Source organism: Oncorhynchus masou, chromosome 5 (genome assembly GCF_036934945.1).
Source record: "Oncorhynchus masou masou isolate Uvic2021 chromosome 5, UVic_Omas_1.1, whole genome shotgun sequence".
Lineage (NCBI taxonomy): Eukaryota > Metazoa > Chordata > Actinopteri > Salmoniformes > Salmonidae > Oncorhynchus > Oncorhynchus masou.
Genome location: NC_088216.1, coordinates 54,759,390 through 54,903,568, shown reverse-complemented (window position 1 = coordinate 54,903,568; position 144,179 = coordinate 54,759,390). Strand labels below are relative to the sequence as shown.

At 43.0% G+C, this 144,179-nt stretch overlaps 3 protein-coding genes and 1 pseudogene across 39 annotated transcripts; 2 read left to right on the top strand and 2 right to left on the bottom strand.

The window, feature by feature from the left end:
* Window positions 1–23,670: 23,670 nt before the first annotated feature.
* On the bottom strand, window positions 23,671–26,706 carry LOC135539891 (single-strand selective monofunctional uracil DNA glycosylase-like; annotated as a pseudogene).
* Window positions 26,707–71,175: 44,469 nt separating this feature from the next.
* On the top strand, window positions 71,176–78,282 carry LOC135539889 (heterogeneous nuclear ribonucleoprotein A1-like). 5 transcript variants are annotated; one of them, XR_010455673.1, is made up of 12 exons: window positions 71,176–71,330; window positions 72,018–72,134; window positions 74,207–74,353; window positions 74,517–74,727; window positions 74,850–74,927; window positions 75,017–75,058; window positions 75,195–75,272; window positions 75,375–75,536; window positions 75,660–75,869; window positions 76,014–76,083; window positions 77,952–78,045; window positions 78,186–78,282. XR_010455673.1 is itself a non-coding variant. In XM_064966119.1 (11 exons), exons 1-10 carry the CDS (start codon window positions 71,319–71,321, stop codon window positions 76,073–76,075), a joined length of 1,107 nt encoding a protein of 368 aa, XP_064822191.1. In that variant the 5' UTR covers window positions 71,176–71,318; the 3' UTR covers window positions 76,076–76,083; window positions 76,605–77,308. The 5 variants fall into 5 exon arrangements, 3 of the variants coding, with proteins under 3 accessions (XP_064822191.1, XP_064822190.1, XP_064822189.1); XR_010455674.1 differs by lacking the exon at window positions 76,014–76,083 and having other exon boundaries at window positions 75,660–75,857; XM_064966119.1 differs by lacking the exons at window positions 77,952–78,045; window positions 78,186–78,282 and adding an exon at window positions 76,605–77,308 and having other exon boundaries at window positions 75,660–75,857.
* A 4,919-nt stretch (window positions 78,283–83,201) lies between these two features.
* LOC135539888 (coatomer subunit zeta-1) lies at window positions 83,202–94,280 on the top strand. Of its 2 annotated transcripts, none has more exons than XM_064966116.1 (9): window positions 83,202–83,274; window positions 83,548–83,616; window positions 85,966–86,047; window positions 86,246–86,337; window positions 86,440–86,495; window positions 88,059–88,136; window positions 92,120–92,147; window positions 92,289–92,327; window positions 93,524–94,280. In XM_064966116.1, the coding sequence occupies exons 1-9, from the start codon at window positions 83,257–83,259 to the stop codon at window positions 93,569–93,571; spliced, it is 510 nt and encodes a 169-aa protein (XP_064822188.1). In that variant the 5' UTR covers window positions 83,202–83,256; the 3' UTR covers window positions 93,572–94,280. The 2 variants fall into 2 exon arrangements, with proteins under 2 accessions (XP_064822188.1, XP_064822187.1); XM_064966115.1 differs by having other exon boundaries at window positions 92,120–92,171.
* A 15,904-nt stretch (window positions 94,281–110,184) lies between these two features.
* LOC135539885 (gastrula zinc finger protein XlCGF57.1-like) lies at window positions 110,185–142,194 on the bottom strand. 32 transcript variants are annotated; one of them, XM_064966082.1, is made up of 24 exons: window positions 142,088–142,194; window positions 140,337–140,505; window positions 139,844–140,029; window positions 139,199–139,345; window positions 138,504–138,630; window positions 138,169–138,252; window positions 137,315–137,398; window positions 132,574–132,657; window positions 130,331–130,414; window positions 129,935–130,018; window positions 129,186–129,269; window positions 127,743–127,826; window positions 125,176–125,259; window positions 124,157–124,240; window positions 120,280–120,363; window positions 119,642–119,725; window positions 119,321–119,404; window positions 118,448–118,531; window positions 117,451–117,534; window positions 116,410–116,493; window positions 115,903–115,986; window positions 114,862–114,945; window positions 114,275–114,393; window positions 110,185–113,620 (listed from the first exon to the last, which is right to left on the bottom strand). In XM_064966082.1, the coding sequence occupies exons 2-24, from the start codon at window positions 140,379–140,381 to the stop codon at window positions 113,444–113,446; spliced, it is 2,229 nt and encodes a 742-aa protein (XP_064822154.1). In that variant the 5' UTR covers window positions 140,382–140,505; window positions 142,088–142,194; the 3' UTR covers window positions 110,185–113,443. The 32 variants fall into 32 exon arrangements, with proteins under 32 accessions (XP_064822154.1, XP_064822155.1, XP_064822159.1 ...); XM_064966083.1 differs by lacking the exon at window positions 142,088–142,194 and adding an exon at window positions 141,717–141,954; XM_064966087.1 differs by lacking the exon at window positions 114,862–114,945.
* Window positions 142,195–144,179: the final 1,985 nt, after the last annotated feature.

Here is a 144,179-nt window from a genome sequence, read left to right as displayed (position 1 = left end):
GGTCTATTTGACTTCTGCCTGAGCTTCAACGGAAAGGACATGACAAAAGACTCCATCTATCCAATCAGCTTTCAAACCTTTCCAGATGAGACACCCATTAACCCCTTACACACACTCACAGTTTCTCTCTCACACATGCACACACTCGTCACTCCTCTTGCTTGTTCCTCTCACAGCATTGTTTGTGAATCACATGACCTGAGCGGGAGCCTTCACGGTGGAGATGATGGATGGAGCTTTTAGTACCGATTTAGAATAAACCTGTCCACACCGCTCTCTAATTACCCACTCCCTGATGTAGGCTGCTGCCCTTCTTAATTGCTTTTATTTGTTGATCTAGTTGAGCCCTTAGACCACGTGTCAAACTCATTCCACAGAGGACTGAGTATCTGCAGGCTTTCACTCCTCCCTTGTACTTGATTGATTAATTAAGTTCACTAATTAGTAAGAAACTCACCTAGTTGTCGAGGGCTTAATTGAAGGGAAAACCCCAAAACTAGGTCGTCCATGGAATGAGTTTGACACCCCTGCCTTAAAGGCTCTTCATGGTCAATCCGTCATCTGCAGTGGCCGTACAGCATTTACTGAGATACGGCCTCTGCAGAAGTCAGGGCATTTATTATTTTTGCTCTTTGCTGAACAGAGCAGAGCTGTTGTGAAGGAAGTTGTCAAGGAAGTGAGTTTGTGTTTATACTGGACCTCCCGCCCCCACCTACCGTCAACCAATCATTGTTTCAAAATTTGGAAGCCGCACAGCGATGCGGAACGAACCTCAATTTAGCCTCTGCATGCATCTGGACCACATTTTTGGGTCAAGCATAAATTGGCTTTTGGACGGATTGGTAAGAAAGCGAAAGAGTGAGAGAAAGACAATGAGAGAAAGAGCAAAAGAAAAGTGTGATTTGTGATCGACCTATAGCCCCTACCGACCATTACACACCTCTTTATTGTCCCTGTCTGATCTAAAAGGTTTGGCTTGGTATTGATATGATGGTAGCCCAGAGGTCTGAAAAGTGAACCAGTAGCTGCAAGGTTGCTGGTTCAAATCCTGGTTAGGATGATGAAGGTAGAGCTGAACTGGAAACCATAGAGACGCTGGCTTCAGATGATAACTACCATCCACTACTGTTATGCCCTTGAGCAAAGCATTAACGCTGCACTCTTCAAGGGAACTCCACTACAGCAGATCCTTCTCCTCCCTAATGTGTGTTGTCTAAGGAGAATGAGAGCAGAGCAAGAGACACTTATGTAGTAATGGATGGACGAACAAAGTATTATTGCTTACACCTATCCAGACAGTCATTTTATATATTTAAGGTATATAAGAACAACGTATTGGTGGTAAGAACTGCAGGTTGATTCAACATAGTCGCAACCCACCATCTAGTTTTGATTTACATTTGGTGAATTAAAAGTGAAATCCACAAAAACCGTCACCATATCATTGGATTGAGGTTAAAAGTTGGGTGAAAAAAAGGTGGAATTCCCATATGTTGATGACTTTATGAAAATTCAATCAGTTTTCCACGTTGGTTCAACATTATCACAGAGTTTTGGGGTTGAAATGACGTGGATAAAACATTGATTCACCCAGTTTTTCCCAATAGGCAGAGTCATAAATATATCTTTGCTCATATGACTTAAAATTGTGCTTTTTAAGAGCATCCTCAACATCTCGCAACACACATATGAAGGTTGTCACATTTGTCGGAGGCAGGTCTAACATTCAGATCTGAATATGTTTCTAAAAGCTGCACCCACAGTGGAATTACAGCATTTCTAATTAAGTGAGGGATTGGTTCGCCCTCTCCCACCTACGTGCCACCGCCGTTTCTCATCCATCAACTCAATCACAAGTATCACCTGAGCAGGACAACAATTTATACGAGCTCTATCAGTTTGACAGGTCATCACTCAGAACAAATGAATAATTTTAAGCTGAAATAAAATAAAGACTGACTACTTCAGGAATACCATCTGTAAATTCAGTGAACAGAATCTATCATCGTTGCTTCTGCAGTATCACAACTTCTGAAATACCAGAAAGACTACCAGCCGCACCACAATGGACACCGTTCTAAACCCATAGAGTCTGGAGACAAGGCAGCGGGATGTCTATCTGCTGTCGACGGTCCTATGGCTGGTTCACACATAACTCACAGAGTTGCACCCACTGCCTACACCCTATAAATGGGGCGGCAGGGTAGCCTAGTGGTTATAGTGTTGGACTAGTAACCAGAATGTTGCAAGTTCAAATCTGTCGTTCTGCCCCTGAACAAGCAGGTAACCCACTGTTCCTAGGCCGTCATTGAAAATAAGAATTTGTTCTTAACTGACTTGCCTAGTTAAATAAATGGATGCCAAGGGAATTCCCCCAAAAATTAAAAGAGAAGAAAACATAAATTATTTGATCTTTCCTCTCTGTTTTCATTATTTTCCTAAAATTCGCAAGAGGCTGAATGTATTTTTTATTTATTTATTATTTCACCTTTATTTAACCAGGTAGGCTGGTTGAGAACAAGTTCTCATTTTTAACTGCGGCCTGGCCAAGATGATGATCAGATGATCATGTGCAAGTAGAGATACTGGTGTGCAAAAGAGCAGAAAAGTAAATAAATGAAAACAGTATGGGGATGAGGTAGGTAAATTGGGTGGGCTATTTACAGATGGACTATGTACAGCGATTGGTTGGCTGCTCAGATAGCAGATGTTTAAAGTTGGTGAGGGAAATAAAAGTCTCCAACTTCAGCAATTTTTGCAATTCGTTCCAGTCACAGGCAGCAGAGGACTGGAAGGAAAGGCGGCCAAATTAGGTGTTGACTTTAGGGATGATCAGTGAGATACACCTGCTGGAGCGTGTGCTACGGGTGGGTGTTGCCATCGTGACCAGTGAACTGAGATAAGGCGGAGCTTTACCTAGCATGGACTTGTAGATGACCTGGAGCCAGTGGGTCTGGCGACGAATATGTAGCGAGGGCCAGCTAGAGCATACAGGTCGCAGTGGTGGGTAGTATAAGGTGCTTTAGTAACAAAACGGATGGCACTGTGATAAACTGCATCTAGTTTGTTGAGTAGGGTATTGGAAGCTATTTTGTAGATGACATCGCCGAAGTCGAGGATCGGTAGGATAGTCAGTTTTACTAGGGCAAGTTTGGCGGCGTGAGTGAAGGAGGCTTTGTTGCGAAATAGAAAGCCGACTCTATATTTGATTTTGGATTGGAGATGTTTGATATGAGTCTGGAAGAAGAGTTTACAGTCTAGCCAGACACCTAGGTACTTATAGATGTCCGCTAGTCGGGCGTGTGGGTGCAGGCAGCGAACGGTTGAAAAGCATGCATTTTGTTTTACTAGCGTTTAAGAGCAGTTGGAGGCCACGGAAGGAGTGTTGTATGGCATTGAAGCTCATTTGGAGGTTAGATAGCACAGTGTACAAGGAAGGGCCAGAAGTATACAGAATGGTGTCGTCTGTGTAGAGGTGGATCAGGGAATCGCCCCCAGCAAGAGCAACATCATTGATATATACATAGAAAAGAGTCGGCCCGAGAATTGAACCCTGTGGTACCCCCATAGAGACTGCCAGAGGACCGGACAACATGCCCTCTGATTTGACACACTGAACTCTGTCTGCAAAGTAGTTGGTGAACCAGGCAAGGAAGTCATTAGAAAAACCGAGGCTACTGAGTCTGCCGCTAAGAATATGGTGATTGACAGAGTCGAAAGCCTTGGCCAGGTCGATGAAGACGGCTGCACAGTACTGTCATTTATCGATGCCGGTTATGATATCGCTTAGTACCTTGAGCGTGGCTGAGGTGCACCCGAGACCGGCTCGGAAACCAGATTGCACAGCGGAGAAGGTACGGTGGTCAGTGATCTGTTTGTTGACTTGGCTTTCGAAGACCGTAGATAGGCAGGGCAGGATGGATATAGGTCTGTAACAGTTTGGGTCTAGGGTGTCACCCCCTTTCAAGAGGGGGATGACCGCGGCAGCTTTCCAATCCTTGGGGATCTCAGACGATACAAAAGAGAAGTTGAACAGGCTGGTAATAGGGGTTGCGACAATGGCAGCGGATAGTTTCAGAAATAGAGGGTCCAGATTGTCAAGCCCAGCTGATTTGTATGGGTCCAGGTTTTGCAGCTCTTTCAGAACATCTGCTATCTGGATAAGGGTAAAGGAGAAGCTGGGGAGGCTTGGGCGAGTAGCTGCGGGGTGGGGGAGCTGTTGGCAGAGGCTAGAGTAGCCAGGAGGAAGGCATGGCCAGCCGTTGAGAAATGCTTGTTGAAGTTTTCGATTATCATGGATTTATCGGTGGTGACCGTGTTACCTAGCCTCAGTGCAGTGGGCAGCTGGGAGGAGGTGCTTTTGTTCTCCATGGACTTTACAGTGTCCCAGAACTTTTTGGAGTTAGAGCTACAGGATGCAAATTTCTGCTTGAAAAAGCTGGTCTTTGCTTTCCTGACTGACTGCGTGTATTGGTTCCTGACGTACCTGAACAGTTGCATATAGCGGGGACTATTCGATGCTATTGCAGTCCGCCACAGGATGTTTTTGTGCTGGTCGAAGGCAGTCAGGTCTGGAGTGAACCAAGGGCTATATCTGTTCTTAGTTCTGCATTTTTTGAACGGAGCATGCTTATCTAAGATGGTGAGGAAGTTACTTTTAAAGAATGACCAGGCATCCTCAACTGACGGGATGAGGTCAATATCTTTCCAGGATACCCGGGCCAGGTCGATTAGAAAGGCCTGCTCGCAGAAGTGTTTTAGGGAGCGTTTGACAGTGATGAGGGGTGGTTGTTTGACCGCGGACCCGAAGCTGATACAGGCAATGAGGCAGTGATCGCTGAGATCCTGAGAGAAGACAGCAGAGGTGTATTTGGAGGGCCAGTTGGTCAGGATAATGTCTATGAGGGTGCACATGTTTACAGATTTAGGGTTGTACCTGGTGGGTTCCTTGATGATTTGTGTGAGATTGAGGGCATCTAGCTTAGATTTTAGGACTGCCGGGGTGTTAAGCTTATCCCAGTTTAGGTCACCTAACAGAACAAACTCTGAAGCTAGATGGGGGGCGATCAATTCACAAATGGTGTCCAGGGCACAGCTGGGAGCTGAGGGGGGTCGGTAGAAGGCGGCAACAGTGAGAGACTTATTTCTGGAGAGATTCATTTTAAAAATTAGAAGTTCAAACTGTTTGGTATGGACCTGGAAAGTATGACACCAGAGAAAGCCTCCGAGCGAGCGAAACAGCGTCCCTCTGTCTCTGTATGTAACAGTATAACTTTAGACCGTCCCCCTTGCCCATACCCAGGCGTGAACCAGGGACCCTCTGCACACATCAAGAACAGTCACCCATGAAGCATCCTTACCCATCGCTCCACAAAAGCCGTGGCCCTTGCAGGGCAAGGGGAACTACTACTTCAAGGTCTCAGAGCAAGTGACGTCACCGCTTGAAACACTATTTAGTGCTAAATATTTCACATCCGTTACCAGTGATCCGGGTCAACAGCATCAATGTAACAGTATAACTTTATACCATCCCCTTGTCCATACCCGGGCGTGAACCAGGGACCCTCTGCACACATCAACAACAGTCACCCTTGAAGCATCGTTACCCATCGCTCCACAAAAGCCACGGCCCTTACAGAGCAAAGGGAACTACTACTTCAAGGTCTCAGAGCAAGTGACATCACCGATTGAAACGCTAGCCGTTTCTCATCCGTTACATGTAGGCCATCTATCTATCTGATGCTGTCTGATCATAAAGAGTATGACATTATTGCTGCAATTAGCATTGTATACAAGGGAAGCCAGTGAGCATTTGGCCTCACTTGATACATTTAAAAAAAATAGCCATTCAGCCAAGGCCAAACTGAGTGAGCTCAAATGTGAATGGTCCTGGCGCACCAAAAAAAAGTATCAATGGAAACCAGTTTGGATTTGGCTTCACTCCTATCAAACTTCATCAAAATAAATACGTAATTGACATAAACATCTTGCATTGTTGTTGTGTTGTTGTCCTCTGATGGCTAGCTAGCTAGCCAGATAAAATTGTCCCTTTCCTAAATTAGCCATGGATGGAGATAGGGTTTTGGTCTTGTGGTTTTACTTAATTCTCTGTACTTGCCAATGATTATTACAGCGATTCTGTTCTAACCATAAATTCATACATTGTGCCCCTGGACTGAGAGGATAGAAGTTCAATATGTAATATGCTAAATGTTGAAGGCTAGATATAGTTAACTGCATTATATATACAAAGTATGTGGACATCCCTTGAAATTAGTGGATTCGGCTATTTAACCCCCACCCGTTGCTGACAGGTGTATGAAATTGAGCACACAGCCATGCACACATCTCCATCGACAAACATTGGCAGTAGATTGGCCTTACTGAAGAGTTCAGTGACTTCCAACTTGGCACCACCAAAGGATGCCATCTTCCCAACAAGTCAGTTTGTCAAATTTCTGCCTTGCAAGAGCTGCCCCCGGTCAATTGTAAGTGCTCTTATCGTGAAGTGGAAATGTCTAGGAGAAACAACAACTCAGCTGCGAAGTGGTAGGCCACACAAGCTCACAGAACGGGACCACCGAGTGCTGAAGTGCATAGCACGAAAGAATCGATTGTACCCGGTTGCAACACTCACTACCAAGTTCCAAACTGCCTCTGGAAGCAACGTCAGCCCAAGAACTGTCCGTCGGGAGCTTCATGAAATGGGTTTCCATGGCCGAGCAGCCGCACACAAGCCTAAGATCACCATGTTTCAGCAGGACAATTCCCCCGTGCACAAAGTGAGGTCAATACAGAAATGGTTTGTTGAGATCAGTGTGGAAGAACTTGACTGGCCTGCACAGAGCCCTGACCTCAACCCCATCGAACACCTTTGGGATGAATTGGAATGCTGACTGCGAGCCAGGCCTAATTGCCAAACGTCAGTGTCCAACCTCACTAATGCTCTTGTGGCTGAATGGAAGCAAGTCCCAGCAGAAATGTTCCAACATCTAGTGAAAAGCCTTCCCAGTAGAGTGGAGGCTGTTATAGCTGCAAAGGGGGGACCAACTCCATACTAATGCCCATGATTTTGGAATGAGATGTTCGACGAGTAGGCGTCCAAACACATTTGGTCATGTCATGTAACTAATGATGCCCAGGAAAGGAAGTTAGGCTAGCGAGCAAGCATATTAGCCAGGTACCCTAGGATAACAAAAGCCCATCTGCTAACTGCGGCCCGCTAATCGTTAGCTGTCTTGAGCATATCGGCTGCTATCTGAACAGGTCTATCGAACAATCTTCTTGGGCCACTATAACTATAACTATTTCGACAATTGGATTGGTCCCCTCTACCACACGGAACTCATTAATCTACTTACGGAAATGCTAAAAACAGACCTCCATCTTCTGCTAGCTTGCTACCCATGGCTCGGCTAGCTGTCTGAATCGCCGTGACCCCAACCAACCTCACTACTCACTGGACCCTTATGATCACTCGGCTAAGCATGCCTCTCCTTTATGTCAATATGCCTTGTCCATTGCTGTTCTGGTTAGTGTTTATTGGCTTATTTCACTGTAGAGCCTCTAGCCCTGCTCATTATACCTTATCCAACCCTTCCACCACCCACACATGCGATGACATCACCTGGTTTCAATGATGTTTCTAGAGACAATATCTCTTTCATCATCACTCAATGCCAAGGTTTACCTCCTCTGTATTCACATCCTACCATACCTTTGTCTGTACACTATACCTTGAATCTTTTTTATCGCCCCCAGAAACCTGCTCCTTTTACTCTCTGTTGGAATACCTAGGATAGGATAAGTAATCCTTCTCACCCCCCCCCCCCCTTAAATTATTTAGATGCACTATTGTAAAGTGGCTGTTCCACTGGATGTCAGAAGGTGAATTCACCAATTTGTAAGTCGCTCTGGATAAGAGCGTCTGCTAAATGACTTAAATGTAAATGTAAATGTTCCGGACGTCCTAGACGTCCAATTCTCATGGCTTTCAGCCGTACCCTTATCCTACTCCTCCTCTGTTCCTCTGGCGATGTAGAGGTGAATCCAGGCCCTGCAGTGCCTAGCACCACTCCTATTCCCCATGCGCTCTCTTTTGATGACTTCTGTAACTGTAAAAGCCTTGGTTTCATGCATGTTAACATTAGAAACCTCCTCCCTAAGTTTGTTTTATTCACTGCTTTAGCACACTCTGCCAACCCAGATGTCTTAGCCGTGTCTGAATCCTGGTTTAGGATTACCACCAATAACTCTGAAATCTCCATCCCTAACTACAACATTTTCAGACAAGATAGAATGGCCAAATGGGGCAGTGTTGCAATCTACTGCAGAGATAGCCTGCAGAGTTCTGTCCTACTATCCAGGTCTGTACCCAAACAATTTGCATTTCTACTTTTAAAAATCCACCTCTCTAAAAACAAGTCTCTGAACATTGCCGCCTATAGACCACCCTCTGCCCCCAGCTGTGCTCTGGATACCATATGTGAACTGATTGCCCCCCATCTATCTTCAGAGCTCGTGCTGCTAGATGACCTAAACTGTGACATGCTTTACATCCCGGCCATCCTACAATCTAAGCTTGATGCCCTCAATCTCACACAAATTATCAATGAACCTACTAGGTACAACCCCAAAGCCGTAAACACGGGCACCCTCATAGATATCATCCTAACCAACTTGCCTTCTAAATACACCTCTGCTGTTTTCAACCAAGATCTCAGCGATCACTGCCTCATTGCCTGCATCCGCAATGGGTCAGCGGTCAAACGACCTCCACTCATCACTATCAAACGCTCCCTGAAACACTTCAGCGAGCAGGCCTTTCTAATCGACCTGGCCCGGTTATCCTGGAAGGATATCGACCTCATCCCGTCAGTAGAGGATGCCTGGTTATTTTTTTTCAATGCCTTCCTCACCATCTTAAATAAACATGCCCCATTCAAGAAATGTAGAACCAGGAACAGATATAGCCCTTGGTTCTCCCCAGACCTGACTGCCCTTAACCAACACAAAAACATCATGTGGCGTTCTGCATTAGCATCAAACAGCCCCCGTGAAAAGCAACTTTTTAGGGAAGTTAAAAACCAATATACACAGGCAGTTAGAAAAGCCAAGGCTAGCTTTTTCAAGCAGACATTTGCTTCCTTCAACACAAACTCGAAAAAGTTCTGGGACATTGTAAAGTCCATGGAGATTAAGAGCACCTCCTCCCAGCTGCCCACTGCACCGAGGATAGGAAACTCTGTCACCACCGATAAATCCACTATAATTGAGAATTTCAATAAGCATTTTTCTACGGCTGGCCATGCTTTCCACCTGGCCACCCCTACCCCGGTCAACAGCACTGCACCCCCCACAGCAACTCGCCCAAGCCTTCCCCATTTCTCCTTCTCCCAAATCCAGTCAGCTGATGTTCTGAAAGAGCTGCAAAATCTGGACACCCACTGGACCCTTTCTTTCTTAAAAATCTGCCGAAATTGTTGCAACCCTTATTACTATCCTGTTCAACCTCTCTTTCGTGTCGTCTGAGATTCCCAAAGATTGAAAAGCAGCTGCCGTCATCCCCCTCTTCAAAGGAGGGGACACTCTTGACCCAAACTGCTATAGACCTATATCTATCCTACCCTGCCTTTCTAAGGTCTTCGAAAGCCATGTTAACAAATAGATCACCAACCATTTCAAATCTCATGGGTGCAACTCAAGGTTCTAAACGATATCTTAACCACCATCGATAAGAAACAATACTGTGCAGCCGTATTCATTGACATGGCCAAGGCTTTCGACTCTGTCAATCACCACATCCTCATCGGCAGACTCAACAGCCTTGGTTTCTCAAATGATTGCCTCGCCTGGTTCACCAACTACTTCTCAGACAGAGTTCAGTGTGTCAAATCTGAGGGCCTATTGTCCGGGCCTCTGGCAGTCTCTATGGGGGTGCCACAGGGTTCAATTCTTGGGCCGACTCTCTTCTCTGTATATATCAATGATGTTGCTCTTGCTGTTGGTGAGTCTCTGATCCACCTCTACGCAGACGACACCATTCTGTATACTTCTGGCCCTTCTTTGGACACTGTGTTAACAAATCTCCAAATGAGCTTCAATGCCCTACAACTCTCCTTCCGTGGCCTCCAACTGCTCTTAAATACAAGTAAAACTAAATGCATGCTCTTCAACCGATCACTGCCTGCACCTGCCCGCCCGTCCAGCATCACTACTCTGGACGGTTCTGACTTAGGTATTTGTAGTTATCCACATATTCTAGGTGTCTGGTTAGACTCTAAACTCTCCTTCCAGACTCACATAAAACATCTCCAATCCAAAGTTAAATCTAGAATTGGCTTCCTATTTCGCAACAAAGCATCCTTCACTCATGCTGCCAAACATACCCTCGTAAAACTGACCATCTTACCGATCCTCGACTTTGGCGATGTCATTATCAAAATAGCCTCCAACACCCTACTCAACAAATTGGATGCAGTCTATCACAGTGCCATCCGTTTTGTCATCAAATCCCCATATACTACCCACCACGGTGGCCTGTATGCTCTCTTTGGCTGGCCCTCGCTTCATACTCGTCGCCAAACCCACTGGCTCCAGGTCATCTACAAGACCCTGCTAGGTAAAGACCCGCCTTATCTCTGCTCGCTGGTCACCATAGCTGCACCCACCCGTAGCATGCGTTACAGGAGGTATATCTTGTCACCCCCAAAGCCAATTTTTCCTTTGGTCGCCTCTCCTTCCAGTTCTCTGCTGCCAATGTCTGGAATGAACTACAACAATCTCTGAAACTGGAAACACTTATCTCCCTCACTAGCTTTAAGTACCAGCTGTCAGAGCAGCTCACAGATCCCTGCACCTGTGCATAGCCCATCTATAAATAGCCCAAACAACTACCTCTTCCCCTACTGTATTTATTTATTTATTTTGCTCCTTTGCACCCCAGTATTTCAGTGTTTTAATTGCTATATTGTATTTACTTCGCCACCATAGCCTATTTATTGCCTTTACCTCCCTTATCTCACCTCATTTTCTCACATTGTATATAGACCTATTTTTCTACTGTATTATTGACTGTATGTTTGTTTTACTCCATGTGTAACTCTGTGTTGTTATGTGTCGAACTTCTTTGCTTTATCTTGGCCAGGTCGCAGTTGTAAATGAGAACTTGTTCTCAACTTGCCTACCTGGTTAAATAAAGGTGAAATAAATAAAATAAAACAAAAAATAAAAGTGTGCACAGTATGACAGTCATAGATTGTTTCGTCATAATGAAAAAGACGAGGATGGCATTGGCGTTTCTCTACAATTAGGGTGAGTCAACATTCTTTCTTGCATGAACGCACACACACACACACAAATCAGAACCATGGACAGCCACGTCATATTTAGCTTACGTTGACTGGACTAAATAGTTTTTGGTATATTTTAGTTGTCACTGTATTAGACTAAGCATAGGCAAATAGATGATGTTAGAATGTTGAAGTTGAAATGATGCTGAAATAGTGGAGGCAGCTCCTGTTTTCTTTGCAACTTGCCGGTAACTCTCAGTGGTTCTAAATCAATAGCTGCTTAGTAGTCCGAAAATGTTGGAAACATCAACTTGCTTGACCATGCTGTAGGTCATGTAACTGTTTGTTACATGCAATATGATTTGTGGACTTCAATGTACAGAGGTTGCTCTCCGGTTTTGTGATAAAACAAAGGTGTTGTTGAATTTATTCTGCCACGGTGTCTTCTTATTGTCTCGGCCTTAGGCCTATGTATCACGGTCACAAGGCATATGAACTAATATGTTATAAAGCAAACAACGCAATTATCACAACACATAGGTTGTAGTATGTCTTCCTTTTCTGGCTTCCCCAGTGGTTTTACTGACACACCGCTAAATTAAAAAAAACTTATTTTGATAGTTTCAGCTTTATGTTTAGTCAATAAACTCTTCTCTGCTGGTGTACTTTTACCAATGGGGATTTTTTCAATATAGATCCACATATATATAGTGTAATCATACACGTTAATAGTGTGTCTAGTCTTACTTTGCATTCAATGGCCACGTCTATCAAATGTGTTTCAACTTGCTGTCTTACACGCGCACACACATAGCAGTTGTCCCATCGTATCATTCATTCAAGAGCTTCCATTCCTCTCAGTAAACTAGTGTTTCAGGACAACTCAGCCTAAACATAGACAAAATCCATATTTACTGAATGAGCCAAAATGAGTTAGACTCTAAAACAAATAAGTTGCTGCTAAAGTGTTGGGGGTGGTTGGAGTTAGTACAGGGAGGTAGGCCGTGACCGAGCCAGAGAATTAGCATAGTAAGTAAGTGAGAAGCAGTGTGGTTCCTCTACATAACCCAGCAGCACACAGCTCTCTCCCTGCTTCTAATGACTCCAGAGATGTAATGAAGACAAACCCGGGCAGAAATTAGCAGTGACATTAACTAAAACATTGATAAATAAACCACTAATAAAAAGGAGGGAGTGGGGGTGTGGAGGGGGAAGAGAAGGGAGAAGGGAAGTGATTAGTACAGTGCTCGGTGCAGAAACGTGGCGATTTATCTGTCTCGTTTCGTATTTTCTCGAGACACACTGAAACACTGAAAACAGTAATGGCCAATGGTAAACGGATTTGCCTGGGAAAATCAATGCCCCATATGACCGTGTGCATGTATGTCCGTGTTGTAACCGCACGGTGAACCCTCACTGTTCTTTCCCCCCTGCTGATCCGACTAATATCCTTAGCCTGTATGACTTATCTGTGTGTACCATGTGTGCACCGTCCTACGCTCCGAGAGCACACCATGATTGATGGGCTTTGCAGCCGGGGAAAAAAATAAGTGCTTAAGAAAAATGGGAGTCACACAAGACTTATTAAAACAACAATTCTTATGATAAGTAAAACACTTAGGAGAATTAAAGTTAAACATTAAATCCTTTTTTAATGATAACATTCATCTTGCAAGAAACTATGTAATGCATTTCACAGTAACCCTTTCTTATAAGCAGGATGTTTTTTAAATTACATTTTCAAGAAGATTTTCCAAAAACATGAGGCTGGTTAAAACTGCACATTTAAAAAAAAACGTTCCTGCTGTATGTGTGGACTGTGTGGAGGTTATCAGTTAGGTGTGCCACCCCCGTGCCCTCAGTCTCCTTATATGACGGGCGGCCCTGGAGTATAAAAAAGAGTGATGATGCTGATGTTGTGCCATCCACCTCCCTCAACATCCCCCTTCCTCTCCTTCTCTCCTCTCCACCCACACCTCCTTCATACTCTCTCGCAGAACCCCTCATCCCTTAATTTATCACCTGTCCCATCTCCCCCTCCTCCCTCCCTCTCTTCCCTCCCTCCCTTGCTCTAATTCTGGTTTAATAACTGCCGCCTCCATTCATCACAGTATCGATGGCTTTGACAGGCCAGCAGTGGCGCGGAGGAGGCTAAAGCTCCCCTGTCCTTTCCTCACGCAGCCGTGGGGTCACCTGCAGGTCAGGCTGTCAATATGCACGCCCATCGCCTTTGTTCCTGGGAGTAAGATGCTGAACTGTACATGCGCATACCACTCACATGAAAAAATACTAGTTTACTATAGAATTCTGTTGTAAACTGTAGTATACTGTAGAATTTGCTGTGGAATGTACTTACTATATGGGCTTTATGGGCTTCTGAGTGGCGCAGCGGTCTAAGGCACTGCATCTCAGTGCAAGAGGCGTCACTACAGTCCGTGGTTTGATTCCAGGCTGTATCACATACAGCCATGATTAGGAGTCCCATTGGGCGGCGCACAATTGACCCAGCATCGTTCGGGTTTGGCCGGGGTAGGCCGTCATTGCAAATAAGAATTTGTTCTTAACTGACTTGCCTAGTTAAATAAAAACAGAAAACAATATATAGAGAGAATGTTGTAGTATACTGATTAATACTATAGTAAATACTACAGTAATCTCTGCAAAAACACTACACTTTTAACTATAGTAAATACTACAGTACCTCATTTGCATATACCCCACTCATTCCCCTCCTCCATATCCCAATTTGTGCCACCCATAAGTGAGAAACCTACTTGCTAAGTATAGACAATATGTTGTGTTCCATTAAGATTATAGAAAAGAGATTACATAATGTGTGCTTCCTCTCTGGCCTCTAGGTCACCAGTTCCCTGATAACCTTCATTATACATGTCACTCCCTTTGGTTCCTTCCCCAGGTGTCATTATTTCTATTCCAGTTTTATGTGTGTTCTTGTTTTCATTTATTTATTAAATGATTCACTCCCTGAACTTGCTTCCCGACTTCCAGCACACACGTTACAGAATGATGCCTCACCTAAGGGAAGCATCAGGGAGTGTTTTTTTGTTGTTTCGTTGGGAATGACGTAGGGTCCGGGAGCCGCTACAGGCTCTCGTGCCTCAGACAGATCGCCAGGCTCCCCTGCTGCAGCCGGCTCGTCGGGCTTTCATGCCTTCACCGTATTGCCCTGCTCCCTGTTTCCACCGGCTCATCAGGCTCTCATTGCCTCAGCTGGATCGCCAGGACCCCCTGCCTCAGCCGGTCTGTCAGGTTCCCGTGCCCCAGCTGGCGATAGGTCCCATGCATCAGCAAGGGTGACCGGTCCACTCCTGGGGCCGGATTCACAAAACCTTCTTATAGCTGCTGGGGCAGTATTATTTTAACCTTTATATAACCAGGCAAGTCAAGAAAAATTCTTATTTTCAATGACGGCCTAGGAACAGTGGGTTAAGTGCCTGTTCAGGGTCAGAACAACAGATTAGTACCTTGTCAGCTCGGGGGTTTGAACTTGCAACCTTGCGGTTCCTAGTCCAACGCTCTAACCACTAGGCTACCCTGCTGCCCCAGCAGTAGCTTGGATGAAAGGTGCCCAGAGTAAAAGGCCTGCTCCTCAGTCTCAGTTGCTAATATATGCATATTATTATTAGTATTGGATAGAAAACACTCTGAAGTTTCTAAAACTGTTTGAATGATGTCTGTGAGTATAACAGAACTCATATGGCAGGCAAAAACCTGAGAGGAAATCCAAACAGGAAGTGAGAAATCTGAGGTTGGTATATTTTCAACCCTGGCCCTATTGAATTCACATTGGGATATGAATGAAGTTGCACTTCCTAGAGTTTCCACTAGATGTCAACCGTCTTTAGAAACTTGAATGAGGCTTCTGCTGTGTTGTGGGACTGAATAAGAGCTGAATGAGTCAGCTTACTGGCAGAGAGCCATTTCCTGGTCACGCACATGCCACATGCGTTCCGTTGCTTCTGTAGACACAAAGGAATTCTCCGGTTGTAACTTTATTGAAGATTTATGATAAAAACATCCTATTGATTCTATACTTAGTTTGAAATGTTTCTTCGACCTGTAATATAACCTTTTGAAGTTTTTGTCCGAAGTTTTTGTCCAAATGCACGAGCGTTTATTGTGGAACTGCAATTCCTGGGAGTGCATTCTGATGAAGATCATCAAAGGTAAGGGAATATTTATCATGTAATTTCTGGTTTCTGTTGACTCCAATGGCGGCTAATTTGATTAATTTTCTGAGCGCCGTCTCAGATTATTGCATGGTTTGCTTTTTCCGTAAAGCTTTTTTGAAATCTGACACAGCGGTTGCATTAAGGAGAGGTATATCTATAATTCCATGTGTATAACTTGTATTATCATCTACATTTATGATGAATATTTCTGTTGAATCGATGTGGCTATGCAAAATCACTGGATGTTTTTGGAACTAGTGAACGTAACACGCCAATGTAAACTCCGATTTTTTTATATAAATATGAACTTTATCAAACAAAACATACATGTATTGTGTAACATGAAGTCCTATGAGTGTCATCTGATGAATATCATCAAAGGTTAGTGATTCATTTTCTCTCTATTTGTGCTTTTTGTGACTCCTCTCTTTGGCTGGAAAAATGGCTGTGTTTTTCTGTGGCTTGGTGGTGACCTAACATAATAGTTTGTGGTGCTTTCGCCGTAAAGCCTATTTGAAATTGGACACTGTGGTGGGATTAACAACAAGATTACATTTAAAACGGTATAAGATACATGTATGTTTGAGGAATTTTAATTATGAGATTTCTGTTGTTTTGAATTTGCGCCCTGCACTTTCACTGGCTGTTGTCATATCGATCCCGTTAACGGGATTGCAGCCCTAAGAAGTTTTAAGAAGAAATGTATTTTTAACTGCCATTTTTTCCTTTAACTATAGATTTAAGAATATATTTATAACTCAAAAAAGTTATTGGAAATGTTCTTAAGGTTTTCCCTGGTTCTTCCTAAGAAACAAGTTAAGAAGAATTGGGATTCTTGATAATAATGCTTTAGGATTTCTTCTTGGAAATGTACTTAACTTTAGGACAGCTAAACCCTTGTCTTGAGATGAATGGATACTTTTGTAAACATGAACATATTCTTGCACCACAGACACAGTTGGCTACCAGATATTTAAATACAGCAAGGAAACAAATTAGACAACATATTACAATAATCTAGTGTTAAAGTGTTAAATAGCAAGCGTGATCTCGTCAATTTGCAAAGACGAACTTGGCTAACTTCGCTATGTTGTTGGCTATAATGTCGGGACACGTTGGCTAGCTAAGGTAGCTACCTAACTTATCGGTTGCGCAGTCCCTCTACCACCATCTCTCCTATCATGGACGACACCTTCTCCTCCAGCTGGTCCACATTAATGGTCTCTCAGCTCCCTTCTTCTTAGCAGCCGACTTGATGTCGGACCACTTCTTTTTTACGGCGTCACTGTCCTTTGCCATACCCCCAATGGCAGAGACAGACTCGGCCACTCTCGCCCAACCTCTCTTTTTGATGTCTGCAGTGACCCCGCAGTCATCAAGTCTCCCCAACAACAACCTTTTCCTGGCTGCTATTTCCTTCACCATCATTTCAAGCTCTTGTTTGTTGAAGCTTTTATTGCGCTTTCCTTGGTTATCCATTTTTGGTTTTGATGTACAGTAGCTAACGTTAGTCTGGCTACAATATGTGAAAAATAATGTTTTTTGTGTGTGTATAAAGGGTTCGCAAGCCAACTAAAACATTTTTATTCTCGAGACATAAAGCAAAAAAATTAATGTAATAAAATGTAAATATCAACACTTTATTATAGTGGGCCAAATCCTATCATCCCCGTCACATAGGCGTATTTATTAGTTTCTAGCACATCGCTAAGTTCCTAAGAAAACTATGAATTCCTAAGAACATTTTGAGGAATTGTATTTCCGAACTATCTTATGAAGTTCTTCTTTTTTGTTTTAAGCAGCTTCTTTAGTTTTTTTCGTAAGTAATGTTTTATGAATCCGGCCCCTGATCCCCGGGATCGTCCCTTTGGTTGGCGTCCTGCGGCTGGAGCTGAACATGCCGGGGAGGGGTACCATCACGTATGCTCTCTCCGGCGCTCTAGGTCACCATGCTCCCATGTCTCAGCCGGACTGACAGGTTTCCCACGCCGGCCTGCTCCTGATCCCGGGATCGTCATTTTGGTCGGCATCCTGCGGTTGGAGCCGCGCATCGCGGAGGGGGTACTGTCACGTTCATGACTTGAACGTTCACCTTCCAACAGGACAACAACCCTAAGCACACAGCCAAGACAACGCAGGAGTGGCTTCGGGACAAGTCTCTGAATGTCCTTGAGTGGCCCAGCCAGAGCCTGGACTTGAACCCGATCAAACATCTCTGCAGAAACCTGAAAATAGCTGTGGAGCGAAGCTCCTCATCCAACCTCACAGAGCTTTTCTGCAGAGAAGAATGGGGAAAACTACCTAAATACAGGTGTGCCATGCATGTAGCGTCATACCCAAGAAGACTTGAGGCTATAATCGCTGCCAAAGGTGCTTCAACAAAGTACTGAGTAAATGGTCTGAATACTTTCCATTTTTGTTTTTTGCAAATATTTCTAAAAACCTGTTTTTACTTTGTCATTATGGGGTATTGTGTGTGGATTGATGAGGGGAAAAAACTATTTCATACATTTTTAGAATAAAGCTGTAACGTAACAAAATGTGGAAAAAGTCAAGGGGTCTGAATACTTTCTTGTGACTCCCTGTTGGCCCAGCCAGCCTTAGTTCATGGAGATGATTCGCCTACGGGGACCCGTGGAAACTCTCGTTGCGCAGGGACCTGTTGTCCCAGGTGTTAGGGCAGGTTTGGCAAGCGAGGCCAGAGATTTGGTTCCTATGGGCCTGAGCTCTAAGAGGGCCAATCTGATGGCTAGAGGTTAACCTCCAAGTGTTATAGTTACCATTCAGTCTGTAATGGTGCCCTCCACAAGAGGGCTGTATGCGTATTAGTGGCAAGCGTTTGAGCTCTTTCAAACATTATGCACTTTAGAGGTGTACATAGCCGCTGTTTCAGCGTGTCATGTGGGAATTGACAGGACCCTGGCTCACCACCTGGTGCTGCGGTTCCTAAAGGTGTATGTCATCTCAGACCGGTCTCTAAACCACCGGTCGCCCACATGGGAGTTGCCACTAGTTTTGGAGGTACTGTGTTCGGCCCCCTTTGAGCCTCTGGATTTGGTGGATCTGAAGATCCACTCCTACAAAACATCCCTGCTCTGGACTTTAGCCTCGGCTAAACCTGTTGGGGACCTACACCCTTACTGTACTAATTTAAATTTAAGGGGATGTTGTGTCCAAATGCAGCCTTCGCCCCGAAAGTCAATGCTATGCCCTACAGGTCCTTAGCTTTTGAGCTATTTCACTTTTTCGCCTCCTGGTTTTGCTTCTGAAGAGCAACAGAGGTTACATGCTCTGTGTCCGGTGTGAGCTTTACGCACCTAGATTGAACAGACCGGGGATATCCAGTTATGTGACCAACTTCTTGTCTGTTTTGCTAATCCAGCTCGTGGCAGGGCGCTCTCTAAGCAGGATCTCTCTCACTGGATTGTAGAGGCTATCTCCCTGGCATACAGCAGCAAGGGGCAAGGGTGACCTAATGGTGTATGCGCCCACTCCACCAGGGGTCTGGCAGCATCTTGGGCATTGTTTAAAGGTTTGCCTGTAGGAGATATTTGCGCTGAGGCGAGTTGGGCATCACCACACACCTTTGTGAGGTTGTATCGTTTGGATGTCACTGCTCCCAGTATATCACACGGTGCGCTTACGGCTGCGACAAGGGAAAGTCACTAGGCAGTGGGCCATGTTTGCAATACCCAGACTGACGCATCTGGTGGGGTCAGGTTTGGGTGGTCTGCCATGGGGAATTTAATTTACTATCCGTTTGAATAATTTTGCACGCCCAATTTTTCAGTTTTTGATTTGTTAAAAAAGTTTGAAATATCCAATAAATGTCGTTCCACTTCATGATTGTGTCCCACTTGTTGTTGATTCTTCACAAAAAAATACAGTTTTATATCTTTATGTTTGAAGCCTGAAATGTGGCAAAAGGTCGCAAAGTTCAAGGGGGCCGAATACTTTCGCAAGGCACTGTATGTACACAATCTTCTAACCTTAACCTTTTCTAAACTGACTATCGTATTTGCTGATTAAATCAGACTTTATTAATATAATGAGTAATCCCGGAATGTAATGAGTTAATTGACATGAAAACTAGAGAAAATTGCAACTCTACTGAGCCCAATGACTACAATGAATGGCTAAGTTACTTCTGGAGCTGGAGCAACAAGCAAGCTACAAATACCAAGTCAAACACATGTTGAAGGGATCCGTCTTGAAATGGCAAATGACGCACTTGAGAAACAACCGCATCGATTAAAGCATTAGACTGGACCATATTTGAGGAGGTATTTTCTTCCCTCATTTACCACAATGCTGAATGTACCTATGTGTGTCTTACCTATAGGTAACTGCCAAAATAAAGAAAACACCGACAAAGTATCTTAATAGGGCGTTGGGCCACCACAAACCAGAACAGCTTCAATACACCTTGGCATAAATTCTACAAGTACCTGGAACTCTATCGGACGGATGCGACACCATTCTTCCATGAGAAATTCCATCCTTTTGTGTTTTGTTGACGGAAAACAGCGTCGCAGGCGCCACTCCAAAATCTCCCATAAGTGTTCAGTTGGGTTGAAATCTGGTGACTGAGACGGCCATGGCTTACATCGTTTTCATGCTCATCAAACCATTCAGTGACCACTCGTGCCCTGTGGGTGGAGCATTGCCATCCTATGGGGGCGTAGCCATGGTAACCTAAATAATGGCCTGACCAGCCTCTTTGTTACATGACCCAAAGCATGATGGGATGTTAATTGCTTAATTAACTCAGTAATCACACCTGTGTGGAAGCACCTGCTTTCAATATACTTAGCAACCCTCATTTATGCAAGTGTTTCCATTACTGTGGCAGTTACCTGTATGAGCAACATTTGTGTGTCAAAACAGATGTATGGAATACTGCGGCATAAAACAAACCCCTCTATTGTCAGCCACCATCTTGCCAGGCCGTTTTCTCTCCACAGCACAGCAGCTGAACTTCACCCAAACCCACAGCCAGAGCCCATACCACAGCACACAGGGGGGTGCTTACTGTGGAGTGAGTGTGTGTGTGTTTGTGTGTGTTGTACTGCAGGACTTTAATCCACAGATCCGCATCCCATTGGCAAGGCTCATTGAGCTAATTAATAATGCGGCACAAAACAGAGCGGGATGGGAGTCATTAGGGAGCTGCAGCTGTGCTCTCTCAGCCCTGTGGTGTTGTGCCAGTGTGTGTTTATTGTGTGTATGAGTGAGCGTGGGGGAGGATGTGAGAATGCACACATACATGACTTCATGTGTCACGGCAGAGACGAGAGTTCAGATAGAGGGCCTGCATTTGAATGTATGTGACTTTGAATGTGTGACTGCAGGTGCTTTAAAGTAAGAGAGTGAGAGAGAGAGATAGAGTTTGTGTGTGAGAGAGAAATAATGGCCATTTTACAGACACCCAGTCCAGCCTCACCAAGCCCTCCCCAGACAGACACGTCCTCCTGACAAACTCAGTTAAGATGGCAGCCACTTTCCTCTCTCTCACACACATGCACCCTGCAGGGGAGAGGGCCGCCCCTTTCCTCTCTCACACACACATGCACCCTGCAGGGGAGAGGGCCGCCACTTTCCTCTCTCTCACACACATGCACCCTGCAGGGGAGGGGCCGCCCTTTCCTCTCTCACACACACATGCACCCTGCAGGGGAGAGGGCTGCCACTTTCCTCTCTCTCACACACATGCACCCTGCAGGGGAGAGGGCCGCCCCTTTCCTCTCTCACACACACATGCACCCTGCAGGGGAGAGGGCCGCCCCTTTCCTCTCTCACACACACATGCACCCTGCAGGGGAGAGGGCCGCCCCTTTCCTCTCTCACACACACATGCACCCTGCAGTGGAGAGGGCCGCCCCTTTCCTCTCTCTCACACACATGCACCCTGCAGGGGAGAGGGCCGCCCCTTTCCTCTCTCACACACATGCACCCTGCAGGGGAGAGGGCCGCCCCTTTCCTCTCTCTCACACACATGCACCCTGCAGGGGAGAGGGCAGCCCTTTCCTCTCTCTCTCACACACACATGCACCCTGCAGTGGAGAGGGCCGCCCGTTTCCTCTCTCTCACACACATGCACCCTGCAGGGGAGAGGGCCGCCCCTTTCCTCTCTCTCACATACATGCACCCTGCTGGGGAGAGGGCCGCCCCTTTCCTCTCTCTCTCACACACATTCACCCTGCAGTGGAGAGGGCCGCCCCTTTCCTCTCTCTCACACACATGCACCCTGCAGTGGAGAGGGCCGCCCCTTTCCTCTCTCTCACACACATGCACCCTGCAGTGGAGAGGGCCGCCCCTTTCCTCTCTCACACACACATGTACCCTGCAGTGGAGAGGGCCGCCCCTTTCCTCTCTCTCACACACATGCACCCTGCAGGGGAGAGGGCCGCCCCTTTCCTCTTTCTCACACACATGCACCCTGCAGTGGAGAGGGCAGCCCCTTTCCTCTCTCTCATACACATGCACCCTGCAGGGGAGAGGGCCGCCCCTTTCCTCTTTCTCACACACATGCACCCTGCAGGGAGAGGGCCGCCCTTTCCTCTCACACACACATGCACCCTGCAGGGGAGGGGCTGCCACTTTCCTCTCTCTCACACACATGCACCCTGCAGGGAGAGGGCCGCCCCTTTCCTCTCTCACACACATATGCACCCTGCAGGGGAGAGGGCCGCCCTTTCCTCTCTCACACACACATGCACCCTGCAGGGGAGAGGGCCGCCCCTTTCCTCTCTCACACACACATGCACCCTGCAGTGGAGAGGGCCGCCCCTTTCCTCTCTCACACACATGCACCCTGCAGGGGAGAGGGCCGCCCCTTTCCTCTCTCTCACACACATGCACCCTGCAGGGGAGAGGGCCGCCCCTTTCCTCTCTCTCACACACATGCACCCTGCAGTGGAGAGGGCCGCCCCTTTCCTCTCTCACACACACATGCACCCTGCAGTGGAGAGGGCCGCCCCTTTCCTCTCTCTCACACACATGCACCCTGCAGGGGAGAGGGCCGCCCCTTTCCTCTCTCTCACACACATGCACCCTGCAGGGGAGAGGGCCGCCCCTTTCCTCTCTCTCACACACATGCACCCTGCAGTGGAGAGGGCCGCCCGTTTCCTCTCTCTCACACACATGCACCCTGCAGGGGAGAGGGCCGCCCCTTTCCTCTCTCTCACATACATGCACCCTGCTGGGGAGAGGGCCGCCCGTTTCCTCTCTCACACACACATGCACCCTGCAGTGGAGAGGGCCGCCCCTTTCCTCTCTCTCACACACATGCACCCTGCAGGGGAGAGGGCCGCCCCTTTCCTCTCTCTCACACACATGCACCCTGCTGGGGAGAGGGCCGCCCCTTTCCTCTCTCTCACACACATTCACCCTGCAGTGGAGAGGGCCGCCCCTTTCCTCTCTCTCACACACATGCACCCTGCAGTGGAGAGGGCCGCCCCTTTCCTCTCTCTCACACACATGCACCCTGCAGTGGAGAGGGCCGCCCCTTTCCTCTCTCACACACACATGCACCCTGCAGGGAGAGGGCCGCCCCTTTCCTCTCTCTCACACACATGCACCCTGCAGTGGAGAGGGCCGCCCCTTTCCTCTTTCTCACACACATGCACCCTGCAGGGAGAGGGCAGCCCCTTTCCTCTCTCTCACACACATGCACCCTGCAGGGGAGAGGGCAGCCCCTTTCCTCTCTCACACACATGCACCCTGCAGGGGAGAGGGCCGCCCCTCTCTCTCACACACATGCACCCTGCAGTGGAGAGGGCCGCCCCTTTCCTCTCTCTCACACACATGCACCCTGCGGTGGAGAGGGCCGCCCCTTTCCTCTCTCTCACACACATGCACCCTGCGGTGGAGAGGGCCGCCCCTTTCCTCTCTCTCACACACATGCACCCTGCGGTGGAGAGGGCCGCCGCTGGTGTGTATAATGTATTCATGATCCAGGATCAAGACAAACAACATCACACCACAAACTCCAGGTGACTGGGAGACATTGTGATTAGAGTCAAAAGAGGAACAGAGAGTATTCATGGAAGTCCTTTACACTAAAGTTGCTTGTGACAGTGCTGTTCTGTTAGCATGTTGTTACACAGCTCCACTGTGTGATGACTCACTAAGCCATGGCGTATAATAATAATAACTGGCTGATCAAAACAATCTAATAATGAGAATGCAGTATATTGTCAATTTATTGTCTTACAAAATAAATGCAACATAGTGGAAATGAGTTAATGTGCAAAAACATTCATTATAACAATGCCAGCTTAAACTCAAGGCAGTGAGAAATGTACATCTATAAAAAAAACATGGACAAGACAAAAATCTTTAAAACAAAACATTAACTTCAAGTACAAACTATAGTACATCACAATTTTGTCTGAGCTGTTCAGAATGGTGTGTAAGGGAGGAAGCATCATTGGAGAGGAGCCTGCAAGGAGGACTGTACACTTGAGCCCCTTTTCCATTACAAGCTCAACCTCCATTACAAGCTTAACCTGAGTGGTATAACAACATGGTGCAAGAACATTTGAGTGCCCTTTATGTCATCAACAAGGGCTTATTCTTATTCATACATGACCTAATGGGACGTACGTTACAGAGAGGGCTTTACAAGTACTATGCACTAGTGTGGGTAAACAGTAGGACATTGACAGTCAGAACTTTCTTAGTAGTAATGGTAGGATTCCCACAGAGGAAGAGACTGCAGAAGTCCTTCCAAGATGTAACAAAGGTAAGGACAGGGAATGCGCATACATACAGCATCAGCAAAGGTCAATCGTTGGCTTGAACATGTACTAAATTGGTCAAAGGAGAAATATTTCTATTGCAATGCTGTTACAAAAATACTGAAACTAGTCTACATTCACTCCCAATTTGCAAACCACTGCTGAGACCAAGTGGGAAACAAGAACAACTACCATAATGACCACAAGAAGGACCCTGGTTTAAATTGAGAGTAAGATGTCATTAGCCTCAGGCTAAATTAGTGGTTCCCAAACGTTTTCACTTGTGCCCCATTCCCCATTGGGGAACACCCCTGCATATATATATTTTTGGGGGGGTGGGGGACATGCCCCTCCTGAACCCTCACGTCCCACCCAAGGGTCGCACCCCACTGGGCTACATCATGAAGGCAACATAAAGTCATGGCTCTTCATAATAGTGGGTCATTATTGGTAACAAGCTCTGCTGTTTGAGACTGGGTGAGGGAATAGAAAACTCATTAGGAGGTGTGATTGACAAACTACATTTACCTGGAATATGTAGTGAGGTATTTCTTAGCCAGATCTGGGTGTAATTGCTTCAAGGTAATATGCTACAGAATGTCCTCACAAAGGTCAGAGGTCAGAGACAGTGCAGCTGTCTACATGTTGTGAGGCAGTACACACCACAGTGAGGTAAATACATACATTTATCTTCTCTGTAATGGATATAATAGGATCTGAGGAGAGTCATTGTGATGCAGTATGCTTCCACATGGCCTATAAACATGAGAGCTCTGGGGGAAATGCTGCTCAACTGGGAACTGCTGTGTGAGAGGGCCTGGGAGAGCAGAGAGGCAGGACAACACCATCTGACAGCAATGTTACAGCAGAGTGATGAGTCATTGAACAATTTGTAAACACAATGTGAGTGTGTTCAAAATTTAAGGTACAGTGGAGGATAGTGATCCCATCAAACATTGCCACTAGATGCTGATCTAAGGCAACTCCTACCCCCAGGCCAATAACTGCATTGTTCATTGAGGCTGCTTGGCTAGAGGTTATGTGCTCAGTAGGGATAGGATGCCTTGTTCCTCCAGCTTGGCCTTGGACACCGCCTCCCAGCAGAGTGCATGATGCCCTCCACTCGTACCTCCATGCCCGCAGCCGAGAGGGTTGCTGCTCTGCATCCCCCAATCCCCATGGTCACGCCCAGGGCAGACACAGTGCTATGTCACAGGGGGCACAGGAGGGCCTCACATTCCCCAATGACTAGCTCGGGAGGGCATCAGGTTCTTGCCGGTGGTACCCATGAACACGTGGGCACGGGTTGTGTAAGAAGAAATGGCAGAATAATACAGCTGGCTCAGCATACAGCTTGCGGAAGAAGTTCCAGAAATGGGTGACTCTCACTTCCCTCTGAATGCAGGCCATGCCTTTAATTAGTCGCTTTGGGTGCTCTGAAGGGGGATGTCCCACCTCACCAGTGATCTTCAGCCAATCATGGACATGGTTCACCTTACCAACGGGGACCTGAGAGCAGAGGACTGATGATTAGGTGGATAATAATACAATACTCTACTTTACCTTGAATTTGATCAGATTCAAACAGAGTGGACAATGTTATTTAAACATTCTTCATGTGTACCCTTTAATTTCCTTTTCATCCCAATCCCAGACCTTTTCATTCTGCAATGGTGAAGATAAGAATTACCAGTATTCATACATGATAAGAGTTTATATTATCCTCTATCAACCAAAATCTCCACTATTTACCTTTTGCCACTTACAACGACCTTGGAAAGAATGCAGAGTAGAGGGGCCTTGAATGGAAGAACTAGGCTAACAAATCACGAGCATTCCAGTGGCAATCCACGACCTTGGAAAGAGTGCAGGGTAGAGTGGCCTTGAATGGATGAACTAGGCTAACAAACCACCAGCATTCGTTGACCTGCTTGCACATCCTTACCCCGGCCTGTGTCATGCCGAAGCGTCCCGGGTTCATCGGACAGACGCGGCTGACAGCCGAAGGGAATCGTCTGTCCGCAGCAACAGTATGTCTAATCGAAGCAGCAGTGCAGTTCACAGGCATACGCCAGTGGATTGTAGCGCACGGGCTCACTAAACGACTGGTGGCGAAGGTGAACTTTCAGCTCCAACTCCACGTGCAGAAAACCGGAGGCTACCATGGAACCGTACAACATTGACCACCTGACCCAGTGTCCGGTTCTTCCTTCTCCACAACTCCCTTTCCATCTCTGCAAAGAAATCAATGGTATTTAGCTTATTAATGGGAGTGCTAACTCAGTTAGCCCTCAACCTTAGTGCCTATTACATTCAATATCCACATACACAATTACGAGTTATTTTAAAGTAGGCATATCAGTGATAATGCGCAGCTCTCTTATACCAGAACGGTTGCATTACTGTCGTTAAAACAGCACCTTTGTCGCTGTAGTTGCTCTGTACCTTTGGAGTTCATGTCTGTTCATCCTGAACGGATGTTTTCCGGCAACAAAGCCAAGCAATTGCATTCTGGGAGTGGTAGTTCCACGCAGATAGGCTACTAACCATTCTAAACGAGGTGGTCCTTTTCTTTTATGTAAACAGCACCACCTACCGTTGTCTGCACTAATATCAATTGGCATGTTTCTACGGGAACACAGAAGTATGCCTATTTTATCCTGTTTCAAAGCTCAAAGGTTTTCCGTCTCTGATAAGAGTGTCCTCGGATCTGTACTGAGACGTGTTCGACAAGACGACACACACACACTTAAATAGGTAACACTACAAACAAAAGCTATAGTAAATATGGGCATTCTGTTTACTTGGAGCCATCCTCCATCTCTCTCTATCTCCCTCTAATTTAATTTATTGGCATGTGAAACATATGTTAACATTGCCAAAGCAAGTGAAGTAGATAATAAACAAAAATGAAATTAACAATAAAAATAAACAGTAAACATTACACTCACAGAAAATCCAAAAGAATGAAGACATTTCAAATGTCATATTATGTCTATATACAGTGTTGTAACAGTAAAATAAATAAACATCAATATGCAATGATCTGTGAGCTGCTCTGACAGCTGGTGCTTAAAGTTAGTGAGGGAGATAAGAGGCTCCAGCTTCAGCGATTTTTGCAGTTCGTTCCAGTCATTGGCAGCAGAGAACTGGAAGGAAAGGCGGCCAAAGTAGGATTTGGCTTTGGGGGTGACCAGTGAAATATACCTGTGGGTGCTGCTATGGTGACCAGTGAACTGAGATACAGCAGGGTTTTACCTAGCAAAGACTTGTAGATGACCTGGAGCCAGTGGGTTTGGCGACGAGTAGGAAGTGATGGCCAGCCAACGAGAGCATGCAGGTCGTAGTGGTGGGTAGTGTATGGAGCTTTGGTGACAAAATGTATGGCACTGTGATAGACTGCATCCACTTTGTTGAGTAGAGTTTTGTTGGCTATTTTGTAAATGACATCGCCGAAGTCAAGGATCGGTAGGATAGTCCGTTTTACGAGGGTATGTTTGGCAGCATAAGTGAAGGATGATTTGTTGCGAAATAGGAAGCCGATTCTTGATTTCATTTTGGATTTGAGATGCTTAATGTGAGTCTGGAAGGAGAGTTTACAGTCTAACCAGACACCTAGGTATTTGTAGTTGTCCACATATTCTAGGTCAGAACCGTCCAGAGTAATGATGCTGGACGGGCTGGCAGGTGTGGGCAGCGATCAGTTGAAGAGCTTGCATTTAGTTTTACTTGCATTTAAGAGTAGTTGAAGGCCACGGAAGGAGTGTTGTATGGCATTGAAGCTCATCTGGAGGTTAGTTAGCACAGTGTCCAAAGAAGGGCCAGAAGTATACAGAATGGTGTCATCTGCGTAGAGGTGGATCAGAGAATCACCAGCAGCAAGCGCGACATCATTGATGTATACAGAGAAAAGAGTCAGCCCGAAAATTGAACCCTGTGGCCCCCATAGAGACTGCCAGAGGTCCGGACAACAGACCCTCTGATTTGACACACTGAACTCTGTCTGAGAAGTAGTTGGTGAACCAGGTGAAGCAGTCATTTGAGAAACCAAGGCTGTTGAGTCTGCCGATAAGAATGTGATGATTGACAGAGTCGAAATCCTTGGCCAGGTTGATGAATACGGCTGCACAGTACTGTCTTTTATCGATGGCGGTTATGATGTCGTTTAGGACCTTGGGAATGGCTGAGGTGCACCCATGATCAGCTTGGAAGCCAGATTGCATAGCGGAGAAGGTACGGTGGGATTCGAAATGGTTGGTGATCTGTTTGTTAACTTGGCTTTCGAAGACTTTAGAAAGGCAGGGTAGGATAGATATAGGTCTGTAGCAGTTTCAGTCTAGAGTGTCTCCCCCTTTGAAGATGGGGATGACCGCGGAAGCTTTCCAATCTTTGGGGATCTCAGACGATACGAAAGAGAGTTTGAACAGGCTAGAAATAGGGGTTGCAACAATTTTGGCAGATCATTTTAGAAAGAGAGGGTCCAGATTGTCTAGCCTGGCTGATTTGTTGGGGTCCAGATTTTGTTATTAAAGACTTGGTCAGGGACAGGTTGATAATGTCAGTGAAGACACTTGCAAGTTGATCAGCGCATGCCAGGACAGAGAAGAGCTTGGACTGAGCTGAACGGGAGCTTTGACTGGGCCAAGAGACCAGAGGTGGCAAAGCTCTGGTTGGGGTGTAGGGTTTGAGCTTGAAGGTAGGGAGGGGTAGTTCCTCTTGCTGCTTCGTATGCAAGTACCATGTTGTTATATTGGATAAGAGCATCGGTTGGAAACCAGTGGAGTGTGAGGAGGAGCGAGGTGACATGGGTGAATTAGGGAAGGTTGAACATCAGGGAGGCTGCAGCTTTCTGGTTAAAACCACTTCTGGGAAAATTTGAATATTACATTGAATGAACTACAGGACAAAATGCAAACCCTCTAACCCTAAAATGCCTGTGGTGTTGATGGTATCCTAAATGAAATTATAAAATATACAGACCACAAATTGCAAATGAATATACTTCAACTCTTTAAGCTGCTCTTCCTCCTGGGGAAGGCCTGCCCAATCCAAGACCTCTCCATCACAGTTGACAACTCCATGGTGTCTCCCTCCCAGAGTGCACAGAACCTTGGCGTGACCCTGGACACCCTGTCGTTCTCTGCCAACATCAAAGCAGTGACTTACTCCTGCAGGTTCATGCTCTACAACATCTGCAGAGTATGACCCTACCTCACACAGGATATCTAGACTTCTGCAACTTGCAACTTATTTTCTATGGATTCTTCAATTACATTGAGATGGTGTCTGACGTGCTGTTCCTTCTTTTTCCTTACTGTTTTTCTGTACTGTTGTAGTGTTTCACCACAGTGAAGGCTCAGATCTTGGTCTCTGTGCTTTTGGTTGGATAGGTTTCACAATTTATTTACATGGTTTCTCTCTCTCTCTCTTTCTGCAGACAAGTAATTAAAAAATGTAAACTATTAAAGTAAAAAATGGCATTTGGATCAACCAGTCTATAATCTTAATGGGCAACAAGAAAACAAAGGAGAAAGAAGACATACATGGCCAGTTTGGTGGCCATCAGGCTCAATTATAAACTGATGATTTACTTGTACAATTCTCTCTCTCTCTCTCTCTCCTTGTCCTTTGCATGACCTGGAACACGGAGAAAGTAGCATTAGCAAAGCTTTGACACTCATAGCAAGCTGGTAGACGCACCCTGCCATCGATCTTTGATGTTACTAATGGCTGCGCAATTAGTTATTACTGACGTGTGTCAGTGTTATCTCCTGTCCTCTGAGACTCCAGGTCAAAGGTTAAACACATTGCTACAGTTTTTTTATTAGTGACATTTATGCAATTACTGTTGGCATTAAAAGCTTCCTATCTGCAAAAAAAACACTGTGGTAAATGCTACATTTTTGTCCCCAAAAGCACTACAGTTTGCAAAAACACTACACTTTTTTAATATCTCGTAAATACTACAGCATTTAATAAGCTTATACACTGCCCATTCCCCTCCCCGACATCACAGTTTGTGCCACCCATAACCATAACCTACATATATACAAGTATAGACCATACATTGTGTTCCCTACAGGTTATAGAAAAAGCAGAAGCTCTGAACTATCCTATCAGACCCAAGTCCCACCTGCCTACAGGTTATGGAAAATGTGCTCTTTTAGTATTCTTCCAGTATGGAAGAGTCCGCAAAAAACACTACAGTAAAAACTACAGCATACTACAACCTGCAAAAACACCACATTACTATAGAATACGGTATATAACAGTTTTCTTTCACTACAGTATATATACTATAGTTAAATACTACTACTGTATACTACAGTATAGTCTGCAAAAACCCTACAGGTGAATACTATAGTATGTATACCATAGTATACTATAGTTTGGAGTTTCAGCTTGTGAAATATTGCCATGCTCTGAACCTTCCGACATGAAGAAATACTATTCAGTATTTGTCTACAACATCCTGTAACTGTTTCATAGGCGTTCTTGATCATCTGTGCCAATTCTAGGTGACAATACACTCAACTGAAAATGGATCAATGTTTCTACAACACTTTCTTTGCACTTTTATTAATCGCAGTGGTCCACAGTTATTGAACAATAATTGAACCGCTAATAAAGTATAACAAACACATTTTTAACACTAATGGCATATGTTCAAAGGTGATGTAATTATTTTCCGTATTGATGATTTATCATAGATTTGTCCTTGTGGGTGTATCTTCGTTTTTTGATGTTGTACATCTCATGATCCTCTCTTCAATGCAGAGATAAACAAACCAGCGAAAGAATGCTGAAGAAAAACAGGAGACAGAAAGAGAGATATACACCTGGAGGAAGAGTAGGACATGGGGGAAATTGAAAAATAGAAAGAGAGGGAGGGAGAGAATGCAGTAAAGGAGTGACTGGGAGAGATGACAGGGGTGTTACATTTGAGACCAGGGCTCCAGCTCCTCTGTGCAGCCAGTCTGGTGCTGTTGCCATGGCAGCAGCAGCAGCCCTGTATCCTGTATCTGCAGCACAGGCAGAGAGCCTGCAGTCCCCAACAACACACACCCCTCCCACGCCTGACCTGCAGCTGAACCTGAGTGAGGTCGTAGGTCGATGGCTGGCAGCATATGGAGGACAGTGAGCAATGAGTAGGGGATAGAGAGAAGGAGGGAGTGAGAGAGAAAGAGGAGTATGTGCCACACATATGGGGAGAGGGAGGTGGGGGGGACTGAACAGAATCTAATTATCATACAAGGAAAAGATGGTATTGACAGTGGAAGGGTTTTTGTTTGTTTCGCCATGAAAAAGGAGACTTCCTATCTCTTTTGTTTTCCTATTATTATTTGAGGGGTGGGACGGCCATTTTTGCTTATTCAGTGTTCTTTATGGATATGTGCAGGTGTTTTAAGAAAGGGGTTGAAACATAGCAAATCAAAATACCGATAGACACTTCAATCAATTTCACCATGGATCATTTAACCCCCGTGTGCATGTATCTCTATGAGTGTGTGTTGGCGTCTTCATGTTGAAGATGAGTGAGGATGGAGGAAGCATAGGTGTACTTGTTCCTGTTTGCGAAATGATTTTGCCTGCATGTCTCTGTGCATTCTGCGTGAATTTGTCTTTGTACGATGTCTCACCATGGTGTTAGACACGGCACATTTTGAGCTATGTGTTGTTCACTGTACCTGTCGTGCGTGCCTGTGTATATTGTGTGTGTGTGTGTGTATCATAAGTGTTTTTGCATGTATTCATGTCTGAACGGCACACTGTTAGATGAGCTCGCTTGATAGATGGTATTTAAACATCTCCCTGTAATTTCCCCTATCAAGCTCAGGGGGTGTGTGTCTGTGTGTGCCTGTCGGGTGCCTGTGTGTGGGTGCATGCCTTTTGGGGGCCCTAGGCAAGATTGACGGCAGAGAGAAACATGGGCAATTTTACAGGTAATTTCCTGCAATTCTACACATTTAGCCATGTATTGGAGAGACATTTTTGCCGTATTAAAGCTAATTTCCTGAAATTCTAAACATTTTGCCATGACTAACAAAATCAATGGGGTCCCCTGGAGGTCAGGGTGTTTTGTAAAAAAAAAAAAAAAAATTGTCTATTTTGTATTTAAAAATGTTTTTTTCAAGAAATCATATAACTGTTTGACAACACTGTTTGTAAGCTTTCAAATTATATCAAACTCAACCGCTTCTCTTTTGGATGAAGACATGGGCGTCTCATGGTAGGGTGGGATATGCAAACGGACCAACTTTGAGCCCATTTATCTCCTGCATTCTGGTCCAGAACGTCACTTTCTAACCACTTCCACCATGTGCAAACATGTACGGAGGTTTTGTTCAAATCAAATGGGGTGCAGTCAGGAAGTGATTGATATCGCATGGAATGACCCTATAGTATAATAGTTTACTCCTCTCTAAGATATGAATGAAGTAATGCCCTACGGTCTCTGTCAGTGTTTCTATCTGTTCTTAACCGGATCTTATCCAGGAGGGACTTGGATACAAGGGGGTCAAGTGAGTTCACCTTTGACTCCTCACCTTACTAAGGGGTCATAGCTGCAGGTCTGATTGTGAAGTGTCCTAATATTTAGACATACACAGTGTATACATCATAAAGTGTTTACATATATTGTTTTGAAAATAATGATATGGTCATCATTAAAATAATAACCAAATGATCATTGTAATCACCCTTCAGTCATTAACAACAATATTCATATTATTAACAATAATATCATATTGTTTCATTATCATCAGTAGCAATAATAGGCAGGGTATTTAGTCCGTACTTGATCAGTAATAGCTGCTGTAAAACCAAGTATTATCGAAATTCTGAGGAAGCAGAGAAAGAAGAGGATGGTTGACTGGAGCCTCCATAGAAAATACATCACAGAGCGCCCTCTAGTGGCTTGCTGATTTCTCATCATTACCTACACAAGGGCTGATTGTCAAGTGGTATGATGACAATGCAAAGGATGCAAGTGTCACAGAATATGTCTTTCTCATTCACTCGTTGCCCTTCAGACGTCTCCGTCATTCCCCTCCTGTGTTGGTCCCCCGCCACCAGATCCTCGGTCACGGGCCTCTAAACATGTTAGGGAGGTACAGGCAGACATCCACAGGAGCCTCTCCATCCATCAGAACACAGGCAATAACTTTAGCAGGGCTCCCTGGGCCAGTCTGGAATGTTCAATGACACAAAGCAACCACACACACACACACACACACATGCACTAGTAGAATGGACACACGCACACACACATTCAGGTAAGCCTCATTCCAAGGTATCTCACACGGGCAAAATGGTACTCAACCACACATGTATGCACACACAAACACACATGACACACACATCTCTGCCTCATTCCAAGTCATCATCCCATATATGCATATACAACACCCTGCAGTGATGACCCCGATCGTCTACACACACACACACACACACCCCTTCCCAACTGTGACCTCTAGAAGCGCTCCGACTAGAGGCTGGATGAGGGGCAGTGAGAGGGTCATCATCCGTCTGCCTCCCTGTGACCATGCCCTGACCCCAACCTCTAACCACACACACACACACACACATTACCCCAGACAGCTCTCCCTCTCTCCCCAGTCCTTCTCTGTTCTTTCCAAATGCCAAGCCTATTGGTCCCATTCAGCACTGCCTAATGAGTCCCTTACAAAGCCATCAGCTCTACTGCACTGGCTGAGGTAAGCTAGAGGCTAGAGGAAAATGTTCACTAATATACATGATCTGCTTTCTAATATCTATTGCCTTATTAGTTGTAGAGGGATCTTATTGTGGTCAAGTGGTTCACCAATACTTTTACTATCTTTAATATAAAGTTTTGAAAGCAAAGAAATCTGTAACTGGTATGTGGCCATGTGTAATCTGATTGAAGTACTATAATGCTTTATTGTTGATTCCTCCCTGTGTATCTCTTTTTAAGTCCAGACCTGGGTAACAGGAACTAGATTTCCCCCCCCCTGCGCTTTCAGAGTGATATCTAAGCTTTTTTCAAAAAAGATTTCCCTTTCTACCTAAGCTATCATATGCATTAAGACATTATATGTTATTATACTATCATTTTCTGTGCACTGGCTATAGATAAGAGCAACAGCTAAATGAATAAATGTAGTACAGTAAGAGCATCAGTGAGGTCTGATGTGATCTCCAGGCCAGGCAGACTAAACGAATGCAGATCCTGCGTGGTGCCTGGTACAGTGAGTACAGGATGTGGACCACATGCTCTATCTGATGATGATTAGGCTGTGCTCCTGGATTACTCTGTCACACCACTCAACTCCTACACCATCGAGCCTCTGTTTCATCTTCAAGTGTCTCCGCTGCCCGCGCCGGGCTGCGAGTACCCTCGGCGTGTGTGTGTGACTTCTTTGGGAGTACATGTTTGTGTGTGCGTTTGTCTGTCGACCTTCCCTGTCTCTGTGCACAGCTGTTCCATACTTTCACCCCCCATTCCTCTTCTCCCTCTCCTCAGGGTGTATACAAATCTACACCAGAAAAAAAGTATCTCTCCCTCCATCTCTGTGCAGCCTTTAGCGTATCTTTCTCTTGTCCTCTACTGCTCACCTCCCCTGCCTCCTACCCTGCCTCCTACCCTGCCTCCTCCCCTGCCTCCTCCCCTCTCCTCTTTTCTTTATATCTTTCTCTCTTACTCTCCATTCTTTCTCTTCCCCTTTCCTTCCCTCTCTTTCTCCTTTGCGCTTTCTTCTCTTATCTCTAGCTCCCTCCCTCACCTCTCTCTCTCATTCGCTCCCTCTTCATCTACCCCTCCCTCCCTCTCTCTCTCTCTCTCCCTCTCTGATGGATAACCTTCCCCTCCCGTTGAACTCCTCTGATAATCCAGGGGAAGCAGTAAGAGAGCTTCCATCAGCAACGCTGACAGAGCCGCAAGCCGCGGCAGTCTGACATAGCACCACTCTGTGTGTAGTGTGTGTGTGTGTGTGTGTGTGTGTGTGTGTGTGTGTGTGTGTGTGTGTAATCAATGTTTATTTGTCACATGATTTGTAAACAACAGGTGTCAGCTAACAGTGAAATGCTTACTTACAGGCCCTTCCCAACATTGCAGAGAGAAAAATATATATAGAAAAATCATAGAAGGATAATAACACAAGGAATAAATACACAATGAGTAGCAATAACTTGGCTATATACATGGGGTACCAGTACCGAGTCGATGTGCAGGAGTACAAGGTAATTGAGGAAGATATGTATATATAGGTAGGGATAAATGCATAAATGCAGATAGCAGCTATTTGGTTAACTATTTAACTAACTATTTAGCACTATTATGGCTTGGGGGTAGAAGCTTTTCAGGATCCTGTTGGTTCTAGACTTGATGCATCGGTACTGCTTGCCGTGCGGTAGCAGAGAGATCAGTCTATGACTTGGCTGGCGGAAGTCTTTCACAATTTTTTAGGGCCTTCCTCTGACACCGCCTGGTATAGAGGTCATGGATGGCAGGGAGCTCGGCCCCAGTGATATACTGTACCATACACACTACCCTCAGTAATGCCTTGTGGTCGGATGCCAAGCAGTTGCCATACCAAGCGGTGATGTAGCCAGTCAATATGCTCTCAATGGTGCAGCTGTAGAACTTCTTGAGGATATGATGGTCCATGCCAAATCTTTTCAGTCTCCTGAGGGTGTGTGTGTTTGTGTGTGTGTGTGTGGTGCGCACGTGTGTGTACGTGCACACACAGGATAGCTGCAATATTACATTATGCATGTCTGATGTGTTTGCTTGTGCTCTTTGTAGCATAACAACTGAGATTTTATGAACATGTGTGGATACACTGAGTGTACAAAACATTATGAACACCTGCTCTTTCCATGACATAGACTGACCAGGTGAATTCGGGTGAAAGCTATGATCCCTTATTGATGTCACTTGTTAAATCTACTTCAATCAGTGTAGATGAAGGGGAGGAGACAGGTTAAAGAAAGATGTTTAAGCCTTGAGACAATTGAGACATGGATTGTATCGAAGAGCCTTTACTGCTGCTCGATCATCCTATTTTTCCAACCTAATTGGGGAAAATAAGAACAATCCAAAATTCCTTTTTGATACTGTCGCAAAGCTAACTAAAAAGCAGCATTCCCCAAGTGAGGATGGCTTTCACTTCAGCAGTAATAAATTCATGAACTTCTTTGAGGAAAAGATCATGATTATTAGAAAGCAAATTACGGACTCCTCTTTAAATCTGCGTATTCCTTCAAAGCTCAGTTGTCCTGAATCTGCACAACTCTGCCAGGACCTAGGATCAAGAGAGACACTCAAGTGTTTTAGTATTATATCTCTTGACACAATGATGAAAATAATCATGGCCTCTTAACCTTCAAGCTGCATACTGGACCCTATTCCAACTAAACGACTGAAAGAGCTGCTTTCTGTGCTTGGCTCTCCAATACTGAACATAATAAACGGCTCTCTATCCACCGGATGTGTACCAAACTCACTAAAAGTGCAAGTAATAAAGCCTCTCTTGAAAAAGCCAAACCTCGACCCAGAAAATATAAAAAACTATCGACCTATATCGAATCTTCCATTACTCTCAAAAAAGGCTGTTGCGCAGCAACTCACTGCCTTCCTGAAGACAAACAATGTATACGAAATGCTTCAGTCTGGTTTTAGACCCCATCATAGCACTGAGACTGCACTTGTGAAGGTGGTAAATGACCTTTTAATGGCATCAGACCGAGGCTCTGCATCTGTCCTCATGCTCCTAGACCTTAGTGTTGCTTTTGATACCATCGATCACCACATTCTTTTAGAGAGATTGGAAACTCTAATTGATCTACACAGACAAGTTTTTGCCTGGTTTAGATATCAGTTCATCTCTGTGGATGGTATGTCATCTGACAAATCAACTTTAAATTTTGGTGTTCCTCAAGGTTCCGTTTTAGGACCACTATTGTTTTCACTACATATTTTACCTCTTGGGGATGTCATTCGAAAACATAATGTTAACTTTGACTGCTATGCGGATGACACACAGCTGTACATTTCAACGAAACATGGTGAAGCCCCAAAATTGCCCTCGCTAGAAGCCTGTGTTTCAGACATAAGGAAATGGATGGCTGCAAACTTTCTACTTTTAAACTCGGACAAAACAGAGATGCTTGTTCTAGGTCCCAATAAACAAAGAGATCTTCTGTTGAATCTGACAATTAATCTTAATGGTTGTACAGTCGTCTCAAATAAAACTGTGAAGGACCTCGGCGTTACTCTGGACCCTGATCTCTCTTTTGACGAACATATCAAGACTGTTTCAAGGACAGCTTTTTTCCATCTACGTAACATTGCAAAAATCTGAAATTTTCTGGTAAAAATGATGCAGAAAAATGTATCCATGCTTTTGTTACTTCTAGGTTAGACTACTGCAATGCTCTACTTTATGGCTACCCAGATAAAGCACTAAATAAACTTCAGTTCGTGCTAAATACAGCTGCTAGAATCCTGACGAGAACCCCAAAAATGTATCATATTACTCCAGTGCTAGCCTCCCTACACTGGCTTCCTGTCAAAGCAAGGGCTGATTTCAAGATTTTACTGCTAACCTACAAAGCATTACATGGGCTTGCTCCTACCTATCTCTCTGATTTGGTCCTGCCGTACATACCTACACGTACGCTACGGTCACAAGATGCAGGCCTCCTAATTGTCCCTAGAATTTCTAAGCAAACAGCCGGAGGCAGGGCTTTCTCTTATAGAGCTCCATTTTTATGGAACGGTCTGCCTACCCATGTCAGAGACGCAAACTCGGTCTCAACCTTTAAGTCTTTACTGATGACTCATCTCTTCAGTGTGTCATATGATTGAGTGTAGTCTGGCCCAGGAGTGTGAAGGTGAACGGAAAGGCTCTGGAGCAGCGAACTGCCCTTGCCTTCTCTGCCTGGCCGGTTCCCCTCTTTCCACTGGGATTCTCTGCCTCTACGCCTATTACAGGGGCTGAGTCACTGGCTCACTGGTGCTCTTTCATGCCGTCCCTAAGAGAGGTACATCACTTGAGGGGTTGAGTCACTGATGTGATCTTCCTGTCTGGGCTGCCCCCCCCCGGGTTGTGCCATGGCGGAGATCTTGGTGGGCTATAATCGGCCTTGTCTCAGGATGGTAGGTTGGTGGTTGAAGATATCCCTCTAGTGGTGTGGGGGCTGTGCTTTGGCAATGTGGGTGGGGTTATATCCTTCCTTTTTGGCCCTGTCCGGGGGTATCATCGGATAGGGCCACAGTGTCTCCTGACCCCTCCTGTCTCAGCCTCCAGTATTTATGCTGCAGTAGTTTATGTGTCGGGGGCTAGGGTCAGTTTGTTATGTCTGGAGTACTTCTCCTGTCTTATCCGGTGTCCTGTGTGAATTTAACTATGCTCTCTCAATTCTCTCTTTCTCTCTTTCTCTCTCTCGGAGGACCTGAGCCCTAGGACCATGCCTCGGGACTACCTGGCATGATGACTCCTTGCTGTCCCCAGTCCACCTGGCCATGCTGCTGCTCCAGTTTCAACTATTCTGCCTGCAGCTATGGAATCCTGATCTGTTCACCGGACGTGCTACCTGTCCCAGACCAATTACTTGACCATGCTGGTCATTTAGGAACATTTGAACATCTTGACCATGCTCTGTTATAATCTCCACCCGGCACAGCCAGAAGAGGACTGGCCACCCCTCATAGCCTGGTTCCTCTCTAGGTGCTTTTGACCTTTGGGCCACCTGTTGCCAACCCTGCTTAAGGAGTCCACATGCTTCACAGTCGAAACAGTTTAAAAATAATAATAAAGTACCTTGAGACCTGGTGAATAGAACTGTAGGACTTTATTAAACCTCCTAATCTCTCTGAATTCCTTTCCATATAACAGCATGTTGTTATGATGCATTTGTATTCCAGTCATTGCAGCCAGAGCATCTCCAGGTCTGTCCGCCCGCTGTGTTTTGTCCTAAATGGAGCAGTAAGCCAGGCCTCATTTAGCTCTCCATGGGGAAAAGCCATTTCCATCTCCATCCTCCTCTTCTCGTCTATTTCCCACATTAATAGACCCAAAATAACAACAGACAAAAATATCCAAATCACATTACATTGTAATGGAGTATAGACCCCTCATCAGAGTGCTTCAAGCGACACCTAGTGATGAAAGGGGATATTGCATGGTCTGCGTATTTCGACAAATTGCCACAAATAGCCACAAATAACCACAAATGGCTATTGATGTGGATGGGGAACACAAAGAGCACTTCAATGCAAATTGTGTACAAATTGATCCGTTATGTAGAGGGGAGAGTCAATAAGAGGACAAAGACTGTGTAGTGGAGCAGCTTGTGACCTCATGCACAGGGAGAACAGACTCTTCCAAATCAAAAGGGATTAGGGATATAGAACACACCCTCGGTCCATTAGACTTCATCATGAAAAACAACAGGTTCTTATAAGAGTCTATAATTACGGCCCATATTTTTCCTGGCTGTAACGACGACTGCTTACATGCAGGTATGTACAGTTTGAGCACATAACTCAAGGCCGAAAGCTACCTGACGTGCTGACAGCCTCTAATGATTATAATCAAGTCATTTTGACTGTCAGGATGATCACTGTCTGACTCATAGGAAATGTAAATTCTTTATCAGGGACTTCAATGGAATTTCAGGTATTGTCATAGAAATGGCCTATCAGTTATTTAACTAGGCAAGTCAGTTAAGAACAAATGCTTATTTTCAATGACGGCCTAGGAACAGTGGGTCAACTGCCTTGTTCAGGGGTAAAACATCTGGTTTTTACCTTGTCAGCTCAGGGATTTGATCTTGCAACCTTCCGGTTACTAGTCCAACACTCTAACCACCAGGCTACCTTTTTATGTTATGTCACTAGTGAACGTTGTGAGAGTATTAGAAAATGTCTGAACATGAAGTAAGTATTTTTGTCTTTGAGATTCGATTGAGATGTTCATTTGTGTAGTGCTTGAGCAGGTGTGAGGTTGAAGAATGTGCATGTGAGTGAGTGAGTGAATCTCCGAAGAGGACAGATTGATTGATCACACATAGGTAGTTAAGTGAGTGCAAGTTCCACTGTTCCCCTGTCACTCAGCTCCTCCTCTGTGTGTTTGTGACTCTGTGTGCATGTATGTGTAGTGGGAAAAGTTACCTGTACGCAGGTGACTCTTCCTCATCTTCTCCTCCTCTTCCTCTCTCCTCCATCCTCCAACTCCACCCCTAATTCCTCTGATTGCGGCTCGTTTTGAGCATCCGCATTTCTTGTTGACATTTCAGAAGGCTGGATATAGCAAGGGCACGATGACCGTGGAGAGGTGAAGAGAGGTGAAAAATAGATAAGGGGAGGGAGGGATTCCAGCACCATCAGAAATGTCAAATTATTCAACCTGTGAACATTCTGTACAATGTTGATTGTGATTGAAACAATATGTTTGTAGAATACTATATTGTGATTAATAGAATATAATTCAGTCTAATATAACGGTCTATATATTAGATACTGTTTTTCTAAAATAGTTAGCTGCCTTTTGGTGTTTGTACCTGGCAGGTCTGTTTTAGTGGCGCTAATGGACACAGAGAATAGTTCAATGTCTCCCCCTGGTGGTTAATTTGTCCTCTTCAGTTATTTTTTTTATTATGGACTAATATAGCTGCTTTATGGGGATCGTGAGTCATGACTTCATTTTTCGTTTTCGAAAAATTATATAATTTATGTAAATCATCTCAGCTAATAACAATCCTCATATTTCCCTGGATACTGTTTTGGACTCAGTCAGAATTGTAGCATGTACAACTCTAAGAGCAATTGATGTTTATAAAAAAATGTAAAAAACTGACTGCTGCACGTACATTTCCACAGCCCACTGCTGCACCTTCACTCCTTCACCTTTAAGTCCCAACACGAGCACGGACGTACAGGCGGGAGCGCGCGCGCGCGCACACACAGACACACACACACACCCTCCCCTCTAGCTGCAGTGTTTTTATGGCGGGCAATTTAGGTGCAGCTGCTCTCTCAGTGATCTCAGAGCTGGGGAGGCTGAAGCCTCAAGTGCAATAAACGGCAGGCCACTGCAGATGGTGCAGACAGACAGAGAAGAGAAATAAGGGAGGAAGAGAGGAATAGAAAGGGGGAAGGAGAGCATTCTGCTAAAACATCCTCTGTGTTCAACATAAAAAAACACTAAATAATGCAGCAGAGCAGAATTAGGCCGAAACCCGATAATTATCAAAAACCAGAAAAGCGATGTTAAATTCTACAATTGCCCAAAAGGAAGCAAGCTGGTCTTGGGAATCTGTTCACAAACACAAACAGAGCCCCAGGACAGCAGCACAATTAGACCCAACCAAATCATGAGAAAACAAAAAGATAATTACTTGACACATTGGAAAGAATTAACCAAAAAACAGAACAAACTAGAAAGCTATTTGGCCCTAAACAGATGACTGACCCAAAATTAAGGAAAGATTTGACTATATACAGACTCAGTGAGCTATTGCTATTGAAAGAGGCCTCCATAGGCAGACCTGGCTCTCAAGAGAAGACAGACTATATGCTCAATGACCATAAAATGAGGTGGAAACTGAGCTGCACTTCCTAACCTCCTGCCAAATGTATGACCATATTAGAGAAACATATTTCCCTCAGATTACACAGACCCACAAAGAATTTGAAAAACAAATCCAATTTTGATTAACTCCCATATCTATTAGGTGAAATACCAATTTGCCATCACAGCAGCAAGATGTGTGACCTGTTGCCACAAGAAAAGGGCAACCAGTGAAGAGCAAACGCCTTTGTAAATACAACCCATATTTATGTTTATTTATTTTCTCTTTTGTACTTTAACTATTTGCACATCATTAAAACACTGTATATAGACATAATATGACATTTGAAATGTCTTTCTTCCTTTGAAACTTTTGTGAGTGTAATGTTTACTGTTAATTTCTGATTGTTTATTGCACTTTTGTTTATGATCTATTTCACTTGCTTTGGCAACATAACCTATGCCAATAAAGCCGTTTGAACTGAATTGAGTCAGAGAGACGTCTGGGACACCATAATAAAGGAGGTGGAGAAAAGAAGAGAGAGAAAAGCTTCAGTGGTCTGTCTCATCAACACCCACCTGGCTGCACATACTCAGTACAAAGATTAGTCTACTGTCGTCCGGTTGGTTTTATGTCTTAAGCCCAAGCCCATTGCAGAAACACCCAGAGGAGCTCATTTAAACTCGCCCCCACAAGCCCCCCACCGCACTTGCACACGTACGTACGTTACATACATACACACACACACACACACACACACACACACACACACACACACACACACACACACACACACACACACACACACACACACACACACACACACACACACACACACACACACACACACACACACACACACACACACACACACATCACACACACACACATTTCACACACACAGAGGTTTAGGACTCAAGACTGAGATAAGGACAAGGGGAGAGAGGGTGAAAGGAGGAAAGGTTCTAAAGATGAAAGGAGGACAGGGCTATGAGACAGAGGGAAAGGAAAGGAGGACAGGGCTATGAGACAGAGGGAAAGGAAAGGAGGACAGGGCTATGAGACAGAGGGAAAGGAAAGGAGGACAGGGCTATGAGACAGAGGGAAAGGAAAGGAAAGGAAAGGAAAGGAACGAGAGAGAGGGAAAGGAAAGGAAAGGAAAGGAGGACAGGGCTATGAGACAGAGGGAAAGGAAAGGAAAGGAGGACAGGGCTATGAGACAGAGGGAAAGGAAAGGAGGACAGGGCTATGAGACAGAGGGAAAGGAAAGGAGGACAGGGCTATGAGACAGAGGGAAAGGAAAGGAGGACAGGGCTATGAGACAGAGGGAAAGGAAAGGAGGACAGGGCTATGAGACAGAGGGAAAGGAAAGGAAAGGAGGACAGGGCTATGAGACAGAGGGAAAGGAAAGGAGGACAGGGCTATGAGACAGAGGCAAATGAAAAGAAAGGAAAGGAAAGGAAAGGAAAGGAGGGCTATGAGACAGAGGGAAAGGAAAGGAAAGGAAAGGAGGACAGGGCTATGAGACAGAAGGAAAGGAAAGGAAAGGAAAGGAAAGGAAAGGAAAGGAAAGGAAAGGAAAGGAGGACAGGGCTATGAGACAGAGGGAAAGGAAAGGAAAGGAAAGGAAAGGAAAGGAAAGGAAAGGAAAGGAAAGGAAAGGATAGGAAAGGAAAGGAAAGGAAGACAGGGCTATGAGACAGAGGGAAAGGAAAAAGGAACAGGGCTAAAGAGGGAAAGGAAAGGACAGGGCTATGAAAGGAAAGGAAAAGGAGGACAGGGCTATGAGACAGAGGAAAGGAAAGGAAAAGGAAAGGAGGACAGGGCTATGAGACAGAGGAAAGGAAAGGAGGACAGGGCTATGAGACAGAGGGAAAGGAAGGGCTATGGACAGGGCTATGAGACAGAGGGAAAGGAAAGGAGGACAGGGCTATGAGACAGAGGGAAAGGAAAGGAGGACAGGGCTATGAGACAGAGGGAAAGGAAAGGAGGACAGGGCTATGAGACAGAGGGAAAGGAAAGGAGGACAGGGCTATGAGACAGAGGGAAAGGAAAGGAGGACAGGGCTCTGAGACAGAGTGAAAGGAAAGGAGGACAGGGCTATGAGACAGAGGGAAAGGAAAGGAAAGGGCTATGAGACAGAGGGAAAGGAAAGGAAAGGAAAGGGCTATGAGACAGGGCTATGAGAAGAGGAAAGGAAAGGAAAGGAAAGGAAAGGACAGGGGAAATGAGACAGAGGGAAAGGAAAGGAACAGGGCTAAAGGAGGACAGGGCTATGAGACAGAGGGAAAGGAAAGGAAGGAAAGGAAAGGAAAGGACAGGGCTATGAGACAGAGGGAAAGGAAAGGAAAGGAGGACAGGGCTATGAGACAGAGGGAAAGGAAAGGAAAGGATGAGGACAGGGCTATGGACAAGGAAAGGAAAGGAGGACAGGGCTATAGACAGAGGAAAGGAAAGGAGGACAGGGCTATGAGACAGAGGAAAGGAAAAAGGAAAGGAGGACAGGGCTGAGACAGAGGGAAAGGAAAGGAGGACAGGGCTATGAGACAGAGGGGAAAGGAAAGGAGGACAGGGCTATGAGACAGAGGGAAAGGAAAGGGGCTAAAGGAAAGGAACAGGAACAGGAAAGGAAAGGAGGACAGGGCTATGAGACAGAGGAAAGGAAAGGAAAGGAGGACAGGGCTATGAGACAGAGGGAAAGGAAAGGAAAGGAAGAAAGAAAGGAAAGGAAAGGGAAAAAGGAGGACAGGGCTATGAGACAGAGGGAAAGGAAAGGAAATGAGACAGAGGAAAGGAAAGGAGGACAGGGCTATGAGACAGAGGGGAAAGGGAAAGAGAAAGGAAAGGAAAGGAAAGGGCTATGAGACAGAGGGAAAGGAAAGGAAAGGAAAGGGCTATGAGACAGAAAGGAAAGGAAAGGAAAGGACAGGGCTATGAGACAGAGGGAAAGGAAAGGAAAGGAGGACAGGGCTATGAGACAGAGGGAAAGGAAAGAAAGGAGGACAGGGCTATGAGACAGAGGGAAAGGAAAGGAAAGGAAGACAGGAGGGAAAGGAAAGGAAAGGACAGGGCTATGAGACAGAGGGAAAAGGAAAGGAAAGGAAGGGCTATGAGACAGAGGGAAAGGAAAGGAAAGGAAAGGAAAGGGACAGGGCTATGAGACAGAGGGAAAGGAAAAGAAAGGAAAGGAAAGGAAAGGTAGACAGGGCTATGAGACAGAGGGAAAGGAAAGGAAAGGAAAGGAGGACAGGGCTATGAGACAGAGGGAAAGGAAAGGAAAGGAGGACAGGGCTATGAGACAGAGGGAAAGGAAAGGAGGAGGACAGGGCTATGAGACAGAGGGGAAAGGAAAGGAAAGGAAAGGGCTATGAAAGAAAGGAAAGGAAAGGAAAGGAAAAAGGAAAGACAGGGCTATGAGAGACAGAGGGAAAGGAAAGGAAAGGAAAGGACAGGGCTATGAGCCAGAGGGAAAGGAAAGGAAAGGAGGACAGGGCTATGAGACAGAGGGAAAGGAAAGGAAAGGAAAGGAAAGGACACAGGGCTATGAGACAGAGGGAAAGGAAAGGGAAAGGAAAGGAAAGGAAAGGACAGGGCTATGAGACAGAGGGAAAGGAAAGGAGGACAGGGCTATGAGACAGAGGAAAGGAAAGGAAAGAGACAGAGGAAAGGAAAGGACAGGGCTATGAGACAGAGGGAAAGGAAAGGAGGACAGGGCTATGAGACAGAGGGAAAGGAAAGGAAAGGGCTAAAGGGGAAAGGAAAGGAGGACAGGGCTATGAGACAGAGGGAAAGGAAAGGAAAGGAAAGGAGGACAGGGCTATGAGACAGAGGGAAAGGAAAGGAAAGGAAAGGAGGACAGGGCTATGAGACAGAGGGAAAGGAAAGGAGGACAGGGCTATGAGACAGAGGAAAGAAAGGAAAGTGAAAGGAGGACAGGGCTATGAGACAGAGGGAAAGGAAAGGAGGACAGGGCTATGAGACAGAGGGAAAGGAAAAGAAAGGAAAGGAAAGGAAAGGTAGACAGGGCTATGAGACAGAGGGAAAGGAAAGGAAAGGAAAGGAGGACAGGGCTATGAGACAGAGGGAAAGGAAAGGAAAGGAAAGGAGGACAGGGCTATGAGACAGAGGGAAAGGAAAGTAAAGGAGGACAGGGCTATGAGAGAGGGAAAGGAAAGGAGGACAGGGCTATGAGCCAGAGGGAAAGGAAAGGAAAGGAGGACAGGGCTATGAGACAGAGGGAAAGGAAAGGAGGACAGGGCTATGAGACAGAGGGAAAGGAAAGGAGGACAGGGCTATGAGACAGAGGGAAAGGAAAGGAAAGGAAAGGACAGGGCTATGAGACAGAGGGAAAGGAAAGGAGGACAGGGCTATGAGACAGAGGGAAAGGAAAGGAGGACAGGGCTATGAGACAGAAAGGAAAGGAAAGGAAAGGAAAGGAGGACAGGGCTATGAGACAGAGGGAAAGGAAAGGAAAAAGGAAAGGAAAGGACAGGGCTATGAGACAGAGGAAAGGAAAGGAGGACAGGGCTATGAGACAGAGGGAAAGGAAAGGAGGACAGGGCTATGAGGACAGAGGGAAAAGGAAAGGAGAAAGGAAAGGAAAGGACAGGGCTAGAGACAGAGGGAAAGGAAAGGAAAGGAGGACAGGGCTAAGAAAGAGAAAGGAAAGGAAAGGAAAAAGGAAAGGAGGACAGGGCTATGAGACAGAGGGAAAGGAAAGGAAAGGAGGACAGGGCTATGAGACAGAGGGAAAGGAAAGGAAACAGGGCTATGAGACAGAAAGGAAAGGAAAGGACAGGGCTATGAGACAGAAAGGAAAGGAAAGGAAAGGACAGGGCTATGAGACAGAGGAAAGGAAAGGAAAGGAAAGGAGGACAGGGCTATGAGACAGAGGGAAAGGAAAGGAAAGAAAAGGAAAGGAAAGGAAAGGAAAGGAGGACAGGGCTATGAGACAGAGGGAAAGGAAAGGAGGACAGGGCTATGAGACAGAGGGAAAGGATAGGAGGACAGGGCTATGAGCCAGAGGGAAAGGAAAGGAAAGGAAAGTAGGACAGGGCTATGAGACAGAGGGAAAGGAAAGGAAAGGAAAGGACAGGGAGACTATGAGACAGGGCTATGAGAAGGGAAAGGAAAGGAAAGGAAAGAAAGGAAAAGGAGGACAGGGCTATGAGACAGAGGGAAAGGAAAGGAAAGGAAAGGGCTAAGAAAGGAAAGGAAAGGAAAGAAAGGGCTATGAGACAGAGGGAAAGGAAAGGAAAGGAAAGGAAGACAGAGAAAGGAAAGGAGGACAGGAAATGAGACAGAGGGAAAGGAAAGGACAGGGCTATGAGACAGAGGAAAGGAAAGGAAAGGAAGACAGGAAAGGAAAGGAGGACAGGAAAGGAAAGAAAGGAAAGGACAGGGCTATGAGACAGAGGGAAAGGGAAAGGAAAAGGAGGACAGGGCTATGAGACAGAGGGAAAGGAAAGGAAAGGAAAGGAGGACAGGGCTATGAGACAGAGGAAAGGAAAGGAAAGGGCTAAGAGGAAGGGCTATGAGAAGGGCTAGGACAGAAAAGGGAGACAGGGCTATGAGACAGAGGGAAAGGAAAGGAGGACAGGGCTATGAGACAGAGGGAAAGGAAAGGAAAGGAGGACAGGGCTATGAGACAGAGGGAAAGGAAAGGAAAGGAAAGGAAAGGAGGACAGGGCTATGAGACAGGGCTATGAGACAGAAAAGGAAAGGAGGACAGGGCTAAGACAGAGGGAAATGAAAGAAGGACAGGGCTATGAGACAGGGGGAAAGGAAAGGAAAGGAAAGGAAAGAAGGACAGGGCTATGAGACAGAGGGAAAGGAAAGGAGGACAGGGCTATGAGACAGAGGGAAAGGAAAGGAGGACAGGGCTATGAGACAGAGGGAAAGGAAAGGAAAGGAAAGGAAAGGAAAGGAAAGGACAGGGCTAGGACAGGGCTGAGACAGAGGGAAAGGAAAGGAAAGGAAAGGAGGACAGGGCTATGAGACAGAGGGGAAAGGAAAGGAAAGGACAGGGCTATGAGACAGAGGGAAAGGAAAGAAAGGAAAGGAAAGGAAAGGAGGACAGGGCTATGAGACAGAGGGAAAGGAAAGGAGGACAGGAAAGGAAAGGAAAGGATAGGAAAGAAAAGGAAAGGAAAGGAAAGGAAAGGAGGACAGGGCTATGAGACAGAGGGAAAGGAAAGGAAAGGAAAGGAAAGGAAAGGAGGACAGGGCTATGAGACAGAGGGAAAGGAAAGGAAAGGAGGACAGGGCTATGAGACAGAGGGAAAGGAAAGGAGGACAGGGCTATGAGACAGAGGGAAAGGAAAGGAAAGGAGGACAGGGCTATGAGACAGAGGGAAAGGAAAGGAGGACAGGGCTATGAGACAGAGGGAAAGGAAAGGAGGACAGGGCTATGAGACAGGGCTATGAGACAGAAAGGAAAGGAAAGGAGGACAGGGCTATGAGACAGAGGGAAAGGAAAGGAAAGGAAAGGAAAGGGCTATGAAAGGAAAGGAGGACAGGGCTATGAGACAGAGGGAAAGGAAAGGAGGACAGGGCTATGAGACAGAGGGAAAGGAAAGGAAAGGAAAGGAGGACAGGGCTATGAGACAGAGGGAAAGGAAAGGAAAGGAAAGGAGGACAGGGCTATGAGACAGAGGGAAAGGAAAGGAAAGGACAGGGCTATGAGACAGAGGGAAAGGAAAGGAGGACAGGGCTATGAGACAGAGGGAAAGGATAGGAGGACAGGGCTATGAGCCAGAGGGAAAGGAAAGGAAAGGAAAGGAAAGTAGGACAGGGCTATGAGACAGAGGGAAAGGAAAGGAAAGGATAAGAAAAGAAAGGAAAGGAAAGGAAAGGAGGACAGGGCTATGAGACAGAGGGAAAGGAAAGGAAAGGAGGACAGGGCTATGAGACAGAGGGAAAGGAAAGGAAAGGAGGACAGGGCTATGAGACAGAGGGAAAGGAAAGGAAAGGAAAAAGGAAAGAACAGGAAAGGAAAGGAGGACAGGGCTATGAGACAGAGGGAAGGGAAAGGAAAGGAAAGGAAAGGAAAGGAAAGGAAAGGAAAGGAAAGGAAAGGAAAGGAAAGGAGGACAGGCCATGAGACAGAGGTAAAGGAAAGGAAAGGAAAGGAGGACAGGGCTATTAGACAGAGGGAAAGGAAAGGAAAGGAGGACAGGGCTATGAGACAGAGGGAAAGGAGAGGAAAGGAAAGGAAAGAGGACAGGGCTGTGAGACAGAGGGAAAGGAAAGGAAAGGAAAGGAAAGGAAAGGACAGGACTATGAGAGAGAGGGAAAGGAAAGGAAAGGAAAGAAAAGGAAAGGAAATGAAAGGAGGACTGGGCTATGAGACAGAGGGAAAGGAAAGGAAAGGAAAGGAAAGGAGGACAGGGCTATGAGACAGAGGGAAAGGAAAGGAAAGGAAAGGAGGACAGGGCTATGAGACAGAGGGAAAGGAAAGGAAAGGAAAGGAAAGGAGGACAGGGCTATGAGACAGAGGGAAAGGAAAGGAAAGGAAAGGAAAGGAAAGGAAAGGAGGACAGGGCTATGAGACAGGCCCTTTAGTTCCGGCGCCGACAGAGATGGCCGCCTCGCTTCGCGTTCCTAGGAAACTATGCAGTTTTTTGTTTTTTTTACGTGTTATTTCTTACATTAGTACCCCAGGTCATCTTAGGTTTCATTACATACAGTCGAGAAGAACTACTGTATATAAGATCAGCGTCAACTCACCATCAGTACGACCAAGAATATGTTTTTCGCGACGCGGATCCTGTGTTCTGCCTTACAAACAGGACAACGGAATGGATCGCATGCAGCGACCCAAAAAAACGACTCAGAAAAAGAGGGAAACGTGGCGGTCTTCTGGTCAGACTACGGAGACGGGCACATCGTGCCCCACTTCCTAGCATTCTTCTTGCCAATGTCCAGTCTCTTGACAACAAGGTTGATGAAATCCGAGCAAGGGTAGCATTCCAGAGGGACATCAGAGACTGTAACGTTCTGTGCTTCACGGAAACATGGCTCACTGGAGAGACGCTATACGAAGCGGTGCAGCCAACGGGTTTCTCCACGCATCGCGCCGACAGAAACAAACACCTTTCTGGTAAGAAGAGGGGTGGTGGTGTATGCCTTATGGCTAACGAGGCATGGTGCGTTGAAAGAAACATACAGGAACTCAAATCCTTCTGTTCACCTGATTTAGAATTCCTCACAATCAAATGTAGACCGCATTATCTACCAAGAGAATTCTCTTCAATTATAATCACAGCCGTATATATCCCCCCCCAAGCAGACACATCGATGGCTCTGAACGAACTTCATTTAACTCTTTGCAAACTGGAAACCATTTATCCGGAGGCTGCATTCATTGCTGTTGGGGATTTTAACAAGGCTAATCTGAAAACAAGACTCCCTAAATTTTATCAGCATATCGATTGCGCAACCAGGGGCGGAAAAACCTTGGATCACTGTTACTCTAACTTCCGCGACGCATATAAGGCCCTGCCCCGCCCCCCTTTCGGAAAAGCTGACCACGACTCCATTTTGCTGATACCTGCCTACAGACAAAAGCTAAAAAAAGAAGCTCCCACACTGAGGTCTGTCCAACGCTGGTCTGACCAAGCTGACTCCACACTCCAAGACTGCTTCCATCACGTGGACTGGGACATGTTTCGTATTGCGTCAGATAACAACATTGACGAATACGCTGATTCGGTGTGCGAGTTCATTAGAACGTGCGTTGAAGATGTCATTCCCATAGCAATGATTAAAACATTCCCTAACCTGAAACCTTGGATTGATGGCAGCATTCGCGTGAAACTGAAAGCGCGAACCACTGCTTTCAATCAGGGCAAGGTGTCTGGTAACATGACTGAATACAAATAATGCAGCTATTCCCTCCGTAAGGCTATCAAACAAGCTAAGCGTCAGTACAGAGACAAAGTAGAATCCCAATTCAACGGCTCAGACACAAGAGGCATGTGGCAGGGTCTACAGTCAATCACGGACTACAGGAAGAAATCCAGCGCCGTCACAGACCAGGATGTCTTGCTCCCAGGCAGACTAAATAACATTTTTGCCCGCTTTGAGGACAATACAGTGCCACTGACACTGCCTGCAACGGAAAAATGCGGTCTCTCCTTCACTGCAGCCGAGGTGAGTAAAACATTTAAACGTGTTAACCCTCGCAAGGCTGCAGGACCAGACGGCATCCCCAGCCGCGCCCTCAGAGCATGCGCGAGACCAGCTGGCTGGTGTGTTTACGGACATATTCAATCAATCCCTATACCAGTCTGCTGTTCCCACATGCTTCAAGAGGGCCACCATTGTTCCTGTTCCCAAGAAAGCTAAGGTAACTGAGCTAAACGACTACCGCCCCGTAGCACTCACTTCCGTCATCATGAAGTGCTTTGAGAGACTAGTCAAGGACCATATCACCTCCACCCTACCTGACACCCTAGACCCACTCCAATTTGCTTACCGCTCAAATAGGTCCACAGACGATGCAATCTCAACCACACTGCACACTGCCCTAACCTATCTGGACAAGAGGAATACCTATGTGAGAATGCTGTTCATCGACTACAGCTCGGCATTCAACACCATAGTACCCTCCAAGCTCGTCATCAAGCTCGAGACCCTGGGTCTCGACCCCGCCCTGTGCAACTGGGTACTGGACTTCCTGACGGGCCGCCCCCAGGTGTTGAGGGTAGGTAACAACATCTCCTCCCCGCTGATCCTCAACACTGGGGCCCCACAAGGGTGCGTTCTGAGCCCTCTCCTGTACTCCCTGTTCACCCACGACTGCGTGGCCACGCACGCCTCCAACTCAATCATCAAGTTTGCGGACGACACAACAGTGGTAGGCTTGATTACCAACAACGACGAGACGGCCTACAGGGAGGAGGTGAGGGCCCTCGGAGTGTGGTGTCAGGAAAATAACCTCACACTCAACGTCAACAAAACTAAGGAGATGATTGTGGACTTCAGGAAACAGCAGAGGGAACACCCCCCTATCCACATCGATGGAACAGTAGTGGAAAGAGTAGCAAGTTTTAAGTTCCTCGGCATACACATCACAGACAAACTGAATTGGTCCACTCACACAGACAGCATCGTGAAGAAGGCGCAGCAGCGCCTCTTCAACCTCAGGAGGCTGAAGAAATTCGGCTTGTCACCAAAAGCACTCACAAACTTCTACAGATGCACAATCGAGAGCATCCTGGTGGGCTGTATCACTGCCTGGTATGGCAACTGCTCCGCCCTCAACCGTAAGGCTCTCCAGAGGGTCGTGAGGTCTGCACAACGCATCAACCGGGGGCAAACTACCTGCCCTCCAGGACACCTACACCACCCGATGTTACAGGAAGGCCATAAAGATCATCAAGGACATCAACCACCCGAGCCACTGCCTGTTCACCCCGCTATCATCCAGAAGGCGAGGTCAGTACAGGTGCATCAAAGCTGGGACCGAGAGACTGAAAAACAGCTTCTATCTCAAGGCCATCAGACTGTTAAACAGCCACCACTAACATTGAGTGGCTGCTGCCAACACACTGACACTGACTCAACTCCAGCCCTTTAATAATGGGAATTGATGGGAAATGATGTAAATATATCACTAGCCACTTTAAACAATGCTACCTTATATAATGTTACTTACCCTACATTATTAATCTCATATGCATACGTATATACTGTACTCTATATCATCGACTGCATCCTTATGTAATACATGTATCACTAGCCACTTTAACTATGTCACTTTGTTTACATACTCATCTCATATGTATATACTGTACTCGATACCATCTACTGTATCTTGCCTATGCTGCTCTGTACCATCACTCATTCATATATCCTTATGTACATATTCTTTATCCCCTTACACTGTGTATAAGACAGTAGTTTAGGAATTGTTAGTTAGATTACTTGTTGGTTATTACTGCATTGTCGGAACTGGAAGCACAAGCATTTCGCTACACTCGCATTAACATCTGCTAACCATGTGTATGTGACAAATTTGATTTGATTTGATTTGATTTGACAGAGGGAAAGGAAAGGAAAGGAAAGAAAGGAAAGGAAAGGAGGACAGGGCTATGAGACAGAGGGAAAGGAAAGGAAAGGAGGACAGGGCTATGAGACAGAGGGAAAGGAAAGGAAAGGAAAGGAGGACAGGGCTATGAGACAGAGGGAAAGGAAAGGAAAGGAAAGGAAAGGAAAGGAAAGGAAAGGAAAGGAAAGGAAAGGAGGAAAGGGCTATGGAAAGAGGAAAGGGCTATGAGACAGAGAAGAGGAAAGGAAAGGAGGACAGGGCTATGAGACAGAGGGAAAGGAAAGGAAAGGAAAGGAGGACAGGGCTATGAGACAGAGGGAAAGGAAAGGAAAGGAAAGGGCTAAACAGAGAAAGGAAAGGAGACAAGGGAAAGGAAAGGAAAGGAAAGGAGGAAAGGAAAGGAGGACAGGGCTATGAGACAGAGGGAAATGAAAGGAAATGGAAGAGACAGGGCTATGAGACAGAAAGGGAAAGGAAAGGAAAGGAAAGGAGGACAGGGCTATGAGACAGAGGGAAAGGAAAGGAAAGGAAAGAGGACAGGAGACAGAGGAAAGGAAAGGAAAGGAGGACAGGGCTATGAGACAGAGGGAAAGGAAAGGAAAGGAAAGGAAGACAGGGGAAAGGAAAAACAGGAAAGGAAAGGAAAGGAGGACAGGGCTATGAGACAGAGGGAAAGGAAAGGAAAGGAAAGGAAAGAAAAGGAAAGGAAAGGAGGACAGGGCTATGAGACAGAGGGAAAGGAGGACAGAAGGGCTATGAAAAGGGAAATGAGACAGAGGGAAAGGAAAGGAGGACAGGGCTATGAGACAGAGGGAAAGGAAAGGAAAGGAAAGGAAGGGCTATGAGGAGGAAAGGAAAGGGAAAGGACAGGGCTATGAGACAGAGGGAAAGGAAAGGAAAGAAAGGAAAGAGGAAAGGATAGGAAAGAAAAGGAAAGGAAAGGAAAGGAAAGGAGGACAGGGCTATGAGACAGAGGGAAAGGAAAGGAAAGGAAAGGAAAGGAAAGGAAAGGAAAGGAAAGGAAAGAAAGGAAAGGAAAGGAGGACAGGGCTATGAGACAGAGGGAAAGGAAAGGGAAAGGAAAGGGGACAGGGCTAAAGAGGAAAGGAAAGGAAAGGAAAGGGCTATGAAAGGAGGACAGGGCTATGAGACAGAGGAGAAAGGAAAGGAAAGGAAAGGAAAGGAAATGAGGACAGGGCTATGAGACAGAGGGAAAGGAAAGGAAAGGAGGACAGGGCTATGAGACAGAGGGAAAGGAAAGGAAAGGAAAGAAGGAAAGGAAAGGAAAGGAGGACAGGGCTATGAGACAGAGGGAAAGGAAAGGAAAGGAAAGGAAAGGAAAGGAAAGGAGGACAGGGCTATGAGACAGAGGGAAAGGAAAGGAAAGGAAAGGAAAGGAAAGGAAAGGGCTATGAGACAGAGGGAAAGGAAAGGAAAGGAAGAAAGGAGGAAAGGAAAGGAAAGGACAGGGCTATGAGAGGGAAGGGCTAGAGACAGGGAAAGGAAAGGAAAGGAGGACAGGGCTATGAGACAGAGGGAAAGGAAAGGAAAGGAAAGGAGGACAGGGCTATGAGACAGAGGGAAAGGAAAGGAAAGGAAAGGAGGACAGGGCTATGAGACAGAGGGAAAGGAAAGGAAAGGAAAGGAAAGGAGGACAGGGCTGTGAGCCAGAGGGAAAGGAAAGGAAAGGAAAGGAAAGGAAAGGAAAGGAAAGGAAAGGAAAGGAAAGGAAAGGAGGACAGGGCTATGAGACAGAGGGAAAGGAAAGGAAAGGAAAGGAAAGGAAAGGAAAGGAGGACAGGGCTATGAGACAGAGGGAAAGGAAAGGAAAGGAAAGAAAGGAAAGGAAAGGAAAGGAAAGGAAAGGAGGACAGGGCTATGAGACAGAGGGAAAGGAAAGGAAAGGAAAGAAAAGGAAAGGAAAGGAAAGGAGGACAGGGCTATGAGACAGAGGGAAAGGAAAGGAAAGGAGGACAGGCCTATGAGACAGAGGGAAAGGAAAGGATGGGATAGGGGGGTATATTACTCCACAGGAATGTTCAATTATTCAGACACAAATGAACACATTACACATACGGACACAAGATGTCAACACATATGCACCGCCATACACTAACACAACTTAAATTATCTCTCCCTCTGTGTCCCACATTCTCTTTCTCTCTCTCTCACACACACACACACACACACACACACACACACACACACACACACACACACACACACACACACACACACACACACACACACACACACACACACACACACACACACACACACAAATGCACTCACACTGGACCATAAATCTGGCAAGGACAGCCATGGCCCAGGACTTAGAACAGGTGTTGGGGGTATTGGGGGGTGAGAGTACTCAGTGTGTGTCTGCTTGCATGAGTGTGTATGTGTACTTCACTCAGCCAGACCAGGTGGGATCCCATAATGCACTGCAACAGCTCCCTCTAACTCTGTCTTCCAACCTTCATGACCAACATGACTCATCACCGCAACCATATCATCTCTAGGTGAAAACACCTAGTGGTGCTGTGGCTCATATTACTGGACTTATGTCATTGAGAGGAAGTTGTAAATTCATATAATTTAGGTTGAGAGTTATGTCACTTAACTGCCTCTTAGCCTCAACTATCTCGTAGCCTCTTCTTTACAGGTGGCACAGACTTCCCTGGAATGTTTTGGTATACTGAAAGTCAAGGAGCACACATTACATAGGCTTGTCTCGTATCAAACGCTTAAACTCTTTTACATTACTGTAATAACATCTCATCGTAACATATGTATGCTCACGCCAGGAGTCACTCATACACAAGATACATTTTTTTACATGACATTTTAGTCATTTAGCAGGCACTTATCCAGAGCGACGTAAGGACAAATTAGGGTTAAGTGCATTGCTCAAGGGCGCATCGACAGATTTTTCAACTAGTCAGCTTGGGGATTCAAACCAGCAACTGTTCAGCTACTGGCTCAATGCTCTTAACCGCTAGTCTACCTGCTGCCCAAAACACATCAAAATGAGATTGCACACCTGCAAACACACACACGGTTAAAATACATAGCTAACATTGCAGACACACACACAGGCCAACACGTTCTAATGCTTAAGAGGGATGGATATAAACACACACACACGGTGCTGGAACTATTGTGATTTATTGGGGAGTAAGTGGTTTAAGCTGCACATCTCGCTCCGACACATAAACACCTGACAGCGGGCCTCATAAATAAGGCTATACAGACGCCTGCTGGGTAAATTACACTCAGCACTATCTCTTAACCCTTTAACCCTATTCTCAACCAGCTGGTAGAGCATGTTTAGACAATGGATTTAGAAGTGGATATAAAAACAAATATTCACTTGAACTTGATTGGTCAACTCTCCCAGCCCTTTTGCATCAATTTACATATGTTGTATCCTTTTGGGTTAAGGCAGTTCAGTGAGGATCTCTGAATGATCCAATGTTGACCTAAATGACTAATGATGATAAATACAATCCACCTGTGTGTATGTGTGTAATCAAGTCTCCGTATAAATGCACCTGCACTGTGATAGTCTCAGAGGTCCGTTAAAAGCGCAGAGAGCATCATGAAGAACAAGGAACACACCAGGCAGGTCCGAGATACTGTTGTGAAGAAGTTTAAAGCCGGATTTGGATACAAAAAAGATTTCCCAAGCTTTAAACATCCCAAGGAGCACTGTGCAAGCAATAATATTGAAATGGAAGGAGTATCAGACCACTGCAAATCTACCAAGACCTGGCCGTCCCTCTAAACGTTCAGCTCATACAAGGAGAAGACTGATCAGGGATGCAGCCAAGAGGCCCATGATCACTCTGGATGAACTGCAGAGATCTACAGCTGAGGTGGGAGACTCTGTCCATAGGACAACAATCAGTCGTATATTGCACAAATCTGGCCTTTATGGAAGAGTGGCAAGAAGAAAGCCATTTCTTAAAGATATCCATAAAAAGTGTCGTTTAAGGTTTGCCACAAGCCACCTGGGAGACACACCAAACATGTGGAAGAAGGTGCTCTGGTCAGATTAAACCAAAATTGAACTTTTTGGCAACAATGCAAAACTTTATGTTTGGCGTAAAAGCAACACAGCTCATCACCCTGAACACACCATACCCACTGTCAAACATGTTGGTGGCAGCATCATGGTTTGGGCCTGCTTTTCTTCAGCAGGGACAGGGAAGATGGTTAAAATTGATGGGAAGATGGATGGAGCCAAATCCAGGACCATTCTGGAAGAAAACCTGATGGAGTCTGCAAAAGACCTGAGACTGGGACGGAGATTTGTCTTCCAAAAAGACAATGATCCAAAACATAAAGCAAAATCTACAATGGAATGGTTAAAAAATAAACATATCCAGGTGTTACAATGGCCAAGTCAAAGTCCAGACCTGAATCCAATCGCGAATCTGTGGAAAGAACTGAAAACTGCTGTTCACAAATGCTCTCCATCCAACCTCACTGAGCTCGAGCTATTTTGCAAGGAGGAATGGGGAAAAATGTCAGTCTCTCGGTGTGCAAAACTGATAGAGACATACCCCAAGCGACTTACAGCTGTAATTGCAGTAAAAGGTGGTGCTACAAAGTATTAACTTAAGGGGGCTGAATAATTTTGCACGCCCAATTTTTCAGTTTTTGATTAGTTAAAAAAGTTTGAAATATCCAATAAATGTCGTTCCACTTCATGATTGTGTCCCACTTGTTGTTGATTCTTCACAAAAAAATACAGTTTTATATCTTTATGTTTGAAGCCTGAAATGTGGCAAAAGGTCGCAAAGTTCAAGGGGGCCGAATACTTTCGCAAGGCACTGTATATAGGGAGATTACACTATACACCACCTGAAAATGTACACCACATCAGTCACTGGCTTCATCAATAAGTGCATCGATGACGTCGTCCCCACAGTGACTGTACGTACATACCCCAACCAGAAGCCGCCAGAAGCCATGTCATCAGTCCGGTGAACCCTGTGCCGGCTCCACGCACCAGGCCTCCGGTGCGCCTTCCCAGTCCAGTATGTCCTGTGCTGGCTCCCCGCACTCTCCCTGAGGAGCATGTCATCAGTCCGGTGAACCCTGTGCCGGCTCCACGCACCAGGCCTCCAATGCACCTCCCCAGTCTGGTACATCCTGTGCCGGCTCCCCGCACTCGCCCTGAAGAGTGAGTCTCCAGCAACGGTCTACAGCCCGGAACCTCCAGCAATGGTTCACAGTCCAAAGCTTCCAGCGACGGTTCACAGTCCAAAGCTTCCAGCGACGGTTCACAGTCCAAAGCTTCCAGCGACTGTTCACAGTCCAAAGCTTCCAGCGTGGGTTCACAGTCCAAAGCTTCCAGCGTGGGTTCACAGTCCAAAGCTTCCAGCGAGGGTTCACAGTCCAAAGCTTCCAGCGTGGGTTCACAGTCCAAAGCTTCCAGCGACGGTTCACAGTCCAAAGCTTCCAGCGACGGTTCACGGCTCTGAGCTTCCAGTGACAGTTCACGGCCCGGAGCTTCCTGTGCCGGTGCCCAGTCCAGGCACGGTGTCCAGTCCCGCTCCATGGCCGGAGCCTTCCTATGCTCCGGTGCCCAGTCCGAGCACAGCGTTCAGCCCGGCTTCATGGCTGGATTCGCTGTCTGAGCGGGTGCTATGTCTCGCACCAGAGCCGCCACCGACGCTAGTTGCCCACCCTAACCCTCCCCATCTAGGTTCGGAGTCCGCACCTTTGGGGGGGGGATACTGTCACGCCCTGACCATAGAGAGCCTTCGAGGTTCTCTATGGTGTAATAGGTCAGAGCGTGACTAGGGTTTTTTTCTAGTTATTTTAGTTCTATGTTGGTGTGTGAGTATGGTTCCCAATTGGAGGCAGCTGAATATCATTGCCTCTAATTGGGGATCATACTTAGTGTGTTCCTTTTCCCACCTGCGATGTGGGATATTGTTTTGTTTAGTGCCTCTGTGCGCTACGTACTGCACATTCGTTAATTTTAAAAAAAAGTTTCACTGTAATAAGTATGTGGAACTCTACTCTACTCTACTCAACTATTGCAAGTTATTACTTATTTTAGTTATTAGTAATAGGAATTTAAGGTGAAATAATTGTTCCAACATGTTTTTCAAGTAGAGACAGTTAAAGGGTTAAACTGACATGCAACTGTTTGGCGCTTTCTATTTAACCCCACGGCCAGTCAGGGGAGAAGAGCCCACTGTACACCACTCACTCCCCACAGAGGTCTGCCCTGGACCTCAAAAGCCTCAGAGAGGGTCTGCACTATGGTGTGGTGACTGTGGTGGTTTCACACTGCGCTGCGCTGTGGTGTGGTGACTGTGGTGGTTTCACACTGCGCTGTGGTGTGGTGACTGTGGTGGTTTCACACTGCGCTGTGGTGTGGTGACTGTGGTGGTTTCACACTGCGCTGTGGTGTGGTGACTGTGGTGGTTTCACACTGCGCTGTGGTGTGGTGACTGTGGTGGTTTCACACTGCGCTGTGGTGTGGTGTGGTGACTGTGGTGGTTTCACACTGCGCTGTGGTGTGGTGACTGTGGTGGTTTCACACTGCGCTGCGCTGTGGTGTGGTGACTGTGGTGGTTTCACACTGCGCTGTGGTGTGGTGACTGTGGTGGTTTCACACTGCGCTGTGGTGTGGTGACTGTGGTGTGGTTTGGTGGTTTCACACTGCGCTGTGGTGTGGTGACTGTGGTGGTTTCACACTGCGCTGTGGTGTGGTGACTGTGGTGGTTTCACACTGCGCTGTGGTGTGGTGACTGTGGTGGTTTCACACTGCGCTGTGGTGTGGTGACTGTGGTGGTTTCACACTGCGCTGTGGTGTGTGTGTCTTGTGAAAGTGGGATCTTCTGCGTGCCTGGTGAGTAAGTGTGCACAACACTGTTATCTTGACATCCTCTTTGTGCTAAAATTAGATTATGGATCGTAACTTATTTGTTGCAGCCTTCTAGTAACTATAAATTAGCTGAAGTACGACCTAAATGAAGTACAAATCATGACTTTGTGTTACACTCCCATGGGAACTGTCACATTTGGCTCGGATTACCATTCTATGTAAATTCATTACATTGAGGTGAGTCAGCTAGAAACACCAGGTGTCATGAACAAAACAGATGATACATGGAAATCAACATGAGTGACAAGACCCGCCCATTCACCCTCCTGAAGAGGAAGTGAGATCCCTCCTCCTTTCTTCTTCTTGTCTTTCTCCTGTCAGTTGATTCCAGAGGTGGTGAGAGAGTGGGGCGTGGTGGGAACGTGATGGGCCCTGTAGGGTGACAAAGAGAGGCTGGAGGCCAGATCCATCATGTGCCCCCTTCCTCCATTCCTCTCTGCCTCTGCCTGGGGCTGGGGAGGGACAGGCTGCAGAGGTGTTTACCTTTACCTAACATACACAGGACACACAGGAACACACACACATGCAGTTATGAGAGCACAAATACACGTGCATGCACATAAGGGTTCCCATATACATATACACTGCACCATACACATCCATACAATATGTGTCTACTGTCTTCATCTTGTAGCCAGCTTGTTGTAACTGTTTCAGTACAATATTTTCATTACTGAGTCATTTATTAGATGTGTGAGGTGGGTTTCTGGTTACAGATGGCAGAGGCAAGGAGGAGTCGTTTTCTCTCTTGATAGTTGTGCACATAAACAACTTTTGACACAGGGCAGATGCCATGGCACACTGCACTGCCAATATATCTGTGTGTTTTGTGGTTTGGCATGAAATTTCTTGAAATTGAAAGGAATTAGTACAGTATGTATTGGCATCACTTCATTCAACTTTATAAGCATTGGCAGTACATCATTCTCTGCTCAATGCTGCCCCCCTGTGGTAATATGAAAGGCAGGCCATGCTCACTTCAAACCCACTGTTGATTTACCATGCAAACTCACATTGACAAGTACACTTCAGAATTTGTAAAAAACATATATAATAAACAAAATGACAGTCAAGCCTAACTAACATTGAGGTGAACTAGATATACATTTTGAGGGAGTTGGGATTACAGGACAGTTGTCTCATGGACCATGAATTGTAGGCTACGCAATCTAGGTGTTCTCTGAAAAGCAAGGGCCAACCTGAAGTTTAGGGATTTTTCAGCACTTTTCTACACGAGTTTGTAAACATTCTCATTATTGTACTTTGTCTTTTAACCATCTCCATGAACCTTGTTTGACTAGTTTTAAATTACAGCACAACATAAATGTCCATTTTTGTTTAGTATTTGCAAAACCGCATTTAGGTTTAAGTTACCAATAATATGATGTCAATTGCCTACCCAGAATTCCAGGGTGTAAATAAATATCTGATAAAAGGAGAGGTATTTTTTTCTCCATATGTGTTAAAATGTTATTACATGGGTTTTTACATTGGTTCAGATTATCAAACAGTGACAGTTGCCAAACATTCAATGTTCCTATTCATTTTAAAACATTCAGTCCACAAATTATAATAATAATTTACTGTTATATTACTGTTCTCACATTTTTTTATTCATAGATTTTTAGATGTGTTTAATTTTTGTTGTTGTTGCAAAACACAATATATCCGTTGTTTAGCTGGAATGTAATGTTTGTATCCTGTATTTCACTGTGATATGTGGTTATCTCACCTGGCTATCTTAAGAGGAATGGATAAGAGCATCTGCTAAATGACTCAAATGTCAAATGTAAATGTTTTACATACATATCTCATATTACTGTATCAAATATATTGATCTTGTTTTTAATTTATTTATTTATTTAATTAATTAAAAATATTGGTGTCACAAATGTATCATTTCTACAGTTCTTTATTAAAAATGAAGTTATTTCTTACATTTGATTGTCTAAAACCGAGCAGTACTACTTATTTCCCTGAGAGTGAGGTGGATATATTGCATTTAGCAAAGAAACATGATTATTTTTCTCTCTGAAATGAAACCATAGTGATAGATTTTAAACAAATACATGTCTGTCATTGAACAACGCCATGCCATGACTAGATAGTGACAAAAACACACCATAATTTCTTTAAATAATAAAAGCTTAATTTACCAACATTTCTGAAAATTGATATATAGCATTTTGGAATGAAACTCTTCAAGTATGGTTGATAGAAATCTAAATGACTTTGATATTAGCCCTTTTATCAAGAAGGGGGCACATTTTTTCTGCAAAAAATACTGTATATTAAAATACCATAAAGTAGCCGAGCCCAGTCAGCAGTAAAACTATACTGAAAACAGCATGAAAATGGCGATTGATAACAATCCTGAAAGTGAATCTCCTCCCCTTCCTCCACCCCTATACATTGCACTCTTTGGCTTTCTCAGTGATAGGTGGAAAGACTGAGCCAGCCTCCCTCTTCCCTCCCCTGTCTCCACATGTTCCTCCTCCCACCCCTCCAGCCAGCCAGAATCCCCCCCAACCCAACCCCACAGTGCCCCAGAGGGAGCCTGATGAGGCAGCAGCACCTGGATGTGAGGCCCAGCAGGTGTGTTGAGCCTGGAGGTCAAGACTGGGCCCCTGCCAGGCAGCTTCAGTCCAGCCCCATGTCGATGGGGCCCAACCCAGCCAGCCAGAAGGTAATTTCCTGTTTCTCTCTCCATCTCCCTCCATCCTGCAGAGCTACCAAACAGATGGGCTTTTTATTCAGCAGGGGGGCCTCCCCTGGTCGCCATAGTAACACATCTGACACACATTTTCACATAGTTAAGATGAAAAACTCTGTTGTGGTCATTAAAAGCAAGAATTCCCCACAGTCTGATGCTGTTTCTACTTATATATATATTAGCGATGGGACATTTTCAGGGGGAACAATTTGTAAGGAACAATTTGTAATGGTACTTTTAACAAAAAATTAAGCAAAGTTTAAATTTGGACATCTACCATTCTGAAATGCACCGCTGACTACACAGACATGGTTCATTTAGCCGTGAGTCCACATCTCAAGCAGTGGACTGGGGAGGATAGGCCAGAACTGGCTTTGTCATCTCATCAGACCCCACCACAGGTCTCCCAGTGGTGGAAAATGTACCCAATTGTCATACTTGAGTAAAAGTCAAGATACCTTAATAGAAAATGACTTAAGTAAAAGTGAAGGTCACCCAGTAAAATACTACTGAAGTAAAAGTATTTGGTTTTAAATACACTTAAGTATCAAAAGTATATGTAATTGCTAAAATATACTTAAGTATCAAAAGTAAAAGTATAAATCATTTCAAATTCCTCACATTAAGCATATTTATATATGTACAGATAGCCATGCCCTTCACACTCCAACCCTCAGACAAAATTTACGAATTAAGCATTTGTGTTTAGTTTAGTGAGTCGCCAGATCAGACGCAGTAAGCATGACCATTGATGTTTTCTTGATAAGTGCCTAGAGAAGCTGGAAATGTCTACAGTTCTTACAAATCCGCATCACGCTCTCAGTCTGTTAAACCTTCTGTCTTTGTTAATGGTTGGACGGTTGGTTAGAGGCTACTTTAAGGCAGAAAGAAGGGCAACGATAAGCCACACACACAGAGCCATGCAGTTCTACAAGTCACCGCCAGAGGGCAGATCTACGCATACAGAGTTGGTCCCCCAAAATCCAAGCGAAATGCCTTTATTTTTTTCAACACCTACATAGTATAGTCTCTTCCTTCATAACGTTCTTCTTTGTCTATATGTCATATTCTCAATCTCTCTAATATTATTTTCAGCTTGATACCTGGACTGGAGTTCCACCTGTGCTCTCTGTGAAGACAAGATGTGAAAAGTCTCTCAGACCGCTCTGTTTCATATCCACCACTCTCTGTTAGCGACTAGAATGATTCCACTTACATTCCCAGTTCGAAAAAGCATGAATCTGTAATCGAGTTAAAGGTGAAACAGCTTAACTGTCATCCATACCTGTCTTGTCTCTCTGTCACTTCCATGGTTGAATCCTACTGGATTAGCTGGTAGCTTTGAACCCCACTTTGCACCACATCCCTCCTTCCCCTGGTTTATTCCCCCTCCTACTCCCTCTACCTTCACCCTTCTCTTTTTTCACCAATATATTTTTTTTATCTGAGCTTGTGCAGGGCACGCATTCGCATTGGGCTTTTATTACAGTCGTAGAGATTTAGAGTGAAGGGATATATCAGTTCGGAGCACACCGAATTAGTTAACAATGCATTATCTGCTTTTTATGGCAGCTATAACTCTCGTTATGCCTCTGCTCCGGAGAGAAGGGGAGAGAGGGCAGAGAGGGGGGAGAGATGGAAAGAGGGGGGGGACAAAAAGAGATAATTGAATAAGTAAATCATCAGTTTATAATTGAGCCCGATAGCCACCAAACTGGCCATAGTTGTCAAACAGTTCTCCTTAGTTTCCTGGTTACCCTTTATTAAGTTCACTTGTTGATCAAGACTATAGACTGGTTGATCCAAATGCCGTTTGTTACTTTACTAGTTTCCATACTTTGAATTGTTTGCAGATGAGGTGACCGTCTGATAATGTCGGGCAGCAGGGAGGCCTCATCCCTGGCAGAGGATGGCTAAGACCATGAAAAGTAAACTATGTGGTCAGACCAGTCTGGGGGTGAGGAATCTTCACCGTCTTGCTGGATTCCCCAGGTAGAGGACCCAAGGTCACTATGTCCACAACGTAGGCCCTCTGATGCACACTTATGAAAGGGGAACCCCCCTGCAAGGCACCACTCAGAGGAAGGTATGAAGCTATACATTAATCACAGATCACAACCTCTCTACATTATGTGAGCAATCTTGTTCATCTTGTTGGGTTGAACAAAGAGGAGACAATGTTCATTCACAACCCTTGCTGACTTTTACTTCTCCACATATTTTTTTAATCAAAGACCAGGTAAGAATTACAAGTGTAAACACCATGGGACCACGCAGCCATCATACCGCTCCTAGAGATGAAAGTACTTTAGTTTGAAAAGTGAAAATCAATCCCAGAACAACAGCAAAGGTCCTTGTGAAGATGCTGGAGGAATCAGGTACAAAAGTATCTATATCTACAGTAAAACAAGTCCTATATCGACATAACCTGAAAGGCTGCTCAGCAAGGAAGAAGTCACTGCTCCAAAACTGCCATAAAAAAAGCCAGACTATGGTTTGCAACTGCACATGGGGACAAAGATCGTACTTTTTGGAGAAATGTCCGCTGGTCTGATGAAACAAAAATAGAAATGTTTGGCCATAATGACCATTGTTGTGTTTGGAGGAAAAAGGGGGAGGCTTGCAAGCTGAAGAAACCATCCCAACCGTGAAGCACGGAGGATGGCAGCATCATGTTGTGGGGGTGCTTTGCTGCAGGAGGGATTGGTGAACTTCACAAAATAGATTGCAATCATGACGAAGGGAAAATTATGTGGATATATTGAAGCAACATCTCAAGACATCAGTCAGGAAGTTAAAGCTTGGTCGTAAATGTGTCTTCCAAATGGACAATGACCCCAAGCATACTTCCAAAGTTGTGGCAAAATGGCTTAAGGACAATAAAGTCAAGGTTTTGGAGTGTCCATCACAAAGCCCTGACCTCAATCCTATAGAACATTTGTCAGCAGAAGTGAAAAAGTATGTGCGAGCAAGGAGGCCTACAAACCTGACTCAGTTACACCTGCTCTGTCAGGAGGAATGGGCCACAATTCACCCAAGCTTGTGGAAGGCTACCTGAAAATTTTTCCAAAGTTAATCAATTTAAAGGCAATGCTACCAAATACTAATTGAGTATATGTAAACTTCTGACCCACTGGGAATGTGATGAAAGAAATAAAAACTGAAATAAATCATTCTCTCTCCTATTATTCTGACATTTCACATTCTTAAAGTAAAGTGGTGATCCTAACTGACCTAAGACAGGGAATTTTTACCAGGATTAAATGTCAGGCATTGTGAAAAACTGAGTTTAAATGTATTTGGCTAAGGTGTATGTAAACTTCCGACTTCAACTGTAAGCTTATGTGAATTAATTATAATGTTATTCGGTATTCAATTGTTACATTGTTCTAATCTCTGATATGAACTGTGAGGCTTTATTAAGTCTCTCAAAAATGTGGAACTAGTCATATTGTGTTTTCCTTTGACAGAATAAATCCATAGGAGGAGAGGACCCACCTTTTTTTTAAACTAAATAGATTTTAAAAAATCAAACAACCAAAAGGCCTGTATTTCAAACCATGTGGTGGCTTGTGAACATCCAATTGATAAATATTCATGTTTTGCACAACAGGAGGGTATCAGACAACCAATGAACATCCTCATTGAAAAGGCATTAAGTAAACATACAGGAAAATGATCTGATAGACTGTTTAAGCCAATTATACAAGATTCAGGATATCTTTATGGAAGAGGTTTCTGCCTACTTCACCTGCATGGATGCCAATATAGCTGATCAAACTGTTGGTAAGGGAATAAAATGTGAATGTAGGGGCATGATTTGGTGGGTGTTGTGCTGCTAAAAATGGAGGTGCTGTGGACAATTTGGACAAAGAGCATGTTGCCTAATGGTTGTTAGCGCTTGAAGTTATAGTGAATCCAAATTCCAATGTTATTCAGATACCCTACTGCAGATAACAAATGGAAAGACACTATGATAACAATAAAAACACATTCACATCTTGTCGTTGCTCTCTATTATTCCTTTAATATGATGAAAGGTAAAAGCATTGTAGCGAGTAAAGTGGATACCTATGGATATAAAAACAATCCAAAATGTATATTTTATACGGCCGTAAAGCTAACTAAAAAGCTGCATTCCCCAAGTGAGGACGACCTTCACTTCAGCAGTGATGAATTCATTAACTTCTTCAACGAAAAGATCATGATCATTAGAAAGCAAATTACAAACTCCTCTTTGAATCTGCGTATTTCTCCTAAATGTAGTTGTCCTGAGTCTGCACAGAACTGCCAGGACGTAAGATCAATGGAGACACTCAAGTTTTTAAATCCTGTATCTCTCGACACATTCACGCAAATAGTGATTGCCTTTAAACCTTCCAGCTGACTACTGGACCCTATTCCAACTAAACTACTGAAAGAGCTACTTCCGGTTGCTTGGCCCTCCTATGATGAACATAATAAAAGGCTCCCTGTCCTCAGGATGTGTACCAAACTCACTAAAAGTGGCATTAATAAAGCCTGTCCTGAAAAAGCCAAACCTTGACCCAGAATGTTTTTATAAAATGACCGGCCTATATGTAATCTCCCATTCCTCTCAAAATATTTTGAAAAAGCTGTTGTGCAGCATTCTTTTGGAGAGATTGGAAACTCTAATTGATCTACACGGACAAGTTTTTGCCTGGTTTCGAGCTTATCTGTCGGAAAGATATCAGTTCATCTCTATGGATGGTATGTCCTCTGACAAATCAATGGTAAGTTTCGGTGTTCCTCAAGGTTCCGTATTAGGACCACTATTGTTTTCACTATATGTTCTACCTCTTGGTGATGTCATTCAGAAACACAATGTCAAATTTCACTGATATGGGTACGACACAAAGCGGACGACACACAGCTGTACATTTCGATGAAAGATGGTGAAGCCCCAAAACCGCCTACACTGTGTTTCAGACATAAGGAAGTGGAAGGCAGCAAATGTTTTACTTTTAAACTCAGACAAAACAGAGATGTTAGTTCTAGGTACCAAGAAACAAAGAGATCTGCTGTTTGATCTGACAATTAATATTGATTTTTGAAAAGTTGTCTCAAATAAAACAGTGAATGACCTATGTGTTACTCTGGATCCTGATCTCTCTTTTGACGAACACATCAAGAATATTTATAGCGCATTATTATGACTTACTTTCTCATTACTCGTAGTCAGATTACATGTTTTGATTGGCGGGAACGGACTTCCATTGATACACCTGGACAACAACCTGAGGACATGATTGGTGAGGATCATTCTTCTTCCAATAAAATAACTATGGCTGGGGTGGTCAATGTATAGAAAATGATATGCTTCAAAGCATTGATATTACAGTGGTGCTGGCATCTTGTGCTAATAGCAGGACACAATACGAATAAGAATTCATGAAACAGTCTAATCTATATCAAAGGCATGACACACTACATACACCCCATGGACTCTGTACACTCATGCAATGCAGTATTTCACTACCTCAAGTAACACCACATTTCCTAATCCAGGAGGCCCTTATAAAGGTATCGGTGAAGACCATGAAGAAAGTGCTGGAGAAGGTGATGAGGAAGGAAAGTGTGAGGTCTATGAAAAAGGAGAGGGAGAGGGTAAAGTCTATGAAGGAGTAGAGGGAGAAGGTGAGGTAACACCACATCTCTTCCTAATCCAGGAGGCCTATGAAGAAGGAGAGGGAGAGGGTAAAGTCTTATAAAGGTATCTATGAAGAAGGAGAGGGAGAGGGTGAAAGACCATGAAGAAAGTGCTGGAGAAGGTGATGAGGAAGGAAAGTGTGAGGTCTATGAAAAAGGAGAGGGAGAGGGTAAAGTCTATGAAGGAGTAGAGGGAGAAGGTGAGGTCTATGAAGAAGAAGAGGGAGAGGGTAAAGTCTATGAAGGAGTAGAGGGAGAAGGTGAGGTCTATGAAGGAGTAGAGGGAGAAGGTGAGGTCTATGAAGAAGAAGAGGGTGAGGTTTATGAAAAAGGTCCTGTTGAGGGCAATGTAGAGCAAATGTTTGAATTTATTTGTTTAATATTTATTTATCCAGGTTCGTCTCATTGAAATAAAATCTATTTTTCAAAAGAGACTTGGTCCAACCAAGACCAGCAATGATGGTAGCCTCAAGATCCAAACTAAATCACGTTACATTTCACTGTTGTTTCTCGTCACTTATTCTGCATTAGTAGAGTGAGACAATAGTGAAACGTAGTGTAATTGAGTGTGGACCTGGAGGTTAGCTTTGCCTACTATGATGGTAGCCTTAAAATCTCAAATTAACAATGTAACATTTCACTATGGTTTCACTTTACTAATTTAATCTGGCATTCCTCTAATAGACGGGTACTTGGACTGTCTAAAAAATAACCAGTCCAATCAGCATCCTCTCAGAAATTATGTGCAAATTTAGAACAAAAATCCGCATGGCCAAATGCAGTAGTTTGGATGAGGTTGTCTTTTGATCGGTTGAAGTTGATCCAGAAGCTGACAGGTTTTCTATTATGCCCCACACACAGTAGATACAGTCACAAACATATTAAATTAAAAGATGGCCATAATGAATTTGTGAAGTGAAACGGAACAGTTCAGTTTGGATCCAGGCCACTATTTGAAGGCTGTATTGCAGAATTTTGTGGAAGCACTATTAGAGGCATCGCTTCTGGTAAAAGCACCTCTCTAGACCCATTCAACTTCAAAACCAGCAGAGTTGAAGCAAATAGTTTAGAACCCTTGCATCAACCTGACCATCAGCTCAAAACACAGCACCTTTAACTCTCCAAGGATCCTGCATAAAGATCTCTTACCAGTTCAAGCTGACTATGACTGAGTGTTGATCAACCTGGCATGTTACTAGTACTGTTAATTATATTGTAACTATTGTAATTGTTTGTGCATTGCAACCAATAGACCATATGCTTCAGAAACAAAATACCTAATAGCAGCTGTTCTGACTTTGACCAATTAGTGATCCTTTTGTGATTATCTTTGATTTCAATAAAATGCTCCTGATTATTCAGTTGTATCCGGATTCTCTGTATAATATATTAGTCCATGCAATTTGCAGTAAACTGAATAAAGTGGGAACACTGACTTATCACTGTGTTGGGGCCGCGGGGGAAATTAGCGATTGGAGGAGATGGCGGGAAAGGACATAAGGAAGAAAGTGGAGAATATTATGAATAAACATGAAGTGGGGGATTACAAATGCCTTCTGAAAGATCTGGGGAAAGATAAGACAATGGACAAGAAAAAAAGGAGAACAGTGGAAATGGTTATGTGGGAATGAGCGATTTCACAGAACTTTTGGAAGAACTTGAGGAAATTGAGAGTGACGAGAGTGAGTATGAATTAGATGTGGTGGCAGGGTGCAGTGATGACTGTTGAGAAGAAGTTGAGTGTAGAGGGAGGCAGTGTGGCGAGGAAGGTTGGCATCAAGTGCAAAAAGTGGGACATGTGTTACAGAGGCTCTGAGATGGAACCTGATGAGAGGGTGGATGAAGTTCCTGCAGTGAGGACCGCTGATCCATATATGGTGATAGGTTGGGTGGAGAAGAAGTTGGGGTTGAGTTGGTGAAAGTAACTAGGAGTGGACTAGTGATGATTTATTGTGTTTCTTCAGACCAGAGGAAGCTGGCTGATCACTTGATTAGGGACAAGAAATGTGACTTGCTTAGCTCTACATAGCAGGGCACCATTGAAATGAGTGACAACGGGGGTGGCATTAAATGTTGAGGAAGATAATTTGAAAGTGACGATTCCCGGTGTCTGCGTAGCTTTCCATTTGGTGCGACGCAGATCCAGTGGAGAGCGTGAGGAAACGGAGAAGACATTGTATGTCCTGTTGAGTTTTAATGTAGTGTCTTTGCCAGATAAGGTTAAGGAAGTGTAAGTCATCAGGTGAGAGTCTTTTTTCCGAAAATACTTCAGTGTTTAAGGTGTCAGGTTTATGGGCATGTTGCATCAGTATGAAGGAAGGAGAGTCCTAGATGTGAGAAGTGTGCAGGATGGCATGAGTCAAAGGAATGTGTAGTTTTGGTGGAGAAAATTGTGTGTCTCAGTTGTAGGGGTGCCCATGTGGCTGGAAATCAGAGGTGTCCAGTGAGAGAAAGGCAGGTTGAGGTTGGTCGGGTGAGAGTAGTACAGAATGTGTTGTATGCTGAAGCAGTGAAGAGAGCGGTAGAGGAAGATAGTACACGGTGAGGGATCCTTAGAGGATTCATGTGAGTAGGCAGAGACTAATGGAGAGTGATAGGAAGAATATGTAATATGTTTCTTGGCATTCATAGCTATGTGGTCAATTGTACTGCAGAAATAGATTGAAAGTCACAGAAAATTGAGGTTGTTGTGGCAGCGGCAGAGAAATACTTGAGACTGCAAGGTTTTACTGCAGAACAGTTACAGTAGGTGTTGAGTGGTAGTGTACTGGAGTAGGATTAGATAAGGTAAATAGTGGAATGGGGTGGTGTTTTTTTGTATACATTCATTTATTTATTTATTTTTTATTTCGAGAGGTCTAATAGTTGTCAGGGTAATTTTTCCTTTTCCCCCAATTGTATATTACCGTATCACAAAGAATTTAATGTAGGTATGCCGTGAATGGCCTCACACTCCAGTACAGTAGGTGGCGGTGTATACACTTTAAATAGAATGCGATTCGCCAACACAATCCCAAAGAACAAGAAGCTCACCGCGCTGGAGAGGCGGATCACTATTATGTTGTTCATTCTGATCACAGCAGTGCTGTTGAGTCTCTAGGCTAGCACAGCTTACGCTAGCTTTGGCAATAGCTCTCGCATGAATTAGCTCGTTTCTATTTACGGTCGAACTAAATATATATTTTTAAAGAATGTCGAAGGAGGTAAGTTTGTATTGATTACTATTCATTAACGTGCTGATAGGTTGTAGCGTTTTAGTCCGTAACAGTTATGCTATTTGAAGGCGACGCATTCTTACTTACCTAACGTTAAACATGACAGCAGGCCATTTGATCTGACAGCAGGCCATTTGATCTGCAGCTGTAAAGGTCTTTGTCAGCATTGTTATTTAGCGAGTCACCAGTATTTTCACAACTTATTATGAAGATGCATTTTTATAAACATTCGCCCATTTGTTCACAATTCCAACTGCATTTTTATGGCGCCTGCATCAAGTAAATTGTACAGTCCGCCATTATACCTAGCCAGTTAACGTTAGCTTGTAGAGTGCGCGCGGTGACGCTCGATAGCTAACGTTAGCTCTGCGAGATACGCTTTTGTCGCGGACTTTGAATAAGCAAAAAGCGCTAGTGTGTTTGCGTTAAATTAATTTCAAAATGTGCACTGCTTGTTAATTTGTATTATAGTTTACTAGCTAGCGTTAGCGAAATGGCTTATTCATAGAATGGCTACCAACCCAGGCTCCCGATGCGTTAAAGCAGCAGGCCGCATGCCTAACTAGCAAGTAACGGTAGGCCATTTCTGAGTGTAGTAGTAGACCTGACCTGCCATGGCTAGCAATGATCCCCATTTTCTTCTAATCCAGTGTGTTTCCCTCGTATTAAATTCAGTCTCCCCGTGAGCCGGAGCAGCTCCGCAAGCTCTTCATTGGTGGGCTGAGTTTCGAGACCACCGACGAGAGTTTGCGGACTCATTTTGAAAGATGGGGATCCCTCACAGATTGTGTGGTGAGTATTGCATTGCTTTTCTAATACGGAACAAAAATATAAACTCAACAATTTCATAGTTATTTTTTTAATGAGTTACTGTTCATATAGATGAAATGCATTCATAGCACTACACACCCTAGTACAATTCCAGGCTGTATCACAACCGGTCATGATTGGGAGTCCCATAGGACGGCACACAATTGGCCCAGCGTCATTAGGGTTTGGCCGGGTTAGGCTGTCATTGTAAACAATAATTTGTTCTTTACTGACTTGCCTAGTTAAATAAATATTTTTTTTTTTTACATCTTTTGGTTAAAGATGCCTTTAAAAAATGGGCCTCACAATGGGCCTCAGGATCTTGTCACAGTATTTTTGTGCTTTCAAATTGCCATTGATAAAATACAATGCTGCTTGTTGTCTGTAGCTTATGCCTGCCCATACCATAACCCCACTCATGGGGCACTCTGTTCACAACGTTGACATCGGAAAACCGCTCGCCCACACAACGCCATGCACGTGGACTGTGGTTGTTATGCTGTTTGGACGTACTGTCGGATTATCTAAAATTACGTTGGAATCGGCTTATGGTAGAGAAATTAACATTAAATTATCTGCCAACAGTGCTGGTGAACATTCCTGCAGTCAGCATGCCAATTGCACACTCCCTCAACTTGAGACATCTGTGGTATTGTGTTGTGTGACACAACTTCACATTTTAGTGGCCAATTGTCCCCAACCCATAATTTTAAAAGGCTAATTGATCATTAGAAAACCCATTTGCAATTATTTTATCACAGCTGAGAACTATTCTGATTTAAAGAAGCAATAAACTGGCCTCAGACTAGTTGAGTATCTAGAGCATCAGTATTTGTGGGTTTGATTACAGGCTCAAAACGGCCAGAACAATAGACAAAGAACTTGTCAGTCTATTCTTGTTCTGAGAAATGAAGGCTATTCCATGTGAGAAATTGCCAAGAAACTGAAGATCTCATACAAAGCTATGTACTACTCCCTTCACAGAACAGCGTAAACTGTCTCTAACCAGAATAGAAAGAGGAGTGGGAGGCCCCAGCGCACAACTGAGCAAGAGGACAGGTGCATTAGTGTCTAGTTGAGAAACAGACACCTCACAAGTCCTCAACTGGCAGCTTCATTAAATAGTACCCGCAAAACACTAGACTCAACTTCAACCGTGAAGAGGCAACTCCGGGATGCTGCGTTCCTCTGTCCAGTGTTGCTGATCTTTTGCACATCTTAATATTTTATTTTTATTTGCCAGTCTGAGATGGCTTTTTCTTTCAAACTCTGTCTAGGCCAGCATCCTGGAGTCGAACAGCTCAAATAAGCAAAGAGAAACAACAGCCCATTACTTTAAGACATGAAGGAAGTGAATCTGGGAAATGTCAAGAACTTTGACAGTTTTTCCACTTGCAATTGCAAAAGCCATGATGGCACTGGTTTTCATGAGGACCACCACAGGAAAGGAAAACCCAGAGTTGCCTCCAACAGAGGATAGGTTCATTAGATTTGCCAGCCTCAGATTGCAGCCCAAATAAATGCTTCAGAGTTCAAGTAGCAGACACATCTCAACCTCGACTGTTCGGAGGAGACGGCGTGAATCAGGCTTTCCTGGTCAAATTGCTGCAAAGAAACCACTACTAAAGGACACCAAGAAGAAGAAGATACTTGCTTGGGCCAAGAAACATGAACAATGGACATTAGACCGGTGGAAATCTGTCTGATGAGTCCAAATTTGAGTTGAACTACAGAGTGAAGGAAAAGAAGCCAACAAGTGCACAGCGCATGTCAGAACTCCTTCAATACTGTTGGAAAAGCATTCCAGGTGAAGCTGGTTGAGAGAATGCCAAGAGTGTGCAAAGCTGTCATCAAGGCAAGGGGTGGCTACTTTGAAGAATCTAAAATATATTTTAATTTAACACTTTTTGGTTACAAAATGATTCCATATGTGTTATTTCATAGTTGTGATGTGTTCACTATTCTACAATGTAGAAAATAGTAAAAAATAAACTTTTGACTGGTACTTATGTAATTATATCAGCAAATTAACAGTTCAATATCGAATTCCTCAGGTAATGAAAGATCCAGTCACAAAGAGATCGAGGGGCTTTGGCTTTGTCACTTACAGCTCTGTGGATGAAGTTGATGCATCAATGGAGGCTCGTCCTCATAAGGTTGATGGCCGCCAAGTGGAGCCCAAGAGAGCGGTGTCCAGAGAGGTGAGCGACGTCTGCTGTGATTACAAAACACAGAAACCTCCCAGTTTCACATTTTGATGTTGGGGTGCTGCTGGAGTTTCTGAATATGAAGTGGAATTGTTTTTAATCATCTTCTGTTTGTCTTTTGAAGTGATTTTAATATTTTGAATGTCATGTTGGACAGGATTCCTCAAGGCCAGGTGCTCACACCACTGTGAAGAAGATCTTTGTGGGTGGCATCAAGGAGGACACAGAGGAGCATCACCTTAGGGACTACTTTGATCAATTTGGCAAGATCGAAGTCATCGACATCATGACTGATAGGACCAGTGGGAAGAAGAGGGGGTTTGCCTTTGTTACATTTGATGATCATGATGCAGTCGATAGGATTGTCAGTAAGTTCTCAAGTCAACATCATTGATACAGAAAAGCTGCTATTGTGTATTTAGATGTTTTACTTTTTTTCGTCAAGTAATTTACTGATCTGTTTTTAACAATCTCCTTTCTCCACTTACAGTCCAGAAGTATCATACAGTGAATGGTCACAACTGTGAAGTGAGGAAGGCTTTGTCAAAGGAAGACATGAACCGGTCCGGTATGTATTGTAGCAGTTGATTCCCAACAACTGAAGCTTTAGAAGTGATGTTGAGAAAGTGACTGACCTGTTTGATGTCTGAATTTCAGGGCCAAGAGGTGGAAACTTTGGTAGAGGTGGAGGATATGGAGGTATGAGCACTCTGGTTTTTATTTCCTTTTAAACCATATTCAACCTTGTTCCGTAGGGAATTAATTTACTAGTTGGTTGCCCAGGTGCAATGCAGGCTTCAAGTTATTCTCACATCTGTAACTATTTTTTTTCTAGGTGGTTTCGGTGGAGGGAGAGGAGGAGGTGGAGGAGGATATGGTGATAACGATGGATACAATAACTATGGAGGCAATGGTGAGTTCTTCTGTGTTTTTTCTAGATATTGTAAAATAAATTGTTTTCGGGGGGATTTGCATGTTTGTCCAAAAGCTTAACTTGTTTGACTTATTTCCTTAGGTGGCGGCTATGGTGGGGGTCCCGGCGGGTATGGTGGTGGCAACCGGGGCTATGGCGGAGGTGGCGGCGGTGGTTATGGTAACCAGGGTGGCAGCTATGGAGGAGGAGGAGGATACGACAACTACAACAATGGAGGTGGTGGTGGTGGAAGCTACAGAGGTGGTAGGTCAACCAAGCAATGGTGCGCTGCACATATAAATAGTGCCATCACTTAGTTTTGTATCAGGATAGCTGTGTGTGATGGATAGCTTGGAATTTAAAACTACTATTTGTGTCCTCTTGCAGGTAACTACGGAGCTAGTAGTGGTGGTGGGAGCAGCAGTGGAAGTGGTGGTGGTGGTGGTGGAGACTACAATGACTTTGGCAATTACAACAGCCAGTCGTCCTCCAGCTACGGCCCAATGAAAGGAGGCAGTGGCTATAGTGGCGGTAGTGGAGGGGGCCGGAGCAGCGGCCCATATGGTGGTGGTGGTGGTGGTGGTGGTGTTGGTGGTGGTAAGTCCCATGTTACACTTCCCCTTGAAGTAAATAAGAACTGAGCCTAAGTCCCTGGATTTGTAAGGGAGGAAAATATAGGCGTTTCCCTAGTAGCTAGTACCTTGAGTTGAGCACTTACGTAAGGCCTGGCCCATTCTGCAGGTGGTTACGGAGGAGGCTCCGGTGGTGGATATGGAGGGGGCTCCGGAGGTCGAAGGTTCTAGGTTCTGAGGTAAGCGCTGTACTGAAAAAATTGCACTGCACCTCTAGATTGGACTGTTAAATGTAGTTTTTGGAGTCCGTACATTGGAGGAATTGAGATTGCCATTCCACTATGTGGCTTCCTTGGCACAGCCTAGTCCAAGATGCAGCATAGTTGTTTTTAGAAAACAAAGCACTCCCTTTACATATGGCCAGTAGGCCTAGGCTCGAGGGCAATCATATACCGTGATACATGTGCTGAAATTGATTGTCTGAGTTCTGTATGGGGGATCCAGCAGCAAACCTTTACTTTCACAGAATCTACCATCTATTGAGCCCCATGGCATATATGGATTGGACTGAGTTTGAAACATCCCCCCCCCAACTCCACACACACAATCTGCCCTTCTTGTCTTTGCTATGCAGTGCAACGGGCTTGAATTGAAGGCTTGCTCCTGGCTTTTCTCCTCTTGACCCCACTCAAATGTAGCTGATAATGACGAAAGAAGGAAGGTGCAAAGTTTAACAATGTTGTTCCGTATTGTCCAACAGGCTACAGTACTTAGGAGAGGAGAGCCAGAGAGGTGACAGGGAAAGGAAGCAGCAGGTTTACCCCCTAGATCTGCTCAGCCAAGCACAGTTGTGGCAGGTTTACATCTGCCACATGAAGAGAAATGTACAGTAGAAAAGGAAAAATCATGTGGAGAGGGAGGGAGGGGAATGGGTGGGTCCTTTTCAAACCGTTCTTGTCAAATGCTTCCCAGCAGGATTATATGATTTTGTAGTTTTGCTGTTTTTGTCTTTGAAGTGTAAAGCATTCCACTAAGGTTTTATGTAGGTATTTTGATTTTCCCCGCACCTATAGGGTGTTTTTAAGATGTAACCGCCACCAAATCAAGATTAAATAAACTGCTTTTCAGTTTTGTTTTTTTACATTGTGTATTTTGATTGATGGGTTCCTGTTGATTATGTTACATGAGATGAGTAGTCCTCAACAGATGAGTAGATGGTATGAAGTGTAATTGGAATATCCTCAGAGTACTTTCGTTATGTTCCATATTCAGTATCAAAGCATGTTATTGTTTAGAAAAGTGCATTTTTGTTTAGATAGTTTACCTCAATGCCTTTGGTGAAAATACCCTGCTTGCATACAGAGGTCAAAGGCCTTTGTGCTTCTGGGCCGCCGGGCCGGTTTCTCCCCTAAAGTTTAGCATTGTTGCCACTGGACAAAATAAAAGTTTGCTTAATGGCTTTTCTGTTGGCTCATAGCTTCACAATCAATTGGAGTCTAGCTTACACACAGAACTTGAGACTAGCCTATCAATTGGAGGAGCCAGCTGAGAGGCTAGTCATTGGGAGGAACCAGCTAAGGGAGAGAAGTAGCAAGATCCCCGCGAGGAGCCAGTGAAGCAGGGGACAGCAGCAGTCTTTGAGTACAGATGGTTGCTCTTGTAAGACTAGCGAGAGGCAGCTCGAGAAAGGAAGGGGTATTTTATATACCATGCTGGTAGGTAAGAAGAGATTTTTGATCAACTCTTGAATTTTTAACACTCACCTTTTTGAAAATGTTAGCAGTCCATGTTAAGTCTCAGGGTAAATTCACTAACGTGGGCGCCGTAGGAATTTTATTCCAGCAAAGGTATTTAATCTTAGAATAAGAGGGCTATAGATTTAGTGAATTAGTTAACTACCAGTGTTTTTGGTTGCCCAATTACCTGAATGATGCAAACCTTGACTGCTACTCAACTGCATTTGTGACAACATAAGTGGCCGGATATCCTCAACATTAATGACTAGATCTGGTTCCACTAATGTTTGTAGTGCATGAAAATCTAGAATAAAGCCACTCAGTAGCACTAAAAATGTATGTACTTTCTCTAATATCTCTCCCATTTTCAGGAATGTAAGATGTCTGCACTAGTGCACCTCGCATGCACCTTATCTTGCACCTGTACTGAGATGACCAGCGGTTGCAGGACCAATTATGACATGGGTATGCTAGATTTTGTTTTTACTTTAAAAAAAAAAATTGAGATGCCTCACTTTCTCTGCTTTGTGCACGCCAAATATCAGATTATTTCAAGATGAGGTGTGCTTTGTGTGGTTTTAATTGCTTTAATGTTTGTCTTTCAGTGTCATTTTTAAATCGACAGAAGGGACACTACAGGAATGCTGCTGGACAGTTTTAAACTTTTGTACTAACTTGCAATAAAATGTTTTTTTTTTTAAAGCATTTGTCTTTATTGTAAACACTTATGAGGCTCTGGTCTGTGTTTCCAAATTAAGTCTTGATTGTATGTTCTGTAGAGGCAGTTCATTCTGTATAGACAGCTGTATGTGGTGCAGAGGGAAATTAATTTTAGGTTTTTATCACCTATTTGCTGAATGTCAAATTCCTGTGTACAGGGTTTAACGGAAGTAGAGTGAGGAGAGGTATGAAGTGGTGGTAGCATTTTCAGACACAGAATTGCATGATGTTTTGGGGCAGCAGGGTAAGGTTGCAAGTTCAAACCCCTGAGCTGACATGGTACAAATATGTAATTCTGCCCCTGAACAGGCAGTTAACCCACTGTTCCTAGGCTGTCATTGAAAATAAGAATTAGTTCTTACCTGACTTGCCTAGTTAAAGGTAAAAAAAAAAAAAAATTGTTGGGAAGGGACACTAGGTAAGTGGAGAAACCCTGCCATGGCTCATAACATTGCAAGTTAAACAACACACAGCCTAAGCAGTCTTATAACATGTCATGTTTTCCTCTGTTAGGGCATCATTCTAACAAGGAGTCTATAGAACTTTTTATTATAATATATTTATATAGCACTTTTCATTACAAGTAGAATCTGTTGCTTTAAACAATTTAACAAAATAAATGAAGGGATCTGGCAGTTCATTATGGCACAATAGTCTGCTTGCCTTGCTAACAGGGTAGTGGTTCAACCCCTCTCCAGTTGTTCTCCTTTGCTACTATACTGAGGAAAAATATAAACGCAATATGCAACAATTTTTAAAGAGCAGTATTGAAGTAGATTCACTATGCCTTAATCGATGGATTTCACATGATTTGGATATAGATGCCTGTCACAGATGCCTTAAAGAAAAATGGGTCAAAATTCCAGTCAGTATCTGGTGGAACCACTCATGCAGCGTGACATCTCATAGAATTGATCAGGCTGATTATGGCCTGTGGAATGTTGGTCCACTCTTCAAAAACTGCAAAGGTGTGGGAACTGGAACACACTGTTGATCCACAGCATCCCAAACAAGCTCAATGGTGACGTGTCTGGTGAGTATGGCCAGAACTGGGACATTTTCAACTTCCAGGAATTGCATTCTCATGCTGAGACATGAGGAGATGGCGGTAGATGAATGGCACGGCAATGGGCCTCAGGATCTCGTCACGGTACAGTATATCTGCATTCAAATGGCAAAAAAAGGAATCGTAAATTCTCTGGCAACAGCTCTGGTGGACATTTCTGCAGTCAGCATGCCAAATGCACGCAAAACTGCACATTTTTGAGTGGTCTGTGTCATTATAATGCTGTTTAATCAGCTTCTTGATGTGCCACACCTGTCAGGTGGATGAATTATCTTGGGAAAGGAGAAATGCTCACAAACAGGGATGTAAACAAATTTGAGAGAAATAAACTTTTTGTGCGTATCAAAAATGTCTGGGATATTTTCTTTCAGCTCATGAAACATGGGACCAACACTTTACATGTTGCCTTTGTATTTTTGTTCAGTGTATTTTGGTGGCAGTGATGGCTTAATCCTAGTAGTAGTTCCCAAGGATTTTGCAGTGTGCCTGATATTGGGGTGTTGGCACACAATGACTTCAGATGGGTAATATAGCCACCCATGCAAGATTTCTGGCAATCATCCCTTGGTCCCTTAAATCAATATTTCTAGCATTAGGAGGCTGAAGAAATGTGTCTTTGCCCCTAAGACCCTCCTGATCTTTTAAAGATACACCTGTCAGGCTGTATCTCCGAGCTGGTACAGCAATTGCAGGGCTCTCCAGATGGTGGTACGGTCAGCCCAATGCATCACTGGGTGCGCACTGCGTACCCTCCAGGACATCTACTGCACCCAGTGTCACTGGAAGGCCAAGAAGATAATCAAAGACCTCTGCCACCCGAGCCACGACCTGCTCACCTTGCTACCATGCTGCAGAGTATTTTTCTCTGCTCATACAGTGGTGTAAAGTACTTATCTAAAAATACTTTAAAGTACTACTTATGTAGTTTTGGGGTGTATCTGTAGTTTACTATTTATATTTTTGACAACTTTTACTTCACTACATTCCAAAATAAATTAATTTACTTTTCACTCCATTCATTTTCCCTGACACTCAAACGTACTTGTTCCATTTTGAATGCTTAGCAGAATAGGAAAACGATCAGATGTTTGTCTGATGATTATTTTTCTCCGCTCATACAGTGGTGTAAAGTACTTAAGTAAAAATCCTTTAAAGTACTACTTATGTAGGTTTTTAGGGTATCTGTAGTTGACTATTAATATTTTTGACAACTTTTACTTCACTATATTCCTAAAGAAAATAATGTACTTTTTACTCCATATGTTTTCCCTGACACCCAAAAGTACTTGTTACATTTTTAATGCTAAGCAGGATAGGAAAATGGTCAAATTCACGCACTTGTGAAGAGAACCTCCCTGGGCATCCCTACTGCCTTTGATCTGTCACTCACTAAACACACATACTTAATTTGTAAATTATATTGGAGTGTGCCCCTGGCTATCTGTAAATACATGTCAAAACTAAATTGTGCCATCTGGTTTGCTTAATATAAGGAATGTCAACGTATTTATACTTTTACTTTTGACACTTAAGTATATTTTAGCAATTACATTTACTTTTGATACTTTGATACTTTTACTCAAGTAGTATTTTACTGGGTGACTTTTACTTGAGTCATTTTCTATTAAGATATCTACTTTTACTCAAATATGACAATTGGGTACTTTTTCCAACATTTTAAATTTTTCAGTGGGTGCTGCAGCACCCTCATCATCCCGACTTCCTGCAGCTATGTACACACCATCATATATTATTTGACTCTGATGATAAAGAAATAGAAAATATTCCTGTAAAGGAATGTGCTAAATATTTGGGAATACATCTGTCAAAGAAACACTTAGTCAGACAACATTTGAATTTCTCTCCTAAAATTAAGAAAACCAAAAATATATTCAATAATTGGCAACAGAGAGATCTTTCTATACTTGGGAGAGTACTTCTGTCTAAGACAGAGGGACTGTCTCATTTTGTGTACCCCTCATTATTGTTATGTGTAAATCCTTCTACTTGTAAAGAGATCAATAAGACCTTTCTTGACTTCATCTGGAAAAATAAGTCTCACAAACTAAAAAAGTCAGTCCTTTCTAACAAAAGGGCTGAAGGTGGTCTAGAAGTGTTGGATTTTGTTGACATAAATAACAATTTCAAGTAAGGAATAAGTCATTGTTCTACCCCAGCTGGCATGTGTGGAATATTGACTTTGTTCTTGATGTTTTCGACAACACGGGTAATATTCTCACATATTAACATTTTATAACATTGAAAGAGTTTCCAAAACCATTCAGAGATTTTATTTCTGTGATCAAGGCCGTACCCAGTGGTCTAACTACACGAATGAAAACTCATCTTAGCTTTGGTAATGATCACAAAGTTGATCCAGAACTCAGATTGGAAGGCGGGGTTTACTTGAGAAATCTTGTTGTAATAAATATATAAGACACATTCTTCATTCACAAATCCAATTTACAAACTAGAATAATGCATGGTTGAGGCCTTACAAATATTTTATACCAAACAAAGTCAAGGAAGTGCACTTCAAAATTTTACATAAGATATATCCATGTAATTCTATGATATCCAAATTTGTGGCTATTGATGATATCTGCGTTTTCTGTGAAAAAGAAGGTGAGAATCTATCCCACTTGTTCTTTTAATGTCAATTTGTGTCAGAATTTTGGGGAAACCTTGCAAAATTCTTATTTACCATTATGAACACTACCTATGTTTTTGACATGAAAGATATACTATGTTACTATCGCAATGAGAACAAAACCACTGAAATTATTGTGATTTTTTTAAATTCTTGTGCCAAATACTTCCTACACAAACAAAAATTCCAAAATTATATACCCAAATTACATATTTTTTGGATTGAATTTAAATATTTTATTAAAACATTAACCCTATTGAACAATAACAAGAATAATATTTTCCTAAATCATTATAATAAGATATTTTCATCGTGATTACAATTGCACTAGAATTTTTTTTTTTTACAATATTTTCTCCTTAATACCAGCGTTCTGTTTTGTATGATGTAAGAATGTAAATTGTTGATCTGCATTTTGAATAAATAATAATAATAAATAAATTAAATAAATCAATAAATAAAAACACAGCATCATATATATTTATATTCTGGACTCTGACATTACTCATCCTGTTATTTTTTATTTGTTTTATTTTTGTGATTTGTTGGGTATTACTGCACTGTCAGAGGTAGAAACACAAGCATTTCGCTGCACCTGCGATAACATCTGCAAAATATGGATATGCGACCAATAGCATTTCATTTGACAGAACGATTCAGGAGTACGTCATCAATTCAATTATTCTATCTTGTGTCGTCAAGACACTCTGTACAAAGGTGGCGACAAAGTCTGGGTAAAAGCTGAACATTTTTTACGTAATTAATTTCATTATTCTTTTGGACAAATTTCATATACACAAATGTAAATTTACAAACAGAAAAACACATTTTCGTATCCTACAAAAAGAAATTGAACTGTATTTTAAGACGGTTAAATGCTCCACTAACAAAAAAACTGTTAGAATTGTAAGTATGTGTATGTCCCTGTGGTAATTGTGTAGGTCCTTGTGTAATTGTAATGTTATATTGTACCCCCTAGCTCTATTGTCCATTGTTTGTAATCTATGTATGCTTGTGTTCCCTCGTGCTTTATGTATTGATTTGTTGTGAATAAAAAATACAAATAATAATAATATATATATTTTTTTAAAGACAAAGTCTGGGTAAATGCCATTTGAGGACCTGATTTGACTGATGTGAAAGGCAACCAACGGTATGTCTATCTGACCGCATTTCTGTGTTGCACCAATCACAGAGAGAGTTTTGTCCCTGAATCCACGTCATCTGGTAGTAAGACAAAATGGACGCACTCAGCCTGGTACTGTTAGCGCTCTCATAACATGCATTTCATGCTATTTATGTTGATATTTGTGATTTGAATGACACTATGATAATGATGTATCAGGGGTAGTTGCCACTGTTAGCCCAACAATGTAGAAGGACACAGTTTAACTAGCTAGTTCACATAATTAGTAGCTAGCTAGCCGGCATGTTATGATTGTTGTCAGATTGCAACTGATCAGTCAGCGCTTGTCGTTCAAGTTGTTTGGCATCATGTTCACTGAACAAAATACAACATTCTCTTCATCAGGAACCCACTTTGTACACCGTGAAGGCTGTGCTCATCCTGGACAATGACGGGGAAAGACTGTACGCCAAGGTAACTAGCTAATCAACAGCGATGAATGAACTACCAGCACCTGACGCCACAGTCAATGTGCTTCAAAGCAAACCTTATTTGTCACATGTGCCGAATACAACAGATGTAGTCCTTACAGTGAAATGCTTACTTACAAGCAGGGGCACTGGTGTCAAGGTAATATGTACATGTAGGTAGAGTCAGTAGAGTAACAGCAGCGTAGAAGTGGGAGCAATGCAAACAGTCTAGGTAGCCATTTGATTAGCTCTTCAGGAATCTTATGGCTTGGGGGTAGAAGCTGTTTAGAAGCCTCTTGGACCTAGACTTGGCACTCCAGTACTGCTTGCCGTGAGGTAGCAGAGAGGACAGTCTATGACTGGGGTGGGTGGGGTCTTTGACCATTTATAACAAATTGCCTGTGTGCTCAAACTAGGACTTATTTTGTGACAGTCAGTGCTTGACTAGGACTGAAATAGGTTCTGGTACTCATTTTGGGTGCTGGTACTGTTTTATATTTAGGTGCAGGAGCTCTTCAAGCTCAAGCAGTATAACATTTGAGTTGCAAGTACTCTGCTCTGGTGAGTTCCTGCCCAAGTCAAGCACTTGACACACAGTATTCACACCCCTTGACTTTTTCCACATTTCTTGTTACAGCCTGAATTTAAAATGGATACAAATGAGATTTTTTTTTAAATGAAAAGCTGAAATGTCTTGAGTCAATAAGTTTCCAACCCTTCTCTTATGGCAAGCCTAAATACGTTCAGTAGTAAACATTTTCTTAACAAGTCACGTAATAAGTTAAATGGACTCTGTGTGCAATAATAATGGATTACATGATTTTTAAATGACTACCCCATTTCTCTACCCAACACATACAATTATCTCTATGGTCCCTCAGTCGAGTTCTGAATTTCAAGCACAGATTCAACCACAATGACCAGGGAGGTTTTCCAAACCTCTCAAAGAAGTGCACCTATTGGTAGATGGGTAAAAAATAAATAAAAATCAGACACTGAATTTCTCTTTTGAGTAGTCAGTGGTGTAAGTACTTAAGTTGTTATTGGGGGTAACTGTACTTTACTATTTATATTTTTAACTACTTTTACTTAACTACATTCCTAAAGAAAATAATTTACTTTTTACTCCATACATTTTCCCTGACACTCAAATACTCGTCACATTTTGAATGCTTAGCAGAACAGAAAAATGGTTATTTATTATTAAGAGAACCTCCCTGGTTACGCCTTCTGCCTCTGTTCTGGCAGACTCACTAAACACACAAACTTTGTTTGTAAATTATGTTGGAGTGTGCCCCTGGCTTACTGTAAATAAATAAAACCATTAAGAAAATGATGCAGTCTAGTTTGCTTAATATAAGGAATTTGAAAGTATTTATGCATTTACTTTTGATACTTAAGTTTATTTAAAACCAAATATAGTTTTAGACTTTTACTCAAGTAGTATTTTACTGGTTGACTTTTAACTTTTACTTAAGTCATTTTATATTAAGGTATTGTTACTTTTACTCAAGTCTGACAATTGGGTACTTTTTCCACCACTGCCTTTGAGTATGGTGAAGTTATTAATTATGCTTTGGATGGTGTACCATTACACCCAGTCACTACAAAGATACAGGTGTCCCTCCTAACTCAGTTGCCGGAGAGGAAGAAAACCGCTCAGGGATTTCATCATGAGACCAATGGTGATTTTAAAACAGTTAAGAATTGAATGGCTGTGATAACTGAGGATGGATCAACAACATTGTAGTTACTCCACAATGCTAACCTAAATTACATAGTACTCGTCATCGGCAAGGACTAGGACATTTTTGTAGGATAAGAAGAAATAGAATAGAGCTAAGCACAGGCAAGATCCTAAAGGAAAACCTGACCCTGGGAGAGATATTTACCTTTCAGCAGGACAGTAACCTAAAACCCAAGGCCAAAAATACATGGGAGTTGCTTACCAAGATGACATTGAATGTCCCTGAGTGGCCTAGTTAGTTGACTTAAATCCGTTTGGAAATCTATGGCAAAACTTTAAAATGGCTGTCTAGCAATGATCAACAACCAACTTGACAGAGCTTACGAGTTTCCAAAAAGAATAATGGGCAAATATTGTACAATCCAGATGTGCAAACCTCTTCAAGATTTAGCCCAAAAGACTGTAATCGATGCTAAAGGTTATTCTAACATGTATTGACTCAGGGGGGTTGAACACTTATCTAATCAATATATATTATTGTTTATTTACATGAATCTAAAAAAACATGAATCCCATTTTGTAACAACACAATGTAGAATGAGGCAAGGGGTGTAAATACTTTCTGAAGACACTGTATGTGATCTCCGTTTGACTTCTGCCCCACAGTACTATGATGAAACCTATCCCACTGTGAAAGAGCAGAAAGCTTTTGAGAAGAACATCTTCAACAAGACACACCGCACAGACAGTAAGATGTTTTTTCGACCTAATTAGTCATATGCGCTTCAGTTTACATTATGGTCACAGGCTACATTACTTGCTATTCCATCTCTTGCCAAAGGCTTTGAGTGCTGATCTGTTTTCAATTGCATGAAGGCTTCTGTGTATAACTGGTATATTGAAGATGTTGTATCATAGACTGAACTCTCTCCTCTTCTTTACCCAGGTGAGATAGCGCTCCTAGAAGGTCTTACCGTTGTGTACAAAAGCAACATTGACCTCTACTTTTATGTTATTGGCAGTTCACATGAAAATGAGGTAGGCTGGTGGTGGTACGCTAACAAAACACACTGAAACATTGCCTATGTTGGGTTGTTTCTCCCACAAAACATTGATACGTTTTGTTATTTGCTCCCCCAGTTGATGCTTATGTCAGTGCTTAACTGTCTGTTTGATTCGCTCAGCCAGATGCTAAGGTAAGACTGCACTTTATTTACACTGAACAAAAATATAAATGCAACAATTTAAAGATTTGACTGAGATGCATACCATTCATATAAGGAAATCAGTCAATTGAAATAAATTAATTACGCTTTAATCTATGGATTTCACCTGACTGACCTTAAAAATAAAAGGTAGGGGTGTGTCTGCCGTTTGCCTCATTCAGCGCGACACATCTCCTTCGCATAGAGTTGATCAGGCTGTTGATTATGACCTGTGGAATGTTGTCCCATTCCTCTTCAATGGCTGTGCGAAGTTGCTGGATATTTGTAGGAACTGGAACATGCTGTCATACACATTGATCCAGAGCATCCCAAATATGCTCAATGGGTGACATGTCTGTTGAGTATGCAGGCCATGGTAGAACTGGGACATTTTCAGCTTCCAGAAATTGTGTACAGATCCTTGCGACATGGGCCTGTGCATTATCATGCTGAAACATGAGGTGATGGTGGCAGATGAATGGCACGACAATGGGCCTCAGAATCTCATCACGGTATCTCCGTGCATTCATTTTCAATCGATAAAATGCAGTTGTGCTCGTTATCCGTAGCTTATGCCTGCCCATACCATAACCCCACCTCCACCATGGGGCGCTCGCCTACATGACGACATACACACTGTCTTCTATCTGCACGGTACAGTTGAAACTGGGATTCATCCGTGAAGAGCACACTTCTCCAGCATGCCAGTGGCCATCGAAGGTGAGCAATTGCCCACTGAAGTCAGTTGTGACACCGAACTGCAGTAAGGTCAAGACCCTGGTGAGGACGACAAGCATGCATATGAGCTTCCCTGAGATGGATTCTGACAGTTTGTGTAGAAATTCTTCGGTTGTGCAAACCCACAGTTTCATCAGCTGTCCTGGTGGCTTGTCTCAGACGATCCCACAGCTTAAGAAGCCGGATATGGTGGTTCTGAGCTGGAGTGGTTACACTTAGTCTGCGGTTGTGAGGCTGGTTGGACGTATTGCCAAATTCTCTAAAGGGATGTTGGAGGCGGCATATAGTAGAGAAATTACAAGCATTTCACTACACCTTCAATAACATCTGCTAAACATGTGTATGTGACCAATAGCATTTGATTAGATTTTAATTTAACATTCTATTCTCTGGAAACAGTTCTGGTAGACATTACTGCAGTCAGCATGCCAATTGCACGCTCCCTCAACTTGACACATCTGTGGCATTGTTGTGTGACAAAGCTGCGCATTTTAAAGTGGCCTTTTTATCGTCCCCGGGTACAAGGTGCACCTGTGTAATGGCATGCTGTTTTAATCAGCTTCTTGATGTAACACACCTGTCAGGTGGAAGGATCATCTTAGCAAAGAAGAAATGCTCACTAACAGGGATGTAAACAAATTTGTGAACGAAATAAGCTTTTTGTGTTTTTTTTACCAACACTTTACAAATTGTGTTTTACAGTTTTTGTTCAGTGTAGTTGAATAAGCAACTGAATGAGACATTTGTAACACTTTGTTAGTTTTCATAGAGAGGTCAGGATGTGTGTTTAAGCTCCCTTTCTTTGTCCTCCTGCAGGAAAAATGTTGAGCGGCGGGCCTTGCTGGAGAACATGGAGGGCCTGTTCCTGGCAGTGGATGAGATTGTGGATGGGGGGTAGGTAGAGTACTTATCTCACCCCAAAGCAGGGGTCTCTGGAGCTGTGTATTCTCCTCTAGTATGTCCTTTGACTCCCTGACCAAACTAACTTTTCCATCTGGACTGGATGCTTTCAAAGACAGACATCACACTATGGCGTACAGCAAAATTATTCATCCCCCTTGGCGTTTTCCCTATTTTGTTGCATTACAACCTGTAAATTAAGTTGATGTTTATTTGGATTTCATGTAATAGACATACACAAAATAGTCCAAATTGGTGAAATGAAAAAAATAAATTGTTAAAGAAAAAAAAAATCTGATTAAAAAATTTGTACAAAATTAAATGGAAAAGTGGTGTGTGCATATGTATTCACCCCCTTTGCTATGAAGCCCCTAAATAAGATCTGGTGCAACCAATTACCTTCGAAGTCACATAATTAGTTAAATAAAGTCCACCTGTGTGCAATCTAAGTGTCACATGATCTCTGTGTATCGCTCGCTCTCGAGAAAGGCCCCAGAGTTCTGTATACAGAATGTACATACATTCTGTATATTTCTGGCCCTTCTTTGGACACTGTGTTAACAACCCTCCAGGCAAGCTTCAATGCCATACAACTCTCCTTCTGTGGTCTCCAATTGCTCTTAAATACAAGTAAAACTAAATGCATGCTCTTCAACCGATCGCTGCCCGCCTGTCCAACATCACTACTCTGGACGGCTCTGACTTAGAATACGTGGACAACTACAAATACTTAGGTGTCTGGTTAGACTGTAAACTCTCCTTCCAGACCCATATCAAACATCTCCAATCCAAAGTTAAATCTAGAATTGGCTTCCTATTTCGCAACAAAGCATCCTTCACTCATGCTGCCAAACACACCCTTGTAAAACTGACCATCCTACCAATCCTCGACTTTGGCGATGTCATTTACAAAATAGCCTCCAATACCCTACTCAACAAATTGGATGCAGTCTATCACAGTGCAATTCGTTTTGTCACCAAAGCCCCATTGCGACCCACCATTGCGACCTGTACGCTCTCGTTGGCTGGCCCTCGCTTCATACTCGTCGCCAAACCCACTGGCTCCATGTCATCTACAAGACCCTGCTAGGTAAAGTCCCCCCTTATCTCAGCTCGCTGGTCACCATAGCATCTCCCACCTGTAGCACACGCTCCAGCAGGTATATCTCTCTAGTCACCCCCAAAACCAATTCTTTCTTTGGCCGCCTCTCCTTCCAGTTCTCTGCTGCCAATGACTGGAACGAACTACAAAAATCTCTGAAACTGAAAACACTTATCTCCCTCACTAGCTTTAAGCACCAACTGTCAGAGCAGCTCACAGATTACTGCACCTGTACATAGCCCACCTATATTTTAGCCCAAACAACTACCTCTTTCCCTACTGTATTTAATTTATTTATTTTGCTCCTTTGCACCCCATTATTTTTATTTCTACTTTGCACATTCTTCCATTGCAAATCTACCATTCCAGTGTTTTACTTGCAATATTGTATTTACTTTGCCACCATGGCCTTTTTTTGCCTTTACCTCCCTTATCTCACCTCATTTGCTCACATCGTATATAGACTTGTTGATACTGTATTATTGACTGTATGTTTGTTTTACTCCATGTGTAACTCTGTGTCGTTGTATGTGTCGAACTGCTTTGCTTTATCTTGGCCAGGTCGCAATTGTAAATGAGAACTTGTTCTCAACTTGCCTACCTGGTTAAATAAAGGTGAAATAAATAAAAAGAGTCTGCAACACCATTAAACAAGGGGTACCACCAAACAAGCAGCACCACGAAGAACAAGGAGCTCTTCAAACAGGACAGGGACAAAGATGTGCAGAAGTACAGATCAGGGTTGGGTTATAAAAAAATATCAGAACCTTTGAACATCCCACGGAGCACCATTAATACCATTTAAAATGGAAAGAATATGGCACCACAACAAACCTGCCAAGAGAGGGCCGCCCACCAAAACTCACAGACCAGACCAGGCAAGGAGAGGATTAATCAGAGGGGCAACAAAGAGACCAAAGATAACCCTGAATGAGCTGCAAAGATCCACAGCGGAGATTGGAGTATCTGTCCATAGGACCACTATAAGCTGTACACTCTACAGAGCTGGGCTTTATGTAAGAGTGGCCAGAAAAAAGCCATTGCTTAATGAAAAAATAAGCAAACACGTTTAGTGTTCGCCAAAAGGCATGTGGGAGACTCCCCAAACATATGGAAGAAGGTACTCTGGTCAGATGAGACTAAAATTGAGCTTTTTAGCCATCAAGGAAAATGCTATGTCTGGCACAAACCCAACACCTCTCATCACCACGAGAACACCGTTTTTCATCGGCAGGGACTGGGAAACTGGTCAGAATTTAAGGAATGATGGATGGCGCTAAATACAGGGAAATTCTTGAATGGAAACCTGTTTGTCTTCCAGAGATTTGAGACTGGGATGGAGGTTCACCTTCCAGCAGGACAATGACCCTAAGCATACTGCTAAAAGCAACACTCAAGTGGTTTAAGGGGAAACATTTAAATGTCTTGGAATGGCCTAGTCAAAGCCCAGACCTCAATCCAATTGAGAATCTATGGTATGACTTAAAGATTGCTGTACACGAGCGGAACCCATCCAACTTGAAGGGGTTGGAGCAGTTTTGTCTTGAAGAATGGGCAAAAATCCCAGTGGCTAGATGTGCCAAGTTTATAGAGACATACCCCAAGAGACTTGCAGCTGTAATTGCTGCAAAATGTGGCTCTACAAAGTATTTACTTTGGGGGGGTGAATAGTTATGCACGTTCAAGTTTTCTGTTTTGTTTGTTTCACAATAAAAAAAAATTTTGCATCTTCAAAGTGGTAGGCATGTTGTGTAAATCAAATGATCAGATTGTAAGGCAACAAAATAGGGAAAATGCCTAGGGGGGTGAATACTTTCGCAAGCCACTGTAGCCAAGATAAAGAGGAAGACCAGAAGCAATTCTTTGGCAACCTGGGTCATTCCACAAAATTATTCCCTTTCTGATATTTTAAGTATAAATTGTGCACCAATATTGCCTTTTCAAAGCCTGTTATATTGACCACATCGAAAACATTTTTTTTATAAAGGCTTGCTGAAGTGCCACAATTCAGCGTTTTGACATGTCTCTCTGTGACTTCTATGACAAGCTTAACCCACTTAACCCCCAACATTTCTCCAGGTTCTCTACATAGTAAAGCCCTAGTTATTTTGTTGCTTTGAAAAAGTCATTTCTGAAGATGAATATTTATTTCACTTGATTAATGTTAAGGGAAAATAAACCTATCCCTAATTTTTAAGGTCAGTCCTGTTACTCTTTTTAATTTAATGAAACAATAAAAATTATAAACAATTAAACATCTAATAGTCAAATCATAGTGTAAAAGCAGGTGAACTGGTTCTAACCCTTTTGGAAATGTCTTGTGTTTTGTGGTGGAAAACTAAGCAGGTCGAGCATAACACGCCAACCCTGTTACCAATAGCTAGAAATGTTTTTTACAATCAAAATTTGTTTTTTGAAGCTTGCATTCAATTGCCCCTCCCTGTTGCACACAAGGGGATTTGCCCCCCCCCCCCCCAGTCACATTTTACATTTACATTTAAGTCATTTAGCAGACGCTCTTATCCAGAGCGACTTACAAATTGGAGTCACAAGGGGATTTATGGCAGATTTAAGATGAAATCGTCAACTATTTTACTTTACTATAGTTATTTTATTTATCTAAAAGGTACTCATTTTGTGGAATGACCCACCTACCCACAGATGGATTTTACCAGTTAAATACTCTATTACATACTTTAAGGTTTCTGAGACTGAATAGGCTCTCAGTCCAATATAAATCAACCATCCTACTCGTCTATAGCTAGGTGATACAATAGCCCCTTGAAGTAAGGTTATTTAGGGTTAGGGAGGATGCCCATTTTGCTTTGCATTTAGATGTCAGCCATTGAGTGATCTATGCTCTTCTGTCTTCCAGAGTCATTCTGGAGAGCGACCCTCAGCAGGTGGTGTACCGTGTGGCCCTTAGAGTAAGACCATTGACCTCCTCAGTCAAACCCCATGGTTCTGTTATCGTGGAGTACTGTACTGCCCAGATGTCAACAACATTTAAATTGATCTGGACTATTTCTCTCTCATGTTTACAGGGGGATGATGTTCCTTTAACAGAACAGACTGTGTCTCAGGTAATTGCGCTTCTTATTTACGAGAAAATCTCATATTACCTAGTAAACCTAACCCTAACTTGTTAAAATTGTGTACAATTTATTTTAGTACTACTAATAATTAGGTAGGTGCTTACATTAGTCTTATTTCACACATGTACAAGTGTGTATTATACACATGTGAATTGTAAATATTTTTGGGGCATATCCCACTCCCCATGTGACACCCTTGGAGATTGGGGTCACGGCCAGGGACCGGAGATTGGGGTCACGGCCAGGGACCAGACATTATTGACAGCGCCCCTGAGCAATTAGGGTTAAGTGCCTTGCTCAAGGGCACATCAACAGATTATTGTTCACCTAGTCGGCTCTGAGATTTGAACCAGCAACCTTTTGTTTACTGGCCCAACTACTTAACCGCTGGACGACCTGCCGCCTGGTGTACTGGAATTTAAACGTGTGTTTGATAGTAATGTGATTTGGATATCAGTGAACAACATGGCTGAGTGATGACTAGGTGCTTTGTCAGGCTAACAATCTTTAGCACATACTGTAGCTTATGCTTCCCAGCTCTTTTTATCCCTAAAATGCCCTTATTGTTCTGTTAGCTATTTAAAAAATAATTTTATTTCTCTCCAACAGTATATTAAGCTACTACATTAGCTTTATTGTAATGAAAAGGGAAGAGAACAGAGGGGAGCGTACCCAGTGTAGCTGCTAATGAGGCTCCACTGTTAGCTAGGCGGCGTGTCTCCACACCTGGCAGGCTCTCTGAGCACTACGCTGATGGATGCTCCCATCTGACAGGCATTTTACTGGCTGCAGGTGTCTCCCTCTCCCACTCTGTCCATTAATCGTCATCGCCAACCCTGGGCCAGCACGCCTCATAATGGTTACTGAGAGACTTTAGTCTGCAGAATTAAAATGATTCATTCATTGATGTATCGTTCCTGTGTGTAGTAGTATTACTGGTGTCATCACACCACCACTCTTCCCTCACATCACAGTAGGAAAGTTCTGGAAGCTTCCTTCAGTGTTTTATACTGTATATATTTTTTTCTACCTGTGGTTGGATTTTGAGGTGATGGACATTTACCAACCTATACAGTTCTGCCTTTTGTGGGTTGCTAACGGCTTTCATCTTCTATAAACAGTATTAGAGGGACACTTAACCAAACCGAGTTCTCCTCACTCTGTTTTTCTCTTCTCTATTTCAGGTGCTTCAGTCTGCAAAAGAACAGATCAAGTGGTCCTTACTGCGATAGGAGAGTTGTCTCTGCTGTCACATACACACCTACCAACACTCACTCACCTGATAACATCATTCCTATTCCTGTGTGTCCCAGAGATCATTGCACTGAAGTCTTCTGATTGAGCCACCAATCAGAACCAGCCAGGCCTACTGTGGCATTTTCTATCCTCCATTTCCTGTCTTGATTATCCATTCCCATGTGGTGGGAGATCCAGAGCTCTTATCGCCCAGACAACAGGATTAGTTTACTGTCTATATGGCTGTTGGTGATTCCAACCTTTTCTATTACAGTACCAACAAATGTGATCTGACCAGTATGAATCACCCAGTATTCACCTATTCCTATGGGATTTTGCCTATTTCAGTGGGCATTTTAGTGGGCACAGCTGTTAGCTGTGTTAATAATTGTATGGTATATGACATGACTATTAGTAAAACACTGAGCCATCTCCTTGCTGCGCTCGTGTCTCTTTGTATACAACCTTTATTCGAGATTCCACTAAATGTGGCAACTTTTTGCTTGTGTAGTTGTGCATGAAGCATACATTTTGTGATTGATTTAAATGTGATAATTATAATGATAATAGGCCGTCATTGAAAATAAGAATTTGTTCTTAACTGACTTGCCTAGTTAAATAAAGATTTTTAAAAAATATGCAGGCTTTCTTTACATTGCGATTCTCTTGTTGTTGTGATCAAATAAACTTTATTTAAACCAGCAAGCATTTGATTGGTTTCTCTTGTTTGTGGCGCAGTAAAATATTTGTTTGTTGGGGAAAAGTTTGAGGCTATCTTTTGCCGCAGTAGGGCAGATGCTGCAGTTGAAAGGAATTACATCGCCACCTGCTGGGAGACAAATCCACTACAGTGCACATGTCAGAGTAGTGACAGAGGACATACTAAGATATTTAAACAAATCATTCATACTGACTTGTGTCCAATCCAATGCATGTTGGAAAGTTGCTTAACAGCAGATTCGGACACCGTACGCATGACACCTCAATAGAAAGTAGGCATGACGATCACAACAGATCTATGCTAGAATGTGTTAGATTTTAGGAATCCCTGGTATACTGACAGCAGGTACACATTTTCTCCCTGTGTGTGTGTTTCAAAATGTCAAAAGTTGAGACTAAAAGTGTGTATGAGGTTTGCATACTGAGTGTGCAGAGGGTAGGGAAAGGTCATAGGGAAGCGCTGCTGCCATCCTTTTAATTTTCATCAGGGAACGTTAGTGACACCTCCGAGCCGTCAAGGACTCATTTCTCATCGGCTAATTACCCCGGCAGAGCCATAAAGAGGCAGAGAGGTAATTTATATTGATTATACAGAAACCAGGATAATTGACTGAAATGCCACCGTTTGGCATGCTCCTATGTTTTACATACACACAGACCGGCAGCATCTGAGTGTGTGTGTGTGTTCTGCAGGTCGGTGCCTGTATCTAATAACAGGGAATGTTTACAAGTGTGTGAGTTGATGTATGTCAGAGGTCTATAATTAATGCCTATGATATGTGTATTATTGACAACGGGAATGTCCCATGGTTGATGTTCTCGTCTGTCCGTTCAGGTCAGAAAGAATATCTTCAGTGTCTACCATGTCTTTATGTTTGCATCTGTCTGTAATTGTCCCACTTTCAAATCTTGACTTCTGCTTGCGTAAACTCAGGGGGAAAAAGCTTGTGCTTATATATATATTTACCATTTAAACTAGTGTCACCTGCACTATATACTATTAAACAATTCAGTGATCCTACACATTGATTCAGTAATTCTACACATTGATTCAGTGATCCTACACTTTGATTCAGTGATTCTACACATTGATTCAGTGATCCTACACCTTGATTCAGTGTCGAACAGTGAAAAGTGTGGCGGCATAGATCTTTGTTAATCTTAGCTCATTTGCAAAGCCAAATAAATCAAGAGTTTTGGTTGACATCATCGGATCCACCACCATTAGTCGAAACGAGATGATTGAATGGCCACACTGTGCTATCAGGGATATTGGAGCAGGAGTCTGCCTGATTGCATTCTGCTCCCATCTGTGTTGCTGTTATTATGGCCCTGGAAGCTGTGCAAACCCTAGGCATGTGATAAAGGGGAGAGAAAGACATTCGTTAGGGTATGTGTTTTGCATAAACAAACCCGGAGGTGCATGTGTGAAAGCAGGGTGAAATGGGATTCTGGGATTGTGTAGCAGTGTGGGCAATCTTAATGTTCAAAGTCAATGTATAACGGTTGTTGTCAAACAGGGATTGTGTGTGTGTGTGTGTGTGTGTGTGTGTGTGTGTGTGTGTGTGTGTGTGTGTGTGTGTGTGTGTGTGTGTGTGTGTGTGTGTGTGTGTGTGTGTGTGTGTGTGTGTGTGTGTGTGTGTGTGTGTGTGTGTGTGTGTGTGTGTGTGTGTGTGTGTGTGTGTGTGTGTGAGAGTGAGAGCAGGGTGAAATGGGATTCTTGGATTGTGTAGCAGTGTGGGCGACCATAATGCCACAGCATAACGGTTGTTGTCACACAGGGATTGCGTCTGTGTACCTGTGTAGTTTTTATGAGACGTGGGCCTGGGGCCGATATGCAGCTTCTCCCCGCAGTTTAAACTGTGCTTTATGACTGTGGCTGTTTCTTGTTGTTTACAGATTCTCACTGTCAATTTGGGCCCTGGGACGGAGAGACAGCCAAAAACAACACTATCACCACAATGTTCCCCCCTCCCTCAACTCCCTCCCTACACTCGTTCCACGGCTATAACTTACCACTCGAGCCACCAGGCGCCCCAATTCGACAGAAAAACGTGTAGCAATACCACAAGTAGTAATGTGAACATAAATTACTCTCAAATCTCATCTGTTGTCGCAGTGCATGTAAATGTACTTGCTTGTAATGGTGTGAGGTTGCAGATGTACAAGTTGGTGAGACAAGAGGGAATAGCAAGCAAACTGGCCAGTTGTTCCCTATTCCACCGAGTGTATTGCAGGAGCTGCTGGAGAGACAGAGGGAAAAGTAATTTACTATTAGACATAGCGGGGCAGGACAAGATACATTTCCATTAGTTTAAAAGATCGAGAAAGAGAGATCATACATAGACATACGATGACAATGCTACCATGCCTGATGTCTACACATATCAGTCACACTCAAAATCAACATTTTGGGAGACATAATGTCAGAGTAATGCTTTCTGAACTTCTGTGGCGCTGCATAGCTGCACCACACCCCGAGTCTGGGAACCCAGAGGAAAGGAATTCCCTGCATGAAGTATGACTCTGAGACATGAAACTAGAACATATGGGCCTCAAGGATTAAAGACTGGAATTTGTATTCATCATTATGGGATTGGTGCATAAAACTCAAGGCTACACTGTCATTATTCCATTGCATTTATACTGTTTTTATTGTATAGGGCATTATTTTATTTACTAACCCAATTGGGATTATGGTTGGTTGGAGTTTGTTATGTCTGTTCACTACTAAATGATCAAAAAACAGTAGTTATGTAACTGATTAGGAGATGGTGGCCAACTAATGTTGAACAGAAACTGTTCTTGTTATAGTCATGATCCAGTGAGCTGTATTACATTATCTTTGTGTGATCAAACAGAAAATAGTGATAGGTTTATTGTCACATCTTGTATATGATTGTGAATATGTTCTTGGATGTTATACAGGGTGAAGGCTGCCGCTTCGGATGTGGCTGGTTTACTGGGTCTTCCTATTCGATGGTCACATGCTCAGGATTGTTTCTGTCATAAATGCCTCCTCTCTCTGGCTCCATGCCCAGAGATCTGTTTTCGTGGGACTCTAACACAGCCAAGGAAAGAAGAGGAAGACAACAAAAAAACACTGCCATTTTCCTGTATGTTTCTCCTCTTAAAGCCACTCTCTTTTCTCCACCCCTCCATCCCCCTCATCCTGCTCCCTGTGGATTCCCCAGCAGCAATGCAGTACCCATTAACAGAGCCCACCCCCCACCTCTCAGACAGATTTACTGCCATTGCCACGCTATTGGCCGCCAAGCTGACAGAAGTGATTTAAAGCTTGCCCCTCATTGGTCCTCGCATGACAAGCAAATTTATTGCTGCACTACGATTCGCTGCCGCCTGCCTTTGATGTGAATTACGGCCTTGTCTGTGATAGGACACAGGAGCAGTGTCAAGTTACTGTCGTAAAACCTGCGTCCCTGGGGGAGGGGAGCGGGGAGGGTGTCGTGTGGTATGCCTGAGTCAAGACTGAGGACGAGAGGAGAGAAAGAGATGGAGAGAGACAGAAAGTCAGACAGCAAGAAAGAGAGAGAAAGGAGCAGCATGGGTTGCTGTATTTTCCAGTCTGTTATTATTTTATTTTCCTGCAGCCTTTGTTGAAGTCACGCACCACTCAGAATCCCCTAAGACACAACTTAAACTCATTCCATGGAGGGCTAGTTCTGCGTGTTTTCGCACCACCCTTGTACTTGATGGATGAATTAAGGTCACTAATTAATACGGAACTCCCCTTACATGGTTGTCTGGGTCTTAATTGAAAGGAAAAAAACAAAAACCCGCAGACACTCGGCTCTCCGTGGAAAGAGTTTGACACCTCTACCCCAGGAAGTGGTTTTCATACGGCCTTTATACCTCTTCAAGAGTAGAGTTTTCAGTCTCATGTTATATTCTACAGTCAATCCTTGTGCATTAACTGTTTCTGGCCTTACATTACAGGATTTTCCCTTCTATACTAACATGCCTTTGTTCCTATTTATAAAAATAAAATAAAAAAGCTAGAAATTGAAATGAGAGAGAAAAGAAGGCGTGAAACTGCACTGCGTGTTTTATAGAGGTAGAGATGAGCGCCAGGTTTTATGACTCGGGGGAGTGGAGGCGGTACAGTGTGTATTAAAGTGTAATCAAACGCATATCCTTTAGTGGGGTGCAGGGACGAAAAAAGTCGGTATAAAAGAAATCGAGCCCCGCACATTTATAAGCTCCTCCACGCACCTTTAACGTTTCGACCCTGCAAGGATCTTCTTCAGGTCATTGTGTATTACCCATGATGCACTCTGAGTTTGAACGCCTCTGTTCTTCTCCTCTCCTTCCCTCTGATTCCATTATCCAGTTTATCCTCCCACTCCTTTCCTCCCTCCTGCTGCCTTCCAGCCCAGAGCCATCTTTCCGTGGGCAGCCAGGCAGTGTATGACATATCATATGGATGTGGTGCGCTGTAAATGACCGTGTCGCATCGCTGATCAACAGGAGAAAACTGCCAAACGTCACGTTTACTCCCTTTTCTGTCTGTTGGTCAGATTATCTTTCTGTTCTGTCTCTAACTCTCTTCAGTTTAGCAACAATCCATTTGCCTGTCAGTGTGTATCTTTTCCTCCATTCCTCTGTTTCTGTAGACATATCCCCCCGCTCGCTCTCGCAAGTTTTTCAATGTCAATTTTAAGGAGCTTTATTGACATGGGAAACATATGTTTACATTGCCAAAGCAAGTAAAATAGATATTAAAGTTAACCGTAGACATTACACTCACAAAAGTTCCCAAAAAATTAAGACATTTCATATATCATATTATGTATATATACAGTGTTGTAATGATGTGCAAATAGTTAGTACAAAGTACAAACTGAAAAATAAATCAACATAAATATAGGTGCAATTACAATGGTGTTTGTTCTTCACTGGTTGCCCTGATGTAATTGCACACTGTGGTTTTTCACCCAATAGATATGGGAGTTTATCAAAATTTGATTTGTTTTTTAATCCTTTGTGAGTCTGTGTAATCTGAGGGAAATATGTGTCTCTAATATGGTCATACATTTGGCAGGAGGTTAGGAAGTGCAGCAGTTTCCACCTCATTTTGTGGACAGGGAGCACATAGCCTGTCTTCTCTTGAGAGCCAGGTCTGCCTTCAGCGGCCTTTCTCAATAGCAAGGCTATGCTCACTGAGTCTGTACATAGTCAAAGATTTCCTTAGTTTAGGCTCAGACAGCGGTAAGGTATTCTGCCACTGTGTACTCTCTGTTTAGGGCCAAATATCATTCTAATTTGCTCTGTTCTTTTTGTAAATTCTTTCCAATGTGTCAAGTAATTCTCTTTTTGTTTTCTCATGATTCTCTCTATTTCTCCTTCCTTCTCCCTGATCACACTAACCACCATGGGCCTTAGTCTATTCATACATTCTGACATGAGGTCCAGTAGACAAACAGTTAGTTCTGTGAATTGCCAATCTTGCTCGAAGGACAAAGTAGGACTTCAATTGGGAGACAATGGGGCCCCTCATTGACCAGGAGCCCTGACTGACGGTAGGACTGACAGAGGCCAAATCAGCTCCAGATTGATACCGGGGCCACAGTGGTAATGGACCTGTCCAAGCCTGAACCCATCATGTCTATCAGTTAAGTGATTTTTACGATGTACCTCCACTTCACATGTGAGTCAAGTATCTCCATCCTGTCAGCAGTGAGGAGGGAGGAAAGGTCCAATGTCCGTAGTTTACCTCTGTCCAACCTTTAGTGGAGAAGATCAATGAACTTCACAGTAATCAATACATGAAAATATACACCCACATATACCTACACGTACTGTATGTTCATTGTAAGCTTCAAGTTAACATTGTTTAGGTATGCTTACATTGGATAGACAACTAAAATGGCCCAACATCAGCACCATTTTGTGCCTGACGCAGCTGCTGAAATTGAGTAGTCCCACCCGAAATGGCTGTTGTTTTTCACCATCCTATGAGAAGGAAAAGTCTTAACAGAATCCTTGGGATATCCCAACTCTGACATCATCCATTTTACATTGATATTATAGTCATTTAGCACAGTGTTTCTCAACCCTGGTCCTCCAGTACACCTTGTTGTTGTAGCCCTGGAAAAACACAACTAATTCAGCTCACTGAGGGCTTGATGATTAGATGACAAGTTGAATCCAACCTCCAACCTCGACTTCTTCTGCCTCTCAGAGACACGGCTCCATAAAAACTCTCCATATGCTGCTTTGATTGTGCCTGGCTACAATGTTTTCAGGAGAGACAGGATTGAAGGAAGAGGAGGGGTCTGATGATTTACATTAAAGAACATATCCGATGTAAACAAATTGAGTGGTCATGTGATAATGAACTAGAATGTATTGGCCTGAACGTTACACTGTCTGCCCAAGTGTCTTTTACCCTTATTGGAATGTACAGGCTACCTTCCACCAAAAGTGTGTTTTTTGATCAGTTTAATAACATGCTTAGGGAATGTGATTTTGGGAAAGAGTTCATCTTAATGGGAGATTTTAACATTAATTATGAAGACAAGTCTTGTAGGAAAACCCTCAAACGGATCACTAATACCTTTGACCTTACACAGCTAGTTAAAGGGCCAACCAGGGTGACTTGTTGCTCTAAAACACAGATTGATTTGGTGTTCAGTAATAAACCAGAGAGTGACTAAATCATTCAATATGGTTACTGGGCTATCTGATCATAATCTGACACTTATAGCCAGAAAGCTGTCTAAGAGCGGGTTTAACCTCTCTACTGTTAGAAAGCTGGATCAACTAAGAATACCTAAGAGTGAATTAAAGTATTTTAAAAACGCAATTAAGGGAATTAACTGGAACGATCGCTTGTCCTATACAGATGTGAAAGCTGATAGTCAGGTTTTTCTATCCACAATCCAGACTACAATAAATGGTTTCCTATAGAAAATCAAATCCAAACCTGGCCAAAAGAAAAGAACTTCCTTGGCTAAATGAAGAAATCTGGAAATTGATGAAAGAACGAGATTATGCTCTAAAAATAGCCCTAAGATCCAAATTGGAGCATGACAGACGTAGGTTTACCATGTTGAGAAATAAGGTGATGAAAGAAATCAGACAGGCCAAGGCAAACATTTTTATTAACATAATTGTTGAAGCAAAGGGAAATTCTAAATTGATTTTGGAGAATCTAAAAAAGTTAACAGTGAAAGACCATAGTAACACTGCAAAAAGACTAGAAATCATGGTGAATAACAATCTAACACAGGATGCAATCGAAATAGCAATAGCCTTCAATTCCTACTTTATTGACTCTGTCAGGGTACAGACACAGAACCCCTCCACTGGTTTATTGGGCTCAGTGCGAGTGAATGACGCTCAACCTGTCTTCATCATAAGGGAGGTTTCTGAGTCAAAGGTGAACAAGGTGATTAGCTCACTAAAGAACTCTAAAGCCAAAAATGTGTTTGGACTGGACACTACCTTTCTTAAAAACTACAAAGAGTCACTCGTTGGCCCCATTACTAAGGTCACCAACACATCTATTGGTCTCGGGGTGTTTCCAAGAGTATGGAAGTCAACCATAATAACGGCCATCTTTAAATTGGGCGACCCTGCTGACATGGGTAACTACAGGCCCATTAGTATACTACCTGTGGTGTCAAAGGTTGTTGAAAAGTGTGTAGCAGAACAACTGATTGCCCACCTCAACATTAGCCCCTTCACATTACACTCCATGCAGTTTGGCTTCAGAGCGAAACACTCCACAGAAACGGCCAACTACTTTCTTCTGGAAAATGTGAAGTCCAAGACGGACAAAGGGGGCGTTGTTGGGGCTGTGTTTCTGGACCTAAGGAAGGCTTTTGATACTGTTAACCATGAGATTCTCATCACAAAATTGTCCAAGTTCAACTTTTCCCCCGATGCCTTGAGATGGATGAAATCATACTTTGAAGGCAGAACTCAGTTTGTCAGAGTGAGCAATGAGCTGTTGCCCACTCTTAGCTATGATGTGGGCGTGCCCCAAGGGTCAATACTGGGGCCCCTCCTGTTCAGCCTGTACATTAATGATCTGCCTTCTGCCTGTACTGGGTCTGAAGTTCAAATGTATGCAGATGATAAAGTGATATATGTGCATGCAAAGAGCAAACAACAAGCTGCACAAGAACTCACTACTGCAATGGTCCAGGTTACAAAGTGGCTCAGTGACTCGTGTTTGCATCTCAATGTGAAAAAACTGTTTGCATGTTCTTCACAAAGAGGGCAACAGATGCTGCTGAACCAGATGTCTATGTGTCAGGGAAGAAGCTCCAGGTGGTATCTGATTTTAAGTACCTTGGCATCATACTTGATTCCAACCTCTTTTAAAAAGTATGTGAAAAAGGTAATTCAGATAACCAAATTCAACCTAGCTAATTTCAGATTTATACGAAATTGTTTGACTACAGAGGTAGCAAAACTGTACTTCAAATCTATGATACTCCCCCACTTAACATACTGCTTGACTAGTTGGGCCCAAGCTTGCTGTACAACATTAAAACCTATTCAGTCTGTCTACAAACAGGCTCTCAAAGTGCTTGATAGGAATCCCAATAGCCATCATCACTGTTACATCCTCAGAAAGCATGAGCTCCTGAGTTGGGAAAATCTTGTGCAATACACCAACGCATGTCTTGTATTCAAGATCCTAAATGGCCTGGCTTCCCCTCCACTCAGTACTTTTGTTAAACAGAAAACCCAAACATATGGCAGCAGATCCACAAGGTCTGCCATGAGAGGTGACTGTATAGTTCCCTAAAAGAAAAGCACCTTTAGTAAATCCGCTTTCTCTGTGAGAGCTTCCCATGTCTGGAATACATTGCCATCAGACACACATAACTGCACCACCTATCACACTTTCACAAAATGTATGAATACATGGCTAAAGGTCAATCAGATTTGTGAACATAATCCCTAGCTGTGTATTGTCGCTTTCCATGTTGTCTGTTTTCTGTTGCTTGTGAGGTGTGGAAACACTTTGTTGTTTTTATGAATTTTGTCTTGCTGCTTTTTGTTCTATGTTGCTTTGTCTGTATGCTACGTCTTGCTTGTCCTATGTTGCTCTGTCGGTATGCTATGTCTTGCTTGTCCTATGTTGCTCTGCGTGTGCTCACTGCTCAATGATTGTCTATATTGTAATTGTTTTAATAACCTGCCCAGGGACTGCAGATGAAAATTAGCCGGCTGGCTAAAACCGGCACTTTTACGGAAACGTTGTTAATGTGCCATGTCCCTGTAAAAATAAAATACACTCAAATCAGGTGTGCTTGTTCAGGGTTACAATACTGTAAGTCACTTATCCAGAGCAACTTACATTTTAATACTTGTCCTCCATTGGAATCAAACCAACAACCATGGAATTGCAAGCACCATGCTCTTACCAACTGTGCCACACGGGACACCCATTAAGATGGCATTTACAATGGTTAAAGTAAGGGTTAAGGTTAGGGTAACGGTAGGAGTTCATGTTAGGGTTTAGGGTCGTCCCAAGGATCCTAGATTGCTCTAAACATGAGAAGAAGACCCTCATTCTCATTCAGAGATTCACCCCGTTTACCATTGATTTATGGTTTAATAAACGATGATGCTGCAGACTATTATTTTTTACAATATTCATTTTGATTTATAACTTTTTATTAGACTAATCTCAGCTGAAAGAATTGCTAAGAGGTCTATCAGTGAAAGTGCCTGCTCTCTTACGTTGTCCTAGTAAATGGCAAATATAACAACATGATGAACATGCATTGGTTATGATATCATGGTTTCAATACTGCAGGGAAGCAATCAGGAACCACAATACAATATGATATAATATATACTATTTAGCAGACACCTTTATCCAAAGAGACTTAGAATCATGCTTGCATACATTTTGGTATGTGTGGGTAATTGAACAACATTTCGTTCCATCTCATGATTAGCCAATCATACAGCAACTAGCCTTAATCACAGACACAATGGGACTAGTAGTTGGGGTAGCAGACAGTATTAGAGGCAATAACATTAGTTCCCCAGTAAGTAGGTGGTGTTATGGCAGTCGTTTTTCAAGCTCTACAACACATGGAAAAAGCAGCAAGGGGAGTCATTTTCCCTTCAGTTAGGAATTTACACAGCTTTTAAAAGCATGTGAAGTTACAGTTCTCCATTAAGCTGACCTCTCTGCTCCCCCTCCATACACTAGTGTTGACCAGTCTAAATCACGGTTGAAGTTGAAGCTAATGCACGCTCACTTTAAGATAACTCAGAGGGTTCTCTCACCAATCCACTATGTCACTGCTGAGTAAACAAGCTGACACTCATAAGTCTTTTCTAAATCAGGCACAGAGTGGTTGGTTGTTGATATACAGTGGGGTCTGAAATGACTGACACCCTTGATAAAGATGAGCAAAAATTACTGTATAAATTAAAGAATTCAAATACTGAGCTATGTTGTATGCAAAAAAAAAGGGAAATTACATTATTTTACACTAATACAATTGATCAGAGAAAGATATTTTGGTTAACAAGTAATACTTTTTCTCTCTAAAAGAGGTTGGGGTCAAAATTATTGACACGCCTATTTTCAATACCTCACCCTGCGAGGATAATGACACTGAGCCTTTTTCTAAAAGGTTTCATGAGTTGGAGAACACATTGGGAGGGATCCTTTACCATTCCTCCATACAGAATCCTTCCAGATCATTGATATCCTTTGTCTGCACTTATTGACTGCCATCTTCAATTCAAACCACAGGTTTTCAATGTTTCAATGATGGAGATGGCCATTGCAGAATGTTGATTTTGTGGCCAATAAAAAATGTATTTGTGGATTTTGATGTGTGCTTGGGGTTATTGTCTTGATGAAACATCTACTTGCGTCCAAGTTTCAGCCTTCTGGCAGAGGCAACCAGGTTTTTGGCTAAAATGTCCTGGTGCTGGGTAAAGGTCATGATGCCGTTGACCATAACAAGGGCCCCAGGACCAGTGGAAGCAAAATAGCCCAATAACATCAAAGATCCACAACCATTCTCATGAATTCTCATTTTGACACCAAACCCACCACTGGTATTGTTGGCCAAAGAACTCTATTCTCATGTCATCCAACAAATGTAAAAGCCTGTAGTTTATTTAACGGCATTGGCACATGGAATGGAAAAAGCACTTTGGTAAGATGACATGAAAAGAGCTCCACCCACCAGTGGTGGGTTTGGCATCAGTTTGGCGTCGAAATGACAAAGCATAAGCAGAGAAGAACCCAATACCTACTGTAAAATATGGTGGTGAAACTTGGCAGCAAGACAATAACCCCAAGCACACATCAAAATCCACAAAGAAATAGTTAATTGACCACAGAATCAAAATGTTGCTGTGGCCATCTCAGTCTCCGGACTTGAAACCCATTGAAAACCTGCGGTTTGAATTGAAGAGTAGCAGTCCATAAGTGCAGACTAATGGTATTAAGGATATTAAGGTAAGTTGCCTGACATTCTCATTTAAAGCAAAGACCTGGGGAATAGTTACAGAGGAGAAGAGGGGGTATGAATGAGCCAATTGGCAGCTGGGGCCGATTAGGTGGTCATGATGGTATGAGGTCTAGATTGGGAATTTAGTCAGGAGACCGGGGTTAACACCTCTACTTTTACGATCAGTGCCATGGGATCTTTACTAACCACAGAGAGTCAAGACACCCGTTTCACATCCCAATCCGAAAGACTGCACTCTACACAGGGCAATGTCCCCAATCACTACCCTGGGGCATTTTTTAGTCCAGAGGAAAGAGTGCTGGCCCTCCAACACCACTTCCAGCAGCATCTGGTCTCCCATCCAGAGACTGACCAGGACCAAACCTGCAGTGGGATGCAGGGTAGTATGCTGCTGGCCTAAGATCCCTCCCAATGTCTTTTCCAACAACTACACCATTTTAGAAAAAGGCTCAGTGCCATTATCCTCGCAAGGTAAGGTATCAAAATGTATTGAAAACAGGAGTGTCAATAATTTTGACCCCTGCCTTGTTAAACTAAATCTCTGTCTCTAAGAAATTGTATTAATATAAAATTATCTAATTTCCCCTTCTTTTTTTAGCAATATAGCTCAGTAATTTAATGATTTATTTTGTAGTCATTTTTGCTCCTCTTTTCAAGGGTGATAATGTAGGATCACACTATGTCCATATGACCGAGCGCCGATCTGTTTCCTTTGAAGTCAACATGATCTTTGGCCTAGATCTTCTGGGCCTTTGTGGCTTGACTTTCTCTCTCATCAAATTCCACAATCTCTTCCTATCTCATTTCACCCATTTGTGAAATGGACCAGATAGCTTTCTACTCTCTCATAATGTTCGGGGAATTTACAACTAACATGCTTTCATCTGTGTCTTTGTGTGAGTGTGTGTAAATGCTGTCATGAAGCCACAGACCCCTCCAGGACATGTATCGACGAGCTTAAATATAATCTTTAATTACCACAGACAGTAACCATGGTGATACCGTGATAGATGACCTAGGGCCAATCACTGCAGTTACAGAGCTTCTGATTAATTTATTAATTAACCACTAAATGAGAGGCCACCCCTGGACCTTATGGTGGGAAGAGGGGTCGGGTGTCTGGGTCTGAGGTGCTTTTAAAGAATGACTCATGATTTATGACAGTGAGGGATCCTGGCTCGACCATTGGGAAAGGAAAGGAGGGTTTAACCCTTTCTAATTTCAGAAACGTCTGAAAGGTCCATGAGAATAGAGAAATAAAAGCTTGATCAAAGTTCTAGAATCTTCCCCACGGCAATATGCCAAATGTCCAACCAAACTGTCTGCAACCTTACCAGGTGTCTGTTATTTAGCAAACCTCTAAAAACAATACCCAGACACCTCCCACTGGGCACACACTGGTTGAATCAACATTGTTTCCACATCCTTTCCATTAAATTACATTGAACCAACGTGGAATAGACGTTGAATTGACATCTGTACCCAGTGGGCTGCTTTATAAAAAGACGCACACACCCTTCCCCCCTATCAGCAGACATACTCTCCCCTTAATCAGGAAGGCTCTGTGTTAAGTGCTCAGAGCTCCAGGGTGCTGTAAATTACAGTGTATGGCTGAACCCACGAGAAAGGGAGAGACAAAGGGATGGAGAGAGATATAGAGAGAGGGAGTGCCCTCTGTGAGTGATGCCTCAGTGAGCTGGTTTCATTAGAACCCCAAAAGTCTGAAAGCATTGCAGTCAGTGTTGAGGTCACCTGAGGTGGTGAGGCTTAAGATATCCTTGAGAAGGAAACAAAGAAAGGTGTGGCCTCGGGGGTATTCCAGAAAGCACGATCAATGAGTTAGCAAGATCATTTTAGTTAGATCTCGAATTAACTCAGAAACCATGGAAACAAATAAATCTTCCCCAACTAACCTTCTTTGTTGAAAATTAACTCAACACTATCCTGAATATTATGGAATTTTCTGGAATAACCCTCTGCACACATACTTTATTACAGCACCGTAAAATAAGGACCATTAAATTGGATGTTGGGGGCATTCCCAGGACATTATATACACTATATATACAAAAGTATGTGGACACCCCGTCAAATGAGTTGATTCAGCTATTTCAGCCACACCCGTTGCTGACAGGTGTATAAAATCGAGCACACAGCAATTCAATCTCCATAGACAAACATTGCCAGTAGAGTATCCTTACTGAAGAGCCAAGTGACTTTCAACTTGGCACCGTCATAGGATGCCACCTTTCCAACAAGTCAGTTTGTCAAATTTCTGCCCTGCTAGAGCTGGCCTGGTCAACTGTAAGTGCTGTTATTGTGAAGTGGAAATGTCTAGGAGCAACAACGGCTCAAACGCGAAGTGGTAGGCCACACAAGCTCACAGAGCGGGACCGCCAAGTGCTGAAGCGCATAAACATTGTCTGTTGCAACACTCATTAACAAGTTCCAAAATGCCTCAGGGAAGCAACATCAGCACAATAACTGTCCGTCGGTAGTTTTATGAAATGGGTTTCCATGGCCGAGCAGCCGCACACAAGCATAAGATCATCATGTGCAATGCCAAGCGTTGGCTGGAGTGGTGTAAAGCTCGCCACCATTGGACTCCAGAGCAGTGGAAATGAGTTCTCTGGAGTGAGGAATCACGCTTCACCATCTGGCAAATCTGGGTTTGGCGGATACCAGGAGAACGCTACTTGCCTGAATTGCCAACTGTATGGTGGAAAAGGAGCAATGGTCTGGGGCTGTTTTTCATGTTTCGGGCTAGGCTCCTTAGTTCCAGTGAAGGGAAATCTTAATGCTACAGCATACAATGACATTGTAGACAATTCTGTGATTCCACCTTTGTAGCAACAGTTTGGGGAAGGCCCTTTCCTCTTTCAGCAGGAAAATGCCCCCGTGCACAAAGCAAGGTCCATACAGAAATGGTTTGTTGAGTTTGGTGCAGAAGAACTTGACTGGCCTACAGAACCCTGACCTCAACCCCATCGAAAACCTTTGGGATGAATTGGAACGCAGACTGCGAGCCAGACCTAATTATTCAACATCAGTGCCGACTTCACTAATGCTCGTGGCTGAATGGAAGCAAGTTCCCGCAGCAATGATCCAACATTTAGTGGAAAGCCTTCCCAGAAGAGTGGAGGCTGTTCTGGCAGCAAAGGAGGGACCAACTCCATATCAATGCGGCAGCGTAGCCTAGTAGTTGGACTAGTAATCAAAATGTTGCAAGATTGAATCCCCGAGCTGACAAGGTACAAAATCTGTCATTCTGCCCCTGAACAAGACAGTTAACCCACTGTTCCTAGGCCGTCATTGAAAATAAGAATTTGTTCTTAACTGACTTGCCTAGTTAAATTTGAAAAAATGCCCATGATTTTGGAATGAGATTTGTATTATTGTACTAGGTCTAAGGCACTGGATCTCGGTGCTAGAGGCATCACCTCAACCCTGGTTCGATCCCAAGCTGTATCACAGCCAGCTGTGATCGGGAGTCCCATAGGGCAGCGCACAATAGGCCGGGGTAGGCAGTCATTGTAAATAAGTTGTTCTTAACGGACTTGCCTAGTTAAAGGTTAAATGAGAAAAAAATTAAAAGAAAAACAGGGCTCATCTGGGAGACTTTGGCCTCAGCAGTGACTCCCTATCAAAATGAAGGTGAATAAACAGACCTTTGAGTAGGACACACCTGACTAACTCCCTACTTCAGTCCTTCTCCTCCTCCCTGCCATCTCATTATGTTCAGCCCTCCTCTGCAGGTGTTGATTGTTTGAGGGGGATGTGGGGTGAAGGACCAAGGTCAGTGTTTCTGGGGAAATACATTCAAAAAGAACTTCCTGACCACAAACATGGTTTAATTGAACCCAAGGCGGGCCATTTAATTTGACAAGAAATGGGTTGCAGTTATATCAACTACGCCTTTCGAATTCATGCCAACACATGAACACCAACTACTGCTTGGTATAGGCTCTCTAGAGGACGTCACAAGTCATCCCAGTTACATTTTAGGATCAGCATCAATGTTTTTTTTATATCAGGCCCAATGAAGAGTATATAACGAAGCATAGCAATGTTTCAATAAAACAACAAAGAACAAATTATTCTATCCAGACAGTGGTGCCATATTACCCTGGTCCCAGATCAGGTTTGTGCTCTTGCCAAGTCCATTGCTCATTGTCAAGCCAAACATGCTTGGCATGACACTAAGTGACAAGTTGACATGATAGCACATACCGGCACTCAGGCTAGTCAGTGTCATATTGTAGATTCCTGATAATCATTCTGTGTTCATCTCATAATTCCCTCTCAACTTTGGCACCCTCCTGAGGACACATATGCATATACTCCCCATCACGCCATCGATCCTAGACAGGACTGTCGGGATTAAAACAGACACAAAATTCACGTCTTTTACAAAGTCTTTTTATTTCAGCATAATGGTAAGAAGCCTCTCCCCTTACTCCATACAATTAAACTAACTGGATCACAAGGTTTATTTTATTTATTTTTGATGCACTTATTTTGCCTACACAAAAGAATAATCAATATAAGATCCCATCTTAACTGGAGGACCATAACTGCATGCAAGACTAACAGAGAAAAATAAAAGGCTAACCTGTGATAGCTACTGTAGATGCTGTTGCTTACCTCTAGCAATATCATTTACTACAAATAGAAGGGGATTTGTATGAAAACAGTCATTGTCTTGAGGTACTACCACCTCTAATGTTTAAATTACTAGATGCCCTGGGCTCTCAACACAGTACTGATCCAAATGGTTCTGTCCATCTTCTTTGTCAAGTTGAGGAGTAAGAGGCTCTGTCTAAAGACTAAAATCTAGTACTGATTTAAAAAAGAAAAATATCCATATTCCATGTTTTTTTGTCTTTTGTTTTTATCACTCCAGTGTTTACAATACTTTCAGAAATAAAATAAAAAAGGTCCTTGAAACATTAACAGAATCGTCAAATGCGATGGGGAAGAGAGAAGAGCTCTTCTCTAAATCGCTCCATCCTTTGTCTGATGCTTAGAAGAAAAAAGCATTTCACTGTATTAACTGATCAGACAAAGAGATTCTATTGCATTTTCACCATAAGATTGATAACAATACTTAAAAAGACAAGAACATAGGGATTTAAAAGTTCATGGCAACCCGCCTTGCCCTATGGCCTCACAGGTGGGCAGTCGTGGTCACTGGTGGCATCTTCCCCACATTTCTTAGGGAAAGGGCTTGCCAAATCATACAGTAAGCTGGAGTCTCTTAACCCTGGTACTAGGAAGCACCTGTGTGTGCTGGATGGCATCCTCTCATCACTCAGGCATAATTGAACAGTTCAATCTCTTAACTACTGCCGACTGTACATCGCAACATTTCTGGAATATACATATGGTATTACTAAATAAACAAAGGTGCATTGTTTCACTAACAGTAGTAGCATGGTGATAGAGAGAAACATTAATTAAATTCAATGATTGGGTTGAAGTGAAGTCCAGCACACACAGGGAGTCCTCAGGGCCAAGTTTCAGAGAGCCTCTCCTAGGCTGCTCTACTAGTCCAGACAGGCTGCTGGGGAACACCGCCAACAGACCCACTGACTAACCCACATAGAAATAGATAAAATGTCAGAGTAGGTAGACAATAACTAGAGCATCTCCGTGCTCTGTAACCATTACAATTAGAGGGGGTAAACCACAGACATGTTTAAAAGTTTGTTACATGTTACAGAGTCATTCATTACAATATCATTTAGCACTACATTGATTATTTAAGAGTCAGATCTTATTTGGGTTAAGGCTAACCCCAGAAAGAACATAACACAAATCCTTTATACACCCACATACCCCACATAACTCAGGAAAAGGCATTTGTTAGTGTGTAGTGAAGCAATTGCTGATTTAGCTATGACAAAATGATCGATATGGCCTGTAGCTGGCCAAAGCACTGCCTGACTGATATTAGCACTATTAGCATCTCACTGGAATTGTCAAACTCCCAGGGTTACTGAATGATTACACAAGGGGTTACATTATTAACAATAATAACCAGCACTATATCAATTATCTCAAAGAACAGAGGAAGGATTTGCCAATGGCACTATAAGCCTATGCCTTATAGTGCCATTGCAGTAAGCAGTGTTCTATAAGGTTGACAGCTTTGGAAAAATATACCCCGCTTGTAAAAGGCAGTGGCTCGTCCTTATAATCGTATAATAATAATTAAACCATTAATTCAAAAAACAAAAAGGCAAATGAATAAAATACAAAACATATAAAAAATAAGCACGCTCTAAGGCCACAAGATTTTGTATACCTCCTGCTATCCTCTCAACATGAGGATCTGTACAAACACAAAGTAATGGGACTTGCTGAAGCTGCCATCTTGTGCCGTTGTTTTCCACGTACATCTGTAATGGAACTGACCGTGAAAGAGCCTGCGATCTTCTCACATAGACCTCTGTACATACGTACACCGTTGAAGGGTGTAATGGGAATTGGTAACGCCGTCATCCTGCCTGTGCCACTTCCTGAGTCATCAGCACATCCTCTATCCAATAAAACATCCTCTGACCTGACCCTTCACCTTTGACCTGTTAGGACGTCATCCACTTGCTTATACCGTCCTAAATTAACTATATGGAACCCCTTTTTCTTTAACAGTTCTGACACCTGTACCAGTCTGACAACTTCTCCTTTTTTCCCTTTCACAAACTACATGTTCTACATTTTCCACAGACATCCTCTGTTGTATATTGTTATATATTCATGTATATATATATATACACACACACACACACATTCATCATTACCATGGTGTAACGACAAACAGTAACCCCACCCTCCCCAAGAGTACCACCAAGTGCACAAAGAATAAACCTAAATAATACAAAACTTAACTTTGAGAAAGGATCTGATATATTAAGAACAAAATAGACTAACTATCGAAGGAAACTCGCTCTCAAAAGACGACAAAACACAACAAATAAAAACAGGTAACTGCTAAAATAAAGGAAACACTAACATAAAGTGTCTTAATAGGGCATTGTGCCACCACGAGCCAGAGCAGCTTCAAAACACCGTGGCATGGATTCTACAAGTGTCTGGAACTCTAGTGCAGGGATGCGACACTGTTCTTTCACGCGAAATTCCATCATTTGGTGTTTTGTTGATGGTGGAGGACAAATCTTTCTCGGGCGCCGCTCCAGAATCTCCCGTAAGTGTTCAATTGGGTTGAGATCTGGTGACTGAGACACACACACACACACTTTAAACCCCTATGCACCTTTGAGACCCGTTTCAAAGTCAGAGATCTCTCCTTCTAGTCATAGGAGCTAAAATAAGGGGCAACTGAGCATTTTCACACATGACCCTAAGCATGATGGTATGTTAATTAAGTCAGGAACCAAACCTGTGTGGAAGCACCTGCTTTCAATATACTTTGTATCCCTCATTTACTCAAGTGTTTCCTTTATTTTGGCAGTTACCTGTATTTGTCCCTCTGTCATAGTAACCTCAGGACTGGAGCTGCAGGATCAGACTTTGCCAGAGTGTGGCCACTGAGCGCAGGGCTGCGTGACAAAGACCCTGTGGCAAGTCCTGTCTCTCTGTGGAGGTGGTAGTCGTGTATGTGTGTAAGTGTATGGAGGGACGATGGGGGTGGGGGGAATGTCAGTCAGACAGCCAGCCGACCAGGAGGGGGTGCAGGGGGCTCCAAGTTGGTGGAGCGGGCGGGGGCTCCTGGGAGTAAGGGCGGGGCTCGCAGCACGGCTGGTTCTCCACCTTGGCCACACCCCTGCCCTGGCACAGCCGTCGATGTCGAAGCAGCCGGTCCGTCCGCGAGAAGTTCTACAACACATACATAGGAGGATTTATTCAGCATTCATTTAAAAAAACAGATGAGTGTGTGGACACATGCCCAATACAACTAAACCCACTGTGTGTGTTTGGTCAAATGGGACTTTCTCGTGCATGGAGGCTCGTGTGTGCCTGTCAGAGTATGTGCACACATTCTCTTACCTGCTGGCACTGCTCATACGGAGAACACTGACGCGGGCAGGCATCTGTTTGTGTTGGTATGTGTCACTGTGTGCATCACCAGTGAGATACGTTATCTTACGTGATGGCACTGCTCGCCCTCAAAAATTACTTTTCTAATCTGGTAGGGCACATCTTTGCTACAAGTGCTGCATAGGTATGATGTGTGCCTGTATCAGTATGTATGTGTGCTTCTGTGATAACAGTCTGCTATGAGCTGGCACTGCTCACCCTGCGACAGATGTTTTGTGACGTAAGAGGACATTTCCATGTGGGTCCACATGTGCATGCGTTCCTCAGCACCAGCACGTAAGGCGTGTTCTTTTATGTGCTGGCACTGCTCACACTGAGAAGGTATCTTTCCAATGCGGGCGGCCGTGTGTGTGTGTACGTGCCTGTGTGTGTGTGTGTGTGTGTGTGTGTGCCTGGGTGTGTGTGTGTGCGCGCACGCGCACGTTCTCTTACCTGCTGGCAGCGCTCACACTGATAAGGCTTCTCTCCGCTGTGGACACGCTTGTGTCTCTCCAGATGGTAACGCTGGATAAACCTCATGTCACACATGTCACAAGCAAAAGGCTTCTCCCCTAAAAGAGCACACAAACAGATTCATCACATCAAATCCACAGAGTCCAACCACAACAAACTGTATATGATTTGCTCTTACTAAAGTCTCCTGCTTACATTAACTGCATCTACAAATGTTTGTTAAAGTGATGGGAAACTAGGTTTCTTTAGATCTCATGACAAAACTAAGTCAATTTCTGGACAGGAATTAAGCATGATAGGAAACTACACTTCCGGTAACATTTTAAGATGTTTTGTCATCAACTCATTATGTGTAGATTAGAGTGGAATCTCCGTTTTTGTATAAAAAAAAATGATATTCATCATACCAACTCGATGCCCCTGAAACGTTTTACTTGATAGTTTGAGGCTGGTTCAACATCCCATCAAATGACATGACAATCCAAACTCGAGTTTGTCGTGGTCGTATTTGTTTTTATTAAAAATAGCCTTTCTTGGGGATAAGGGTATGGTAAATGGACCCATACCCGTATGAGTGTGGCTGTGTCTCTCCAGGTGGTTACGCTGTATAAACCTCATGTCACACATGGAACAAGCATACGGCTTCACCCCTATACACACAGAGCAGTACATTAGCTCTCATTCTCCAATGTGTACAAACAAAACTTAAAGAGCTCAAGCTAGCTCTACAAACACTATTCTGAGAGAAAAGTTGGCTACCATAAGCATGTTACAATTACAGTCAGTGCTTTTTGTCATGTCACAATGTGGACAATCTATTACAAGGATGTGAAGATGCTGCCATCTATCTTGTTTCATCAGCTCAAATGAAGACGGCTTTTGATATTTAAATTGTTGCATCAAAAAAACACAAGTAGCTAAATATGAACAATCAACGCATGCAATTGTGAACTAATTGGGAACTAAGCACCGAATAAAAGTACATAATAAAATCTGGAATTGTGTGTCAATAAAGCCATTGCAGAATGCATTATACCACCACAAAATAAGCCAAATATCGGAAAGTAAATATCACTAAATAACGTACCATGTGTGTCAACATCGAAAACTAACCATTTTACAATGTTAGTTATAGTTACAAGTTAACAGAAATCTACACTAAATGATCATTGTCTAGCTAAGTAGCTAGACAATCTCTCACAAGCCTAAAACGCCACCTTGTTTTAAAATATAAATGATTTAAGCCGACATGGAAGTGCCTGGTCAAGCCATGTTGGAAACATTTCATTATTCTAATAAATGATGTATTCATTATCTTGACATCCAAATGAAAAATTCGCAATTAGCTGAAGATCTTTAGGGGTCTAGCTTTAAAACGGCATTTCTTAAACAGATAATATGGAACATGTACTAGAATGTATTACAAATAGTGTTGCTGCAGTGTTTAAAACTTAAAAAACAAAATACTAATTTCTCGTTACAAAATGATGTAGATGAGAAACTGTTCTTTTCTAGAACTCTTCCAATACTTTCATCTGTGAAAGTCCATTACTAACATCCTTTACTAGCTTCAATATGTGTGATGGGTACGGTGAGCGGGCCCATACCCGTGTGAGTGAGGCTGTGTCTTGTCAGGTGGTAGCGCTGAACAAACCTCATGTCACACATGGTACAAGCGTAAGGTTTCACACCTGAATGCACAGAGCATTGAGATATTACTTTTGTTCCTCACACTCCAATTGGAAGTTTAAAGTACAGTATATCCATTTATGCTTAAATTTAACCACTCATTTCAATCCATGCAATCATTTACAGGGGGATTCAGACGGAAGAATAAGGGAGATGTTTTCTCCAACAATTTTTTTTTACTATGTATTTTTCAAACGCTTTAGTCCACAGCCACAACACATCACATGAGCTGATGATTGTAGTCTAAACGGTAAAAATATCCTTTCTCATCCAGACTTCTGGAAATCAAACCTAACTTGAAAACAATACTTCACCTATATTTCTTTGTGCATGACGACTAACATATACATCCTGAAAACCCTGTATAGTGGGGTTCAGGTGTAGCCTGATCTTGGGCACAGTGGGTACGGTGAACGGACCCATACCCAAATGAGTGAGGCTGTGTCTTGAGAGGTGGTATCGCTGGTAAAACCTCTTGTCACACATGGTGCAACCGTATGGCTTCACCCCTACACACACACACACACACACACACAGACACACACGCACGCATCAATACACAACTTTGTACCTCGTTAGTCTTCCACTATTAGGTTTACCACACATTTCAGACACAAATACAGCACAGACAATATACACCAGGTGCTGTTATCAACCTTCTGCCTTCACGCAACAGAACTGGTGTTGCCAACTTTTAGTGGGGAAAGCAAACAGGTATTGGTAGCGCAATATAATCACTAGAAATTGTAGACGAAGTAGAAAATTGATTTGTGTGATAATGTCAACACAAATTTGTAAGGCATGTGATCATCAGCACAGTGAGTGCGCATGCTGCTGTTCTGAATAGGCAAATTCACTGCAAGCAAGTCGCTGACTTTCTGAACACTCTCAGAGTTAAAACTCAGAATTCCTTAAATGTTGCTGAATTTTCCTTAGTCATGTTTAGGGGGGAAAGGAAAGGGGGATCAAAAAGATCTAGTGCAAAGTGGCTAAGTTCGCAACACTGAGCAGGATTGGATGTTTTCAGATTGTAGACATCTTTAACCGTTTCTGCAGGTTCCCAATAACAGCAATTCCAAAAACACTCATCATAACTGGTTTGAAAATACACCTAACCTTTTGGAAGACATCTCGACAAACGTGAGTTATTCCAATTAAAAAATTATTGAGGCATGTTTTACTGTGTGGTCAGTGTAGTTATTTTCGCCAATTAAGATTAATGCATTTATTATGCTTTAGTCCACAACATGTCATGGCCTGATGACATTTGGTTGTAAAACTAGTCCTTCTCATCCTTAAGATAAATTACATGGCTTTCTTGGGGTAATGAAACTGAACATCTAAAACAACATTTCACCTATATATTTATTTTAGCACAACTAGCATATCAATTCTGCCAACCCTGTATACTGGGGTTCAGGTGTAGCCTAATCTTGGGTACGGTGGGTACGGTGAGCGGACCATACCCAAATGAGTGAGGCTGTGTCTTGCCAGGAGGTAACGCTGGTAAAACCTCTTGTCACACATGGTGCAACCGTATGGCTTCACCCCTACACACACACACACACACACACACACACACACACACACACACACACAAGAGCATCAATACATTACTGTTGTGCCTCACACGCCATATTAAAGTCCAATATTAGGTTTACCATAAACTCCAAGCACAGCAGGACTGACTACATACCCGTGGCTATTATGAACATTCTGCCTTCACACAACAGGACTGGTGTTACCAACTTTTTTTTTTTTGGGGGGGGGGGGGTAGCTATTGGCTGCACAATTTGTCACTAGAAGTTGTTAGATGAATGTGAACATCACATAGCCGGTTGCTAATTCCTGAAACCTCTCAGAAGCAAACCCTCTGAGAATGCCTTGAATACTGCTGAATTTGTCACTTTCAGGGGGTAAAAATGGGAGGAGGGATCCAAAACTTTGCTAGATCTAGTGACTCTAGCGCAAAGTGGCCAAGTTGGCAACACTGAGCAGGATTGGGTGTTTTCAGATTGTAGAAATCTTTAACAGTTTCCAATGACCTCCATTTACAATAACACATAACTGTCTGGTTTGAAGAAGAAGAAAAAAACACATACAAATCCTGGAAGACATCTCCACAACCATCATTTAAAAACAATACATGTTTTTTTTAAACTTACTGAGGCATGAGTTACTGAGTGGTCAATGGAGTTTCTAGCCAAAAAATGGAATGCTTTTATCCAGAAGACATCATGTGCTGATGTCATCTGGAGGTAATATTAGCCCAACAGAGTCATCCTTAAAGGGTAATTAAATTATGGACTTATTTGGATATTAAAACCTATAATAAAATAAACAATATATTTCACCTGTACATTTCTTTGTGCATGACTAGTTTATAAATCCTGCCAACCCTGTATACTGGGGTTCAGGTGTAGCCTGGTCTTAATGACAGGAGTACAGTGAGCTGACCCATACCCATGTGAGTGACGTTGTGTCTCGCCAGGTGGTGGCGCTGATAAAACCTCTTGTCACACATGGTGCAAGCATACGGCTTCACTCCTACACACACACACACACACACACAGAAACATCATTGTATTATTTTTCTGTTTCACAGTCTAGCAATTGAAAATGTTCGAGTCGATTAATATGTGTACGCGTTGTTTATTAACCACTGTTGTAAATCTATGCAATTATAACAGAGGATTCACACTGAAGAAATGTAAATTACACCGCCACTTCGATAACTCGCGGTGGTTTTGGGAGTCCAACAAAGCACAAGTTAATGTTATATTTTTGTATATACGTGAATTGAGGCTGAGCAACAAAATGTTATCTTTATAGAACACCATTTTAATTATGGTAGAAAATATAGGGTTTAGAATGTAGAAATATCACACTTAATGACAAGTTCACCATCTCATACCTAAAACACCACGTCACACAGAATACAGGACAACTAATAATATGTACAGAGTGCCGTTCTGTTATCAACAAGCTGCGTTCATGTAGCAGAACTGACCCATTTTCAGATGGTAAACCTACTTCAACTACTTTACAAAAAAAGAAGTTCTTTTTTTTAAAGAACTTGCTCAATTCAAATATTTTCGGGTTGAAAATAAACAATTAGATAACGCAAGTTATCTGAATCCGGATGCTATTGAGGTGCGAGTTATCGAACAGTCGGTGTAGTTGTTTTTCCCCAAATAACAAAACACATCACATGAGCTGATGACATCATCTGGTAGTAATATTAGCCCTTATCATCCTCAAGGGAAATGGAATTATGGGCGTTTTGGATATCAAACCTAACATGCAAACATTTCACCAATAGCCTTAATGACATACCCATGTGAGTGACGCTGTGTCTTGCTAGGTGGTGGCGCTGGTAAAACCGCTTGTCACACATGGTGCAAGCGTACGGCTTCACCCCTATACACACAAAACAATATATTACTTAGGTTCTCAAAATTCATCCACTAATAGTACTCCAATATTGTGTATTAATTTAAGCGCCACTGCTTTCCATCAGAATTTATTGTTTTCAAATATCTTATCTGCACATGTCTTTGTGTATGATGACTGGCATTTAAATCCTGCCACCCCCGTAGACCAGGGTTCAGGTGTAGCCTGATCTTAATGACACGGGCATGGTGAACAGACCCATACCCATATGAGTGACGCTGTGTCTCCGCAGGTGGTGACGCTGATAAAACCTCTTGTCACACATGGTGCAAGCGTACGGCTTCACCCCTACACACACAGAACATCAGATTATTTTTGTTTCTCACTCAGTCAATATTATTAAGTTCAGTTAAAACTGTATACTAAAATGACTGCATATAAACATCTGATGTGCTTTATTAGCCGGTGGTACGCCAACAACTTAAATCTGGCCTTAGTGGGTGTAAACTTACGAAGTGACGTATTTGTAATAGTTTGATTTTAGCAAACCAATTTGAGGCATGGCTCCAAATCGGAGACGTGTGGTGTGTTAGCGAAATATACAAGACCTGCAGGTTATACATCGTCAAAATCTGTGGTCAATGTGTAGCGCTTGTGGGGAAAACCAACTATCCGAAAAAAAAAACAAAAAAACACCCAGAAAGGACTGAAGCAGCTAGCCACATTTCCCAGGGCTTTCTCCCGTTGTTACTATTGGGTTAATGAAGGCCATTTTTTACCCTATGGTATAATCATATCTTTGGGGGGGGGGGGGGGGTAAAGGGTCTGGTGCGTGAGTATGTATACCAGGGTTCAGGTGTAGCCTGATCTTAATGACATGGGCATGGTGAACAGACCCATACCCATATGAGTGATGCTGTGTCTCCGCAGGTGGTGGCGCTCATAAAACCGCTTGTCACACATGGTGCAAGCGAACGGCTTCACCCCTACACACACAGAACATCAGGTTATTTGTGTGTCTCACTATTCATCAAGTGAAGTCTTCCAATATTAAAAGGTCAAGTATATACATTTATACTACATTGATTTCCTATTTAAAAAAATAATAATAATAATCACTGGATGGTCAATAATTTGCAGGTTATTTACCCTGAGGAATCAAAATACTCCGCCACCTCAATAGCTTGCGGTTGTTGGGGTTTTATTTAAAAAAAAGTGTTGACAAGATGCGTGAATTAAGGGTAGCCAATAAAATCTGCACTTGGATGACGACAAGTTTGTGATATCTTACCATTAACTTCACACCACATAACAGTATGACCCACAATATGTACCAAGCTGCACCATTGTTATCAACATGCTAATTTCAAGCAGCAGGATTGGGTGTGTTAAGGAATTTCCGCGAGACAAGAAAACCAATTATGGTAACACTTGATCAATTCAAATATTATTGAGTTGAAAGAAAAGTAAAAATACAAATTTGAAGAACCACGATATAGCCAACATTCATCATATACTAGTTACAGTGCCCTGGGAAAGTATTCAGACCCCTTGACTTGTTCAACATTGTTACGTTACAGCCTTATTCAATAAAACATTCTCAATCTACAAACAATACAACATAACGACAGGTTTAGACATTCCTTTATTTTTAGAAATTTGAAAAAAAAAGGAAATATTACATTTACATACAGTATCAGTCATAAATGGACACACCCATTCCAGGGTTTTTATTTTTAGAATTTTCTACACTAGAATAATACTGAATACATCAAAACTATGAAATAACACATATGGATGGAATCATGTAGTAAACAATAAAAAGTTAAACAAATCAAAATATATTTGAGATTCTTCAAAGCAGTCTCATTCTCTCAACCAGCTTCATGAGGTATGCACCTGGAATGCATTTCAATTAACAGGTATGCCTTGTTACGTTAATTTGTGAAATTTCTTTCCTTCTTAATGAGTTTCAGCCAATCAGTTGTGTTGTGACATGGTAGGGGTGGTATACAGACGATTGCCCTACTTTGTAAAAGACCAAGTCCATACTACTGCAAGAACAGCTCAAATAAGATAAATGACAGTCCATTACTTTAAAGACATGAAGGTCAGTCAACCAGAAAATGTCAAGAACTTTGAAAGTTTCTTCAAGTGCAGTTGCAAAAACCATCAAGCGCTGTGATGAAACTGGCTTTCATGAGGACCGCCACTGGAGAGGAAGACCCAGAACTACTTCTGCTGCAGAGGATAAGTTCATTACAGTTACCAGCCTCAGAAATTGCAGCCCAAATAAATGCTTCAGAGTTCAAGTAACAGACACATTTCAACATCAACTGTTTAGAGGAGACTGCATGAAAATCAGGCCTTCAAGGTTGAAATGCTGCAAAGAAACCACTACTAAAAGGACACCAAAAAGAAAGGAGACTTCTTTGGGCCAAGAAACACGAGCAATGGACATTAGACCGGTAGAAATCTGTCCTTTGGTCTAATGATTCCAAATTGTAGCTTTCTGGCTCCAAATGCCGTGTCTTTGTGAGACGCAGAGTAGGTGAACGGATGACGTCGTGTGGTTCCCACCGTGAAGCATGGAGGTGGTGTGATGGTGCTTTGCTGGTGACTGATTTATTTGGAATTCAAAGTAAACTAAACCAGCATGGCTACCACAGCATGCTGCAGCGATACACCACCTCATCTGGTTTGCGCTTAGTGGGACTGTCATTTGTTTTTCAACAGAACAATGACCCAACACTTCTCCAGGCTTTGTAAGGGCTATTTGACCAAGAAGGAGATTGATGGAGTGCGGAATCAGATGATCTGGCCTCCACAATCACCCAACTTCAACCCAATTGAGATGGTTTGGGATGAGTTGGACCACAGAGTGAAGGAAAAGCAGACAAGTGCTCATCATATGTGGAACTCCTTCAAGACTGTTGGAAAAGCATTCCAGATGAAGCTGGTTGAGAGAATGCCAAGAGCGTGCAAAGCTGTCAAAGGCAAATGGTGGCTACATTGAAGAATCTAAAATGTGTTTTGATTTGTTTAAAACTGTTTACTACATGATTCCATGTGTTATTTCAGAGTTGAGGTCTTCCCTATTATTCTACAATGTAGAAATAGAGAAAATAAAGAAACTATTGAATGAGTAGCTGTGTCCAAACTTTTGACATGTACTGTAAGTATTCAGACCCTTCACTCAGTATTTTGTTGAAGCTCCTTTGGCAGCGATTCCAGCCTCGAGTCTTCTTTGAGTATGACGTTACACGTTTGGCACACCTTATCTGGGGAATTTTCCCATTCTTCAAGCTCTGTCAGGTTGGGTGGGGAGCGTCGCTGCACAGCTATTTTCAAGTCTCCCCAGAGATATTTGATCGGGTATAAGTATGGGCTCTGGCAGGGCCACAAGGGCATTGAAACTTGTCTCGAAGCCATTCCTGCTTTGTCCTGGCTGTGTGATTAAGGTTGTTGTCCTGTTGGAGGGTGTTCGTTTGCCCCAGTCTGAGGTCCTGAGCAGGTTTTCATCAAGGATCTCTGTATTTTGCTCAGTTCATAAATCCCTCTATCCTGACTAGTCTCCCAGTCCCTGCCACTGAAAAACATGCTGCCGCCACCAAAGAGTTTAATCTTGGTTTCATCAGACCAGACCAATCTTGTTTCTCATGGTCTGAGTCTATAGGTGCCTTTTTGTAAACTCCAAGCGGGCTAACATGTGCCTTTTATTGAGGAGAGGCTTCCGTCTGGCCACTCAAAGTCCTGATTGGTGGAGTGCTGCAGAAATTGTTGTCCTTCTGGAAGGTTCTCCCATCTCCAGAGGAACTCTGGCGCTCTGTTAGAGTGACCATCGAGTTCTCGGTCAGGGAGGTGACCAAGGCCCTTCTCCCCCGATTACTCAGCTTAGCCGGGTGACCAGCTCTAGGAAGTCTTGGTAGTTCCAAACTTCTTCCATTTAAGAATGATGGAGGCCTCTGTGTACTTGGGGAGCTTCAGTGCTGCAGAAATGTTTTGGTACCCATTCCCAGATCTGTGCCTCGACACAATCCTGTCTCGGAGCTCTACAGACAATTCCTTCGACCTCATGGCCTGGTTTTTCCTCTGACATGCACTGTCAACTGTGGGACCGTATATAGACAGTTGTGTGCCATTCCAAATCAATGGAATTTACCACAGGTGGACTCCAAGTTGTAGAAACATCAAGGATGATGAATGGAAACAGGATGCACCGGAGGTCAATTTCGAGTCACACAGCAAAAGGTCTGAATACTTATGTAATAAGGTATCTGTATTTTATTTTTAATACATTTGCAAACATTTCTAAAAACCTATTTTTGTCATCATTTTTAGGATATTGTGTGCAGATTGATGAGGGAAAAAAATATTTAATCCATTTTAGAACAAGGCTGTAACAAAATGTGGATTTTATTTATTTTACCTTTATTTAACTAGGCAAGTCAGTTAAGAACAAATTCTAATTTTCAATGAACGTCTAGGAACAGTGGGTTAACTGCCTGTTCAGGGGCAGAACGACAGATTTGTACCTTGTCCGCTCTGGGATTTGAACTTGAAACCTTCCGGTTACTAGTCCAACGCTCTAACCACTAGGCTACCCTGCCCTGAACAGATAAAGTCAAAAGGGTCTGAATACTTTCTGAAGGCAATGTATATTTTATTGGCCATCCTTAATATGCACAGTGGTTGGCATTTAAAACCTGCCAACTCTGTATACCAGGGTTCAGGTGTAGCCTGATCTTAATGACACGGGCATGGTGAACAGACCCATACCCATATGAGTGATGCTGTGTCTCCGCAGGTGGTGGCGCTCATAAAACCTCTTGTCACACATGGTGCAAGCGAACGGCTTCACCGCTGTACACAGAGAAAAGTGTTTTTAAAGTCTCTCCATATCGACTGAAGTCTTCCAAAATTAAGCTTAGGTGTGTATACATTTACTTCTGATAAACCACTGATATCAATGGTGATGTGCTGGAATGGTTCTTGTATTGTACAGTTGGTGAAGTCGTAAATATGACACGAGTGCGTACAATGACATTTCAACTTGATGGCAAAGAACCAACGTTGCTAGATTGCTAACGTGGACAATGTGTCAACCCAGACATTATGGGCCAAACTAGCTACAGTACATTACTGTAAATGGCTTCGCTTTACCATATTTGGTCAAAAAGTGTCAAATACAGGGACGATGTCGCAACTCAGAAATTCTGGTATTTTTATACTGGCCCAAGTTTCCCACCACTCCAACTTGGAGGGTCGTTCAAGTGGTTATTTCCGAGTTGGGAAGTCATATTCTTTTATTTCCAACAGCAATCGAACGCACCATAACTTCCAGGTTATTCACCTTGAATAATCCGATTACACTGCCACCTCAATAGCTTGCGGTTGTTGGGGTATATTTAAAAAAAAAAAAAAAGGGTGTTGGTAAATTGTGCGAATTAATGATGGCCAATAAAAAAACATTTTTTTTTAGCATGAGCCAATTTTACTAGGTGTCACCCACAGAGCTGAGAATGCAAGAAATTGCAGATGGGAAGTTAATTATCTAATACCATAAACTTCACACCACATTTAGTATGATCAACAATATCCAAAGAACACTTATCAACATCCTGATTTCAAGCAGTAAGATTCGGGGGGAGGGGGGGCAGATTGTAGCACAATAAAATTCTACATCCAATTGTTTTTCATCATAAACAAATTATGTTTTCTTAGCCATCCTTGATTCGTGCAGTAGCTAGAATATAGGCAAAGTCGTTCCAACCCTGTATACCAGAATGGACCCATACCCATATGAGTGACGCTGTGTCTCCGTAGATGGTCTCGCTGGAAAAACCTCTTGTCACACATGGTGCAAGCATACGGCTTCACCCCTATACACACACAGAACATCAGATTATTTTTATGCCCCACTGTCCGTCAATTAAAGTCCTCCAAAATTAAGATGTATACATTTACAGTTCAGCCGGAAAGTATTCAGACCCCTTGTCTTTTTCCACATTGTTACATTACAGCCTTATTATAATATATATATTTTTTATATCCCTTTTTTATATCCCTATATACCTCATAATGACAAATGTAAAAAACAGGTTTTTAGAAATGTTTGCAAATGTGTTAAGAAAAAAACTGAAATATGACATTTACGTAAGTATTCAGACCCTTTACTCAGTACTTTGTTGAAGCACCTTTGGCAGCGATTACAGCCGAGTCTTCTTAGGAGTGACGCTACAAGCTTGGCACACCTGTATTTGGGGAGTTTCTCCCATTCTTCTCTGCATATCTTCTCAAGTTCTGTCAGGTTGGATGGGGAGCGATGCTGCACAGCTATTTTCAGGTCTCTACAGATGTTAGATCGGAGAGACCTGCTAGTCTCCCAGTCCCTGTCACGGAAAAACATCCCCACAGCATGATGCTGCAACCACCATGCTTCACCGTAGGGATGGTGCCATGTTTCCTCCAGACGTGACACTTGGCATTCAGGACAAAAGGGTTCAATCTTGGTTTCATCAGACTAGTAAATCTTGTCTCTCGTTTAGCTGCCTTTTGGCAAACTCCAAGTGGGCTGTCATGTGCCTTTTAACGAGTGGCTTCGTCAGGCCACTACCATAAAAAACCTGATTGGAGGAGTGCTGCAGAGATGGTTGCCCTTCTGGAAGGTTCTCCCATCTGCAAAGAGGAAATCTGGAGCTCTGTCAGGGTGACCATTGTGTTCTTGGTCACCTCCCCGACCAAGGCCCTTCTCCCCAGATTGCTCAGTTTGGATGGGCGTCCAGATCTAGGAAGAGTCTTGGTGGATCCAAACTTTTTCCATTTAAGAATGATGGCAGCCACGGTGTTCTTGGGGACCTTCAATGCTGCAGAGATGTTTTGGTACCCATCCCCAGAGCTGTTGCCTTGAAACAATCCTGTCTGAGCTCCATAGACAATTCCTTTGACCTCATGGCTTGGTTTTTGCTCTGACATGCAAGGTCAACTGTGGGACCTTATATAGACAGGTGTGCACCTTTCCAAATCCTGTCCAATTGAACTTACCACAGGTGGACTCCAATCAAGTTGTAGAAACATTAAGGATGATGAATGGAAACAGGATGCACCTGCGCTCAATTTCAAGTCTCATAGCAAAAGGTCTGAACACCATGTAAATAATAAGAATAATAATAAATATCTGAAACCTGTTTATACTTTGACCGTACAGGGTATTGTATGTAGACTGATGAGGAAATGTTTATATTTAATCCATTTTAGAATAAGCCTGTAACGTAACAAAATGTCAAGGGATCTGAATAGTTTCCGAATGCACTGTATACTTATAATAAATATCTTATAAAAACACCGATGTCGTCGATCCACACAATAACTTCCCGGGTATTGGCCGTTTATAATCTGATTACACTACCACCTCAATCGCTTGCGGTTGTTGGGGTTCATCAGAAAGGTGTTGACAAGGTGTGCAAAATGTATGATTGGCCATTCGTTTATGATGAACCACAATTTGACAAGGCGTCCATCCACAGAATGTAAGAAATTGCACTTCATGATCTCATACAACACAGATTAAGGGATTATATTATCTGGTGGTAGTTCTAGGCCTTCTTAAAGTGCTTAAATTTAGGAAGTTGCGAAAATAAAGTGGTTTTCTAGTGGCGGCTTATGACCTAGTTCTACTGGGAACTTCGCAAGTACAACATAGCAATGATGCAATACAACACTTTTCATCAAAGGCGTTAACTTGCAAAGGACTGCAAATCACGATAATTATTGATCAAAGTCCTAAATCGTTATTGAATGTGTGCCTGCAATTTGTTTTACTAGCATCCTTAACTAGCTTCTATATGTGAGAAGGGTACGGTGAGTGGACCCATACCCGTATGTTTGAGGCTGTGTCTCACCAGGTGGGAGTGCTGAACAAACCTCATGTTACACACGGTGCAAGCATAAGGTTTTACACCTAACCCCACAGTGTCAATATATTATTTTAGTTAGTGCCTCTAATTTTTAGGTTTAGTTATATGTATATACTTGGATGATAAATCAATTGGTAGTTAACTACTAATTTCAATACTTGCCACAATGTAATAGGTATTCACAAAAATCTTTCAAATGTTACCCCCAATGAAGTGAGAGATTTTTTTTAGGCCCCCCCCACTCATGCTTTAGTCCACAACCATAACACATCACATGAGCTGATGATGTCACCCGGTGGCAAAACTAACCCATTCTCATCTTTAACAGAATTAAATTAAGAACTTTTGGGGGATATTAAAACTATTTTTTTGTGCATGACTAATTCTTAAATCCTGCCAACCCTGAATACTAGGGTTTAATTACAGGGAAAAGGTGAGAGGGTGCATACCCATATGAGTGAGGCTGTGTCTTGCCAGGTGGTAGCGCTGGAAGAACCTCTTGTCACACATGGTGCAACCAAATGGCTTCACCCCTACACACACACACACACACACACACACACAGACAGAGCACCAACTTCAGTATAAAAAAAGTTCAACTGCCAAAAATGATCAATCTTAAAGGAATAATCCACTCAAATCTTTTATTCTTTTCATTAGTGCACTTATGGTGGTCCAAAAATGTTTTGCATTTCAGCAATCAAGTTCCGATATAGGACTTTCAAGAACAAAATGATCACTTTCCACATCATGAAGAAGTGTTTCGCATCACCATGTTGATGTGGCACGTGACAAATAGCTTTTTGAAAGACCTATATCTTGTAAACTTGATCGCTGACAAGCGAAACATTTTGGGACTATATCAGTGGACGAATGAAAAAAAATACCAAAAGATTTGAGTGGATTATTTCTTTACCTTTGGTGCAGCTAAATAGGCTTAGCACAGTTTGTCTTCTTCACCAGAAAATTTTCTTTAACAGAAAATCTTGTTACAGCAGTTGGTCAAAAAGGTACAATCTACTAATCAAATTGGGTCTCGATTTTAGCGCCCAATGAGTATTAGGCAGTTAATGTTCAAAAGGGCAACGCTAAGAAAAGGCAATGCTCTAATACACCACCATAATACAAGGCAAAATCACTGTTGTAGCCTAAGCGTGGCTACTAGCTACCAATGATTCCAATGGTTTAGCTAATAACAATTGCAATTTTGCTGAGTTCGGTTAGAATTTGGGGTGAAAATGGCAGTGGACACATGGCTTCACATCATGCTGTTCATATGAACATTAGATGTGAACATTTTAAGCAGTTGGTACATATTTAAACACATTGACACAACCATGTGATTTTTGGCATGCTATTGTGACGTCTCAAACTCCTGAAGCGGTCTGGTTCACCTGCTATCCTAAACGCCATCAAAGATGGCTTCCATAGGACATTTTTGGAAATACAGTCAGCCTTAAGTTGTGGCTCTTAGCCAGACCTCAAGCGCAATTCCAACATGGGGGTTCAAGGTTTTATCGGACTTGGGACATCGATTTACAAATGTTGTGCAATGATTTGGGGGTTTGATTCAAATCTATCAGTCCTCTAAACTGGTTAGCTTGGAAATCTTTTGCCTACATAAAACAATATTCAAGATCTTTCTCTAAGATCGGACAGGAATCAAGGCTAAGTATTGGTAGTGCTATGCTGGGACAATAGTCTGATTTTGAAATAAAATGCCTTCAACAATACAAACTCGAGTTTGATGCAGTCATATGTATGAATTCAATTCCATTATACCCCAACATGACATAGACAACTCATGTAACCACACATTGCAGTGGGGCTCATGCATGACATTTGCAATGTCAGATTGAAGCGAGAGGGAGATTTAAAGTGAGGACACATACCCGTATGAGTGAGGCTGTGTCTCTCCAGCTGGTAACGCTGAATAAACCTCATGTCACACATGGAACAAGCATATGGCTTCACTCCTAAACACACACACAGAGCAGACAAATATTAGCCATCTTTGTCAGTTTTAAAATATGCATTCCCTGATTTAAAAAAAAATCTAGACATTAACATGCTGGATTTCCTGCTATACAACTTAAATAATTGTATAAACAAATCACTTCTAGGGGAACTACAATGAAAAAACAAATTGTGCAACTACCCTTAAGAGTACTTGAAATTACATTTCTCATATCATACAATGACTTTCTCTAAAGCTAAAAAACATCACTTAAATTAATCTCATCTGGTGATAAACCACTCCCCTTATTAAAAATACGAGTCAATTATATGAGAAACTTCGTTAGGAGATCACTGACTAGAAAAACCCCAGATGTATAAAACACACCACTCTAATATTTGATAACATGGAGATTGATCTTTCGAGTGGACAGTAGTTTCCAACAAAGCCTCGTCATTCCATTCACTTTGAGATTAAGAAGGGGTTACCAACACAAGGGCATCCAACACTGAATATCCTGTATAATTGAATATCATGAGTGCTAAAAAAGTGACCTAACCCTACAAATACGTTTTGTCAGAACATTTGACAATGCATGGGGCTGTTGGGGACTTAACATGAACATTCAACTGAATAATGTTGCGTCACTAGCTCCAGTGAGGTAGCAGTGAGCAGACGCCATACCCGTATGAGTGAGGCTGTGTCTCGATAGGTGGTAACGCTGGTAGAACCTCATGTCACACATGGAGCAAGCGTACGGCTTCACCCCTATACACACACAGATCACCAGTCATGTCAGTATATAAGGCTTGTTAAGAGCATCATGCATATATTAACTGGGTTTGTATTGTGCCAGACACAAACATTTTTGAAAACTCAGTGGCCTATTTTAGAAGTAGTGGCAGCGGTGAAACGTGTCCATAACATTGCAGAACTAATTAAAACTGTTCCTATAGAGCTTCTTGGAGTCCATCTGCAATATTTCATTGTTTGTACGAATCCAAACTCGATGGTCTTACGTAAAATTATTTCACTGGAGTACCTAAATATGTGAGATGGGTACGGTGAGCGGACCCATACCCGTATGTTTGAGGCTGTGTCTTGCCAGGTGGTAACGCTGGAAAAATCTTTGATCACACATGGAGCAAGCGTATGGCTTCACCCCTATACACACAGAGCACCAACTTTAGAGAAGTCTGCTTCTTGCTCTATGCTTAAGTAGTCCTTAACACTCATCGAAGAAAGCCTAATGCACCAGAACAAGGGCAGCAATTAAAATTATCTGAGACGTCACAATAGCCATGCAAAGCTTGCACTGAGACATTCCATTATTCAACAGTTGATTCGGGAAAGTATTCAGACCCCTTGACTTCATCCATATTTTGTTAAATTAGCTTTATTCTAAAATGAATTAAATTGTTTTTTCACCTCATTAAACTACACACAATATCCCACAATAAGAGAGCAAAAACAGGTTTAGAACATTTTGCTAATTTATTTCAAATAAAACACTTTAATATTACATTTACATAAGTAATCAGACCCTTTACTCTGTACTTTATGGAAGCACCTTCGGCAGCGATTACAGCCTCGAGTCTTCTTGCGTATGTTGCTACAAGCTGGGCACACGTGTATTTGGGGAGTTTCTCCCATCCTTCTCTGCAGATCCTCTCAAACTCTGTCAGGTTGGATGGGTAGAGTTGCTGCCCAGCTATTTCCAGGTCTCTCCATAGATGTTTGATCGGGTTCTGGGCTCTGGCTGGTACCAATGGACATTCAGAGACTTGTCCCGAAGTCACTCCAGCATCGTCTTGGCCATGTGCTTAGGGTCATTGTCCTGTTGGAAGGTGAACCTTCACTCCATTCTGAGGTCCTCTGGAGCAGGTTGTCATCAAATATGAGAAACTTGGTTAGAGACCACTGACTAGAAAAAAACAGATGTATAAAACACATTAACACACCACTCTCTAATATTTTATAATTTTTGTACTTTGCTCCAGTCATCTTTCCCTTGAGCCTGACTAGTCTCCCAGTCCCTGCCACTGAAAAACATCCCCAGAGCAGAATGCTGCCACTATGCTTCACCGTAAGGATGGTGCCAGGTTTCCTCCAGATGTGACTCTTGGTATTCAGGCCAAAAAGTTATATTGGTTTCATCAGACCAGAGAATCTTGCTTCTTGGGGTCTGAGTCCTTTATGTGCCTTTTGGCAAAATCCAGGCGGGCTGTCACATGCCTTTTACTGAGGAGTGGCATCCGTCTTGCCACTCTACCATAGAGGCCTGATTGGTGGAGTGCAGCAGATATGGTTGTCCTTCTGGAAGGTTCTCCCATCTCCACAGAGGAACTCTGTAGCGCTGTCAGAGTGACCATCGGGTTCTTGGTCACCTCCCTGACCACGGCCCTTCTCCGCCGATTCCGCAGTTTGGCCAGGCAGCCAGCATTAGGAAGAGTCTTGGTGGTTCCAAACTTCTTCCATTTAAGAATGATGGCGGCCACTGTGTTCTTGGGGAGCATCAATGCTCCAGAGATGTTTTGGTACCCATCCCCAGATCTGTGCCTCGACACAATCCTGTCTCTGAGCTCAACGGACAATTCCTTTGACCTCATGGCCTGGTTTTTCCTCTGACATGCACTGTCAACTGTAGGACCATCTATAGACAGGTGTGTGCCTTTCCAAATCCTGTCCAATTGAACTTACCACAGGTGGACTCCAATCAAGTTGTAGAAAGATCAAGGATGATCAATGGAAACAAGATACACCGGAGCTCAAATTCAAGTGTCATAGCAAAGGGTATGAATACCTATGTAAATAAGGTATGCCTTTTCTTTAATTTTAATACATTTGCAAAAAGGTCTAAAACACAGTTTAATGTGTAATTATGGGGTAGTGTGCAGATCGATGAGGGAAAAAAATATTTGATCAATTTTAGAATAAGGCTGTAGCATAACAAAATGTGGAAAAGTGAAGGGGTCTGAATACTTTCTGAATGCACTCAAAATATTTTAAAAGGGCTATAATGTAATTCAAAACAATTACCAGCATACCTCAGTCATTTGAGTATACAAATATAGCGTATTAATGCACTATCCTACTAAAGGGCTGGTTTGGCAATTTACCAAGACAATGAAATTGCCAAGAGAGTGAATCCAGAGATATTAACTGAAAGCCACAAATTGTTAAGCGGTTCTAAAACCCTAGTTTGTTGTGGCTTTACGCCACCCTACGCAAGTACAACATAAGGAACCTGTGTATTGGTGCTTAAGTGCAGCATCAGTGTTTATAGCCCATTGTTAAGAGGGGTACGGTGTGCGGACCAGTACCCGTATGAGTGAGGCTGTGTCTCGCCAGGTGGTAACGCTGGAAGAATCTCCTATCACACATGTTGCAAGCAAACGGCTTCACCCCTATGCACACAGAGTATCAATATATTAGCTAGTGTTCCTATTGCATAAAGTGGAACACAAAACAATACCCAACTCCCAAACTATAACCATATACATTTCACACAAATGTAAGGACTGATCAGTTCTAGTACTAGAGGTAAAATGTTTGTTGCCATGTCTTAACCCCTGGGGACAAACACTCCAGTGTGCATTTAAGGTTAAATGTTTTATGCCCAATCAAATTAAATTTGGGTTCAATGGCAACAATTGGGAATTAACTACAGAAATGTTAGCTGGCAAAGTGTAAGAGAGGAAACCCTTCACTGACATCAAAATAAGTTTTTACCTAAAACAAAATTGTCATCAGTAATAATCTGTACCAACTTCAAGCCATTATCAATTACAATAACTAGCCATGAACTACGACCAGTAAGTCATGTGCGAGGCTTGGACATCAAGAGACCATTCCCTCTGTTGGCAAGTGACTGACTTTTGCCCCATGAGTCAATTTAAATACATATACAGTGCCTTCAGAAAGTATTCACAGCCCTGGACGTTTCCCACATTTTGTTGTGCTACAGCTTGAATTTAACATTTAAGATGGATTAAATAGAGATTGTGTTTTACTGGCCTACACACAATACCCCCATAATGCCAAAGTGGAATGATGTTTTAGGATTTTTTATATATACATTCATTAAAAAATTTAAATCTGAAATGTCTTGAATCAGTAAGTATTCAACCCCTTTTATGGCAAGCCTAAAGTTCAGGAATAAAAATGTGCTTAATTAAGAAGTCACATAAGTTGCATGGACTCACTGTGTGCAGTAATATTGTTAAACATCATTTTTTTTAATAAACTACCTCATCTTTGTACCCCACACATACAGATAATTGTATGGTCCCTCAGTCAAGGCTTGAATTTCAAACAGATTCAACCACAAAGACCAGGGAGGTTTTCCAATGCCTCGCAAAGGGCATCTATCGGCAGATGGGTTAAAAAAAATAATTACATTTGTTAGATTTTTAACACATTACATTTCCTGAGTGGCGCAGCAGTCTAAGGCACAGGCATCTCAGTGCTCGAGGCGTCACTAGACACCCCGGTTCGAATCCAGGCTGTATCACAACCGGCTGTGATTGGGAGTCCCATAGGATGGCGCACAATTGGCCCAGCATCATCCGGGCCCAGTGTAGGCCGTCATTGTAAATAAGAATTTGTTCTTAAATTACTTGCCTAGTTAAATTAAAACAGTTACACTTTGGATGGTGTAGCAATACACCCAGTCACTATAAAAGATAGACGTCCTTCCTAACTCAATTGCCGGAGAGGAAAGAAACCACTCAGGGATTTCAACATGCTGCCAATGGTGACTTTAAAACAGCTTGGAGAAAACTGAGGATGGATCAACATTGTAGCTACTCCACAATGCTAACCTAAATGACAGAGTGAAAAGGAAGCCTGTACAGAAAAAATAATCCAAAAAAATGCATCCTGTTTGCAAAAAGGCACCAAAGTAAAACTGCAAAAAATGTGGCAAAGAAATGTACTTTAAGTCCTGAATAAAGTGTTTTGTTTGGGCAAATCCAACAACACATCACTATTTACCACACCCCATATTTTCAAGCATTGCTGCATCATGTTATGGGTATGCTTGTCATCGGCAAGGACTTGGGATTAGGGAGAGTCTGGCCAGTAGGGATATCCTTGTCTCATCGCGCACCAGCAACTCCTGTGGTGGCCGGGCGCAGTGCGCGCTAACCAAGGTTGCCAGGTGCACGGTGTTTCCTCCGACACATTGGTGCGGCTGGCTTCCGGGTTGGATGCGCGCTGTGTTAAGAAGCAGTATGGCTTGGTTGGGTTGTGTATTGGAGGACACATGACTTTCGACCTTCGTCTCTCCCGAGACCATTCAGGAGTTGTAGCGATGAGACAAGATAGTAGCTACTAACAATTGGATACCACGAAAAAGGGGAGAAAAAGTGGGTAAAAAAAAAAAACAGTACTGTAGGAATGGCATTTGTGCAGTAGGCTACAGGCCCAAAACATTATCGCCGCATATAAGCTTTGCTTGAATTGCCCTAAATGCATTCTTGTTCTTCTCAGACCACTTTTTAATTATATTTCAACATTTGAGGTAGGCAATATGATCACACCGGTAATAGACCAGTTAATGTATTACTTGTGAGGCACAGCTAAGTGTGATTACTACAGGTGTGATTACAACCTCTGATGGGTTTTAGAGCAGGGCTGCGCAACCCTGCTCCTGGAGAGCTACCCTCTTGTAGGTTCACACTCCAACCCCGGGTATAACCAACCTGATACAGCGCATCAACTAGCTAATTATTAGAATCAGGTGCTCTAGATGAGGGACAGAGTGAAAACCTACAGGACGGTAGCTCTCCAGGAGCAGGGTTGGACAGCCCTGGTTTAGAGCTGGAGGTAGTCACCCCATACAAGTACTTGGACATTGTACCGTCTAACCATACTCCTTTCTCTCAGCACATATCAAAGCTGCAGGCTAAAGTTAAATCTAGACTTGGTTTCCTCTATCGTAAATCTCCCCTCTTTCACGCCAGCTGCCAAACTAACCCTGATTCAGATGATGTAATTTATAGATCGGCAAATACGGTTGTTCTCGATCGGCGAGATGTTCTTTACCATTCAGCCATCAGATTTGCCACCAATGCTCCTTCTAAGACATGTCACTTCACTATATACTCCTCTGTAAACTGGTCATCTCTGTATACCCGTTGCAAGACCCACTGGTTGATGCTTATTTATAAAACCCTCTTAGGTCTCACTCCCCCATATCTGAGATATCTACTGCAGCCCTTATCCTCTACATACAATACCCATCCTGCCAGTCACATTCTGTTAAAGGTCCCTAAAGCGCACACATCCCTGGGTCGCTCCTGTTTTCAGTTTGCTGCAGCTAGCGACTGGAACGAGTTGCAACAAACACTCAAACTGGACAGTTTTATTTCAATCTCTTCTATCAAAGACTCAACCATGGACACTTACTGACAGTTGTGGCTGCTTCAAGTGATGTATTGTTGTCTCTACCTTCTTGCCCTTTGTGCTGTTGTTTGTGCCCAATAATGTTTGTACCATGTTCTGTGTTGCTATCATGCTGTGTTGTCATGTGTTGCTGCCACCATGTTGTGTTGTCATGTGTTGCTGCCATGCTATGTTGTCTTAGGTCTCTATGTAGTGTTGTGGTGTCTCTTGTTGTGATGTGTGTTCTGTCCTATATTTAATGCCAGCCCTCATTCCCGCAGGCGGCCATTTGCCTTTTGGTAGGCCGTTATTGTAAATACGAATTTGGTCTAAACTGACTTGCCTAGTTAAATAAAGGTTAAATTTAAAAAAAAGTTAAATAACATTTAAATAATTTGCTTTATATTTTTATTTCGCTGGGCTGATGGAGTCAGACTCAGCAGAGGGAGAGGGCAGCATACTGACGGTCCGTCTCTCAACATCCCTCCACTCTCTTTCCTCCCCTGACACTGACCAAAAAACATTCTTCCAGCTGATGGCAAAACTCAAGCTGCACCGCATTGTTTCTACCTCATGCAAAAATGTATGCCGTTACTCCTATGACCAGAAAAATGAAATATTCCTCGATATTACAAAAAGGTGCAAGCCGCTAATAAACACAAGCCTATCGATACACTTTCCTTCTCATTCATTCATTGCAACTGCAGCGCTAGTTGTAGAGCGAGTGGAAGTAGGGAGAACGGCTGATAAGAGAAATGTGTTGAATAGAAAGTGTTGACAGTGCTAAGTAAAAACGTAAACATGAACTCACTGATAAACAGCAACGCTTTAATATAGACATTCACAGTCTCTCTCCAGTCATGGTTTTAAAAGTTTAGAATGGGACATGTGTCCTACAAGGCTGCTGAATCGGCTGCATCTACTGCCAACAGTGCGAGATGAAGTCAAATAATTGGAACGCAAGGCTTATCGTACAGAAATGTTTGGCGATCGAACAGTTCCTAGAGGGTGAATGTTCCGGAGTGGCCTAGTTACAGCTCTATATAAAATTGTCTTGCAAATCTATGGCAAGACTTAAATGGATGCCTAGCAATGATCAACACCCAATCTGACAAAGCTTGAAGAATCTTTAAAAGAAGAAATGTGCAAATATTGTATAATCCAGGTGTACAAAGCTCTTAGAGACTTACCCAGAAAGGCTCACAGCTGTAATCACTGCAAAAGGGGATTCTAACATGTATTGACTCAGGGGTGTGAATACTTACATAAATAAGATATTTCTGTATTTCAGATTCAATACATTTGCAAACATTTCTAAAAACATGTTAGAACTGTCGTTATGGGGTATTTTGCGTAGATGGGTGAGAGGGAAAACAATGTAATCCATTTTGAATTAAAGGCCGCAACAATGTGGAATAAGTCAACGGGTATGAATACTTTCTGAAGGCACAGTAACTGTATATTACGTTTGCATTTCTACCTATATGAAGGCCACATGGTTTTTGTCCGAGCATAAAGATCTTTGTCACATCCTGAGCTCCCGAAGCTGGCCAACTGCCATGCGGTCTTTTTGATTTTACACTCAATACATTTCTACTGAGAGGCTGCTCTATGACAAACAGGAGTAAAATGGGTCGCTTGTTTTATGTGAGATGGGTACGGAAAGAGGACTCATACCCGTATGAGTGAGGCTGTGTCTCTCCAGGTGGTAACGCTGGAAAAACCTCATGTCACACATGGAACAAGCGTACGGCTTCACCCCTATACACACAGAGCATACAAATATTAGCTATTCAATCTGCACAGAATTTTTTTTAAAGAAAAAAAAAAGTATTTATTCCAAATTGCAAACTGTCCACTCAAATGAATTTGAGTAGGATTATTGGTTATATTTACAAGGATAAACATATGGCCAAATGATGAACACACCCATAATACTTGACTATGACCCGAATGCATTTTGCTTTTGGTCAAATGAGAATTTCACAAATATCAGATAACAAAAAAATCTAAAGCAAATAGTTTTCACTGTAAATTAAAAATGCAAACGTGTAAAGCAGTGTTTTATTTTCCAATATAGGAGAAGCTATAGACCACTCTTCAAATGGTCTATTTACTAAGATTACAAAATGTCTCAGAAATTCATAGTCGCTTGATGTCCATGCAGTAAATTCTATTCAAAATCTTATACTGCATACAAAAAGCTACTGCTAAACTAGCAACACCTTCACCTACTAAAAGCAACATTGTCCTAAAACTGTGACCTTTGTGCAGCCTCCTATGGCCAATCTATAAACATTTGTACCAAATAGATCTTAAATTTGTACTCTCATTGGTGTTGGGGGACCCATTTGTACATTTGTGATAACCCTCTCCTTCACATAGTTGAGGTGAAAGGAATGTTGAGCTTTGTTGGAAATTACTGTCCAAATGACAAAAGAACACTGAAAACCCTGTACACTTGGGTTCCGGTGCAGCACTACAGGTGTAGCCTGTTTAGTGAGAGATGGGTACGGTAAGAGGACGCATACCCGTGTGAATGAGGCTGTGTCTCTCCAGGTGGTAACGCTGAATAAACCTCATGTCACATATGCCACAAGCATACGGCTTCTCCCCTAAACCGAAGAGTACCAGTTTTAGTGAAAGGTCCCCACAGAGAACACCAAAAACTGTGAATGAAAATCTGACACTTGACAATCTCTTTTTGGAGGCCATCTCAAGATTAAAATCACTGGTCACTTAATTCAAACGGGTGTTTCTGCTGGCCTTATGTATTTTCGTACTGTATTAGCTAAGCATGTTAAACATCTCCCTAACTGGTAATGGAAAACTTCCAGTAGTAGGCCATTGTGGTTGGGACACATACCTGTATGAATGAGGATGTGTCTCTTCAGGTGATATCCACTCCTAAAGGCTCCGTAACAGTGATCACAGATGAAGTTTTTCTGCACTTTGGATATTGGACAGTTACCATTCTCATCCACAACAACCACCTAGGCAGGATGTGACAGAATAGTGGCTCAGCATAAAATTTTAGGCCTAAATACACCATACAGAAGAAATAAAACTTGCAAACGTACACATCTACTAAATCATCACAACAAGCATGTTGTATAGAAGGAAACATATGATACAATAATTTTAGTATGAGAAAAGCCAGTGCTGACATAAAGGCTGAATTAAATTAAGGTAGTGCAGGATTAAAACAATATTTTGACCACTTTGGCCATTTAAAGCAAAACCTAGAGAAGGGTTAACCCCCTCCCACATGTTACTGCTCCCCCCTCAAACACAATAACAGTTATTGTGTTCCCCTCCCCCCTCTTTCCTCTCCAGAGAACCCCACCCCCTCCACATCTCATCTGCACTCCTCCCCCCACACAAAATGTGCAAACTCAAAGGAACCAACTCAGCGAGAGACAACAAAAAAAAGTCAGTCACACACACACAGAAGCACAAAGCGAGCCAAACACCCACAAACACACCTTCAGACCGTTTTTATAACACAATCTCTCCTAAACACACCGAGGCTGTTTTGCTTTAAAATTCAGAGACACTGACCTTCCCTCCCCTCCCGTCTTGCTCTCTCACTTTACAGGGCGTTCCTGACTTCCTGTTCTTCTTTTTCAGCTGCATGTCCTCGTTGGCCCTCATCTCCTTCTCGTCCAGCAGGCGGGGGGCGTGGAAGTCAGCCTCCTTCCGGATAAGCTGGGGAGCACATACAAGAGGGAGAGGAGCCTGTGAATCAGCCTTCCTGGTGGAGATAGTATGAAGCTTAAAATTAGAAATGACCTTACAGATAAGGCCTACATTTCAAGACAGAAACAAAACAAGAACAGAATGCAAGGAATGTTTTCTAAATGTGTGAAATTTAAACATGAACCACAGGATATTTTAGAATCGTTTAGATGATTATGCTGGGAAAACATAATAATGAACAGTAAAAAATAAAAATAAACATTGGCAAAAGAGAGAAATATAGAATGTAACCTATGACTACTTTTAAATGGTGTATATATTCTGGCAGCCTCTTTAAATCATTAATGAAGACTTATTTAGGCATATTAGCAGGCCACAGTAAGTCACTTCTGAGACCTAGCCAATGGGAAATATATGCATTTCTAATTTGTTGTTCTTTCAGTGGGTGACAATGATAAACAACAATGTTCCCTCCTCCCCCCCTGCATTGCCCCAGCTCCTCCTAACCAGGGGTGGGCAGCTCATTCCAGATGGCAGGATCATGTGGCTCTGAGGACCGCGGTCTAAACCATCCCTCTGGGGTGGTGGACCATGGCCGAGCGGAGCCATCATCTTCTTGGGCGGACCGGCCATGGAGCTGGCCTGCATCAGGGCCATACTGGAGAGAACAGCCTCACAGCCAAGCAACCCCGCCTAGGAACAGAACCGAGCCCGAGTCAGGGAAATCCAGTACCAATCAGACATTTAGAAAAATATATAAAACAGAACCAGTCTGGGTGTAGAGGAGCTAAACAAATGAGAAGACAAACACTCAGACTGTCAGAGGCCAAGTTACAGTTACACCAGAAACAGTATGAAATCCAATGATAAAAATTTAAATCAAGCACTTTACATTTTATGACGACCACATCCTGAGTGACAAAAGATACTGTATAATGTTGCCTAATAGTAGGCATGTTGTTTGTAGCCATTTTTATAATTTTTTTGTTGGAAAACAAACCCATTTCATATGGTCGCGGACTGAGCTGCTGGGCAGGTGTGACATTGCAGTGGGACCGGTGTATGTGAGGGCGGGGATGGGGGCGGGGACAAGGTCATCCAGGGATCCGTCAATCAGGATGGTCAGTCTGACGGGGGGCCACACCCACCACACTCATCTAGCACTAAAACTGAGGAAGAGGAGGATGTGGACAATCCATAAAATACATTCAATAATAATGAAAAAAAAAATTTAAACAATAAAACCAGCAATGAGTCACAGATTGTAACTGCACCAACCACACAAAACCCAATTATAACTCAAAAACGAGCATCTCCATAATAACTGTAGAAGGTCATTTGGTTTACTCCTTGTTTGTCACTGTCATCAGGTCACTTTGCTAGCTATGAAATATGATCCTGAAAGAGCTGCTCCTACAAGCCCTGAACACAGGTCACATTAATACAACACATCTAGCTAATATCCAAAATGGGATGGTCAAGCAATTCAGTCAGGGACCCAACTCCAATTGTGTACATAATCATATAGCTAATGTTAGCTAGCAAACAGGTGTAAGAACTATAAACAGTATAGCTAGCTACCATGAATTTGGGACAAAACACTGATACTGTAGATAGGTTAACCTAACTGACTACCATGATTAAGAATAGCCATACAGCTGAAAAACATTTTACAAATTAAACCAATGGCACCAACATTGGCAAGTTAATGGCTATAGCCAGAGCCATGCATTTCGATATTCCAAATTCTAAAAGTTGACCTAACTCTAGCTAGCTAAATATATGTAATGTAATAACAATAGTCAAATAATATGGCTCTGGCTAAATAATGATCCAGGGAAATTCTAAAGCTATCTTTTAGCAACCCCATAGCTAGCTAACATTATTACATGCAGCCAGCAGCAACATTTTGCTACACTAATGTCTAGTTATCGTTGCAAATATGAGCAGTTTTCCCTGGATGCAGCTCGCTACTGACTAACTTCGTAATTGGCGAAGTTAACGAAATAACTAGCTAGTGTGGGATGGCAATGGACAATCAAGTAGTAATATACAGTGAAACACATTTAATAAAACGTAGCTGGTTAGCTAACGTTTGCTAGTTAGCCTGCAATGGTAGAAATACTAACGTTAGCTACTTGAAGTTACATTTAAATGGCTTAACCCAACAATTAAAAGGATTATCTCGTAATCTTATAATAATTTAAAGATTATTGCACGAATCGCTCAGGTTAAGAGTCTGCTAGTTACAAAATTGTTAATGTAATCATAGCCTCTCGATGATTTGTATCGGAGTTACCTAGCCGCTAGCCAAAACAGAAACAGAATAGCTAGCTAATAACGACGTAGCTAACGTTAGCTAGTAGTGGCTTCCACGTACATCATCACATCTTACTAACTTCAGTTGCCACCCATCAACAAATCGAAATATAATTATATCGTTAGGCAATTTCGATAAGATTAGATCCGGATAAATACAGCCAGCTATATAAAACAAGTTTGAGGATTGCGATCAGATTAGCCGCAAAACGACTAAGCAGCTAGTACAGCAAGATTTCCCGATAAAGACATTCATTCGTGATGGTCGATGCGTACTCCCCCTCCCCTGTTGTCAAGCTAACAAGTCGTGTCAGTCACTGCTTTTTTGCTTAGAGACGGAGGCCGAATCTGTCAAATATCGCCTGATACACGACTAAACATACAATAAGTGAAACCATTTGTGATATTGAAACGTCGTTTTTTGGTGTTTACCTTTAAATTTTCCTCGTTTGTCGTGTTTCGACGCCCGTGGCCTGAATTCCAATTTCTTTCAATTTACAAACACAGGAAACGCCACCGGATGTGCTCCCCGAGGAGAACCCTGCCATGTGATTGGAGAAAATGGGTATATACGTCTGCCATGTTGGAAGGTGAAAACGTTACTCCATTTTAGTTCGGATCAATTAGTAGCCTGAACCACGTATAATTTCAGTTTAAAAAGACGTATATTTGCCCCGACAGTGCCTCTATTCATACACGTAGATTTTTAGCCTTCCCCCTCCAAAAAAAACACCAGCAACTAGGATTTTGTCTGAATAATCTCTCAATCTGTTGGTCAGATGCACACAGTCCATTCGAGTGTCAGTTGAATTACACGCAGCAAAAACATAAACGCAAAATCTTAAGCGTTATTCACATGTTTCATGAGCTGAAATAAATTTCCATACATACAAAAAGCTTATTTTTCAAAAATGTTGTGCACAAATGGGTTTATATCCCTGTTAGTGAGCGTTTCTCCTTTGCCAAGATAATCCATCCACCTGGCAGGTGTGGCGTACCAAGAGGCTGATTAAAGTGCATGATCATTACACAGGTGCACCTTGTGCTGAGGACAATAAAAAGCCACTTTAAAATGTGCAATTTTGCTGCACAACACAATGCCACAGATGTCTCAAGCATTGAGGGACTGTACAATTGGCATGCTGACCGCAGGAATGTCCACCAGAGCGGTTGCCAGAGAATGTAATATTAGTTTCTCCACCACCAGAGACCTCTATTGTCGCTTTAGAGAATTTGGCAGTTCATCCAACGAGCCTCACAACCGCAGCTCACGCGTAGCCAGACCAGGAGCTTCACATACGACTTCTTCACCTGTGGGATCGTCTGGGGGGGAACTCATTCTGATTGGCTGGGCCTGGCTCCCCAGTGGGTGGGCCAATGCCCTCTCAAGTCCACCCATGGCTGTATCCCTGCCCAGTCCTGTGAAGAAGAAAAAAAATCAAGCAGTATGATGAAACTGGCTCTCCTGAGGACTGCCACAGGAATGGAAGACCAAGAGTTACCTCTGCTGCAGAGGATAAGTTCATTAGAGTTACCAGCCTCAGAAATTGGAGCCCAAGTAAATGCTTCACAGAGTCAAAGTAACAGACACATCTCAACATCAGCTGTTCAGATGAGACTGTGTGAATCAGGCCTTCATGGTCGATTTGCTGTAAAGAAACCACTACTAAAGGACACCAATAATAATAAGAGACTTGCTTGAGCCAAGAAACACGAGCAATGGACATTAGACTGGTTAGACTGGTGGAAATTTTTCCTCTGGTCTGGAGTCCAAATTGGTTACAACCGCTGAGTCTTTGTAAGATGCGGAATGGATGATCTCCACTATTTCCCACCGTAAAGCATGGAGGAGGAGGTGTGATGGTGTGGCGGTGCTTTGCTGGTGACACTGTCTGTGATTTATTTAGAATTCAAGGCACACTTAACTACCACAGCATTCTGAAGCAATACGCCATCCCATCTGGTTTGGGCTTAGTGGGACTATCATTTGTTTTCAACAGGACAATGACCCAACACACCTTCAGGCTGTTTAAGGTCTATTTTACCAAGAAGGAGAGTGATGGAGTGCTGCATCACATGACCTGGCCTCCACAGTCACCCAAACTCAACCCAATTGAGATGGTTTTGGATTAGTCAGACCGCAGAGTGAAGGAAACGCAGCCAACAAGTGCTCAGCATATGTGGGAACTCCTTCAAGACTGTTGGAAAAGCATTCCAGGTGAGTTGGTTGAGAGAATGCCAATAGTGTGCAAAGATGTCAAAGGCAAAGGGTGGCTATTTGAACAATCTCAAATATAAAATATATTTTGATTTGTTTAACACTTATTTGGTTACCAAATGATTCCATATGTGCCATTTCATAGTTTTATGTCTTTACTATTATTCAAAAATGTAGAAAATAGTAAAAATAAAGAAAAACCCTTGAATTAGTAGGTGTTCTAAAACATTTGACCGGTAGTGTGTGGGGCGGCAGATACCCTAGCGGTTAAGAGCGTTGGACCAGTAACCAAAATGTCGCTGGTTC

Excerpts from the sequence above, each read along its gene's own strand:
- LOC135539885 (XM_064966082.1), bottom strand. The coding sequence starts at position 140,381 with ATGTCACACCTGCCCAGCAGCTCAGTCCGCGACCATATGAAATGG. Across the intron at positions 130,019-130,330 it reads ACACAGCCTCAAACATACGG|GGGTGAAGCCGTACGCTTGC; the intron begins GTATGGGTCCGC and ends GTGTGTGTATAG. Across the intron at positions 127,827-129,185 it reads ACACAGCCTCACTCATACGG|GGGTGAAGCCATTTGGTTGC; the intron begins GTATGTGTCCTC and ends GTGTGTGTGTAG.
- LOC135539888 (XM_064966115.1), top strand. Across the intron at positions 86,048-86,245 it reads CAAGACACACCGCACAGACA|GTGAGATAGCGCTCCTAGAA; the intron begins GTAAGATGTTTT and ends TTCTTTACCCAG. Across the intron at positions 88,137-92,119 it reads GATGAGATTGTGGATGGGGG|AGTCATTCTGGAGAGCGACC; the intron begins GTAGGTAGAGTA and ends TCTGTCTTCCAG.
- LOC135539889 (XM_064966117.1), top strand. Across the intron at positions 74,728-74,849 it reads TGCAGTCGATAGGATTGTCA|TCCAGAAGTATCATACAGTG; the intron begins GTAAGTTCTCAA and ends CTCCACTTACAG. Across the intron at positions 75,059-75,194 it reads TAGAGGTGGAGGATATGGAG|GTGGTTTCGGTGGAGGGAGA; the intron begins GTATGAGCACTC and ends TTTTTTTTCTAG.